This window comes from Rhyacophila brunnea, unplaced genomic scaffold (assembly GCF_057557595.1).
Source record: "Rhyacophila brunnea isolate RB1 unplaced genomic scaffold, BYU_Rbru_1.0 scaffold_1, whole genome shotgun sequence".
NCBI classification, from domain to species: domain Eukaryota; kingdom Metazoa; phylum Arthropoda; class Insecta; order Trichoptera; family Rhyacophilidae; genus Rhyacophila; species Rhyacophila brunnea.
The window spans coordinates 54080227-54224405 of NW_028232751.1; the positions used below are offsets into that span (position 1 = coordinate 54080227).

The 144179-nt window shown below is 32.1% G+C and overlaps 2 protein-coding genes across 2 annotated transcripts; one reads left to right on the top strand and one right to left on the bottom strand.

Annotated features, from left to right (window-relative positions):
- The first annotated feature begins 2330 nt into the window (after positions 1–2330).
- Positions 2331–58034, top strand: LOC147079959 (uncharacterized). Its single transcript, XM_085946009.1, has 8 exons — positions 2331–2445; positions 6229–6381; positions 8989–9124; positions 12460–12587; positions 14917–15042; positions 17410–17583; positions 39842–40069; positions 57913–58034. Exons 1-8 carry the CDS (start codon positions 2331–2333, stop codon positions 58032–58034), a joined length of 1182 nt encoding a protein of 393 aa, XP_085802135.1.
- Positions 58035–69248: 11214 nt separating this feature from the next.
- Positions 69249–97389, bottom strand: LOC147079960 (band 7 protein AGAP004871). The gene is made up of 6 exons (XM_085947349.1): positions 97294–97389; positions 92848–92920; positions 89799–89881; positions 81608–81867; positions 76164–76344; positions 69249–69347 (listed from the first exon to the last, which is right to left on the bottom strand). Exons 1-6 carry the CDS (start codon positions 97387–97389, stop codon positions 69249–69251), a joined length of 792 nt encoding a protein of 263 aa, XP_085803475.1.
- Positions 97390–144179: the final 46790 nt, after the last annotated feature.

Here is a 144179-nt window from a genome sequence, read left to right on the forward strand (position 1 = left end):
ATGGTGAGTATATTTATTTAAAAAAGTAAAATTGTTTATTTTCATATGGATTTTAAAATATTACAATTTCATTTCTATTATTACATAAAATATGAAACTAGACTAACTGACTAGATATCAACCTTTTTTTTATTATTTATATATAACAGTGTTTCATCAACCAATAATGTTGCATAATATTATTAATAAGAAAATATTCGTAATTGCTGAGTAAAAGTACATTTTGCCAATTTTAAAAAATTTGCCGCCTAACAAGAAAGGATTTTGAAATAAGAATTTTATTGGTATCGTTATATCGTCGTTCTATCTACAAGTAAACCTCATAAAGAATGAAATTTCAAAAAATATATAACAAAGAACAAACTCTTTGAACATGCATAATTCTGAAAACACTCACGAGGAAATAATATATAGCTAATATACTCTTGGGTTTTGCGCCCTGTGCATAAGAGACGCAGGTGTCTTACTTTTTTTTCTATTGGAAATAATTCCTTATGAGTGTTTTCAGAATTATGTATTATGTATGTTCAATAATTAGAAAGGTACATTCTTAAATCTTGTGAATTATTCGTTGAATAAAAGAAATAATTATTTAAGAAACTCTTTATTGAATATGTGTATATTTAGGAGGAGTATGAACACAATTTAGGAGGTTTTTATGGATTAGTTTTTGAAATAATAGATATCATCATCATCAGCCTGAATCTATCCACTTCTGGATGAAGGCCTCTTCAAGCTGCTTCCACTTCTCTCGGTCTTATGCGTTGCGTTGCCACGTACTTCTGCAGAATTTTACCATTTCATCGATCACGCGGCCTCTAGGTCTACCTTGTGGACATTTTGTACCTCTTGGATACCACTGGATGACTAAATTTGTCCAACGATTGTCTTGTCTTCGAGCTATGTGTCCAACCCATCTCCATTTTAAGCTTTTAATGAACTCTATTACATCGCATACCCTTGTCTGTTTCCCTATCCACTCATTTCTCTGTATGTCCTTTTGCGTTATGCCCAGCATGCACCTCTCCATACCACGTTGTGCTACTCTAAGTTTCTGGATCTCTCTTTTACTTAGGGTCCATGTTTAAAACGTATATGTGATTACGGGAAGGTCACTTTTGAAGACATTATTCATGCGGCCAAAAGCACTCCAGCCTAGCGGTACCCTGCGAACAATTTCATCAGATATACATCCATCTATAGACACTTGTTGTCCTAGATAGATGTAGTTTTTAGCCTGTTCGAGCTGAGTGCTATTAATTGATGAGGATCTCTTTTTGGTCCGCAAAGCAGCTGAACATGACTTTCGTCTTTGTTACATTTATTTTCAAACCTACTACACAATAATACTAGCGTGAACCAAATCCAATTTTTGACTAAAATGTAATTAACACGTTTTACAAGATAGACCGACGATATAATACTTATTATCTTTCCACAATATACGCGTTCAAACAAGTAGTTGTAATTTCGTTAACAAAAAACTTTTGTGGCGCCTAAACTAAACAATCGAATTCATCTACCAATAATCTGTCATCTAAATATGTCATTTTCACCAAAATATTAGTTACGTTTTTTTGGCAAAGCAAACATCGGTATTTAAAAATGGTGCACGGCAAAATATAAATATAATTCATCCGATCATATCCCATCCTAATAAGATCGTATGGGCCTCCACAGAGTGGAGGTTTGTATTAACAGATTTTGTTTTTACGAAAATTGGATATCAGCCACTTCCTTAACCTATAAGAACAATACCTATTACACAAATTGAAAAACAATATGTGTACTTGCCAGATCCAGGATTCGAATCTTGGACCCACGAAGCGATAGGCCGATGTTTAAGCCGCGCTTAACAAGTGAAAAAAAAACTCTTCTAAAATCGAAAAGTAAATCTTCCTTAGATGTATTAAGAAGACAATAATTTACTAGTCCTAAAAATACTCTAAATTAATTGGTTTTATTCGAAGTTGTTTTGAAAATTTTCTTTGTAATTTAATACGGTTAATTTGCATTTCGCTAATAATCATGGTTATTATTTTTGTACGCGCGTGAACTCTTTATGTACACATAATTCTTCAATAAAAAATTGATTCTTAAATTCTTATTGAAAATATTTTAATAATAGATTTATAGTCAAAAATATTTGCAAAAGCTTTTAGATAAAATTATACATGAACAACATCCTTTAAGATATGACCTGAGTAGGTACTCTAGAAAGCTTTTAAAAGCTTCCGACGCAGTAACCCCATGGCAATTCAGAGTGAATGATAATGTCGTGTTGTTTTACAGGTGAATGGATAGAAGGGTCTCAAAAGTCGTCTCGGGCGATGTGGGATTCTCGGCAACGTGGTTTTATGAACAGTCTACTGGGCCACCTGACCAGGGACCCTCCGGCCAAGAACGACAGGTCCTTGTGGAATCCGCCTGACAGGCAGAGTCGATGTGAGTATATTAAATTATTAACCTTATTCATTCAGTTATTTTTTCTAGTTTATACGTAATATGTAAAATATAACGCACAATCATTGCTATACAGAACAACATGATATTTTGACAAAAGCAACTTTCAAAATACGTTTTTTGACATGTTATCGTTATTACAAATTTATTAATATAAAACTAAATAGATATATCATCATCAGCCTGAACTAAACAACTGCTGACTGAGGGCCTTTCTTTTACATTTCTATTCATATCGATATAATACGTTGTGTTGCCACGTACTAACCCACAAGGCCTACCTTTCCAACGTTTTCTGCTATATATTATAATTAATATCTTGCCCATTTTTAAGTTTTTTAGCAAAGTTTCTGTGATATTGCATTTTTTATTTATATGTCCATTTTTGCCTTATTGTTGGGAAAATAACATTTAAAATAAACTTGTTAGCATAAATCTAGGCTATAATTATTATTTAAAATAAAAATCGAAAATTGTGCTTATCTAATTGGGAACAATTAAATAATAATTATTCAATTGTATGAGTATATTTTATTAATTATTTAATGGATTTATAGTTTTAAAGTTATCTAATATTTTCAAACACAAAATTAATACAGTTCTCATTAATTTCTGACTTACCTAGTATTATTATTTTGTAGAGAAGGAAATGTAGAATCATATTCAATATCTATCTCAAAAACAGTGAAAATCAAGTTATCTAGTTCTAGTATTGAGGTGACGATAATATATGTGTCGATGCTTTAAGACTATACTTCAGCTGAGGCATGGTCTAAAAAAATCGTGACTAGGCGATGCGCGGATTGTGCAAATGACGCGAGCCGAACGAAATATAATTTGTCATAAAAATTCAACTTGCGTCCTTTTAATGTTATGTTTATTATTATATTCGTAATAATAATAGTATATTCATTGACATGTTTTCTTTTTCAAGTACATGCGGACCGTTTTTTAGTCATCTTTATATGATTTAAGAATATATTCCTCCGACGCCATCACAAAACAAATTGACGTGCTCACACCTCGACTGTCAGTCTCCGATTGGCGACGACTGCGAAATTTCGTTCCACCTACTGTTCAAAATAATTATTTGCCGTTTCACTTATGTATGCTCTTAACAGACTTCTCTTTTCATCTCTTTTTCAATTTTTCATAGTGGTCAGAGTAATAGGACGTAGCGTATTTATTAAATTTCATTCTATATACAAAAACTCTTTTATACGCAACCACATTCGCCTAACTAAATGTATTTTGAACTGAACTGAACTGAACTGATTACAAAATAAAAATGACAGCTTAATTTTTCAATTTCGATCATTTTAATTTGATACATATTAGTACAGTATCCGGATCCCTTACTCCTAAATCTTAATGTAGTAAAAATAATATATTAAAAAGCCGATCGGAAATATGTCATGTGCAGTAATGACGGCTCGATTAAAGGCGCTTTTTCATGTTATGGTATAATCTATGAGTTTATAATCTATGCACATAAGTGTTGTGAAAATTATTTAATGATAATAATATTATTTGAGTAATACATGAGTTTTAAAATAGTTTGACACACGCGTGATATAACGATGAAAGTATCTACCTACCAAGTAAAGTAGAACCTCAATTATCCGGACGAATTGATGACAATGTATCCGGATAATCGAAAACTCATACAAACATTTATTTTACTCCAATTTTAAGGAAATTTTTACTTTTTCATTATGATATTATATTGACCAACTTATATATCAAGTCTCCTACGTCAGAGCACTGCATGTACTGACACTGTTTTTGCGCGATGATATTATTACGTAAATCGTAACGTGATCTTTGCGTGTTGATTTATCATATCAGATACTGTATCTCTGGCACTATTAAGGGCAATCAAAAGCTTTTCTTTCTATGTCTCCTCCTCACTATACTTATTCATTCGAAATAATTCTCTTTGTTTGCTTCAGCAAAGGTTTAAGCTTTGAGCATTATAATGTTAATAATACTCCACTCGATATCGAACACACAATAGGCCCGGAGAATACAGTAGCGGTGAAAGTAGACGACAAACGAAAATAAAAAACGACTGTGGTGACTTACAAGTCTCGATATGAAAGTCACACTGTTGTCATCCCCTTTCTTATAATCAAGCCAAACTCTCCACGATCAGTATATTATATATAGACATCCACATAATCGAGCCAGGATAATCCATATTGTAATATAATTGAACTCAAACATTTTTACAACACAGTTTTGGAATATCATCCGCCTCTGAAGCCATGAATTTCGGTTTCAAATCTCGCGTCTGGAAATTGCGTATAGCACATTTCATTTTTTATTTAATCCAGAGAAAGGACCCAATAGATTGTGGGTATCAGTGGCGAAGGGTGGAGGAGGTAGGCTGTTAAGATCCAACATAAATAGTGCACCTTAAACTTTGTCAGTCATTCGTATTTGATTCTATTGAACTATGGCAATAATTTACAGATGGTGTTAGTTAGTTTTTTTAAAAATCTATTAAACCTTACCTAAACCAAACAAACCATGATAGTTTTGAACAATTTTATGGCCGATTCGACAAAATAGTGCACACTTTTTCATTCATACTTAGTTGTTTTCGTTGAATTAAGAATACATATTACACATGTTGGTTAGTTTTTTTTAAATCCATTAAGCCCTGTGTAAACCAAACTATAATAGATAAAACATATTATTCTATCTATAAAATATTCATAGTTATATATGATTTATTTGCATCATTTCAGATATTTTATAGATATAACAGTATTTTTTGACTATTATCAATTGTGGCTTGGTTTCTCCGGGTTTAATTGAATTAAAAAACTAACCAACATCGTCTGTAAATTGTAGTCTTCTTTCAATGAAAACAAATACGTATGCCTGACAAAGTTTAGTGTGCACAATTTATAGCGGATCTGAACAGCCTACCTCCACCCTTAGCCACTGGTGCAAAGATATTGTATGTCCAGTTTGGTTTTGATTTGAGATGCATGAGAAATGGACATACAAAGTATTTTAAACATACAATTTCTTCTTAAATATTGGAGGTACAATATTAGCACAAAGATACGATGCAGATTATTGTTTTGTGTATGTTAATTCAATTTCGACAAAAACTGGACATACAATATCTTTGCACTAAGCCAGCAATGGCAAATTCGTGGCACGCGTGCCCAACTTGGCACGCTACAAGTTTTCGACGGCACGCCAAAAAAAAAATCTATTTATTCTTCATGAAGAAAAGAATGCCTGATACTTTTATATCTGTTAAAAAACTAGCAATCTCGTTGTTGACCATTTTTGCTTCCACCTACTCATATGAAAGTATTTCTTCTATATAGAATCATGTCAATGTCAATCAAAGACAATAAATATGTCGACAAAGGAAGATTAAGCAGCATATATTAATTTGCAATCAACGACATGAAACAAAAAACTTCAAACACAAATTATTAGTGTATTATAAAATATTATTTTTATATTTCCTTATTCACTTTCATTTAATTGTTTTTTTTTTATATTCAATAAATATGATGTAGATTATAATTAACATGTATACCTACACCTAAAAATAATCATCAAATCCTATTTGCCATCCCTGCATTAAGCCATTGATATAGTTAAAATCATTTATCTTTATTTTTAGAGTTTCTCGATAACCTTCACCATGTGGAAGCATATGAGAACAACCTGACAAGAAGAAAGTAGAAGAGATCTGTTTAGTACCTAATAACATGTGTGTGTTTTTATTTTTAGTTCTCTCTCTGCTGACTGTGGTGAACTTTGCAGCGGATTCTTGTCCTGGCTCATCAGGTAACAACGGTACGTGTCTCGCCTCCCAGGACTGCATTTCCAGAAGAGGATCTCCAGATGGATCCTGCGCAAACGGTTTTGGCGTATGTTGTCTTTGTAAGTCACTACTATTATTTCAATCTCAGAAGCATAGATAGTTTATCCTTAATTATTACAGCATATTTTTTTTATTATTAAGGAAAACAAGCAGTTAATGAGAGATTTTTCACCCAATAAAGTGTCCTTATATTAATTGTAATATAGTAAAATGTAGCAAGATAATGATGAAATAACATAGGAAAGGAGAAGAATATTGAATAATTATAAACGAATAACGTGGATAGTCGTATGGGGATAAACAACTCTATCCGTCCCAGTCAATGACATTATTAATGGACGACGCACTCAATACAGTAGCTAGCAAGTAAATTCGCGCATTCGCATGTATAGGTAGACGCCACGCAATTTCCATTATGCGATTTCACGCATCGGGAATTTATAGCAATATGACCTTTATTGTAATGGCGTTAGAGCAGTGTTTCTAATGTCAATGTTCATTTGAGTGAACCCGTTCGAACTGAACCATTCGGCAGACCCAACAAAAATCATCAGGAATTTATAGCAATATCACCTTAATTGTAATGGCGTTAGAATAGATTATGCCATTCGGCAGACCCGACAATAAAGTGAGTGTAATTTTCTTTTCGAGATGATTCGTCCATATTAATGTCATTGGTCCCAGTATTTTGATCGGCGATATTAAACAACTCACTGACCACAATTAAAAATTCCTTAATATCTATTTCCCGTAGTGTTCAATTATGGCAAACTCGGTAAATAGCTTACAACAATTATAATTTCCGCATTATCCATTTTTCCCCATAGTCCGCCATATACAATGACGTAAACTCCATATAGAGTAGCTGACTCAATTATAATAATTATTATTTCCTGAATATTTTTATCAAGATATTATTTTGAGTGCACTTTTGTGAGTACGTCAATAAATATCGGATCATAATTCATTGGACATGTCACTCGAATTTAAGTTCCCGGTCTGTTAGTATCTCAGTCTCTGTATCGCTCCGCACAACATCCCATTATACCGAGATTCAGACCTCGGAACAGTATCATAAGTATTGTATCATACTCTTATACCAACTGTTTACGCTGAAAATAAAACTCGCTCCTCTATCTATCACAGCAACCACCAAATCTCGACTTACTCATCCACAACACCATCACTCTCACATCACTCAGTCGTAATAGAATTTGTTGTTTCGTTTCTGTTATTATATAAATGATAACAGTATGTGGCACCTAAACAACACCTGAATACTATCATGGTTAGTTCCATCATCCAGATTGCAATGCTGATTCATGGTCCACGAATAAAATAATTAAAATCGTAAGACTAAAATATGTTGAAATCATAAATCAGCAGACATGAAGGACTCGATGCATTAAAAATTTCTAGCGATGTTTATTTGCGCGGATAATCGATGTTTGCGCTGTTTTGTTATTCATTAAACTGTGATTTATCTCTATATTAAATAGACGTTATATTAAACAAAAACTAACACGATATTTAACAGCTTTCAATAAGTTATTCGTTTAAATCTTCCGACTGTAAAGTAATATCATATTTGATCAGGCATAAAAGTTAACTACACTTAAAGAATATCTATATAAAACATTGGAAAGACCACTTAACTCTTTTTCGTTTTTTATTTTCAGAGTGCAATATCATATTTTTTTATTTTCACCCAGATTTGTACATGCACCTCCATTTGTACATGCACTTTCGCTTCCGGGTAAGAATTCCGCTATAATAATATGACAATGCCCATTGTTAATAATTATCTTTTTTTACGTCGCGTCTTTTGGTTTCCTTGCTTTACATACAACATGCTTTTATGTCATTATTAATAGAAAATAAAACCCATGTTGCAGTGTCGTGAATGAAAATTTATAGTAATCGTGTTTTCAAAGATATTATTTAAACATGCATTGTAACAATCTCTTATTAGTGATTTTCCAACTGGGGACCGGAGGTTTTTCTAGGGAAAATTATTATACGAATATTTACGAATAATTATAACACTTTTTTAACACACCGCACAATTTATTAAAATGTGAAATAGTTTAATAATTTTATTTTATTAATATATTTTGCAAGCCTTCGATTTATAGAGTCATAAATAATTTAGGTGTACATATTATATATCGTTTAAAATCCTAATTCTATCACCAAACATCAGTGCATTGCTGTGAGATTATGAAAAGATTCAGTCCTTTGACAGTTCACTATTAACAAACAAACCACGTCATTTACCCTTCTAAAACTTGTAAATTATTTTTAAATTTTCGCGCAATTTTCTCACATTTTGTTCTATTATCATGGGCGCGATTTTATGTAAATATATAAAAAGATGAGATAACGCGATATAACATTTATTATTATTTTTAAGTTAATATTAAATATTCAGTGTTTTTGCCTTGCAATAAACTAACATTGTGCAGTACATTATTTTTGACAAAAATATATGTAGGCACCTACTTATATTATAATATAATAATAATTAATGATAAATGATGTAGGTATACTAAACCAGTTACTAAAAAGAAAAAAATTGGGAGGTCTTGATTTTACCTACTACCTGCATCTACTATTTTTCATTGAATGTGATTTATAAATATTTCTTTAAATTATTATTGTTGCAGTTATTTTAGGCTGCGGAAGCTCGACCACAGAGAACGGAACGTACTTCGTAAACGATGGCTATCCATCCCGCTACGACGGAACCGGCTCTTGTCAACTCACCATCATGAAGTCGCACCCTGACGTCTGCCAGTATAGGTTATTATTATTTATATTTGTATAAAAAAAACCTTGATTTTGTTGCATATTTTGATACAGCAGAGTGCGTTAGTACTTAGTGGAGATATAAAAAGACCTAGGGCCGAAAAAGAGTCATCATCATTTATGGCACTACAACCCTTGGCGAGTCTTGGCCTACTTTAAAAATTTCCTCCATCCTAGGCGATCTAGCACCGACACTTTAAAGTTGCTTTGACCGACCATTTTTAAATCTCCAATGACGCAATCCAGCCATCTCAATTTCGGCCGTCTTCTCTTGCCATCGGGAGTTGCGTACATAGCCCGTCTTACCGGTATATCATCTGGCATTTTATGCACGTGGCTGATACAGCGCAGTCTCTGCATTTTCATATGCTACGTGATCTTTTCGCCCCCATAAAGTGTGTACAGTCCCTCTTTATACATTGACCTCCAAATGCCACTTTCTTCTTTTTAGTCAAAGATATCCATATTTCTCTCATCCTGATCGCTGAGTGTCAGCGTTCTGATCTACATGTTAATACCGAGCGCTGGAGAGTTTTCTGGTTTTCCTTGAGGGTGATGTGTTCTTTTGAAGCTTTTGGAGATCAAAATAGCGCCTTTTAACAATGGTGATCCGGCGTTTTATTCGTCGCTCGCGTTATTTTTGTGACAATGGACCCTAGATAAACAAATGAATCCACAATTTCAAAATCATCGTTACCAATGATAAATGTGTTATTATCATCTGTTGCAATGGAGATAAGTTGAAAATACAGTCACCAGTTTGTATACTCAAGTCTCGGCATGCAATTACCCATACTCAGTACGTGTGGCCCAATAAAATTGTTCCAAGAAATTTGTTCGAACGCATGCGATGAGATCATCGCGACTCGCGAGCGAGATAGCGAGATAGCATAATACACGTAGGTACGTCGAGCCGTCATACACTCAACTGTCATTGGCGTCATTGCTCTCTCTTTCTCCCCAGTTGTAAAATTGGATGGTGAAGGACAGAAATGGTGACAAGTTTATTTTATAGTAATAATATGGAGTTAGTTTTAGTTCCAGTTGAGTATGAGACTGATAAATATTTACACGTTTATCTGTTTCGTCACGGCGAGTTCCTCCATTTTTTAGTGTTATAATTAACTTATAAACTGAATTCAAATTGTATGTGTGATTGTGTAAATGGATAATAATTATATAACCAATTTGTGTAAAAATAGCACCAAGCGCTCTATATAATATCCCAAATACTAGTAAGCATTTTGGAACAAATTTCAATCCTAAGTATTTTTTTATACTGGTAGTAAGTATACTAAGTCTTCAAAATCGACCAGTTTTCCCACCTCTATGCTGCACTGTGGATAACTGACATGTATTTTGTTTTACTTTCGTTTATCCGTAGTTCCATGCCTGCAGCAGCTGACTTTACATAACACACCTATGTATCAGTTTAATAAGTTGTATTAAACAATTTTAATAATCATTTTGAATTCTTCACTAAATATATAATATATAATGCTACATAATGTAAAGCGAAGTACACCATTCTTAGTTATTAAGTATCTTTATTTGCCATTGCGATTAATTTACACAAATGATCTAAATAATATTGCTATTTATTTGACGAATTTAATATTTTAAACAAAATTTCTTCAGTTGTATTAATTGTATACTATTTCTATTTCACCTTGCCACGCTCCAGCTTTGGAGCACAGGGTAAGCAGGAGGATACGCTAAGTTCTACTATTTTCATGTTAACCTTGCAGACGCGCAAATCACTATTGTGGCGTTACCGCAGTGTGAGGATGGTTGTGCTATAGCTATAAGATCACAGGTGGCAAGCCAAGCCATCCATATCCATGTGGAGCACATTTTAGTGATAGTGTGGTAATAGTTTTATTTATTGCGCAGCTATACAATATTTTTTTGAATGACTATTATGTAATTGAATTGCTTGTAATTTACTATTTAATTAGTAAATGTTTTCAAAGCAATAATCTTTTATCCGTCCAGTAGGTATTGCTGTGTCTTATATAATATAGTAAATTCTAATAAAAAAAATATAATATATTATATTTACATACACTTTTCTCATAAATATATTCCATGTACGTATAATAAAAAAGTCGCATGCGGTACAATTCTGTTTGATATATAGTTATATAAATATTTTTTTTTATTATCCGGCGTTGACGTGGTATAGCTCAATTATATGATTTTGAAACAAAGCTATTTTTGTTAATTCTACTTTAATTGAGTCATTTATAATTCACAAGATTTAAGAATGTACCATTATAATTATTGAACATACATAATTTTGAAAAACACTTCTGAGAAAATATATTATAACCAAAAAAAGTATGCCACCTCGGCCCTATTATAAAAAAAAAATGCGGCGTCTTATTGCAGACGTCAAGATCTCTTCACATAATTTTGTTTGTCCGTATTGTTTTTTTTTTAATCTTATATATCATTAAATCCATTTATTTCTTAAGAGATGGAAGCGATGGATGCAATGGAAGAGATGCGATGGAAGGAAGAGATGGAAGGAAGAGATGGAAGGAAGAGATGGAAGCGAAATGCACGGAGACTTAAGAATCTCCGTGCATTTCGCTTCCATGGCACTTTTTATTAAATTACCTATTTCAGTAAACTCAGTACAGAGTCTGACACTCAGACATTCCTAGGCGTAAAAAACTGCAGATGCTTCACATCTAAAACGTAGGGCCTCGTGATACGCTCAATTAAGGTGACGCATCAGTGAAACGGCAAATAATTTTCGACTGTAGGCGCGATGAAATTTTGGACTCGCTCGCATTCAGTGAGAGAACGTCGAGCTAGATGCACGTCACTTTGCTTCGTGATGGCGACGGGCCAATTAATTCTTAAATCGTGTAAAGATGACTAAAAACGTTACCCATTTACTTTAAAAAGAAAACATGTCAATGAATATATTATTATTGTTATTAATAGAACATACGTTAAAGTGCCCACCACCACCCGTCATATATGCACAACCATAAACAGAACATAAAATGGACGTATGTTGGATTTATATGACAAATAATATTTCGTTTGACAGGCGTCATTTGCACCCGCGACCCGCAATCCGCGCATCGCCTAGCAACGATCTTTTTAGACCGTGCCTCAACTGATGTACGGCCTTAAGACCAAGTGTGTTGCGAGGCGGGTTGTTTTGGAGGGGTCTATGTTTGTGTTGTGAGTTGGATGTCTGTATATAATAATTTATATGAATGGACCCTAATAAATAAAACTGTTTATTATCACATCTGAATGCAATTTGAACTTGAAATACAATTAATTAATTAAAATATTGTTTTTTCTAGACTGGACTTTGATCAGTTTCAAATAACTGGACCTGAGACAATTAACCACATTTGCAACAACGATCAATTCATCGTATCTGGAGGCAGTCCTGTCCCGACTATTTGCGGAATGAACCAAGGGAATCATAGTAAGTACAATATCACAGCGATATGCATTTATTGTTCAAGAAACCGTTCTCCGAATCCTATATAATAGTATTAAATTGTGTATTAAATTTCGTTTTCTTTATTTTTTTTCGCCCACGATGGCTGATTCAAATCCAGGGTCAAGTAATTACACGTCATATTGTTTTTCAATTTGTGTTTGGAGTCAGATTATGGACCTAGTAGGTCAGTGATAGCGAACCTATGTCACGCGAATGTTTCATTTTGAAGAAAAAAAACATTACATACTTACCTATAAAAATTGAAAAAATATTTTACAAATAAATATATAATTTCTTATAGATATAATATTAAAACATAATGACAACGTATCCATGCGTATTTTCTTCGGTTTATAATATTATTTTTAGCAATCGATGCGCGAACGGAAATTTATGCATAATTGACAGATCTCATTGTATACAAAATAGCAGGCAAATACTCTTCAAGAATAATCATTACGTTTAATGTAAATATATAATTGCATAGGTCGGTCCTTAGGATTGGGCAATTAAAAATAAAAATATTCAATCAACAAACATTATGAAATTAATTAGCGACAGTCATTCAAATATAATAGCTAGGTACTTGCTAATTTCCTTCCAACCTAATCGCTAAAAATGGAAAACCGTTCAGTGATGGAGAATATATTATGAAAGATGAGTGGCTTAAATACTTCCACAATCTCATTGAAAATTTTGATAACAAGGAAAAAAATATTCAAATAATAAAAGATATGCCTTCGGGTAGAAACACAGTAAAAATACAATCGCAAAAACTCATAATTTTTAAACTTTTTAAACTGCTTGGCACATCAGACAGTCGAAAAATATTAAGGAAATTTTGGCACGCGTGCGTAAAAAGGTTCGCTCACCCGGTAATAGGTTGATCATTTAATTGGCTAACATCCGTTTCTCGTAAAAACAAAAATCTGTTTATACAAACTTCCACTCTGTGTATATTATTATATACCCACATTATGATCTTATTAGGATCAAACATGGTAAAAAGACGAATTAAATTCATGTAATTCTTATACAATCGATCATAGTGTCCCATTTAAGCTCCAAGAACGTATAGATCATGAAATGTTACCGCGCATAATTATTTATTAATTTATACATAACCAACGTGGTAGTTAAGACGTCATTTTCAGTCGAATAAGTATATAGCTGCGCACAAATAATAGCACAAATCATTTTTTAGACAGTTGAAATATAAATGCATATTACTATTGAATTAAGTCGTAGTAGGTTTCAATTAAAACAAAATAATAAGGCACACCTATTTATAATGGAATATATATTTATTTTATATTTCTTTTTAAAATACAATGCGTACTTAATAATGACATAAACAATAAAAATCTAAATATATATAATTAGCCTCATGGTAGGTATATCTACTAAAACAATAATTGTATTTATTTTATATAATTTAATTCACAATTCACAGTCAAATGAAAGACTTATTTTTGTCAAACATAGTTTAAAAAAAATCAATAAACAGCATCATTATAAAAAGTTTTTTTTTCCAAAATTTATTGTTACGTTGTTAGAAAATTATTGAAATTAATACAACACATTCTTGGCCAAATATACACAAACACAAAAGGTATTAATACAATATAAGTGATTAATTTACATATGTACCTACCTATTTATCTGATAAATGGGCTAGAAGTTTGATGGTAACAAAAATAAATTAGTAGATTTTATTAAAACTATTACCAACATCAACAAATTGAATATAATTATAGTATAATTATTATAATGAATTTGTTTTATAGTATAATAAATTATAGTTATAAATAAATTATAGTATAATATAGTATAATTATAGTTTAGTATAATATCCGAATAAAATATGAATATTTATATGACAATTATAATAAGTGTGAGTTTTCTACTATTCATTTCGAATCATTTTAGCGATGGGGGTTTCGTATTTCAGCATTTTCTAGCATTAGGTACACCTATGGTAAATAATAGCTGACACACGTCATTGTTATTCAGTTACTTTTTACAGCTAATTTTCTTACATAGTGCATGAATATGCCAAAAAGCAAAACCCATGTCACTAAAAATGATTCATTGAAATAATTCAAAACTCACATAAAATTTTAATTTATATTCAAATGCCGTTATGTACCAGTCAAATCAATTTATTTTATGTCTTTGAATCAATTCAGGATATTTTTACAAAAATATATTTTTTTATAAAATCTTAGGGACAATGAAAAATCTTGGGATCACCTTTTGGTATGTATACATATATATCAATCATAATAATATAATACAATAATATTTTTAGTGTACATCGATGCCGGGGTGAATGTAAACAACCCTGTGACTTTGACGTTCGTCACGAGCGGACCCGCGTTTCAAAGAAATTGGAAAGTGAAAGTTTCACAAATACCCTGCAGTACCATTTACAGAGGTGAGAATTAATCATTTAGTATACAGTTTTATTTGACAATTTTATCACGGTATTTGAGAGACGAGGTAGATAACAATTCATGTGGCGTTGGTGTAAAAATCAACGCGAAGAAAACCAATGTTATATATCTAAAATGCATCTGTTCAGATCCAGGTTTTTGTTTGATCAGCAATGAACAGAAAGAACATCGAGCGTATTCACTGCTTTCAATAATATATGGGAATCCACATCGTGAGAGACGACGCTTTGCAAAGAAAGAGCTTTGAAAACTGTAGAATGTATGAGACGCCGCCTGACTAAATTGTCGCACTGTGACAATATTTCTTCACGGTAGCAAATCATGGGACCGTACAAAAACTCGGAAAAAATTGTATGCCGAGTTTCAATAATAGATTTTTGATACAGATACTGGGTATACCTTATGGCACGTATATTTCAGTACTGAGGAGATAACTGAGCGGGCCATGCAGTATTGCATCATATTATCCACGTACAACGAATGTGTAGACAACCTGACCTGCTTATTCATTAAGCCAACCAGATTCCGTTAAACGCATGGTGTTTACAGTAGAGGCATGTGGCCCTTGGAATGACTTGGAAAGTCGTAAGGAGACTGATGAGCATCAGAATTTCTTTGAAGGGCAGCACGGTGCACGCAAGCAAGGAAAAGAAAAGTCGAATGGCCAAGTCTCAAAATAAGTCCTCAGAGAGTTCTGCACTTATTTGCCCTATGTATTGCCTTCGTTCTTGGTAAAATAAGTAAATTTAATTGCCTTAATGCAAAATGCCTTAGCGCATTGTCACGTAACGCGCCTTTTAGAACGTTAGCCCTCTAGCACTTAAATCGATTGTAGAGAGGGTTATCCATGATGTCGAAATCTGTAAATCCGTTTCAGAATAATGCTGACCATAGCATTTTCATGTACGGTTCGAGGCACACAATATCTAGGCCATATGATGAGTCTGTTTATGATCATAACTGATGCATCGGCTCATATAAAGTCAAACGTTTATGATGTGATCGTGCCAGTGTATCAAAATTCTGCAGAGACAACGCTTCACGAAACTCACAAACCGACAACCTTTACATTTAGCGCGTTAAATAGCCGACAATTAATTGGTCAGTCTATTGTGACTAACATAAAATATTTTTATAATTATTACTTGGATATTCTGAACCAATCAGAATTAGTGGACAACGATAATATACATAAATCAGTTGTGCAACATCTTCTACACTTCTGAAGACGTCGCCATTACGTCTACATAATATTATTGTTGATTACAAATTAATACATACGCACTTGTATATTGTACGGAATCTTGACCAAATTCGACATTTGTGTTATTATCGCACTCTTGCAGTTAATAGGTTTAATGCAAGTACATTGCTTAGCGGTCGATCCAATGACTTGCGCTTGAATATTTGATTGTATCCAAAAATAACGTCTTGTATTCCTCGCACGTGGAAATTTATAATTCAACGGTGACCTTTTTCAATGTCTTATATTGATTTTAAAATATTGTGATGTATATACCATTACAATAATATTATAATTATATAAATCCAATAAAATACCATTTAAAATACTAAATAGTAGAGAAGACTTATAAATAAAAATGTAACAAAGACAAAAGTCAAGATTGGCTGCTTTGGCGACCGAAAAGTCAATGTTAATAATTATCATCAACGTCCTCTATATAGAACAACTAGTCTCTACACATGTACGTATGTTTAATGGAGTACCTTGTTCCTAGACCAGAGTTTAGCTGTAACGTATTTGACCGTCTGATTAATGTCTGCAATATTGATATCAAATTGTGGCTAAAACTCAAAGTGCTCAACCAGTGTATACTCCTCGTAATTGCATATGAACGCGAATTATGGAAAAAAAAGTCCAAAGACAAGAGTAACACAAGGTAGAATGGAAAAATACAAACTGAACAAGTTCCCAAAAACAAAAAGAAAAATCAATTAGACAAAAAAATAAACAACAGTTTGCGGTGTAGTATTATTTGCTAAAACCTTCAATGGAAATTTTATGGCACGTAGCTTGAAGAAGCGACAATCGCAGGTAAAATTTTATCACCCAATAGTATATCGATAAGATGGTTAAGTACATGAGAATGTGCACAGGAATATAATCATCTTACAGAAGCCTTCATCTGGTAATAATTGATTAATCCAGACAAACTGATAACGATAAAAGAAGGATATAAAAGTTGTTAGTTAATTAAACTAAATACCTATATAAGTTGACACTTCTTACACCTCACAGTTCTTACACCTTTTGTAAAATGTTATTATTGGTGTTACTATATGTCATATAATAATTGTTTAAGTATTACATTTTCTTTAAACTGTAGCCGAGGAAGCGTGTCTTCAGTATTACACCGGAGTATCGGGGCAAATCCGCTCGTTCAACTACGACAATGTCGGTGGGCTGCAGCTGTCCAACCAGGACTACAGCATGTGCGTGAGGGTGGAGAGGAACTTTTGCGGGATCCAGTATACCTCCTGCCCCGACTCCTCCGCTGCAGGTGAGGGGGGATTCTTCGACGGACAGCGTAAATATCAAACTTTTTCTTTCTTGGAGGGGGACTCTAACCACACTGGAACAGGGGGCATCATTAATACCTACACCACCACAATTGCTTACTGATAACAAATTTTATTACATGTGTCGGAATGCGACTGCAAAGGTAAGACGAACATTGTACCTTTACAAATTCTTGTTTCACCGCCAAATAAAATTATGCTACCCTTGAGGCATATTTTGTTTATCCAAAAGAAACATTGATAAATAATATGTCTGAAGACTCTTAAGGGCGAATTCCATGATTCGAGAGATGAATATTATATCAACTGACCAAAGTTCAAACACATTAAGTGAATACTTAGTTATCTGTGTAGTTAGTTTTACAGCTATTTCTACATGAGATAATGCAATAAATAACAACAAATAATATTCACATATTATATAATATATTGGGCAAAATAACTATTAAAATTTAAACATTTATTAAAACTTAAGTATATTTTTTGTAAATTTAATAAGTATTAAATTTTTTTCGTGAGTTTCATTGATTATCTTTGGATATAAAATATTATTTCAAATCAATTAATTTCAGAATGAGAAAATGAGAAAATGATGAAATATTTCTGTTTTTAAATAAAATATAGTTATTTCTTATAAAAAAAAAATTGTGAAATACATAATAATATTATACGGTAGGTACATATTTTTATAGATATTTTTCTGCAACTATGACTTTCTAATTTTAAAAGTTGATCATTAAAAATAATACATAAGTGATTTTAATACATAGTTATATATAAATTCACAGCTGTGCACTATTATATTATTAATACAATAACCCCATATTACTATGGTTGTAAAAAAGACATGTTTATTGACTAAACAAATATTAATTCGATTTGTCTTATATGCTAGGTAAGAAATTCAAAAATATCCAAATGAAAGAATTAACATTATATAGTAATATTATTTATTATATCCGTGACCTTTGGTCAACATATTATTTTAACTGAAAAGATTAGTACCTATTCAGTTTTACTAGATTTTGTGAGCTCTTCCATTTGGTGGAATGCTAATGTATGGAGATATTGTATACAGAATATGTGTTAATTCCAAAGAAATATTTTAATAATTTGTTGACAGTTATGTAAAACTATGTTATCGCAATATTATATATTTGGTAGGTATGTATTTACATTTTTTAAAAAAATCATAATTGAATGTCGGTATCGTTTTTTTAACCAAAATGTATATTTTCGCCACAATATTATAAAGTAAGAAGTAATTGATATATTAACACACATTTTACACGTGAGGGATTATGGTAAGATACCCGTGATTTTTAATCAAACACACATTGAAAATCCGACCCCCGATGGAACAGTCATAATATACCGGCCGTCTCTGAAATCATGGGTATCCATTTAACATAAATATTTTCAATAATTAATTGTAGAATAAACGTTTTTTTTTAATATCTGCTTAATATATATATATTATCAAGATGATAAGAAAACTCGACGTTAAAAAAAATAACACAGTTACAATGATTCTGAATCGTTCCGAATAGTAGTAGCCTTCTGGCGAAAGGTTTGTGATCTCGATTTGGTTTTCCCGCATATTCTCCTGCGGTGCCATTACAATCACCGTTAATATTTTTATCAGGAAACAGTTAAAATGTTAATATCGTTACAGATTTAGTATAATGCGAACAAATATAATATGATTACGTGAATACATGTTTTTCGAGATGTACGTTTAATGTTTTCTTTGCGGTTGTTTGCTTGACCACGTATGTGCGTTGATATTTCCGCCATTGCGTTGAAGCTTTGAATTGTCTTCTTGCATTCATACAGCAATAGAAATTAAAATACATAATTTCTAAAATATATTCATTTCAGGTGAAGTTTACTGTGTCTACTTTTATTCGGTCTAAATCCAGATCCTGACTGAATAAACAGTAGAATAATTATTATCAGGTAGGTATTTAATGTATTGGTGTAACTGATAATCTTGGTTGATTTTAAATCGAACAAAATGTCCTCATGTATTGCAAGTAGCCAAAGTAGTCTAGATAGTCGATTTCATGAATAACCTAGAAATAATAAAAAATATTAATATTTAAATGAGTAGGTACATACGAGAAATCAGTGATAATATAATATTATGAATGATTAAATCTAATCAATTAAATACATTTACATATTGAACAATGACAAATAGGGATTGCAATACCGAATGAAAATATCAATAGGTACCTATCGGTTTTTCGGTATTTATTATTGAATACCAGTATTAATACCGGTATTCGTTAAAATATAAAAAAAACAGTAAATATACCTAATAAAATCTCTTTAAAACATTATTTTAAAGCGAAAACATACCTACCTACATTTTTATTTTGTTGACATTTAAAAATATTTATTGATCTTAATATTGTAGAACTGGTGATTTTCACAAATAATTTCAATATACCGATAATTTTAACTAATGCCCTCTAAAAGGCTAGTTCATTAAGTGCAAGTAAGTGCGGGTGCAGGAAAAGCTCCTGCAACGCTTATAATACAGTCATATCAATAATTGTATTATATAATAATTGAAAATTTGTCACGGATGTTTTTTATTTCGAAATAATATTATGTTAATTTATCCGGACAATTTTATAAATAGGTATATTTGATGGATTTTGTTTTGTTGTTATTTCACCTTTGTTGGATTCAGTCAATATATTTTCATTTTATCAGCACATAACTTATATACTCAATGTAATAGGCAATACAGTACAAAGTAGTGAAAAATAACTTTAAATTCATTTTCAAAACGTAAACGAGTGTGATTTCTTAATACCGAAAATTCCGATATTTTGGATTTTTAAAACCGGTATTTCGTTAGTTTTAAACATTGGAATACCGGTTTTGTAATACCGGTATTGCAATCCCTAATGACAAACCGTTCATACGACATACTACATATTATGTCCATCGAGTATTGGCGAAGGGTGGAGGTAGGCTGTAAAGATCCACTATAAATAGTGCACATTAAACTTTGTCAGGCATACGTATTTGTTTTCATTGAAATAAGACTACAATTTACAGATGGTGTTGGTTTGATTTAAAAATTCAATTATCACAAGTTAAGGGGGGACATGCTCGTGGAAGGTCAAAATTGAGTTTTTATTGTATTTTCAAACCATGATCCTGGACACTCCTTAAACGTTGTAGATAATTTATTTATATACTTTTGAAGCCTTATTATCCTTTATAGTTATTTTAAACATTTGATGACTGCATAAAGTATTTTTGTTACATAAAATAGTATTCTTTTAAACCTCTCGCTCTAATGTTTTAGAATATAGTCATATTTCGGTACATAACTGTGCAGTGGTGTTAAGATTTTTTACGTTTATTAATTTTTAAACGCATTTATGAAACCATTAGTATAATTTATTACGAGATAATTTTTGCAAAATATTCACGATAAAAAAATATATTCATCATCTCTGTGATCCCAAATTTGACAAGAATTAGGCATTTTATTATTCAAAAAATCGGCAAGATTAACACATTTGAAGATGATTCTAAAGATACTTATTATAAGCTATGTATTTGACCATTCAAGTGTGATAAACATCTTATGAATAATGATTGCTTTATAATAATTATTGACCTAAGAATAAGGTAGTGTTTTTTTGAAATACGCCATTTCTTTTGTCATTCCCCAGTGGTTAAGCTACAACACACGGCCGTAGCCATAAATTTACAAACTATAATTGAAGTAGGGAGTAAAATGATATTGACGCGCGTGTTTGAACATGTACTTAACCGAATTTTTTTTTTATTTTTTTTTAAACGGTACATGTTCAAACACGCACGTTAATATCATTTTACTCCCTACTTCAATTATAGTTTGTCAATTTATGGCTACGGCCGTATGTTGTAGCTTAACCACTGGGGAATGACAAAAGAAATGGCGTATTTCAAAAAAACACTACCTTATTCTTAGGTCAATAATTATTATAAAGCAATCATTATTCATAAGATGTTTATCACACTTGAATGGTCAAAGACATAGCTTATAATAAATATCTTTAGAATCATCTTCAAATGTGTTAATCTTGCCGATTTTTTGAATAATAAAATGCCTAATTCTTGTCAAATTTGGGATCACAGAGATTATCAATATAATTTTTTATCGTGAATATTTTACAAAAATTATCTTGAAATAAATTATACTAATGGTTTCATAAATGCGTTTAAAAATTAATAAACGTAAAAAATCTTAACACCACTGCACAGTTATGTACCGAAATATGACTATATTCTAAAACATTAGAGCGAGAGGTTTAAAAGAATACTATTTTATGTAATAAAAATACTTTATGCAGTCATCAAATGTTTAAAATAACTATAAAGGATAATAAGGCTTCAAAATTATATAAATAGATTATCTACAACGTTTAAGGAGTGTCCAGGATCATGGTTTGAAAATACAATAAAAACTCAATTTTGACCTACGACGAGCACGTGGGCCGTTAAGGTGATCATAAAAATGTATCAATTGTGTGGAACATTATTGTTATATTTTCTGGGTCACAAACTCATAAATCTTGGTTGTCTGACCGATTCTATTAAAAAATGCATAATTATATTCATATTTATAAAATTAAATAAAGTAGCTCTAATTAATAGAGGTACTTTAAGGTTTGTAATACGAGAGATAATATTATATTACAATTGTCTCTTTAATTGAAATTTTGAATATGAGATATGAAGCAAAATAATTTTAGACTCTTTTCCAAATCTTAGGAATTTTCTTGAAGAATCTGAAGAATAAATTCGCATCGACATTACATGTCTCCTTCACAGTTCTCTATATTCGCATATTAATCGTCATTGTCCTCCCTTAAATGGAAAATCCTAATTACTAGGTTCAAAATCCATCTATACAAGTTAAGCTAGTCTGATTTTACCATGTTTTTATTAGCTCGTGTTCTTGTTTGTCCCGTACAGATTTTTTCTTGTTTGTCCAAGATTTTTAACTAACTTCCCGATTAGCTAGACATTTGAAACTTTTAGAATATATTAAAACACGACGGGAATGCATTTTTATAATACTTTTGGCCATCTTTAAGCAGAATTGAATTCATTTTCAGTTAATTCTGTTTTGTATGTTTCGGAAATCGTTAAAATTAATATTTACTACTCACTATTATTGGTTGCTAAGTGAGTCCTAGCAACTAATTAATTAATCTATATATACGTGCATTACTATGGAAATCAATATGAAATGTCAAAATGACATTTCAGTATTCTATATGTATTAATACATAGAATTGTCAAGTTTATATGATTCAACAGAAAATTTAAAAACGTGGTTTATAAAAAGTTCTTTTTATCTTGTAGTTATTATTATTATGATTTTCAAAGTCTTTATTTTGTGCCGTAATATGAATGAAGAAAAATCGAATTATTTAAAAAATGCTTCTTATAAATAATTAAAACCATAATAGTGAAATTTGTTAGGTATATCTTTCATGTACGTAATTTATATATTAAGGTGTATTGTTTTAGTTTCATCATAAGTAAGAAAGTTGGTAGAGCTCTGTGTCAAACTAGGGATTGCAATAGCGGTATTTCGAAACCGGAATTCAATTATTTATCGTTACCGAAATACCGGTTTCAAAAATTCCAAATACCGATATTTTCGGTATTAAGAAAGCATACACGTTTATGCTTTTCGAAAATTAATTTAATGTTATTTTTTCATTACTGCCACTATATTGTATGTATATTCAATTTAGTGTATAAGATTAATGCTGCCAAAACGCAAATATATTGACTGAAACCAACAAAAGTCAAATAATAATAAAACAAAATCACTCGGTACTGTTCGGTTAAAGCGGAAAACGCATTTTGAAAATAGCCGATAAATTGGATTATTTGTTAGATTAACCTAACCTAACCTAACCTAACCTAACCCAACCTAACCTAACCTAAACTAACCCAAACTAACAAATAATCCAGTTTATCGGCTATTTTCAAAATGCGTTTTCCGCTGTATCCGCTTTAACCGAACAGTACCATTCACTCAAATATTTTTAAGTACCTATAGACTTGTCGCAATGAATTTAAATATTGCGAAAAAGAAATCATTTATAAATATTTCCAATCATTCTATAACTAATGATCCAACGTTGATAGTAGGTACCTACATCCAACAAAATGTTAAATTTGAGAGAAATTTTTCTGTACCCGGACTTTATAGTATTTGTAAAAATTATCAGTTCTTAAATATTATGATATAATATATTCTATACACATGAAGATCAACATAATAAATATAGGTAGGCTCTTTAGGTTGCTATAAAATAGTGTTTGAAATAGTTTTTAATAGCTATAATAATTGATAAGTACTTATTTTTTTGTATAATATGTTTTGACGAATACCGGTATTCAATAATAAATACCGAAATACCGGTATTGATATATTCATTCAGTATTGGAATCCCTATGTCAAACCAATTACTCAAACTAATTATTATCGAATATATTACAATATGGACATAAACACAAAATTTTAATAGTAAAGTTATTGTTACCTTTTTTGAGTATTTGATAAAAAAAGTAATGTGATTAACCGAATTGCCAAGATTTCAATATGCGTTTTATTTATATAATCACAAAACTGCCTATTAAACCTTTACGATTCAGTTAACATTGACGGCGTCGTAGGATCTGAAGTTTACATTTCACAAAGTATACGTGTACTGATTTAAAATATTTTAATAATTATATATACATAATAGGTTGACATAATATACAATATCAACCATAAATTTAATAGACAATATCATCGGTGTTTTGTAAAAAAGGCGAATCAACCATTTTGGCGAAATCGAGATTTTAATGAAAATACAATATGTACCTCACTAACTTTGATGTGTAAAAACGGCGAATTTTTATCTTCACAGGAAAGTACTTAAAAACGATAATCGACTAAAATTAAATTAATTAAAATTACAAAATAAAAAGCAAATGTGACATATTAGGCCTTTTAAAATATTATATAATAATACCTATTATAATGACAGTATTCTTTCTAAGCTTTATTATAAACTTGTTAGATATTTATTATCATCTACAGGTAAAAAACAAATACATGTCAAAAGTTAAAAATCTTCCTCCTGTAAAGTAGCATTTTGGTTAATTCGCCCTTTTTACAAAACACCGACGATATTATTGAGGAAAAATAAATGAAATAATCAAAAAATGGTTTAGTTTTAGTGATAAGTAGATAATATATTAATAAAATAAAAACACAATATGTAGTACTATATCAATTTTTACAGCAAGTCACGAATGTTCTATCTCTCGCTCACGATGAGAGCATCTATATAATATAATACAATATTATAATATAGGTGTTTTTAAACAATGAAGAATTCTATTTTTTACGTCCATTTAATATCATATCGAAGAATCGGTTGAGGGAAAACGACTATGATATTAATCATGAAGTGACAAGCTATGTCGTGGATACCAGTGGCGAAGGGTGAAGGTAGGCTGTTATCATCCGCCATAAATAGTCCACACTAAACTTTGTTAGTCATACTTACTTGTTTTCATTGAAATAAGACTACAATTTACAGATGGTGTTGGTTAGTTTTTAAAATTCAGTTAAACCCTGCGAAATCCAATCCATAATAGGTAATAGTAAAAAAATACTCGTCTTTCTATAAAATATTTAAAATTATGTAAATAAATCATACATAAATATGGATATTTTACAGATAGAATAATATTTGTTATCTATTATAGTTTGGTTTAGGCAGAGATTAATGAATTAAAAAAAACCCAACCATATGTGTATTCTGCATCCAACGAAAACACATAAGTATGAATGAAAAAGTACACAATTTTGTCGTAGATATCGTTCAAAATATACAAAAACGATTATGGTTTGGTTTAAGCAGGGCTTAACTGATTTTTAAAAACTAACGAAAACCATCTGTAAATTGTAGTCTTTATTCAATAAAAACAAAATAAATACGTATGACTAACAAAGCTTAATGTGCACTACTTATGGCGGATCTTAACAGCCTACCTCCGCCCTTCGCCACTGATGGATACTATAGTTCCACTTAGTTGAATATTAGTCAGGACAATTTCGCAGGGACATCTTCACAGGGAAATGATGAATTAACCGAATTGGTAAGATTTCGATGTGCATTTTGTTTATATAATCACAAAAGTACATATTTAAACCTTATCGATTCAGTTAACATTGACGGTGTCCTAGTAGACGTAAAAATTTAAAGTCTGTAGCCCATATTCCACAAAATATACCTACGTGCACTTATTTAAAATATTTCAATAACTACAGTGTCGCTAGATTTCAAAATAAGCCAAGTCCACCTTTAGGTACTTTTGACTTTTTTGTGAATTGCTGAAGAACTACTGCTTCCTTACATGTCTGCATTATCGAAATGTGGAGCTTATTAATTTTAAATATTCTATAATCGAAATAATATAAACTTTCACCCTGTGACTATGTACTTGAGAAAACAAAAAGCTGTTTTTTTTATATTCATCCATTACGGACTTGGCTGATTTTTAAATCTAGCGACTTTGTTGACATGTTCTCATAATAAGCATACAATATTTTTGAGGTAAAATCTATGAAATGAAATAACCAAGAAAGGGATTTAGTGATAATATATTAACAAAAAAAAACAAAATATTTAGTACTAGTTTCAATTATTTGAATATTATTCAGGACCGCTTTCGTGCGCTTCACAGGGACATTGTCAACTGGGATTAATTGTCTTTTTGAATCCGATAAAACTGGTCCTGGCTAATATTAAAATAAGTATAAATAGTACTAAATATTATTGTGTTTTATTTTAGTAATACAATAATATATTCACCAAAGAATTGACAGTTCACACAATGAAATTTAGTGATATAATTATTATTTCTAAAAAATACCCATAAATCTACTATTTCACCTATATAAACACCGATTAGTCCGTAATTCATTATTTGTATTAAACTAGGTACCTTTTTTCAACCAGAAATGCTTGGTGTAATCATTAAATTCATTGTTTTTTCATTTTATTATCATTAAAAATGGAGCCCTGCATTACTATTATTGATATTTATCAACGGTCTTAAAATTATTTTTTCTTTTTTTTTTTGTTATGTTCGGTAGAAATTTTTCACATAATTAATTAAATAAGTACTAAATTTAGTATCTAAGTAGGTCATAATAAATTATTCTTACCGTCCAAAGCAAGCATCACACACAAAATCTGCGACCACTATAAACTCAACGAGAACACACTTGACTTGATGAAATAAAATGGAATGGCAAACTTCATAAGATGATTTGTATTTATAGGCAATAGAGTTAAATAGAAGTAAATTCTAGATTTATAAGCATAATATTTATTTAAAATGAAAATTGTGTATCAAAACATTTAAGAAATATTGTAACATTTAAAGACAGTGTGTTTCAGATGTTTAATGCGACGTGCTTTCTGTTTATGATCTATTTATTTGTAAGTTAGTACAGATGCCAATCTCATTAGCTTGATACTATTGCATAATACTATTGTGAATATAACATAGTACCCATATTATTTCAGGGGTCTTCTTCGCGGTCTATACTTTTTACCACGTTTTTATTAGCTCGTATTCTTGTTTGTCCAGTACAATTTTTTTCTTGTGAACGGGATAAAAGTAAAGAAGTTACTAAGTATAAAAAGTGCAATAAATGAAATCACCAGTGGGGCACATACACATCTAAGAACACTTCATAAAATAAATCTAATGAAAGATCATTCGAAGAAGAAAGTGCCAATGGTTCAATCACAAACTATATAGGTATTTGTAAACATCAGCATCTCTACTATCCGACCATGTCAGATACTAATAAAATCATATGGGCCTCTACAGAGTGGAGGTTTGTATTAACAGATTTTGTTTTTACGATAAATGGATGTCAGTCACTTGCTCAACCTATTGCATCTCTACTATATCTCACAGTTACTTACTTTAAAAGTTACATACTATATGTAGTTATTTAGATATGTTTGCTATAAAATATTAAATTTTAAAGTGATTTTTATAACAATATTTATTGGTTTATGTTTTTTATATTTTTCACGAATACCGGTATTCAATTGGAAATACCGAAATACCGGTATTGGTATTTTCATTTGGTATTGCAATCCTTAATTTGGATGTCAACATATTTATTACTGCGTACAGTTTGAAAACTAATTCTTCTCTCAGATAGTGCTTACGTATGTGAGACATCATACTTGTGATACTATGTTGTAGGTAAAGAGTCTAAGAATAAATAAAAAAAACTTGTGTTTTGAATCTATGCTAATAGTTTTCCTTTCATCTTATTCTATATGTTAGACTAGTTTCCATGATCCCCCTGTATGATGTTGATATTATTTACAAAGTATAGTGTTGATTTTATTTATAAACTGTATTTTAATACTTCGGTAGATAATAGGGCTTCTAATTAACCGGGAGGAAATAATAACCGTTTAATCGGTTAAAACATCGTTTATTAATAAAAAAAAATATTATAAAAATTTGCATGTATTATAGACCTAAACAATAATATAAAATATAATTATATACAAATTATCAAGAAACTCGTAGATACATAATATTATTATAGAGAGCACAATTAATTATGTATGCAGAAATACGTTAGGATACTTATAGGTAAGCATACAATTTTCAAATCACAATAGGAATGTAAATAGGTAGGTACAATAATTATCATCTGTGATCGACCCACTGCTGAGTGAATGCCTCCCATAGCTCCTTCGCTATTATCCGCCGAATTATATGAGTTCTTCGATCCAGCAGGTTTTAAGGCGTCCCCGTGGTCAGTTAGTGCACCTTGGGTATCAATATATGACTGAATTTTTCCAACGTTTGCTCACTCGCCGAGTGATATGTTCAGCCCATTGCCACTTCATCACCTTGTGCGACTTCTATCACATCGCGTATTCATGTATGCTTGCTTATATATTGGTTTCGTCTGTGTTCATTAACATTTCTTACATTAAAAATTCATTTGATGCATAAAATATTTAAAGTATAGTTTATTGATGTTACATGATGGCCGCGCGGCTTAAGCGTCGGCCTATATCATCGCGGGTTCCAGGTTCAAATCCTGGGTCTGGCAAGTACACATATTGTTTTTAATTTGTGTATGAGTCAGAGTATGGACCTAATAGGTTGAGCAAGTGGCTGACATCAATTTATCGTAAAAACAAAATCTTTTAATACAAACCTCCACTCTATGGAGGCCCATAATGATCTTATTAGGATCGGAAATGGTCGGGATAGTAATTTCATAAAATTCAATTTTTAATTTGTTATTAATCGTCATACCTTGCTGCTTTTTTGTTTTATATGTTTTATATTTATTCTGTTTTGTTTACGCATCAAATAATTTGATTGATTAAAATAGTAGTTATGTGCCCGGTTTTCGGATAATTTTAAAATATAATATAGTCACTCAATTAACTGATTATGAGTTAACCCGGTTTCTACGCTCTAGTACAGACATGCCCAACCCGCGTCCAAACGAAAACTTTTTCCGGCCCAATTGAAGTTCTCAGCTTTTTATATTTTGCATTTTGGTATTCAAACAATAAAAAATATCATTCTCGACAATTTACCACATTTATATTAAATTTTGTGAAATTAGAACTTTCTTGTTGTGCTGCGTGCTACCTGTTTTTATGCTTATTGCTTACTCGCGTTAGTCACAATAAGTGCGTTCTAAAATATTCTAACCCTTTACTGCATAGTGTCGCAAATTTGCGACATTTCAAACTATTTCGATATAGCCAATGCCATCTGTGTAAATTATCAAATAATATCCTTTTTCGATGCCTAGTAAACTGTTTTACCATAAACATGCTACTTTACCGATTTTGTTTGGACATTTCAAGAAATAAAGCATTTCTGCATTATAGTCTATGCATTTCTGCTTTGACAGTTGACGAATTCGTATGTACGCAAAAATCCGCATTTGTAAATAAATAAAAAAAAAATGTACAGAAGGTTGAAATTGGTTAAATAAAAATATCTGCACATCAAATATATAAGGTGTGTACATTATATTTTTTATGATTTTTATCATTTGGTTTTATATTTTGACATACTGAAATGTAAGATTTCCTAATGTCGTAAATCTGCGACACCACGCAGTAACATGCGAAATTTAATGTAATTTTAGAAAAAAAAAAAAATTTTCCTTTATTCACAAGGCATTTTAACACTAAGAAAAAATAAAATTTTTCAAAAAAAAAAATCATGCAGTGAAGGGCTAATGAAGTCACAAAAATAATCGAAGAATTCGATACCAGATTCGCATTCTCATTCGTTAACTCCGTTAACGTGGAGGTGGAATCAGCGCCACTAAATTTATAAATGGAGCTAATAGAACAGCAATCAAGCATAGAGTTCAAGTGCATGTTCGAAGGCAATAATCTTGAGTTTTATCAGAAATATATTCTCAAAGATATATTTCCAAAATTAAAACGACTGGCAATAATTGTATTATAGTATGTAGTCAAATCGAAGTGAAAACACGACCAATAAACTGCGATGCGCGTCGGTTAATTTACCTGTATATATGTAAAAGATATCAAACAATATACAAAAATATGTGTCACATTAATTATAAAGTAATAACATATTTTGAATAAGTTCTTTGTTTTATTTTTTTATATTATGTGTGGCACACCTCTCAGTAATATATTTTTTGGCCCACCAAACGATTTGGGTTGGGCACCCCTGCTCTAGTATACCTTTTGTTGGAAAACATATAAATAATTATATTGCAACTAATAGATTCTGATATAATGTACCATGTTGCTATATAAACAAATTTGTAGGTCACTTTAAAAGTTATAATATAAATATTCAACGTGACATATTATTACGTATTATGTGATATGTTGACATAATTATAACACAAATCATATTTTGTAAGTAATAAGTCTGTTAATATAAGTAATATGAGTTAAACAAATTACAAATAAGGTACAAGGTAATGATCGATTTTATTTTTAAACATTAAAATAATAATTATGGAAATAATTATGCTAAGTTACATTTTACCTCAATACGTAATACTGTTGGTAGGTACCAGGAATAAATAATCCATACAAGGTGACAGTGGCGAAGGGCGGAGGTAGGCTGTTAAGATCCGCCATAAATAGGGCACATCAAACTTTGTCAGTCATACGTATTTGTTTTAGCTAATTAAGACTACAAATTTAATATTTAGCGATGGTGTTAGTTAGTTTTTAAAATTCAATCAAACCCTACAAAAAACACGACATAATAGGTAATAGTAAAAAAATACTCGTTTATCAATAAAATATCTAAAATTATGCAATTAAATCATACATAACTTTGGATATTTTATAGATAGAATAACATTTTTTTCTATTATAGTTTGGCTTTGGCAGGGCTTGCTGAATTAAAAAAATGACGCATTAATTGCGTGTAATATGTGTTCGTAATAAAACGAAAACAAATAAGTATGAATGAAAAAGTGTGCACAAATTTGTCTTATCGCCCAAAATATATCATAATTAGTATGGTTTCACGCATCAGTTTAATTGATTTTTAAAAACTAACCAACAACATCTGTAAAGTGTAGCCTTTGTTCAATAAATACAAATACGATGACTAACAAAGTTTAATGTGCACTATTTTTGGAGATTTATGGTAGGTACTTTGCTACTCCTAGGCGATTATGTAAAGCCTACCTTCTTAAGAAATAAAAAAACTAAAGACATTCCATAGGTTAAAAAAAGATCAACTGATTGATATTATATTAATTATTAACTAAGCCTAAGCTGTGGAGACATCTGTTTTCAGGAAGAATCACATACACATAAACAGATATATTGTATCTATTCAAGTCTATCGAATCTTTTACTAATAGAGGTTTGGTATAATCTTAAGTTGTATTATACAAAATTCGATGGTGTTTTTCCTTGGGACCTGACGCCTCTGTCTTAATTATAATATTATGAAACGGGTAAAGTTTTTCTGCTGGAAACCTTCGACTGGGTTACCTTACAAAAAGTTCAATCAACAAAGCCGATTTTTTTTAAACACAAGTTCAATTCCTGGTTCGGTACTACTTTTTTTAAAAATATATATTTTCGTGCGTTTTTCTAGTGAAATATTTTGTATAAAAAAGTAAAATATAATATTTTATGTTCAGTAAAATACTTTCCCGTCCTCGTAAACATGACTGTCCTAGGATTTCTTTCAGATACCTATCACAGGATAGTAGGAAATAATTTTATCTAAGTATGCATCATATTAAATTTATTGTCAATGTATTGATGAGATTTCTCTGTGTTGGTTAATGATTGATTGTATTGTAGGTTCAAATATTTTTATCTTTTTGTCAGGATTACAGAACTAGTGGAATTATTACAATTGTATTAAACATTATTTTCTTCAGATATTAATAAGCTACACACAATGAAATTAAGCTAAACAAAATGTTACTAAGGCTCATGATTAAATCGGTTGCAAGACAATTCGCGGATTATTTTTCGGCAAAATTAACACATTTTCCCCCTAAGAGTTAATTGCTAGAAGGTTAAGATACAATAGTCTTGGGCTAGATGTAAATTATTTTATTTTATTATAAAATATTTAGAATATTTACTGAGATAATCACAAAAAATACAAGATTCCCTACATATTATCTTTTACTCTTGCTTTACTATGATGACAAGATAATGTGTCCATCTTAGGTATGGCGATTGTATTTTATTCCATAGGTTCCCAATCTAACACGATGTTTTGTTCAAGATAAAAATATAATGTATATTTGGCCACATCGCATGAACTTAACGTGCTTACTCGTAAAGCGTCAATTACATTGAGCTTCTTTACGAGCTGTTTGTTGGCGAATTTATAATCTGCCTGTAAAGTCGCCCAGTGTAATCATCGATATGTCAGCTTGTTCCCAGTTTGATAAGTACTGGTTTATAGGAAAATGTATTGTGAAGTAATTTTTTATCGTCATATCAGCCTCTCTCGCTCACTAGTGGATGAAGGCATCTCCTTGCTGCCTCTACTGTTCTCGGTTTAGTCTTTCGTTGTTATGAACTTCCAGTAAATTTGTATTTGCAAGTGGTAATCAATAAATAGTATTTTAATATCTTTTGGGAATATCTGGATAATGGAATTTTTCCATAGATGATAGATCAATTTTATTATATCCAATATTTTTAGATGCTCTTTGCGCGTTATGCCCAATATGCATCTCTCCACGCCGTGTTGTATATATTAAGCCGAATGTGTGAAATTGCGTATTACATGAAATCGGCAAAATTTTGCCTAATTCATGTAATACGCAATTTCACACATTCGGCGTAACATATATATATTACTACTAGTTTTGCAACCTCTGTTGTATTTAATATCCATGTCTCCTAACAAAACGTTAATACGTAGGAACTTGAATAACACATTGGTTAAATATTGTACTCTTCAGACACAGGGGTAGTCTTAATTAAGGATACATAGAAGAAAGGATATATAGATACATACATATTTTCGAATAACAATATTCATTAATCATATAACCAGTAATATAAATGTTACACATTTCTGATTAAAATTATATATAAAAAAATGATAAGAATTTACTAATGTATGGAAAGATAATTTCTTTCTAAGTATGTGCAAAGTTTTCTGAGAATTATTATTTTTTATGATTGTAAGCATATTTTAAGATAGTGTGTGAAAGTTATAGTAGTGTTCGTAGTAACGATCAATAGTGTTAGTGTTTTATTTATCGCATAGTACTTATGTGAAGAATCGTCAAAGATAAAATAATTACTTATTCTTATCACTAATCATTTATGTAAGATTTCATTTTTAATTATACGAACGGAAGAGAGAAATGATTCTATACTTTTGTCGATATGGATCAGTGAAGCAGTCATATTATTATGTGAACATTTGTGAATGGCCGTTTTAAGCGATATGTTTATTCAATAAATTAAAAAAAAAACATTATTTTAATAAAAAGGTACATACTTATTCAATTTCATTATGTTATAACTCTATATTATATATATGTATATATATTTTATCTTGACGCAAAATATGGCCGACCATACTATTTGTTGTAGTGTTAAAAAGAAAAAAAGAAGTCTAATTTTGGACTGCTAAGGACTTCACGCCCATCTTCTACGAATATATACCACGCAATACGTAAATGAGCCCCAGCAGTTTTTTTCAATTTTTTCGTCGTGCACCAGGTTTTCGAGCCATACATTACAACTATTGATCATATGTAGTATACATGCAGTGAAACATTAGTGATTATATCATGGTTATAATATTGTTAAAAACTATTAACAAATATGCAGGTATAACCAACCCCAAAAGAAAATAAATGTCATAATAATTTAGAACGTAATTTTCAAATTTGGTAAAATCCACTTTTTGACAAAGTGAGAAAATGCGACTATTTTTTTATTTCTCCTTTCTAAAATGTTTGTGTTAATAGCAATAAAACAAACGCGTCATGTATGACATGTATGACATTATTCAGCAAGGTGGCATCTAGCTTTGAAAAACGTGATTAGTTGAAATGGACTTGATGCCGTTTGAAACCAAACCGACTGGATTAGTCTTCTATCGAAATTTCGTCTGTAGTTTCGTTTTTTACAATGTTTTTCTTAGCTCGTATTCTTATTTTTCCGGTGGTTCTTTGTCCGGTACAAATCTTGCAATCGATTTTTAACTAACTTCCCGACTAGCTAGACATTTGAAACTTTTAGAATATATCAGAACACGATGCCAATGAATTTTTTAATACTTTTAGCCATCTTTGAGTAGAATTGAAGTCATTTTCAGTTAATTCTGTTTTATATGAAAAGTTATTTCGACACCATTATTGGTTGCTAGAGGGGTCTGGGGGTTCTAGTAACTAAATTATTAATATATACGTGCGTTACTATGGAAATTAATATGACATGTCAAAATGACATTTCAGTATTATTTGTATCAAGTACAAATTTTTTTTGATTGTTTAAGCTAGTCAAGTCAAGTTTACATGATGCAACAGAAAATTTAAAAACGTTGTAGGTATATAAAAAGATCTTTTTATCTTGTAATTATTTATAAATCATTTTTGTTTCATATCTATTTCCTTGTTTAAATTTCACTGTATTTTTAAAGATTGAAATAATAAAAGTTTTTTTTTAGTTTAAAATTAAATGACTTGACATATTGCGTGAAATCACACATCGAATATCAACGTATTTTTTGTTAGGTTTTGACAGTGTTGCGAACCGTACTATAATTTTCGTCTGTGTACTATGTACGATATAAAAGAGGAAATTACGCCCAAAATACTATAATTTTGAATATCGGCAAAATACGCAAAAAGTAGTAAAATTTCGATATTTCCGTCCTATATAAATAATCGATTCAAAGTACTATAATTTCACAATATAAGAAAATTTGGAGAACCTGTAGGAAGAGGTACCTAAATAAAAAAGAGCGGAATTTCTCAATTTCTCCGTTATTGTTTTTGGTGAATTGAAGCAAAAAACCTATAGGTTTATTTTCAACATATGACATAACGTACCTACTACAATTTTTTTCCGAAATACTATAATTTCTTGGACCGCGTATACTGCGTAAAGCGGCAATACTGGCTTTTGACCACATGTGGACGTATCATTTTTTAAATATAAGGCGTTTATTTTTTTATGTTAAAGATTTACAAAAACAAATAAAAATGAGGAAAATAATCAGGTGAGCAAGTAGGTACCTACATATGAATACAAGAGCCAATCCCTAGATTAATTATTTTATCTCTCCTATCTGTTATAGTAAATCGTAATAGACCTACTATTTTTTTTAATCAAACTTTTCCTTATATCCAATCAGACAATCTTTGACCATGAATAATGAATGACGTAGACAGATGATTATTGATTTATTCATTATATCAATAAAACAATCATATATACTACAAAAAACTCATTAGTAACAATGCTCCCAAATGACATAGGTAGGTAATAATATGAATGCTTTCACTGCATCTGCAAAAACACGCAGTTTTGAGTTAAGGCTATAATACCTCAGCTGAGGCATGGTCTAAAAAGATCTTAACTATGCGACGCGCGGATTGTGCAAATGACGCGTGCCGGACGAAACATAATTTGTCAAAAAAATTCAACATGCCTCCATTTAGTGTTATGTTTATTGTTATATTAGTAATAATAATAATATATTCATTGACAAGTTTTCTTTTTCAAATAGGCACATGCATAACGTTTTTTAGTCATCTTTACACGATATAAGAATATATTGCTCCGACGCCATCACAAAACAAATTGATGTGCTCACACCTCGACATCCGCTCGCCGATTGGCGACGAGTGCAAAATTTCGTCCCACCTATTGTTGAAAATTATTTGCCGTTTCATTTATGTATGCTCTTAATGTTATTATATTAATTGGGAAGTCTCAATAATCATCCGGCATGCACTCTGCATCTCTGACGACCATTTTTGTAAATAGGCGTCTTTCATTTGGTCATTTCAGCAAGTCGGGATCCGATGGTGGTTTTTTTTGTGACGAAAAAATTTCCCCTGATTTTAGCGATCATTCCAGCATTATAGCCAAATAAACAGTATATCTTCGTATATAGGCTCACAATGGACCGGAATGCACCAGAGCGCCGTTCCGGTTAATAAAATCATCAAAACTATCGCTCCGTCTCGTTGAACAATAATTGACTTGACCGTCTGAGCGAGATAGGCCATATAACAAAAATCTAACACACTTATGTTCATGAAATACATATGAAATTAAATAACTATGTTAATATTTCGTAAAATTATCAAACGCTCCAGTTCGTAAAATTTTCTATTTCGAGGGCTGAGTATATCCTAAATATATTATAACTACTTCAGGATACAAACGTTAGTACCATTAACTTCGTGGAACTCAGATCAACTTTTTCCAGCACCAATTCAAAAAAAGAATCTATCAGTTATTTGTCACTTGCTTTTACTGACCATGTTTCTCCACCATTAACAGTTATAATATATTATGGAGAAGACTGTAGGGATCATAATATAGTCTTTCGATATAATATATAGTTAAGTTGTAGCCATTTCAATCTCTGTCTTCCGTAAACATGGAAGATGTTTTCATATAATATATTCGCCTAGTGATTTTAGATTCACAACTCCTATTTTCACGTATAATGTTAAAAACCGTTCGGTGTCATGTTTGCCATTACTCGCATCTAGAGTTGGGTTTCGGGAATTTCCCGACGGGAATTCTCGAGAAATTTTTGAGATTTTCCATCCCGAATCTCGAGAATTTAAATTTTTAACAATTCGAAAAATCCCGGATCTCAAGAATCTTTTCCCGGGATTCGGGATTTCTTTATTATCAATATGAATTAAAAAAACGATTTTTTTTTAATTGAAATAAATTAACAAAATTTGATTTTGAGTGTGTACGAGTGTGCGATCGTGTGATTTTAGTTCAACACAATAATTAAGCCAACGTCGAATCAAAATGAGCGCAATTTTTCAACATCAGGGAATTTTGTGTCTCAAAAGCGTAGGTGAGCGATTGTCAGACGCAGCCATTGACAGTATGTATTTATTGAAATTCTATTTTAATAAGTAATGTTTTGTTTTCCTACTTCTACGAATATTTGTTTGTCTTTTTATTTAAAAAAAAAATCATATTTTTTTGAAATTGGTCTGTTTTTACACTGATTGTAACACTTTTACAATTTTTTTAAATTCTTCTCAATATCTGGATAATTTTTGAGAACTCTTTTCTGAAAATCCCGAATCTCGAGAATTCAAAATTTCACCATTTCGGGAAGTTCATCCCGAATTTCGAAATTGATATTTTCTCGGGAAATACCCAACTGTACTCGCATCCTATGAATCATTATTTTGATCATTTTGTTTGTTCCATAAGTATTTACACTACTATCATTGTAATAGATTTTGATATATGAAACCATTCCAAATTAAAAAAAACTTTTTTTTTGATAGTTATAAGATTTAAACAAAAATACAAGTCGATTACATACTATCCACCAGTGGCGAAGGGTGACTTTTGGAAAGAGGTAGGCTGTGGAGATATGATAAAAAGAGCACACTTGTCAGGTATACTTACGAGAATAGTACGATATTTACTACTAATGAATAGGCACACACTAATAAATGATAACGACACACTAATTCAATGAAACTTCAAAAACTCATTGACGACATAAAAATGAGCGATGTGTTTAAATTACGTATTTTTCAAAACATGTATACCCATAGAAAATCATTAGATAAAATTTATTTTTATTTTTAAAAACAATCTATACTTACTTATTTATTAATATTCGATTAAACGCCGTTGAAATTATTTTTTTAATTATCTAATTATTAATGATTTTGGACAAAGTGCGCAGTCGTGACAACAATATTATGCGCGAATGTTTTAGGCTCTGCGAAAGGAGCTTGCCTCATTTCGTACAAATCAGCAGACTTGCTGAGGTTACGAGACGTAAAGTCCATACAAAAAAAATTCAGAATTATTCCAAACATAATCGGAAATTTATTTACGTCGAGAAGTCGCGGCATTTATTATTTAATTTACGGCGCGGCGCGCTGTGGTTTTTTTAATACCTTTGCAGTTGTTTTGTAAACTGTGTAATACTGTAATACATTCCTACATATGCGATCTCGTTGGCAAAATAAATTATTTTTATATAACATAAAATAATGAAGTGATTAAGTATATAAATATGTCAATATGCAATTAAAAAATATTTTTCTTAAGAAGGTAGGCTTTAAATAATCGCCTAGTATGGAGTCTTCGCCACTGCTATCCACTCATTTTATGAAATTAAAAAAACAACAAGCTGTCACTTGCATATAAACTAGGTATGTTTATATGAAAATTTGTTGAAATATCAGAAAGTGTAATTTTTAAAACGTATTTTTGTTTTACGACGAATTTTGAAATCTGTCAGAACAACTCGAGTGTCCTGAGAATATTTTAAATATTGTATTTGGTCTGTTTACTTCTGATACATGTTCATTCAGTTTTTGGCCAGTATCTATGAATTGTCATCTAACAAAATTCGTGTCAAATGGGCAAGCTATACGTTATTAACTTATTTACAAATAATGTTTTTACATGTACCTTTTCCACTTTTATGTAGTAGGTATTACCTAAAACCATATTTCTTCTATATCGATTATTTAATTTTTTATTAGCAAATACAAATCTTACACCACACCATAATTTGCTTTCTTAAGGAGTTATTCTGGGCAGCTAGTACACTTATTATAATTATAATATCTAATGGTAAGTATAGTATGTCAGATGTCAGAATATGGATAAAAGAATAATAATCATAGTATCACCAACTACAACCATTAATTTATAATCCTAACTGTTACTGTTATCAATTTTCATAGATTAATAATTATGATTGATCATAATTTTATTGTTATTTGACTGTAGAACAGTTGAAAAATATCAGACTTTATATTATTATTAGAAAATAAAATAAATCGTCTAACTATAGGTACGAACTAATTATTAATTACAAATAAGTTTTTTAATACAATTACGAATGTAGTTAATAATGTTATTCTTAAATATATTTTTGATATTATAAAAGTTGTGTATATTTAATAACACTTTTGTACCTATTAAAATTATCTGGTCTAGACTTTTAGAAACTGTTCCAGTACCTACCTACTATTACGGCGTAAAATCTCTAATATCTAATCCATTTAACATATATTATATATTTGCAATTCAGTAAAAAAAATCTTATTAATTAAACTGGGGTTTACATTGTGGCACTTCATTACAATGATGGTGGAGAGAGTTGTTTGTGCGACATAAGCCAATTTGAAAAAAATCAGTAATGTACCTAGACGACCTAATGGACGAAGAGCATTGTGCCATCGTGTTCGACTGTTGCAAGTTTTCAATGGGAGGGAACGAGAGGGAATGTAGTGCTGAATGCTGAAACGAAGGGGAAACCGCACACCAGCTTATAGAAGACAGACTCTATGTCATCGAACATATAACTGAAAATTGGAGAATAAACAAAAACTTAAAATCTATCAAAATAATTGCATTGATTAACGCTTGGTAACGGATAACTTTTCAGCGTCGAACAATCGCTCACGAAGTTTCACATTGTCCGGGAACTCGAATCTGGCAGTTCCTGCAATGGTCGGCTCCAGCAACACCCCGAACAGTTGCCCGGCAGATTGGCTGCTGGTGCCGTGCGCATCCAACGTTGGCAGACCACCGACCGCAGTTCCCGCCTGTACGGACCGCATCTGCGGAGGAGCGCTGGCGGCCGAAGTCTCCTTACAATCGTCCCCCATTTTCAGTAAGTCTCATCATTATAATGTCTTTTTGTCATTAATGATCTAGTTAATTACAATTAAGTACTTATTATTTTTCATGCTTTGAAAAAATATAATAAAAATCCTCAAAGTAAATTAATTAACTCAGTTTTAATAAGAATAATATTTCTTTTATTTTGTTAACTGTCAATTCATGGTGGAACTGCATTGTATTGTTGTTTTTATTTAATAAAACGCAATTTTTTATAGTACTTATTCCACTATAGTACTATAAAAAATTGCGTTTTATTAAATAAAAACAACAAGAATAATATTCTTTAATCGGGTTTTTATCATGCGCAATGATTGTTATATCTTTGGAGTTAATAAATTATATGGAAAATACCATTAGAAAACGTTGTTGATATCAGTGGCAAAGGGTGGAGGTAGACTGTTAGGATTCGATATAAATAGTGCACAATAAACTTTGTCAGTCATACTTATTTGTTTTCATTTAACTAAGAATACAATTTGCAAACAGTGCTGGTTAGTTTTTAAAATTCAATTAAACATTGCATAAACGCCCTAAACTAAACCATAATAGTTTAGGTGTGCTATGGAAGATCCATCAAAAAAGTGCATCCTTTTTCAGTCATACTCATTTGTTTTAGTTGAATTAAGCATACATAAAACAGAGATGCCATTGATTTTTTTTTGTAAATTCATTAAGCCCTGCCTAAGCCAACCCATAATCGATAGAAAATATTCTTCTATCTATAAAATATGTAAATTAATATGTAAAAAAATATGTAAAATAAATTTATACGATAATTATGATAATTATCGTAAAATTTAATGAGGTTGCCAGCAACATGTTACCAGTGCAGACACGGCATTATGTAAACAATAGAAACACAAACTTCTGTTTTTTCTTGTATTTTAAACCATTCCATATTTATTTATTATTAAGGGAACTATTTTATTTACTATCCTTAGTATACCAAACGGTTTTCAATGAATATATCGGGAAAAAAATAATATGAACTTGCCGTCAATCAAACTAAATATTAGAGTCTATATCGGATTATTCATTTCGGGCACAAGATTTATTTAAATTATCGACAATTTCTAGTAAAGATTGAATTAACACTAAATTGATTTACCTATGTCGGAAGAAGGCTCAAATGTTATCGATTTGAAATTGACAACTTTTATTAACTTGGTCAGTAACACACACTAATCGAATTATAAGGACATCCGTTTTTCTTTGTTCATATAAATTACCAACATTCATAATTTTTGTAAATGAAAAAGTTAAATTTAACAGGGTCGGAAGATAATACCCTAATTTTACAAGAAAACATACCAAAATCATGAGCACTAAAAGTGTAGCAACATCACAAAATCTTACATCTTTAGGGAGAAAACATAATATATAAAATAATAATATATTGACAAAGACTTTTAATGGAGAAATCCAAAAATTGCAAATAAAGCAACGTGCCATGGAAAGTAGGGATTGCAATACCGGTATTTCAAAACCGGTATTCCAGTATTTATCAATATCGAAATACCGGTTTAAAAAATTCAAAATACCGAAACTTTCGGTATTAAGAAAGCACATTCGTTTACGTTTTTGAAAATGAATTATAAGTTATGTGCTGCTAAATATGTTGAGTGAATCTAACAGAGGTCAAAAAATAATAAAACTAATTTCATCAAATATATTTTACAAATAATCATAATATTATTTCGAAATAGAAAACATCCGTGACACAAATGTTCAATTATTCTATAATTACTGTACAAGCGTTGAATTTAAGTAGCTGCAGACGGACTTATTTGCACTTGATGAACTTTTGAGGGCTTTAGTTAAAATTATCATTATATTTTAATTATTTATAAAAAATCACTAGTTCTATAATTATGATCAATACATTTATATTCTTAAATGTCAACATAATAAATGTAGGTATGTAGGTTTTTGCTAAATAATAAAAATTTCTGGCACCTACTTCTGTTTTTTAATGTTTAAGAAATACCGGTATTCAATAAGAAATGCCGAAAAACCGGTATTAACATTTTCATTCGGTATTGCAATCCCTAATGGAAAGGTCCATAATGCGTATGCCATAAAATAAACCAATGGATAAGCAATGTGATAGAGATCAATAAGCAGATGAAATGGCATTGATTTGGATAGGTCGTTCGGCAAGTGGACAACCGCTGGACAAATTCCGGCATATAGTGTTACTTAAGGGACGTACTAAAACCCGTTGGATAGACGAACTCTGTCTGATGATGATGATGATGAGCGCCTACGGTTTTGCAAAGACGGCTCCAGATGTTCTGAGGTCACGTAACATAAAGTTCATACAAAAAAATCACTATTCACAGCAAATAATTAGACAAATTTATTAAAGACAGATGTCGCGCTGTAGCATATTTTTTAAACCTTTTATTATAATACATTCCTACTTTTCTACATACCTATACCTACGACAGATGTCGTCAGCAAATTTAATATGTGTGTCAATATGAAATTTAAAAAAGTCTATCACTGTGATACGAGGGTGGGTCAATAAGTCCTTAGAAAAACCGACAGGTGGCGCGACTAGTACTGTAAGCGGTTTTGTATTTTGACATGGTACCAACCTTATAATATTTATCAATAATCAATGATTTTTGTGTTCTTAAGGCTACCGAAATATTCCCGTATAGAAAGAAATTATCAAGTGTATGACACATTCAAGAATTTTCTTACGTATTTCTTTATGTACCTATAATGTAATAAATTTACACGTTCATCGACTTTGTTCGAGCTCGAAACCCTTATTTTTCAAATGTTTTCCTATTAAAGTAGAACAGTGTTTCTCAAATTATGCTGCAAGCATTGGTATGCTAGTAAAATCTGTCTTAAAAGCGATAGGTACTAGCAGTAAGTATGGAAAACACTGAACTAGAGTATCGAACTGCACACTACTCTATGACAACATCTTTTTGGCTACGTGTTAAAACTGTGAACTAACATGCTCCTCCCATTTTTAACCACACTTCCATTATAAAGTAACAAGCTCCTCCCATTTAGTCGACAACTTCGCGTAGCCAAGAAGATGTTGTCGTACAATACACACAACCATTTTTACTGAGTATTACCTAGATCAGATGAACCTTTCACGTTGACTTACCAATGCAAACTGAGCGTCAATATGACGCACGTTGAAGTGCTACCATAACTTGATTACCAGCCTGCCTCACCATACTTTTATATAACCTGCCGTCCCTAGTACAGGAACTATTATTATGTGAATAACAGTAGGTATGAGATTATCTGTTGTTATGATGTATTTTGATGATTGTCCTACTTATCCGACATTAAAATATCAAATGAGCTTATCTACTATCTACAAGTCAAGATTTATATTATGAGAATTTTCGTCATTATTTAACGTTCATCATTAAATTGATGAAAATTGAATTTTTATTTACTTACAATAAATTTGTAAACAAACATGGTTATAATTATAAATACATGACAAAGTACCTATCTCTAATTAATAATTTCAATAAGAAATACGTTTCATCTCATATTAATACCTAGGTACAAAAATAATATTATGAACTCCTGTAGGTAATAATGTATTCGATAATGTATTTTAAAAAATTGCCACCACACTCATTTTGCATTCAATAAATAATTATGTATATGATTGTTATATAGCACGTTTTGTATTCCACGTGAGTGAAACTTCTACCCGATAAATTTAATAGATTATTTATAAAAAAAAAACTACTACCCAGTAAAGCATCAGCCAGTGACGTCCCTAAACAAAATGCCGCCCCTAGGCAGCGCCAAAATACCGCCCTATTTTTATACAGTATTTTTTATCATCTTTCATGACTCCAAAATCTATGAAAAGTGTTGTATGGATACGTTACTAATAAAATATATAGGTACCACTAAAATTTACAAAAATATTTTCCTCAAAAGTGAGGATTTTTTGGACGCTGGTAACTTAGTGGCTTCTTACATGTCATTTTTGTGATACTTACATTAATTTGCTTCATCTTGAGGAATAAAGGGCGATCCGTGTCGCTTTCCACGTCACAAAACTTGGCAATATTTGTAATGATATTTTAGCCTGTAATCGCAAAGGTTTAAATCGATAGCGATGCTTTGATACAGACTAAAATCTAAATAAACAGAATAAACTAGACATCGCGAACCTGACAAAGAAATGCAGTCCTCTTAAACCTTTTATGTTAATTAATACATTTTGTTTCCAACCAGTGAGCTGATTTTTTTAATGGAAAGATATTTTCTTTATTACCAAGTTTAGATATGTAGTTATTTATATAAGTACCACATGATTCTCCTCGATTTGCCGCCCTTGGAGTAACTGCCGCCTTTAAGCGACGCTCAATCTGCCTACCCCACGGGACGTCACTGGCATCAGCTGTCTACACTTTAACACGTAAATAAATGTCGGTTCAAGTTGTGTATGTGTGCAGAGTGCACAATATTATGTTGCCACGACAAGATATTCACCAATCAATAACTTTACTTCATATTCGTTTTCATTCATTTTTTTTTTAAATGAACTCAGGTCAAGCAAGAGCTCGAACTATAATAAATGACAAACGTTAGAGTATAAAATACTTTTTAAAAAAAGATACTTAAGTATTACATTAAAAAAGTCTACAAACCTACATTAGGTAGGCATTATTAATCCATAGTTTCTGTTAGGAGAATATGATTATCAACTGAATCATCTCTGTGTAATAAACTAGAATTATTTTATAATCAGAACCTTAAAAACACCTAAACGATAATGGTATTTTTGTACCTAAATGTCATTTTAAGATATAATAAAGGCACCTAATTATATATGGCTGTGCCAGTTATTATGCTATAATTAACTATTTCTTTTATTCAACGAATAATTCACAAGATTTAAGAATGTACTATTATAATTAATGAGCATACATAATTTTTAACACTTCTGAGAAAATATATTATAACCAATAGAAAAAATCTTTTTGAAAAGGGTAACCCACCCGGTAGGAATAGAACTTGAATCTCTTGGGTTTTCTTCTCTTCAAACTCAAAAGATGCAAGTTCGATTCCTGTCGGGTTTCTTACTTTTTTCAAAAAGATTTTTTCTATCGGTTATGTTATAATATATTTTCTTAGAAGTGTTTTTCAAAATAATGTATGTTCAATAATTATTATGCTATATATTTGAATTCCGATTAGCGTCCTAACCATAAAGTGTTATATTTTAATACATATAATATTGAAAAAAATCTATAAAATAATGATAAGAGTCGATTTAAGATATGTAGGTACCTGACAACTATTTGTATTTGTATTGTTTAGAATATGGGTATATTTCTCACACTCTCGTATCAGTTTTATCGCTAATTTCTCACTTATTTTTCGTAAATTTAAATTGTTTCAGTAAAAACTATACATTATTTTACATACATAATTATTAAAACACTTATGAGAAAATATATTATAGGTAACCAATAGAAAAAATCGTTTTTTAAAAAAAGTAAGACACCCCCGCAGGAATCGAACCTGCATCTCTCGGGTATCGCGCCCATGCACATAGACCACTATGCTAAAGGCGTTTTCCAAATTGAGCTACTATTGGCGATCGGCTTTTGTATTATCAAAGTAGGTATTACTTTAATTGCTAACCGACGTCACGGATCACTCCAAGATTTTTTGTTGTAACTTACTTGAGCTTGCTAATAATTTTAATTAGCTATTTTTTTATTCAAGAATAATTCACGAGATTTAAGAATGTGACATTATAATTATTAAACATACATAATTTTGAAAACACTTATGTCTATGTAAGTATGACGCTTTTAGCATAGTGGTATATGTGCATGGGCGCGATACCCGAGAGATACAGGTTAGATTCCTGCGGGGTATCGTACTTTTTTAAAAAAAGATTATTTCTGTTGGTTATAAGTATTATATTTTCTCAGAAGTGGTTTCAAAATTATGTATGTTCAATAATTATAATGTTACATTCTTAAATCTTGTGAATTGTTCGTTGAATAAAAAAAAATAGTTAATTATACATTATTTTTTTAAACCGGCAAGAATCCAATGGATTGCTCAAACCCCCATTAAAACTATAATATGTCATAATAAAACGCTGTAGGACCATCTTATACTTGGCGTAGAAGCGAAAATGGTTATTGTATAACATGCAACAATTGGTACAATATAATATGTTGTTATTAGATCGGTGAAATTTAATTGATTTTAATATAACATAATATAATAACGCTTTTATCTCGATGAGTCCTGTTTCAAACAGTCCGGCATGAACCATAGGTCATGCCCCCTTAATGTCTTAAAGATGATGATGAATGATGATACTCGTACAATATTTTCTCTTACATAACTCCATCGAATGAAATGTATAATATGACAGGGCCGTGCAAAATGTCACAGAAGTTTCACACAGAAAAAAATGATTTTTTTTAACTTCCAAATATCAACATGAAGCAGGGGCGGTCTAGCGGTAAGCGACTAAACGGGCGCTTACGGTCCGAAAATACCAAGGCCCCCCGAGATCTTGGAATGTCTTTAAAGAATTGTCTTACAGACGGATTTTGATAATTTCTAATATTTTTTTTGACAATTTCTGTGAGTGGATGCAGTTCATCGTTTACTTTATTTTGGTCTCGCTACTAAATAGTGGAATGCGAACTATTGAAAGGATCTATCCTACTGAAGTCATTAGAAAATTTCATCAATAATTTCCGAGAAGAATATGAAAAAGTTGAAAAAGAGGCAACTGATTTATCAAGATTATCCTTTAATGATGAATATGGACAAACTCGCAGACAACAAAAAAGAAAAATGTTCTTTGATGAAAACAAAGAAGTCGGACATGAATTTACAACTAGAGAAGATTTCAAAGTAAATTCATTTTATGTCATATGTGATAAGACCAAGGCAGAACTATCGCAAAGAACGCAAACATATGAAATAGTAATAAAGCCTTTTCGAATATTTTTTGATTGGAATCTATCACTGAAAGAAAAAAAGAACGCGATAAAAAAATTGATGCATATTTACAAAGAGGACATTGATGTTTGTGCTTTTGAAGATGAATTTCACCATTTTTTTAATATTCCTTAAAGAAAACAAGGACACTATTAAAACCACACCAGACATCTATCGAGCCGCCAAAGAAATGTCTTGCACATTCCCAAATGTAGAAATATTATTGATTTTTTTAACAATCCCCTTATTTAATGCGTCAGGTGAAAGATCGTTTTCTGTTTTAAAGCGTGTAAAGAAATATTCGAGAAGTACTATGGGAGTAGAAAGATTAAACAGTATGGCCATTTTTTATATAGACCAAGAAATTTTAAACCGAATTGACACTGCCAAAATAATTTATGAATTTGCAAAATTTATTTAAAAAATATATGTATTTTTTATTTTATTTATATTACCTTTGATATATTTTATGTTAATAAATTAATGAGAGTTTCTATGTATAAAACTTTTTTTTCTAACTTGAATTTGCTGGCCCCGAAATTTTTACCGCTCAGGGACTCCGCTTGACTTGATCCGCCCCTGACACGAAGATATGGCGTATTAGTAGGTATAAAACGAATTACAAGTCTAAAATAATCAATGAAGATGGTGTTACTGCGTTATTTGTATGTTTCACTCTTTAAAAATTTACATCGATTTTTAATGTCTCTCGGCTACATAATACATGACATAAAAATCTGTAAATGACATGTAATCAACATACTTACACATAATATAATATTATGAAGTCATCAAAGATAGTAGCTAGCTTATAAATCGATAGACGATGACCGATGACAAAATCCCAGTAGCAACAAAATATTGAGATTTATTTAAATGATAATAATTATTTACATTACGAATTATTGCTGTATCATATTATTTTAATCCTGAATGCACTTAAGTAATATTTAAGTGCATTATATATTATGTATTATTGAATATAATAGAAAATATTTGATTATACATAAGAGATAATGCATACCAATACATTATTGCAATTTTAACGTAAATAACGATATTTGACGATTTATTATATGCTTGTCGAGTGTCCTAATTTATTATTGATAAGATGTGGGTTTTTTAGAAACATTTCAACTATTCATAATTTGTTTGTTATATTTTTTATTGTGATTTTTGACATAATAGGTAGATGATACAGTTTTTACCTATTTTATTGTAATGATTTGTTAATATAAGTTAGAGTTGATAGTATTCGTTGTCAGTGTGTATTTGCTTTTTGGTGAGTGTACCTGCACTGTACATAGTGCCAGAAGATGCCGAAAGGCGAAACCCAAGTCTCAAAAAACGACTCAAATGGATTAGTAAAAAACTTAAATCCGTTAGAATTTTAATTCAAATTCCATCAAGTACCTTCTACGGTCGATAGTATTAATAAAATAATATATCGCTACAAGAAACTTATTTCTACACAGTCATTTCTTGAGTTCGTCACATTGATGGAGATAAAGAATAATAATTAATAATATAAAATGTTCATTCTATCGTTCATTTCTTGGTAAATAATCGTAAAATATCTAACACGACAATAATCGTTTTATCTAATTACTATTTATGATAAGATTTTGTTCAAAGCGATTTAATAAAAACCCGATGTTGAAAAATGATTAAAACATGATATTATTATGAATATGATATGTGGATAACCTCAGGACGTTGACCCAAAAAAAATGAAGCATCTAAATTTTGCAATGTACATGCAATACAAAGAATTTGGTTCAATACTCGAATAACATAATAAAATTGCAACGAGGCTATTTTGCAACTCGTGTCATTTATGTTTTCCATAAGAAAATCGTCATCCAATAATATAATGGTACAGTTACTTGACTAATTTATTAATGATGTATAAATAATTAAGTAACTATCTAATTTTTTTTTTGATGTAGTACCTATTCTTTATTGAATCCATGACCCCCACATCCTGAAGCAGGCCCCTAGGCTAGTATCTTTGGCGGCCCCCTACCTATCGCTAAGCATAAAGGCGTTGTGACGCCCTGGACTAGCATTCTCCACAAATGGTGATTGATGTAAAATTAAAAGTGTATTTTTACCAATTTTTTGTGTTTTTAATACATTCACTTGAATTATGGAGTTGTCATTATTAGTATCGATACACAATATCGACACCATTATTTTATTTCAACCATAGTCATGATAATAATATTATTCTAATATTTTACTACCTACTAAGGCTAATCAACGACATACCGTTCACCACAGCTTTCAGGCTTTCAGTTTCAACATCCATGTTTTCTGATAAGTCTCTTTCCCACAAGTTAACTTATTTCAACAGCCATCTCCACATAGTACACTATATACTACAATTGGTAGTACAAAATGTTGGTAAGTTTCGAAACCATGTTATGGAGTAGTTGCAATTTGAAGTTTGATATGCCCTCTAAAAGCAGACATAATGCTAAGTTCTTTGTGATTCATGTACATGTTTTATATATCGGATTACCTTGATTTTTTTCTAGTTTTCTAGTAACATTTATATGTTATATAAGAGACACATTAACCGATATTAACTCTAAATACCTAAATTATCGACTTACCCACTTTTATAGTAATGGCGAAGGGTGGAGGTACGCTGTTAAGATCCGACATAAATAGTGGATACTAAAATTTGTTAGTCAAACGTATTTGTTTTCATTAAACTAAGACTACAGCGTGTAGATAATGTTTGTTAGTTTTAAAAACTCAATTAAACCAACCCATAGTTGATATAGTCAAAAAATATTCGTTTATCGATCAAATATCTAAAATTATGCCATTCAACCATAATTTTAGATATTTTATAGATATAAGAATATTTTTTAACGATCATTTAGGCAGGGCTTAATGGATTTAAAAAAAATAATCAAAACTATCTGTAGTATTTAGCTATTACTAATTCAACGAAAACATGGCTGAAAAAGTGTGCACTATTTTGTCGGATCTCCCAAAGATTACCTAAACTATTATGGTTTGGCTTAGGCAGGGTTTAATTGAATTTTTAAAAACTAACCAGCACCATCTGAAAATTGTATTATTAGTTCAATGAAAACAAATTAGTATGACTGACAAAGTTTAGTGTGCACTATTTATGTCGAATCTTAATTAACAGCCTACCTTCACCCTTTGACACTAACATATAGAGTAGACCAACGTCTATATCAAGTCGTCGACGTCACAACGCAGCATGCGCTGACACTATTACGTAGCGTGTTCTTTGCGTGTTGACTTGTCATAGCAGATACTCTATATTCTATACTACTATTAAGAGGAATTTAAAGCTTTATTTTACGTTTTTCGTCCTAAGAATACTTTTACATTAAAAATAATGCTCATTTTCGAACACACCCCGAATTATGGGTGCAGGTAATGTTGTAGTAGCGACAAAAGTAAATGTGGGGGAAAAGTTTTAGTTCCATAAATGACCGTGGTGACGTAGAAGACTTGATATTATAGAGTCGCACTGTAGTTTCTCTGATTTATCCTACTTACTCATGAATGTGAAAGTTTACAATCTTTTATAAATTTTAATATTTACTATATCTGATTCAAATTTGAACAATAGTTTTATCAATAGTGTTTTTTCTTTCAAATAAAATGAGTTTATTTTAAGCTAAGCATTATATATTATTTTCTAAATTATATGCATAGAAAATCAGTTCGATTGTTGCGTTTATTATTTCGACAATAGATCTTTCTAATGACGCACATTCATGCAATTGTATATGCAGATAAATAGGTTTCAACGTTATCTTCAATCTCAGTTGAAAGATTTAAATCGCATTATATTTAAAAATGTAACGCATATAAATGTTTACTAATTTAAATATAAAATAAGACATTAAATAATGTAGGTACAACGTTATAAAGAGCGAAAGATGCTTGATACGTAATATTGTAGGATTTATCTGTGTTGGTATGTTGATTAAAATATAACTGATACACATGTCACAGGGTATATCGTCGGGCACGCGTATTAATCTGATTTTAGATTAAACAATATCACGCGAAAGTCATACTGTTATTGGTTACATAGCGTTGTTAATTTTCTACAAACACGTATCTCAAAAAACACAACATTTCAGGAGAGGCAAATAACAACTTTATTCTCTCAGTTTTTAATTTATAAATAAATTTTTGTCCATGAAATATCCATTTAGTATAGTTACATATATTTTCATGAAAAAACTGTTATGTTTCTTCAATTTATCGCACTATACTTTCGATCGATCAGTCATTTTGTCGAAGATATGAGAATGCGTTACAAATTTACTGTGAATAGTAGTAATCTACAGTAAACACGTATCTTGACTTACGATAAAGAGCTTCAGTATAATCATCTGTCGGAGTTCAGTATTCTGTATACTTGCAAACACGTATGTCAAGACACGAGTTTATAATATTTAGAAAAGTCTTATATTAATATTAAATCTATTATGTTATAAAGTAGGTTTTGAGATACGTGTTAGTGGAATATGTGCGTATTCAAATTCCGAATTCATTACATCCAACAACTCAAAAATGACAAAAATAGAGATACGTGTTTGTAGAAAATTACCGACGAATTAGCTAAAAAAAGTGTGACTTTTATTTAGTTGTAGTTTGTTTTATATAATTTGTTTAAATGTTATTTTTTGTGCATTATTTATTAATTGGATTAAATTCATATTTTTAAATAATACATTGTCAAACACACATAATTTTGAAAACACTTCTGAGAAAATAATATATTATAACATAACCAATAGAAAAAATATTTTTGAAAAAAGTAAGATTCCCTGCAGGAATCGATCCTGCATATCTCGGGTTTCGCGCCCACGCACATAGACTACTATGCTAAAGGTATCATACTTAATTACTACAAATTTTAACTAATGGCTCTTATAATACTCTCTGAAGGGCTTTCTAAATTGAACTACTCGTACTATTGGTAATCGGCTTTTGGATTTAAAATCAATGTAGGTTTTACTTTAATTACTAACCGACGTCACGGATTACTCCAAGATATAAGTAAGATGTATTAGCTTCCTTGATCTTGCTAATAGTTTTTAATTAATTACTTTTTTTATTCAACGAATAATTCACAAGATTTAAGAATGTAACATTCTAATCATTAGTTAAAATTTGTCGAAATTAAGTATGGTACCTTTAGTATAGGAAGTGGTCTATATGTGTGGGAGCAAAACCCGAGAGGTGCAGGTTCGATACCTGCGGGGTGTCTTACTTTTTGCAAAAAGAATTTTTCTATCGGTTATAATATCGTATCTGTTCTGGCAGAACACACTAACTGGAGAATACTAGTTTTGAGTAATTTGACTTTGAAGTTGTTAAAATGTTTGAAATGGTCTAGCATGTGAGTTTATTAATTAATCGTAAAAAGGATGACTTTAAAATATAGACTGTTTATTTATTAAGAAGGTTTCCAGACGGTAAAGTTTGAAATAAGGAACATTTTGGTATAACTAACTCAATATGTAATTTTTTCCAATTAGTGTCTTCTGCCAGAACAGTGACGATATATTTTCTCAGAAGTGTTTTCAAAATTATGCATGATCAATAATTTCTTAAATCTTGTGAATTAATCGTTGAACAAAAAATGTAAATAATTAAAAATACATTATCAAATAAACGTTAATGCTATTAATAACCAATAATATTAAATTCTAGTGACCGATTCACAAATTATTATAATAAATTACATAGGTACATAGTCTCAATAATCGGAATTAGTGATTAATTTTTCAAAGATTAAAAAATAAAAATGTTACATTCATGGTTGATATTATTGCTGTATTGGAAAGACAATACATGTCTGATTTGCTTATGTGTTTGTTACCAATACATTCAAAAGTGTTGCACACAATTGCAAATTATCTAACCACTACCACTAGAGCTCAATATTGCTACACTTACTATACTATGTTGCTGTGATATTGCCACAGTGCCCAGGTGCTACGGTTGTCCTACGATATTCAAAATATCTAAAATAAATAATGTTTTAACAATTAAACGATCTTTTCCAATTAAATTATGATTTAAATACTCTAAGTATACTAAACATACTATAATAAATAAAAAAAACTATTATACATGTATTCTTACATCACCTATTCATAGGATCATGCCACTGCTGGTTGAACGCGTGTCTAAAATGCTTCCATTTCTCTTAGGCTAAGGCCACATAGGCAGGTGCCTTTCTTGGTGGCTACGTGCTAGTTGACATATCCTAGCGAACGGACGCACACTATACTAACGCAATGGCCACACTGCAAGCTTCGCGCCTCGCTACGTGATTATTAGTCACCCAGTGAGTCTCCCAGCGAACAAACGTGTTGGTTATTTAGTAGTCACCTAGTGATTTTGCTATTGTCTATGGATTTCGCAAGATGGCGGATGTTTCTTCAGAATGACAAACGTCAAACACCGTATATTTTGAGGTTATGGATAATGACGCATGTGATGAATAATTGACATTATGCACACACAAGTTCGAATTTGAGACTTTCGAAATTTTAAACTTAAATTCTCTGTGAGAAGTAGCTTTCTGTTTGTTTTGAGAGTGATATATCGTTGTTGACTTGAGCGCTCCCAAATGTCAAATGAATTTGTACCTAAGCACGTAGCGTGCAATGTGGCAGTAGTGTTTTTAGTAGACAAGCATACCACCTAGCTCTGCACTAGCGAAGCACCTACCTATGTGGCCGAACCCTTAGTCCAGTGCATTAGTGATTAGATTGTCACCTACTACAGTAAAATTGAATTACAGTGCTACTTGTATATTATCAAGTAGTTTCTACGTCACCGCTCTGCATACGTTGACACTGCTACGTCACGTGGTTTTTGCACGCTGATTCTACGCGCCATATTGTGTTCTGTGTAGGGCTGTAGGTAATGTTACATTGGAAATTTGAATAGGTAGGTACATGTATTTAAATCCGATCAAATTAGTTTAGTTTATATTCTAACCTGAAATGTTTGATTTTGTTCCTTAAGTCAATGTTACTGGGTATGCGTACCCAGGGAGGAAAGACCTATTCTCAAGCTTATTCAAAAAAGTATTAGGAAGAAAATTTTTTACTAATATCATCACAGATAATTTAAAAAAATATAGGAATCGGAGTGTATCATTTAGAATTTTAAATACTTCGCGTTAACAGAATATTGAATGAATTAGGTACAACTAATGGATAGATATTATTATATATTCTTGAATCATGCAGAAAATTTTTAAATAAACAAATAAATCGTATAACATATATACTCAATTGACTGCAGTCAATTATTTACTGAATATCTAGCATAACATATTGTATTTAGTTCTTTTCTTATTATTTATAAAATGATTCTTAAAAACCATTTATTGTTTTTACTATACATAATGAACAGTTGCATTGATTTACAAAGAATTATGTTAATATTAATTAGTGTTAGGACCATTCCCCTTAATTCTTTCCGAAAGTAGTTTTGAATCAAGCTATTTTATTGGGATAGCGATTTGGAATCGTTATTTTAACTTAACCCAAAAATGTCTTCTCTACTATAGACGTGATTCTTATAATGTATTTTAAACCACAAAAATGTGAATTTCATATGTACGAATCCCTATTCAATACCAATTGAGACCAAGGACATTGTAAACTCGTATTAACTTGAAGTAGTTAGTAGAGTGTGATCAATACAAAATAATTAATTTGTATACATACCCTACTGACACAGTGACTTATAAATAGTCTATTTAACATTGTGTCTCAAGTATATTATGTACTTTAAATGTTTTGTATTTTCAGATGTATAAATCAAAACAATATTATCAAAGTCGCATATTATTGTAATGTCTGCAAAGTGCAAACTATGTGTCAGACATGGTATTTTAATAAATTGTAGGTTATCTATTTATGGCGCAATTTATGCAACTATGAACATGAAAATTCAGCAGGGCCAGTGCTAGTAAGTGCGAGGTCTGATTAATGCTCAAATATTATAGTGACCTCCAAAACCATAATATAAAATAGGTATTTTCAAAATATCTTCATTGTTTTTTTTATTTCTATTAGGTACAATAATTTACAAAAAAAATTGATAATTACAACACGATACGGTACTTACTTAATCAGAATTATACTTTTCTTACTTTTTTATATTATGAAATATCTTTCATAATTATTTATTCCTTAAAAAAATAATTCTTTGATTAGCATAATATAGAATAATAATTGTAAGATACCAAAACACTTAACAATATTGTTTTGTACCTACTTTATACCTATATTTTGCATGTTCTATAGTTAGTAGGTAGGTAGAAGGTAGTTCTTATACCTAGTTATTGTAAAATCTAACGAGGTTGCCAGCAACTTGTTGCCAGTGTGCACCCGGCATAAGATCTTCTTTATTGTGCCCAAACAGTCCAATAGCCATAAGATCAGGCCTGTTTAATTTTAATTCCAGGAATCGCACTAAAGTTTATTGATATTTTGATTTAAGCAAAAAATCAGAAGATATTTTATCTAAAAAAATTCTTACATACGCAGTCTAACTAGATGTTTAAGGCTATACTTCAGCTGAGGCATGGTCTAAAAATATCGTGACTACGCGACGCGCAGATTGTGCATACGACGCGTGCGGAACAAAACATAATTTGTCATAAAAATTCAACATGCGTCCATTTAATGTTATGTTTATTGTTATATTAGTAATAATAATAATAATATGTTTTCTTTTTCGAGTACATGCGTGACGTTTTTTAGTCATCTTTACACGATTTAAGAATATATTCCTCCGACGCCATCACAAAACAAATTGACATACTCACCTCTCAACTACCTCTCTCCGATTAGCAATGAGTGCGAAATTTCGTTCCACCTGTTGTTGAAAATTATTTGCCGTTTCACTGATGTACCTATGCTCTTAAGTTATGATCTCCAAAGTCTACAAATAGTGAAACCTTTTCATTTGATCCAGCATCGTAATTATTGTATTACCTAATTCATAATTTATTATTGTCACCTAATGTCCATAAAATCATTCTCCTCCACATTCACATACAATGTATCAAATTACTCATTGACAGAATTAGTACCAATGTAGTTTTAGTGATTTTTTCCGAGTGTGATCAGATATAACCGGACACACCTCACAATTTTATTGCCTGCGAAATCGCTGTGTTGCAACACAGCAATTAAGAGCCGTTGAACATTGCTAACCAATGCCACTTCAAATTGAATCGATTTTAAATAATATTCTGAAATTATATTGAAAATTACTATATATACGTTTAGTCATTCTTCATATATTATTACGTATAATAATGGGACCACCAGAATAATTTAAAATGCTTTAAAAGTACCTAAGTCAATAAAGTAACCAACGCTAATTACATCGGTCAACAAATGAAAAAGTGTCCCTTGAGTTTTCAGTAAATAAATGAAAAATGTAGATTTTGATAATAAAATTTCTCACATTTTTATTTCTAATGTTTGGTATTTTTTTTATTGAAGTAGGTACATTTTTTACAAATAATGGGTAAATAACATGATAAATGATAAAGTACTACAATGACACAAATTAACAGAGTACATCAGTAACCCTTTTGGTTACTGACGTACGTTTATGAGCATCTCCAGATTCCGATTTTATGTCCAGTAGTTCCCAACTACATTTTTGATATCGCTTTTGCGTATTGGCTATATCTTGGTAGAAATCCTGAATATGTTAGTCATTTTTAGCGCCCTCGTTTTTAAAGATAAAATCTAAATGCGAATGTTGAAAAAATATTTATATAAAAAGGTGGTTCAATTTCAAGATTCAATAATTGTTAATTTCGTCAGATAATGTTTACAATTGACAGTTATTTTGTGGCTTCGATACCAGCAAAGTTTCAACTATGATGTCATAGCAGATACTATATCTTTGGTAATATTGAGAGCAATTAAAAAGTTTCCTTCGTGTTTCTTCTCCTCACAATACTTGTATATTCGAAATAATGCTCTTCATCTAATTGCGCAAAGGTTTAGGCATTTGATAATAAAACTCAACACGATATCAAACACACACTGAATTATGGGTGCCAGGAATGTATTAATGGGGAAAGTAAATGCGGGGGGAAATTTTAAGTTCCAAAAATGTAGAAAACTTGATGTAGAAGTCGCATTGTAATTTCTCGAATTTAGACTGCTTACTTATGAATGCACACCCACGGTGGCCGCATGGCTTAAGCGCTGGTCTATAGTGTCGAGGGTCCCAGGTTCGAATCTTGGGTCTGGCAAGTACGCATATGGTTTTTCAATGTGTGTATGAAACAGAGTATGGACCTAATAGGTTGAGCAAGTGGCTGACATCCATTTCTCGTAAAAATAAAATCTGTCAATATAAACCTCCACCCTGTGGAGGCCCATATGATCCTATTAGGATCGGACATGCTCGAAAGAAGAAGACTTATAAATGCAGAAAGCTTATAATCGTATATTCAAATTTAGTCCTTAATATATCTATATATCTGATTCAAATGTTAACTATAATGTTACCAGAATGAAGTACTTTTTCTCTCTTAAATAGACAAAGTTTGCATATTAAAAATGCGGAGGAAGGTTATTATATATTATATATAATGACAGTGGTGACGTAGAAGACTTGATATAGAAGTCACACTGTAGTTAATATAGTGCTTTTTTAATTGAAATACTTCATAAATCACTGTACCTGTGTTTATCTGCAATATTAAAATGCAATTATAATACCTATCAATTATTTGGAGATAAATGGATTCACGATTATGGTTGTTTATTATTATCATTTCAGGCACTGTGAAACCTTTCCGTCTTTCTTATCACACGGATGGAGTAGAAGCACCCAATGACTCCGGCAACCGAGGCTTCTGCATCAACTATGTCCAGCAGCCCTGCACCAATAATCTATCTTAAGCCTTATTATTTAGTGTTATAATTCCAACTTGTAAGTGTTAAGCGTTGTTTTATTTTTTAATACCATCAAAAAAATGTGAATATCATTTTGTCATATAAAACATCAACAGTACGTAGGTACCTACTTATTAAAGATTTACTAAATCTAAGTGTTTACTAAATATATCAACAGTTTGCACCTTTTTAAAATAAAAATATCGTATATACATAATTTCCTAATGATAATTAATATCAAGACAGGGCGTGAAAGAAGAGGATTCCATAAATTTATGTTTCAAACAAAATTTGACACCTTCAGTCGTGCAGACGGCAGAATGTCTTTCGACTCTGTCCCCAAATAGGAATTGAAAATAAACGATCTAGCTAGATGAAGACGATACAATAATAATGGATCATGCTGTTGAATGTTCATTCGCATTAGTTAGTAGACATTATAAGTATCTAACTACCAATAGAGTCAAAAAAATAGTCCAGAATAATAAATATGTAATAATACTTCGAGGTAATTTAGACTATGGTTGTATGATACATATTGTAAACATAATAAATATAAGTATATATACATAATATATCTACATGTATAATATTTTTTTGGTGTACGTATGTGTGAAACTACATTAGTCGATTTTTGTTAAAAGAAAGCAATACAAGTCATTTCATAACATCTTTCTCTCTTCTTATAGGTAAAAATACGTATTAGTAAATGATCAGTTGGAAAAAAATTGATTGAGTATAAATTGACTACTCATTGAAGTTACTAGATAAATAAAAAATGTGTGAAGAATATCGTCGTATATAAGTATGGATGAATTAAATTTGTTTTTATTTATGCACAATGGCATCTAAAGTTTTTTTAAGTACCTACTGACTCTCTGAATTTTTAATAATCGACTTGCGTAGTTTTACCCGAACTCACAGATTTTATATTCATGTTTTTTTTTTTAAATATTATTACTAATATATGTAATTAATAGTTAGCGTCCACAACAATATAGTATAGTTATATTAAAATATATTAGACCTATATATCTGCAAATCTAAATCTACACAAACGTTATGATAAAATAGTATATTCAATGTGCTATATTATTGCATGCAATTTGGGCAATACTAAGAAATTTCTCATTTTTTCCAAAATGGCAGAGCTCTATCAAAACTTAGGCGAAGGCTTCTTGGGTGAGACACCACATTTTTTTAGGTCTTAGGTAACAAGTTTTTATAAATAAATCTTCTATTGTACCAGCATTGGTATACTAATGATATACAACCAATTAATAATAATGTTACCGTTCTGGTATTCCCGATAGACTCAAAACATTGGTGGTATTATTATGCCCTACGTAAAATCGGGAATGGGAAGACTGGCCTCCGGACAATTGGACGCCGCACTGTCGTAGACACGTGTAGACGAGGTATTTTAATCAGTTTCTATCTACTACTTAGTAGTTTGAATTCATTTTACTCTTAACATAATGTATTCTTTATCGCGGATTGAGAATTACCATGCCTAAGGCTTTATATAAAATATAAAACTCTTTTTTCGTTGGAACTTAAACATATGCACGATGAAATCATTGTTTACGTCTGCATATTTACATTCTCACCAACTATTAAATCATAATATAATCATTGAAATATAAATAATAATATTGAATATTTATTTTTAAAGTCCCTATAAGTACCTAACGTCTATCTATTTTCGAATTCGCGTCCAGTTGTCCGGTGCCAAATCGTCCTAGACCCGTAAAATCTGTTTCTAGCTAAGACCCTGGTTTGTAGGCTTACAGCATAGCGTAAACAAGCAAAGTTCGCGAGCGACAGCTATGAACTAATTGCAGTTATGTCAAAATAATATATTTGGCAGAATTATCAATAATTATTTACATTTACTTAAGGGGGGACATGCTCAGCGTAGGTCAAAATGGAACTTTTGTAGAACATGTACCTACCGTTAAAAAAAAAAAAAAAAAATTCGGTTAGGTACATGTTCAAACACTCGCGATAACATCATATTACTCCCTACTTCAATTATAGTTTATTAATTTATGGCTACGGCCGTATGTTGTAGCTTAACCACTGAGGAATGCCAAAAGAAATGGCGTATTTCAAAAAAACACTACCTTATTCTTAGGTCAATAATTATTATAAAGCAATCATTATTCGTAGGATGTCTATCACACTTGAATGGTCAAAGACATAGCTTATAATGAGTATCTTTAGAATTATCTTCAAACGTGTTAAGCTTGCCCATTTTTTGAATAATAAAATGCCTAATTCTTGTCAAATTTGGGATCACAGAGATTATCAATATAATTTTTTATCGTACATATTTCACTATAATAATGTCGATATAAATTATACTGATGGTTTTATAAATGCGTTTAAAAATTAATAAATGTAAAAAATCTTAACACCACTGCACATTTATGTACTGAAATATGACTATATTCTAAAACATTAAAGCGAGAGGTTTAAAAGAATACTATTTTATGTAATAAAAATACTTTATGCAATCATCAAATGTTTAAAATAAATATAACGGATAATAAGGCTTCAAAATTATATAAATAGATTATCTACAACGTTTAAGGAATGTCCAGGATCATACTTTGAAAATAGAAAAAAAGCTCCATTTTGACCCACGCTGAGCACGTCCGCCCTTAATATGTTAATTTTATATTGAGTATTGAGCAAATCAAATTATCATTTTAAAATATAACAGAAGAGTGAAAGCATTTATTATTGTTCTAGAAAGTTTGCAATAATAGTAGTATGTAGGTATCACTTGCAAAAAATGATTAAAAAAAATAAATGACAGATTATAATATAAAATAATGCATACTTACCCACTTAATTATGGAGTCTTACATCAGCTGTCCTAAGCATTGCTATGTTGTCAGTCAATCAATGTTTTTGTGAATCTACTTATATAAGTTTACGGAAGGTACATGTATAATTGTATTAGTACATTATTTTCTTCAGTATATTATATTATTATTAAATGAATTCAATGGAACTTATCATTATGTGCTTTAAAAATCCGTTATTTTAATTCAGAGAACAAAAAAATAATTGTTACATTCTAAACATGAAAAGATAAAGTTTATACCCGACTTATGACGTGAGTTGATATATTATATATCCAAAAGAGTAGACTCATTTTAAAATGCGATTATAAATTCTACAGATCTATTGAAAATGCATATTTGTATAGCTAGAAATTTTATTAATTGGTTTAAAACCTGTATGAATCTATTGGAATTGATCGGATATTGAAAATATGTGAAAACTTATAAAATAATTATAAGGTACCCATTGATTTTTTGTACTTTACGAAGTAAAATATTATATGTATTTTGATAAAATATTATGAATAGTTTGTAAAATTTTAAATTTACGATTAATCTAGACAGTATACTAATATTATACTTATACATAAGTACCTATTTGTTATTAAGGAAAACAATACTATATAATTCTGTAAACTTGTAGATATGTATACAAACTTATTATTTTTAAATAAAAAAATACTTGTTTTAACCAGTGTTATAAATAATTTATTAACCACCTATTTCAGCAAGCAAATTTTTGGGTATGTAGGTACTTTACTAAAACTAACTAAAAGTACACACTTATACTTCATACAACCTAATATTACGAATACAATTTTTATATAATATCTCAATCCTGTAGTAGCTGTGACCTCTGTTACCTTTTTCCTCCAACCGATCCGTTACTATGTGAATCTTTCGATGTTCTCCAACCGTCTGCCAGTAGCGAATAATCGCTATCCAAGGATAATTATATATTATTATGTTTATTTTACATGTTTAAATATAGATAATTTGCACAAATAATGTATATAAAATTGATTTCTTATTTAAAAAAAAAATAAAAAAAAAAAAAAAAACAACGCGGCATTCTAGCGACATCTACAAAATACCATTTCAATTACATATAACAAATCGAATGTATTAAATTATTTTAAACTATTTCTTTTATTCAACGATTCACAATATTTAAGAAAGTAATATTCTAATTATTGACCATACATAATTCTGAAAACACCCATGAGAAAATATAGCCAATAGAAAAAGTCTTTTTCGAAAAAACTAAGACGCCCGGCTGGATCGAACCAGCGTCTCTTGGGTTACGCGTCTTGAGCATTACCACTATGCTACGACTCCCATGCCGGAGAACCTAGCGGAAAAATACGAAGCTTGCAATTTGAGATTTTTTTTTGATAAGTAATTTACAATTTCAACATTTTCAACTGTATTAATTAGTTACGTTATTACCTTAGATTATAGAAAAATAGTTATTACATTATTTTTATGGTTATATTTATTATTAAAATTTAGTTTATTAAGTTTTCAATTTTTTTACGGTTTGGATTTATGACTAATTTATAGTTTTAATATTTTTATAATATATATTTTAAAAAACATCGATTTTTATAAAAAATATAAATGTGTATAACTTGAAATCCTTTTTATTTACACATATTGTGCCCTCATTAATTGGCCATTCGATATAATTAGCATGTTATTTAAATATGCTGAATTTCACACTAGCATTCTAGGCTCTACAGAAAAATCATTTTCAGAATCGGTATCATTCTCTAATATCCGCTGGACATGCTCTAAGTTAAGTCTAAGAATTTAACCTTTAACCAATCAGTTAGTCGATCTATAATGATATTGTTTTTATATAAGTAGTTGCTTTAAACAGTTTAAACACTAATAGATGACATACAAAAACGCAATTATCGCTTTAAGTGCAATACTCATGTTAGTAGGTCACCTTGAATCAATAGATTGATTTTATGATCGGCATATAGGTACTTACATTTTATCCATCACACTAATAAATAAAATGTAGGTACCTGAAGGTAAAAACTTCAGAAAATAAGTTTTAATCATATTGCCCCGATATGTATAGTAGGTATAATCAAAAATCCGAAAACTTATTAGAGTAGATGAAAATTTTCGCTCATAAGCAGTGCATAATATGGAAATGTTTGAAGCAATTCGTCCGATCGATTGAATCCTTGATCTGAATCTGATTTGAAACCAGTGCTTGAAATGGAATATTTTACGAAACGGAGCGCTCGATAATTTTTCGAAAAAAATAACTTATTTTCTAATTGTATGTACCTATATTTTATAAAAATATGTGTTTTAGATTCTTTGTTATAATTATGTCCTACATTGCTCAGGTAGTCAACTTAATTTTTCCACAAGACGGAGCGATAATATGAGAGATGTCATAAACCGTAACCCTCCTTTACCGAACCGCGGCTTCAAATACGGGCGCTTTGTCACTATTCCTCTATCACGTGTAGGGATTGCAATAGCGAATGAATATATAAATACCGGTATTTCTTATTGAATACCGGTATTAATACCGGTATTCGTCAAAACTTATTATAGAGAACTACCTACCAATACATATAACCATTAAAATCTATTTGAAATACTAGTTTATTGCAATCTACTTACATTATTATTATGTTGACCTTTATAAATATGTATAGATGATAATATTTTAGAACTGTTAATTTTTGCAAAATACCTACTAGTTCTGGTGTAAGAAAATCTTTCTGAAATACAACGTTTGTTGGATGTACTATCAATGTTGGATCAATAGTTATAGAATACTTGGACACATTTGCCACGAATGTCTAGATATGTTAATTCATCGCGACAATTCTATAAGTATATTTGAGGGATTCTGTTTTAATATTATGTAATTTTTGTTGATTTCAGTCAATATATTTGCGTTTTGGCAGCATACAATTATTTATACACTATATATTTATAAAATATAGTAGTAAATAATGAAAAAATAACATTAATTCATTTTCCAAAACATAAACGTGTATTCTTTCTTAATACCTAAAATACCGGTATATCGGATTTTTGAAAGCGGTATTTCGGTATCGATAAATAATTGAATACCGGTTATGAAATACCGGTATTGTAATCCCTTATCTCGTGTAAAACAGTTGATTTAGTAAAAATCTATTTTAAATCTGAAAAAAGAATGCCATTTTCTCGAGTGGTAAAAGCGGGATAATAGTAGGCATGGGCCTCACATCCTGAAGCGGGCCCCCTACCTATCGCTAAGAATAAAGGCAGTGTGACGCTCTAGAGTAGTGTTTTTCTAATGGTGTACGCGATATAATTAATGTGGACCTATATTCAGTGTTTTTTTGTATATTTTAATACATCCATTTGAATTATGGAGTTGTTGAGCATCGATACACCATTAAAATTGTGTCGTACAAACATATAACTTTAAATAATAACATTATCGAAAGAGAATAGTGCCGCAGGCGACTTTTTTTGCTATTAAAGCAAATTTTTTTATGTGTATTTATCTCACTTATCTGGTCGACTCGCCACGCCGGGCCCTTCCTGAGCCCGGGCCCCCAGGCTAGAGCCCTGTCAGTCCCCCCCAAGTGGGGGCCATGATAGTAGGTTTAGAAAAATTATGTATAAATTGTAAGTAGGTACAATGACAAACAGCAGTAAATTATAAATTATTAAATTAGCATTGAAAAATAATATATAAAGCATAATATTATGTATATAAAGCGAGGCTGTCTAAAACTCAGATGAACAAATACCTAATCACTTTGTGTAATTCCACGGTAGAATTTAGGTCAAACTATAAATAATAAAATTATTGAAAATGCGTGTGAATCCGCAGATGTCACTTTTATCGTTTTATGGGAGTATTTTAAATCGCTCGAAATACAATAATTATAATATTTAGACATTGCTTTTGATAGGTCACAAAATTAAGTGATTCTACTTGACCTTTTTACACTGAAACATTAATATACAATTAGTACCCATCCACCAAATTCTCACAAATTGATATATTATTAAGACAGGTCATTGTCTAAAAACGGGTACCTATATTACGCTTGTTTGGAATCCATAAACATTAGTAAGTATACACTAATGATAATATCAGTTTGACATTTTGGTACTAGCCGATAGATTCAGGTAAACATTCTGAACTGACTGTCATAACACTCATAACATAACGTCATAACCAACGCCTGAACAAAAACGAACCATATGTGCGAGTGAGAAAGCATCCAGCATGCTTATACCTCCGCAATAAGCGTTAGAGTAAGATAGATTTTCTGCGGCTAAATTAAATATTTTTTGTAAACGTCGCCGGTACCTAATTATTGATTTGAATGGCTCCATTTATTCAAAAACCGAGAGCACATATTGCTGAATTGTATTGTTTTTGTGTTTAATATAAAGTTAGTGGTTATGATTTTACGCGCGTGTTTGAACATGTACCTAACCAATTTTTTTTTTTTTTTTAAAACGTTAGATGTTTAAACACGCGCGTTAACATCATTTTACTCCCTACTTCAATTATAGTTTATCAATTTATGGCTACGGCCGTATGGTGTAGTTTAACCACTGGGGAATGCCAATAGAAATGGCGTATTTCAAAAAAAATACTACCTTATTCTTAGGTCAATAACTATTATAAAGCAAACATTTTTATCATCATTTGAATGGTTAAAGACGTAGCTTATAATCAGTATATTTATAATTATCTTCAAATGTGTAAATCTTGCCCATTTTTTGAATAATAAAATGCCTAATTCTTGACAAATTTGGGATCACAGAGATTATCAATATAATTTTTATCGTAAATATTTCACTATAATAATTTCAACATAAATTTTACTAATGGTTTTATAAATGCTTTTAAAAATTAATAAATATAAAAAATCTTAACACCACTGCACATGGATGCACTGAAATATGACTATATTCTAAAACATTAGATCGAGAGGTTTAAAAGAATACTATTTTATGTAATAAAAATATTTTATGCAGTCATCAAAATAAATATAACGGATAATAAGGCTTCAAAATGATATAAATAGATTATCTACAACGCTTAAGGAATGTCCAGGATCATGCTTTGAAAATAGCATAAAATATCCATTTTGACCTACGCGGCGCACGTCCCAACGAAGGTAAAAAAGTTTCAAGTAGTCCTAAGGGATTTTATTGCATTTTGTTACCAAAAGTCCTAATTTATAGTCAAAGTAAATGTATTCCCATAAAGTCTATAATATATTATGCTAATCAGAGCTCGAAATGGACCGGAGCGCAGTTCCAGTTCATGAAATCGATAAAATTATCGTTCCGTCTCGTGGAAAAACATAATTTGACAGTCTGAGATAAATAAGACATACTTACAACAAAAAATATAAAACACTTATTTTTATAAAATATGTACATATAACATTTGATAACTATGTATCTTCGGAAAATTGTCGAGCGCTCCGGTTCGTAAACTTTTCCAATTCGAGCGCTGATGCTAATAATTGAAGGTGATTAATAAGTGAAACACATTTTGATGGGTAAAGTTTTATTATTTATGAATTAAATGTCATGAGTTTTAGAATTTTCGATCATTCGTTCGAAACTAACTTTCAATAAATAAATTCATTATAGGCAAGTAAATGTATTAGTATTCAATCACTATGTAACTGTAAATAATAACCATTTTCAAATTGGGCGTGCGTAATTTATTTTACTTTAAGTATTACTAATAATAAATACACAAAAACAATCATATTACAAAATATAATACATAGGCAATAAATTTATACAAATATGTTCGAATTAAACATCAAATTTTGAAAATACATTAAGAACATACATTGCAACAATACTTATTAGTAGCGTCATATTGTTTATTAACCTAACCGAGCCCCAGTCTGAACAGGGTGCTCCGTCAAACAGTGTTGTATAGAGCAGGCATGTCCAACTTCAATAATTAGGCTGTGATCTACTTACTATCCATAAAACTTATGTGTTTGGTTTAGTCAGGGTTTAATTGATTTTTAAAAACTAACCAACACCATCTGAAAATTGCATTCTTAGTTCAATGAAAACAAATAAGACAAGTATGACTGATAAAGTTTAGTGTGCACTATTTATGTCGAAGCTTAAGAGCCCAACTTCAGCCCTCGCTACTGGTATCAATACTGGCAATGATCTACAACATTTACCTATTCTTGGCATGTCAATATTCAACTTGAACAACCTATTATATTTGGCTAATGACACTCGATTTGGTCTTCTTTCGGCCACTCATTGAACTATTATTCTACTGTGAAAAGAGCCTACTGCGTGACGGTAAAAGGACTACGCCTCAGTTTAAAGTGCAGGGATTCAAATCTTATATTTATCTATCTCTTGCTGCAGACCTTGATTGGACGAATACAAATTAAGTTATAGAAAACGACTATTACGTAAACTGGTTAATATAAATAGTAGTAATTAATGCTTTCCGTTCAAAATTTTATATAGTCATACCTACTATATCACAAGTAAATGATTGTACGCACATTTTATATACTCATTGGTGCGATCAACCAAGTACGCGTTGGACATGCCTGGTATAAAATATAGAACCGGGATCAGGGGGTAAATTACTAGAAGCGGGATTTTTTTTAAAATCTTGCCAGTAACGAAAGCTCAGTAAATAATATTATATAAATACAATTGTACAACAATGTATGTATTAGCAAATTTAGAAGTCAGTTCTCTGATTATTTGTAGATATACGTCATATTATCGGTTGGGTTATGATGAATCACTTCAACACTGTAAAATTTTAACTTTGCCGGAAGAGCCCGAAGGATTGGTTGAGACATTTCTTCAGCTTTGCTCCAACAATGAAGCACGCATTGAATGTCATAATAAAGCAGCTCTGTATTTCGTCGGATGTCAAGAGCAGCAAAGGTTTCATAAATTGCATGTCACGAGGCAATGATAAAAAAATCTATTTCTGTTTACAACAACCTATTGTCGCAAAAAAACACATGAATGGGGAATTCCCTAACATCTCGTATATAGAGAGGTATAAGTGCATATTATGACCGATGTTTTGCGGATCAAAGAATATTTTTTGTCGGGTCGTTTATATCGATTAAGTACATGAAACTTTCATCTGTTGACAATAATGATTATAAATATAGCCAACAGCATTATGACCAGTTCAAGGACTACAAGTAGGTAATAGGTATCTAAATATTTTGAAAAAAGATAATAATATACAGTGCCGTCGATTTAAGTATGCGTCATGTAGGTAATGTTTTTGTTTATTTAATTTAAGTAAACATATTTTTCTCTGGTCTTTTCAACTATTTTGCAAGTTCTAAAAAATTGTTAGTAAATAATTAATTTATGCTTGGTTATGTCATTAAATAAAATATTAAAATATTAAGTTTTAATTGGGTCAACAAACAATCTATAGGTATATCCAACATCTAAACTCGAAAGCAAGTGATCAAAAAAATACTTCAAATAGATTATTACCAACTTTAAAAACTGTGAATAATATTTTTCTATTTAATTCTCAGTTATTTATTTTTTTGTTGTATTCTATAAAAGGAATCCAAAATATTAATAAGAAGCAAAACCAGCCTATTTATCTATAAATCGATATAGATAGCTACGAGAAGTTACTAATTTAAAGAACACAAAAGACACGTTTGTGTGCAGAATTGCTTCACATTATAGTAATCAAAGCCGCGGAGAAGGCTGCCGTCCGAAGGCAAAATTATCCGAGTCATGATGTCTCGACGAAGAATGGCAAAAGATAACAATGTTATCAAACAATAAGTACATACTTAACACAATATAACCGAAGGCAATGTGCTTACATACCTAAAAACTTATCTGAAGAATTGATGGGGGAGCCACAGTCAACAACTACCCAATCAAGACTGGACAGAATCTGAATCTTTGAATGACGTTATCAATATAGCGTCCATGTGGTAGTTCGTAGTTCCATTTTTGACCGTTCTTTAGATGAATTTGTAAGACTGTAAGTAGGTATATCATACAATAGTACCTACATTTATATGAAAATGAATGCGCGCACGCCGTGCATTTTTAATAGGTACCAAGTTAGTAAGGTGAGGAATGGGATCCACAGCCTTTTCCTGGATTTGCATCATGACTTTTCGTGTACACTATCTTCTCAGGTAGATTGATACTTCAAGGTCACTGCGCGCACGTCTCGTTTTCGTATGTATAATAGAGTAAGTAATGACTATTTGGACACTTACATAATATGTGTACACAATTTACATATCAAACACTTAACTAGTATTTGTATAGAAATTAATATAAAAATATTACAAGATAATGCTTAAGTTTTGTCAGCTCCTTTCATGAAAAATGAGAGAAAATCGATGGGGAGTGGGAAAACAATTGTCGAATTCTTTTCTGCTGCAATAGTACTCAATGTCTGGAAAAGAAAAACAAATAATAATATTACTCGGTGTTGCCAACTTTTCATTCACAAAAATATGTCAGATAGAGTAAGAAAATATGCTAGATCAGTGTTTCCTAACATGTTTACACCTGCAGACTGGTAAAAATAACAGAAACATTGTGAGGACCGCCAACACAAAAAAACTACAATTTATATAGTATTTGGTTTATTCGTTTTTTTAATTTTATATAAAAACAGATAATATAAGTATATCAGTTTGATTGCGAATATAAAAAAATATATCATGAAAATTATATTGTTTCTTGATTGAAATAATAATAAATCAATCAGTTAGTGAAATCTGTTGCCACTTCTTTGCTAGAATAGTTGATAATCATGGGTTCATGTACTATCCAAATAGGATCATCTGGGCTTCCACAGAGTGGAGGTTTGTATTATCAGATGATAAGAAATGGACGTTAGCCACCAAAAACAATCTGTGTAATTATTATTATTTTTTTATTATTAACTATTATGGCTTGGTTTTCTCAGTGTTTAATTGAATTTTAAAAAACTTACTCACACCATCTGTAAATTGTAGTCTTAGCTCAATAAAACAAATACGAATGATTGACATAGTTTAATGTGCACTATTTATGTCGGATCTTAACAGCCTACCTCCACCTTTCGCCACTGACATACTGTCCAAATAAAAATAGCTTATAATAAAAGCTGACAAAAATAAATACTTACGCATATAGTTTTATTTTTAAAATGAGTTACAACCAAAATAGACCATTGTAACTTAAAATAGATTAAGCACCTAATACAATGTCATTTATACGTTACGAAAATGACGAACGAAAACGAAGTTGAAAGCGATATGACGTCAAGCAACGTATATACATAGAAATTAAAATTATTACACGCTCATCTAGTCTGTAGGTACTCGTATAATCTATTGACACCGCAATAAAGTTCAAACCATTTATCGTTATTAAGTTCGCAGAGACTTATTATTAGTCTTATTACCGTTAGTATTACAAGGGCAGTTCCTGATACACACCGTTCCCCTATTTACTATTTTCACCATATCGTTCTGAAGTGTACCTGCTGTTGGCAGGGTTGTCATAATTTTAATACGGTAATAGAAGGCAGCAGAAAACATGATGTAATAGAATAAATAGAATTCCGATAGGCTATATTCAATACGCTACATTTTGATGCAGGGTTTTGAATGTGTGAGTGTCCTAGAAAAATCAAATACGCATTATGCACGTGCAATTGTGTGTGTAATACACCAATATTAAATGAGCGTCAATGCATATACCGAGAGCAGTTATCAGTATTCGGCATATGACGTATTCTTGACAGGTGTTTAAATTTATCCGGGATTCTTCATAACTCGAGATCGATTACCTACTACTCTTTACCCGTAAAGGCATTTCAGTTCCCATTATTTCTGAGTTCCTTGAGTAAGTAGGTATACATTTCTCCGCATGACAAAGATATTTTGTGAACACAACTCATAATATTATTAAAGTCAGTGGTAAGTACTATTACTAGATTAAAAAAATGAATCGTTTGTTTCGTTAGATGACTTTAATATTTGCTTAGAAGAAATCTATGCAGAAAGTTATAGTCGACAATTCCGAAGAATGTTTTACTGCCAGACACATTAGCTGTCGACGTAAATAGCTCACGGCGAAATGGCCAATCTTTGTTATATATTTATTGACAAATAATTTCTGTAGCATTTAAGTAGTTTATAATATAACTGCAAATTATTATTGAATTGCGCCAATATTTATTTAATCTATATTGTAGTATTTTCAATGTATTTATTTTTGAAATGAAATAAAATACCCTCATTGCTGTCAGCTGCATAACATAATGTTATACTTTATAGGTTAGTATTAATTAATTTATGTAAAGTCTTCCTCACCTTTATCGCGCTTTCCATGTCAATTACAAAGTGTTGGGTGCAGCTGATGGGATTAAAACATTATGGGGCTGGGGGATAGTATTTATTTAGGGCTTGCGCAGACAGAGCGCGGTCAGGCGGTCTGCGTTCCGCGTTCGGAGTTCGGCGTTCTTTGTACTGTATGGACTTCATACTGTATGGGTACACAGCCGGCGGTCAGACCGCGCCGGTCAATTGGAACGCTAGAGTTCTGGAGTTCTATGCCCGGAATTACAAAGAACGCCGTACCTCCCGTCCAGTCCCGTCATAGGAATTTGAGCAGTCACACAACATAGAGCGAAACCACACGGGGGAGTGAGTACGCAACAGCGGTGCTTTCTCACTTCCACTCGCAGTCGGAATATAGCGGTCTCGTATTATGCAGCGCTTGTGTCAGTACAATGTTTGTAAACAAATGGAACGCTTATTGTTGACCGCCACCTGTCTGCTGTCCCTGAACGTTAGCGGTCTACGGTCGGTTGAACGCAGAACTCCGACCGCTCTCTGTCTGCGCAAGCCCTTAGACTACGGCACGCTTCTGTAAACTGTGGGGAGTGTCCCTGACAATAATATAGTGTCGATCTCACATTCATTATGCCTAAAGCTATTGTTTTGCACAATTTTTGGTATATGGACGACCCCCTAGTTCGTTGAATTAAACGTACCTAACCAAGAACTAAAAGTAGTAAATCACCACCAGATTCTCCAAGTTACAAAAGACTTATCCTAATCCACTCATTCCTCCTTATAAGGAAGCAGGCAATGATTTGCGATGTGATAGAGTTCATTGAAAGCCTCAAATGGAGATGGGCTGGACACATAGCTCGAAGACGAGACAATCTTTGGACAAATTTAGTCATTCAGTGGTATCCAATAGGTACAAAACGTCCGCAAGGTAGACCCAGAGGCCGCTGGATCGATGAAATGATTGCGGAAGTACGTGGCAACGCAACGCACATGACCAAGAGAAGTGGAATCAGCTTGGAGAGGACTTCATCCAACAGTCGATAGATTCAGGCTGATGATGATGATGATGATAATGATGATGACAAAATACTGCCATGATTTGGTAATTTTAATAGATACTGACTAATGACATCTTAAAAAGAGAGGCAAATAAAGTGGATTACGTAAGCAGCGCCTGCCAAACTGTGTGCCGCGAAAGTCGTTGCAAATCAAGGGGCGGGTTTTCGTGTCACCCCCCCCCCCCCCCCCCAGCAACGGAAAATATACAAATTAATTAAGTAAATTAAATATTCCTTCTTCGTGTTATTATTCAGGACCTCATGATTGAGGATCGTGACCTGGATGATTAAGCTATCGAACAGCCTATGAATTGGTTGGGCCCATAGGCCACAGCCAGTGAAAGAATGCCCGGGTTACATATAAGTTGGCGCAACTGTATAGGCCATCCAATATTTGCTTTAATATTTCGATGCGACATCTCTTAAAGATAAGACAGTGCGGACGACACAAATGGACACTAACGATCCTAATGATTATGACTGTTATAGAATGCGATTCGTCAACTACTTATGGATGAGACCGCGTGCAATAACTCGTAGCCTATAGTTATAGCTAGACTCAGTGGCGACCGGTGAGTTATTTTACTGGGAGTTCACTTTTTTCACCTTTTGACTGCCGTAAAAAGGCATTTGCCTTCATCAAAACTTCACCAAAAAATCAAAAAAAAAACTATTGGTTTTTTTAATTTAGTACATTTAAAAGAAATAATAAATAACTCACTATTTATTATTTGTTGTACCTCTAAAAACAGTTTTTCTTGAAAAAAATGGATTTTAAACTTTAACACAAACTATTTTGTTTTGACCGAATTATTAGTAGTACCGAAATATCTCGTATCTGGCAGTGACCGGGATTTATTGTTCATTTGTATGAGAAATCCATTCTTCTGTTTTTCATCGACACAAATTTTTCAATTACGCGTTTGTTGAAGTCAGGAATCTCTTGTATCATTCTTTTTTCGATACTGAGCATACATAATGCGTTCAATCTTGATTGCGCGATGGTGTTTCCACTAAAACACTTGATCCGTTTGAGTGTGAAAAAACATCTTTCGCTTTCCACTGATGTCATCGGAATAGTAAAAATTAAATTTAATAGTAAAACCGTTTCCGTAAATGTGTCAATGAGATTTTTTTCGATTAAAATGTTTTATAATGCTGAGGCGCCATCAGCATTATAAAAATTATCCAAGCTGTAAATAACAGACAATTCATTTTTGAGTTTATTTTTATCTCAAAAGTCAGACGTATTACAGAGCTAGTTTGAAGAGATATCATAATTGATAAACATTGTGAATTTAGTTATCAAACTGAAAAAAAACTTGAAGTTTATTTTTAAATTGTACTTCGCCTAAATTTGAGAAATGTTGTCAACATGTGCAGAAATTTAAATGCGTACTGTGAAAAGAATTTATTTTTATAATAATATTGAATAAAAATTGTCATACAATAATTGTACGTGTGATACGGGCTGTATTGTTTTAAAACCGATGAATCTGCGTTCGGGCCGAGAGCGACTTGAACTGTCGCTCCCGAGCACGTAGAAAAAATATTTACGTATTGCTGTTCCACGCGTCAGACGACGCTCTTTCTCATTGCAAAGAAATCGAAATTAGATTACTGGGCGCTTTGGTCGAGCGATGGCGAATATCGCTCACATCAACATATAATATTATTATTTAAAATAGCCGGTTAAAAACACATATTAGAATTTGTTTTTGTATATGAATTAATGACTACGGTAATATATCAGAACACTTTTAATTAATCAAATATAAATTAAATACTCATTTAAAAAAAGTCTTTTCACATAAGTTGAGTGGGTGGGTGTGCACCGCTCCAACGCTCTCAAGGGAGAATCGCCACTGGCTAGACTCAAGAGTGTCTGGGTATACGTGGAGAAAGATTTGGAGAGCCATAAAAAGCCCAAGAAGCTAGAGAAGAGTGGTGGAGAAAAAAGACTGTGATGACTACGGATAATTATCGCGAAGGATGCCAAATCGCATTCCAAGATGTAACCCTTGGAGCGGTAGGGTGGAATTTTAAAGCTAAATGATGATTCGTTCATAAAGAATAGGTACCTGATAATATATTATGTATACCTCAGTGAGATATATGTGTGGATACCTAGTAAATAGCTAAGATAATCTCATAGTAATAACTAAAAATAAGTATACCTACTCTATTTGCTGCCATCGTATAATAACGGTAAGGGAGCAAGTTTTTTTCGGGAAATAAAAATGCATTTATATTTACCTATGTACATACTATAATTATATTGAATATAATGCATAATTTGAAAACATCTCATGCATATACACACTAGAAAAATCATATTTTAGAAAGAAATACGACACCCGACGGGACTTGAATCTGTACCTACTGGATTCGCGCCAGTATGTTTTTCCAATCAATCTACGGGCATCTTAGTTAATTACGACCATTTTATCCAGTAGTTGTTACCTACATGAAATGTTTAAGTATCAAATTGCGTTTTCAAATTATGTATAATATTCACTCTTCAGTATAGAGAATGTTACATTCTCAAATCTCGTGTCTTATTCGTTGAATAAAGAAAATAGTTTATTATTTATAGTGGCTAACTATCTGCAACTGAAACCACTCGTCGCGGGTTTGGGGCCCGGAAATGATTTTTTTTTCTCCAATGTATTCTTGGATATAGGTACAGCATGGTGGTAATAGGTTAAGCGAATGGTTTACTTATAAATCGTTTTTGCATAAGGATAATTAATAGATCGATTGAAAACTGGGCAAAAATCATATCTACGCCAATTATTGCATTGACTGGCAGAGTACTATGATGAATTTGATCGGTATGAAAAAATATATTATGACGTATTTTGCATGTATGGTTCTCGGAATCCAATTCTATGACAAACTATTTTATTGCTATTTTATACGCCCACGATGGCTGAGTGGCTTACCGTCGGTTAATAATGTCGTGGGTCCCAGGTTCCTGGGTCTGACAAATGCACAATACTTATATTGTTTTTCAATTTGTGTAATAGGTTGAGCAAGTGGCCAACATCCATTTCTCGTAAAAACAAAAATCTGTTTCCTACTAGGATCGGACATGGTCAAAAGAAATAAAGAATATCATTTCATTTTATTTAACTTAATCTGAACCCCCTTCATTTAGTAGACGGTCACAGTATTAGAGAGCCAATGTTGATAGTTAATATACTCCAAAATTCTATACATATCCGAAAATTGTATGTACCTACAATGAGCTTGAAATACAAAAGTAATTATTATTACCACGTTTTTATTAGCTCATATTCTTTTTTGTCCAGTAGGTACTAATTTTTCTTGTTTGTCTAAGATTTGTATTGCACGATTGAAGATTTTTAACTAACTTCCCGACTAGTTAGACATTTGAAACTTTTAGAATATATCAGAACACGACGACAATGCATTCTTTTAATACTTTTAGCCTTTTATAAGCAGAATTGAATTCATTTTCAGTTAATTCTGTTTTTTATGGAAAGTTATTTCGGAAGAAATTCGTAAAAAGTAAAACACTTTTATTGGTTGCAAGCAACTAAATTCTTAATATGTAAGTATTTAATGATTATTAATGTAACGTGCGTTACTATGGAAATCAATATGAAATTTCAAAATGACATTTCAGTAGGTATTCTACATTTATTCAGTATTTCTATCAAGTACAAAAAAAGTATTTATTAATACATATAATTGTCAAGTTTATATGATTCAACAGATAATTTAAAAACGTGGTAAGTATATAAAAAGTTATTTTTATCTTTAAATTATTTTATAAATAAAATTATAGGTACCTATGTAATATGAAAAATACAATTATTGAATATTTATTGTTACCTGAAGATATCGTAGCTGTAGCGCTGCAGGATGGTCTCCAATGACTTCGGAAGCCTCTCGCAACGCTCTGGATGCCTTTTGCTCTCCCTCTGCAGCGATCACCTTGGCCCTGGCTTCCCGAGCAGCCTCTGCCTCAGCTGCCATCGCGCGTTGTAGCTGAACTGGTAGGCGGACGTCTTTGCTACATTTTGCAACAGTGTTTACTTGTAATTCGAGTGTTTAAAGCCTCGATGACATTAAGCTACTTTACAAGCTGCTTGTTGGTATTGGCGAATTTAAAAGCGGACGAGTCAGCTAGTGCGATTGTGATGATGACACACAAATCTTTCCACTCGCTCAGAAGCCACAAGGTAGCGACTATTTTGACAGGATGTAGTTCATTTTTTTTACCGGGAGGTCGCCACTATCGCTCTACTGCGCAGACGAGGACCGGCCCACACGCCAGCGAGTAGCGTGTAAAGTAGCCCGGCTTTCAACTTTTCTGGCTAGATTGTTTACAATCTGCTTGTTAACTTGTTCGATGATTACACTGGGTGAGTTTACAAGCAGATTGTAAATTCACCAACAAGCAGCTTGTGAAGTACCTCAATGTCATCGAGCCTTAACCAATATGTATTTTTCAATTGTCACGCATGCATGCGGAAAATTGATATTCAAATCAAGGATCTTCCAAGAACTTTGAGTAGTGCAGCATGGAATGGAAATAAACGTATAGGGAGTAGGGGCAGTAAAATTAGTCATATTAGTGTACAAAAGTAGATACCTAGGTATATGATGTGACAAACCTTACAAAACATATGACATTACATATAATACGCTGAGGATATTGCTCGAATGCAAGATAGACAATCGCCGAAGATAACAGAGCTCGAAATGACCGGAGCGCAGTTCCGGTTCGTTAAATCCAAGAGATTATCGCTCCGTCTCGTGTAAGAATTAATTTGACTGTCTGAGCTAGTTTGGCCATGTAACACAAAATCAAACACACTTATTTTTATAAACATAAATAGCAATGTTAATATTTTCGAAAATTTATCTATTGCTCCGGTTCATAAAATTTTCCATTTCGAGCCCTGTTGTTCAACTACGTTCAGATACGTGGCAACGCAAGACGATAGACTAATAACTATGGAGAAAACTTAGATAACTAAGATAACCTATAATAATTATAGGACAGCGTTATGCATTTTCAAGCATGGATATAATATATTCAAAATATTAGATACAAAACATATTATGAAAAAAATGCGACCAAAAATATAAATCAATATTTGTGTGAGATCAAGAGCCATTGTGACAATTGTATGCATATTTTATTTAATTTCCAATAAAGCGAGTAATTGTATAAAACGGACACGTCCAATTATTATTGTTTGTAATATAATCTTGAAAATTAGCTAACCGCTATTTAAGTGACATACTATATACTTACTATATACGATATAATATATACTTATACCTATCCACTAAACCCACTGATTTAAATGTATGTATTTTGGTAAACTAAGTTTCATGATATTAATAAGTACCATTTTTTTACAATTTTATCAGGATTAGAGAAAGAGGCTATAAGCACCGGACCTCGAAATTGGTCCGAAATATAAAATATGAAAAACGGAGGCAGATGAAGCAGCTGGAACCGCGCAATAAAAAGTAGGTAGATAGCGTCAATAAAATATAATATTGTTGAAATCAAATGCATACATAGATGTTACCGTAAGTATTGACGGAAATCACCTTAACTTTCAGATGTATTTAGACGCAAAACTCACAAATTTTGCAGGCATCAGCTAAAAGATTTGTGTTTGCCTGCGATTTGTAATTTATGCAAGAATTTTGATGTTTCCGTGTGCGCATCGCATGTTAAACATAATATGAAAACCGAAGAAAATACACATGGCAATGACGTCATTATTTTCTAATATCATATTATATAAGTAAGCACCTACTTACTCATCACAGAACAGATAATAAATAGAATACCGATAGGCTATATTCAATACGCCGCATCTTGATGCAGGCTTTTGAATGTGTGAGTGTCGTACGAAAATGAAGTACGCATTATGCACGTGCAATAGTGTGTGTAATACACCAACATTAAATGAGCGTAAATGCATAAACCGAGAGCAGTTTTCAGTATTCGACGTAAAACGTATTCTTGACACGTGTGTAACTTTACTCGAGTCGGTTACCTGCTATCGCCTTACCCGTTATGTATTTCAGTTCCCATTATACCTAAACATTTTTTTAATATATACAAGTAAAATAGTAATTTCTTTTCTATTCAAAATGAAACATTCGCGTGCCATGCAAAATCATCTCGCGTGCCATAGGTTCGCCATCCCTGTACTAAAACATCAATAATATGAGATTGTGTGTATCAATTATTTTATAAAGATATTGTTTCAGTCAAAATAACATGTTGTTATAAAATACAATGAATGATGACAAAACTATACAATTGTAATATTATTATTGAGGTAAGCGGTATCTAGATGATTGTACATATTATATAATATCAATACTGACAAAAATAAAAACAAACAAAAAAAACGTTTTCCATTCATCTACAAAATTTCTTCAATATTATATCCGACAAGTGAATAAATCGATGACATACAAAAGTTGCAAAGTGTGTAAATTTGGAAGATATATGGCAGGTTATTATTTAAAAAAAAAAAAAAGATTTTTGCATAACACTTATTACATACTTATAAAAAATAGTTCTACATCAATATAATATACATACATATTATCATACATACGTAAACCTTTATACCACTTTGTTGTTGGAAAAAGGAATTTAATTTTTTACCAATATGACAGTGAACAATAATTTATTGATAACTCCAGAATAATACAACAATCACAAATATGTCAAACGCGTAGTTCTGTTAATCGCATCAAAGAACGAATACAATGATGACGGTTATTCAAATTTTCAAATTTTATTTATATTTCACATATGTAGGTATAGTGAACATTACAAATTATTAATTTAAGACGTTCACAACATGACATTTAGAAACAAAGAAATGTTATTAAAACAGTATTAGGTATATAAAAAAAGAAAGAGATCAGAATTAAGTTATTAAACAGTAGAAAAGTGTAAATACAAAATAACTTGCTTGAATAAATAAATAACTTGCCATGTTAACAATTTTACTTATTGCTTTATATTTTTCATTTTGTGGTTGGTATGAGCATCCTGAATTTATAATTTGTGAAGTTCACTCGATATAAATTATTTAAAATGTTTCAATTGAAAGCTACCAAGTAGCTAGATATTAATTTTACTCTGTACTAAATCTTCTACAATAAAAACGTTCTGGAATGCCATCGAGTGTTTTAATACCAAGACTTGTTATGGTATAATATACTATTTCGGTAATTATTGATTTGTATTACATAATATCTATATTATTTTATAATCTATATACACTGTCTTGCTATTTTTCTTTGTTAGTTGTTTGACAGTATGTATTAGCATAACAACCGCAATGTACCTTGAATTTTATTTATCGGGGTAGCGGTCAGGAAATCGATAACTTGAATCGCAGGGCAATGGCCATCGCCGATATAATATTATTTACCATATATACATTGGGCATTCATTATGTAGTAACGCATCCCTTTGTGATGAATAAATGAGTAACATTACTGAAATATCAAACCGTCGTTTGCAATAATTAGGAGTACTTAAGTAAATTATATCAGACAAAAGTTGTAACTATCGTTAGTAGTTGTGTAAATAATTTATTTAAATTATAAATAATGTATTAAGCGCATGAACAAAAACTACTCACTGGTAAATTAAATAATTAGAAGAGTCAAGGCTTTTATTACAAATAATAATAAATTAAAAAAATATGTAGTAGGTATGTATCAATTCAATTATATATACTATATAGGTATAATAATATGAAATTGTTCGTAGAGTAAAGCTAGGCTGGAGTGCTTTTGGCCGACTGAATAATGTCTTCAAAAGTGACCTTCCACTGTGCCTAAAGCGAAAAGTGTTCAACCAGTGTATGCCTCCCGTAATCACATATACGTGTGAAACATGGACCCTAAGTAAAAGAGAGATCCATAAACTTAAGAGTAGCACAACGCGGTATGGATAGGTGCATGCTGGGAATAACGCGAAAGTACAAAAAGAGGAAGCAGGCAAGGATTTGCGATGTGATTAAAAATTATTAAAGTTCATTAAAAGCCTCAAATGGAGATGGGCTGGACATATTGCTAGAAAAAGAGACAATCGTTGGACGAATTTACTCATCCAGTGGTATCCAAGAGGTACAAAACGTCCGTAAGGTAGACCCAGAGGCCGCTGGATCGATGAAATGATAAAGTTCTGCGGAAGTACGTGGCAACACAACGCACAGGACAGAGAGAAGTGGAAGCAGCTTGAAGAGGCCTCCATCCAGCAGTGGAGAGATTCAGGCTGATGATGATGATGATGATGATATGAGGTATCAAGGCCAAACGACCTTTTATCCTCGTCATCTGTAGTACTCGCGTTTGTATACCTATCAACGAAAAGCGCATGGCCCTTCGTCGTGGGTCTGAAGGGAAAAAAGAAATATAGAAAAATAGAGGTAATACAGTGATTTCTCCTTCGAATTGACGGAGTCTCAGCACTGCGAAATATTTTATTTTTTGTATACATACCTATATGCAGATGAAGAGGGAACCAAATGGCCTCTCTTTTGTCTCTTACTGTAGAGGTAAAAATATACTTACTAAGAATACTCTTTAAGAGCAGTATTGCTCGTGGTCTCGAAAATTCTATGAGGATGGCTGGATCCTAATTGTTTAGATTTTTGATCGACTGGTTTGGGAATTCTGCAGTCATGGAGCTGTATATTGTTTTAGAAAGTTTCAAGACGTGGTCATGGTATGTATTAAAATGTATGTATCTGTGTACAAAATGCCCACATTTAACCTCAATTGCACCGACTGGATCAAAAATTATTTATTCATAATATGTATAAAGGAGCCGTACCTACCATAATGAGATACAGATTTTATGGTGAAGTACGTAGTGTCATCCTGCACAGAGTTTATAAAAGTCTATTAACACAGTCAGTGACACATTAGATACATATATATTCACCGCTGATCAGTTATTTACCACATTTAATTATCATGCCAATTGCTACACGCCAGGCATGTCTTGAGCACTGACCGAGTTGTGGTAATTAACTGGTCAGCAGTGACCGTGTTAATAAGGTAATTAGCGTGTATGCATAAATGAACAAGTTTTAAAAAAAATCGTCTTCATAATTTTTGAAACTGAAATGTGAGGTAGAAAATATACAAATGACATTTTGTTCAGGTAATTTATCGAGCAATGTATAGATAAGATTCCTTATAAAATAAGTATAGATCACTACGCACAAAGAACGCCAAATTATGTTCATATCGATTTGATGTAAACTTACATTTCCACTCTCTCAACTTTGATCCCCCAAGCCTCGGTGGCTTCATCGAGGGACGCTTGCATCCCTCCAGAGATCGTCTCCCGCTCGCTGAGGATCTCGTGTAGTGGCCTGGTGCCCATCGTATTACGAAGAGTCGTCTGCGCCAGGAGTCGGGTGGAGTGATGAGCGTTCTCCACATTCGCGATGGACACCGTTGCGTTCGAGACCCGGTAGTAAACCACTGCATCCACTGACACAGTGACGCTGTCTTTTGTCAATACCTAAGTAATATAATTATTAGAGAAAATTATATGAAATGAATTAGGTTAGTGCGTTGTTTCTCGACAAAAAATACAATGATTTGAAAGTATTATTAAATCCTTGTCTTGTTTAGCTTCCAAGTTACTACCCCCAGTGTCCTGAGGTCGTGTTCAATATTATCTATACATTTTGTAAGCAATGTTCCTCTAAGGTGTGCGCGCCCACCTGCCAAAATATGTCCGCACACATGTTTTCATCCCCCGCACAGTCCTCATATAAAAATATTGTAAAAGAAAGTTTCAAGAAGGGATCACCATATCCGTCCTGTTCTATTGCATATCAAAGTATACGAAAAAAAGATACGTATTTTAGTGCTTAGCAATGACCACCTATGTGCCGGGTCCTCTTCATTTCCTTTGACATGTTTCAACTTTGTCAGTATAGTCAGAAAGAAACATTGTCAGTATAGTCTCATAGTAGTCCTTATTGTGAAAACATCACAGTTATTATAATATTTTTTAAACGGTAAAAGTGTTCGTGCCAAAAAGCAGTGTTTTTTTTTACTTAAAATATTTATAATACAAAACTAATAATCAATTGTTGTAATAAATAACTACAGGTATGTTCAGTGTACATAAAAACAATTCAAGTGAACAATACAATTGCTTGCACAGTTACATAATATATATAGTAAGTACAATTATTATACTTATTAATTGTTATAGAAAACTTATCCGCTAAAGATGTCAAAAAGGAGTGGATGTGATATTTAAAAAGAAATCCTGCGATACATTTAAATTGGAATGGCTCTCTGACAAGATATTCATAATCATGTATCTAAATACACAGATATTCTCGAGTATTATGCGTTGTTTGAATTCGTCGAACTTTGACTTCAATTTTAAACTTTGTTATTAAAAAGGAAATTGTACGTGTATGTTTTTGGGGGGGGGGGGGGTGTAAATTTACTGCACCGGATGAAACTAACCATGCACAGATGCGTTGATGATCCGCACACACAATATAAAAATTAGAGGGAACGTTGTAATTGTAACTAGTCGGCTAATACTTATTCTACCCATCTGTTTTCCAAATATCAATTATTTTACCGTACAAAAGAACGGATAAAATAAATAGAAACTACTTAAAGCACATTTTAATTTAATTAAAAAAATAATTATGTTTGTTATTTATTTAATTTTAAAAGTGTCGTGAGTTTATTCATTGTGTATTTTTATTAGTTTTTAAAATTTCTCTTTCTTTCTTATCTTCGCATAAATATGAGTAGGTAGGTACATATATATTAAAATGTTAAGAACAAGTCATCAAACAAGTCTGTTTGAAGCAAACATTATACTTAATACCTATATATAAATAAGCATTGATTGTATTCTGCTAACATAAATAAATAACAATATTTCTCAGTAAAAATGATACATTAATTAGGTCATATTCAACATTCTACAAAATAAGCAAAGCATTGTGTGGACTAATGCTTCTTTAAAAGCTTTTGAACATTGATAAATATTTTACGTAGTTAAACATTCTTGGAATCGATATTTTTTAATCAATAACTATTGACTTGTGTTGTGAATTTAGTGTAAACTTAATAAGTATTGTTACATATGCCGAATAATTACAGTAGGTAGTTATGAATGTTTTACCTGTAATGAGGCAGTACCTCTCAAACTGTTGCTCGATTCACTAAAACAAAACTTACCAACCAGTGTTCTACTTAATATTTTCGTAAATACACTTTTATGAAAATTTTATTCTACTCGTGGTAAGTAGGTACAGTAAAAAGAGCAACGTGCAGCTCACTTTACTTTAAGAGCATACATAAGTGATACGACAAATAATTTTCAACAATAGGTTGGACGAAATTTCCCATCGTCGCGGACGTCGCCAAATGTCGAGCGGAATTCGAGGTGAGAGCACGTCGTTTTTTTGTGATGGCGTCGTAAGAATAATAATATTCTTATATTGTGTTAGATGACTAAAAAAAGTTATGCCTGTACTCGAAAAAGCAAACATGCCAATGAATATATTATTATTATTTATTAATATAACAATAAACATAACACTAAATGGACGCAAGTTGAATTTTAATGACAAATAATGTTTCGTTCGGCATGCGTCATTAGCACAATCCGCGCGCCGCATAGTTACAATATTTTTAGACCATGTCTCAGCTGAGGTGTTATAGCCTATGTTTATTAATATTTTCAAAAAATGGGTTTGCGTGTAACACTTTATCGATGATTTAAATCGTTTTATTTTATTAAATACCTACATAGTACCTACCTATATTTTATGTTAGAGAATCTTGTTTTTTTGGTAACACTGTAGGTATATTGAATACAGTGAAGTCCCTAGACAAAATGCCGCCCCTAGGCAGCGCCAAAATTCCACCCAATTTTTATAAGTACAGTATTGGTACTATCTTTTCATGACTCCAATATCTAAGAAATGTGATGTATGGATAGGGGAAGCTGTTGTACCTTGGACATGGTTGTACCTCGAACACATGCATCTTTTTGTATATTGGCGGCATTTTATCTTGAAATTTACAATAGTAGTTTGAACACTTTCCTCTCGGTGGATACTTGATGCTAGTTTTAGACGGCAAGCGGCACGCGTGTTTATGTGACGTGATTTTGAAAATTTTCGTTCGTAAAAGTAAGTTATTTTCATTTATTTTTTTTGTAAATATATGCCATACTATGTTTGTTGTGTGAATAAGTAATTATGTAATTGAATTAAATTTCATATGTCTATAACATTGGGTTATTATAGATTTTGTATTCCTTACCTAAAAAAAAACTATTAATTATTTTTGTAATTTTGGCGTGGTGTTGTACCTTGGACATAACAAATGCGTTGTACCTCGAACATGTCCAAGGTACAACGCGTTTACCATGTGTATGACTATGATTACTATTGTTCATTCATTTAAACATACAATTTAATTTCAACGTATTGTTTAAACTTGTTCCAGGTGTTTATTTAATATGCCTCGTACGTATCAAGACAGGAATCAAAAGGGTTCGTCCGGATAGCGAAAAAATACAAAGTGCGATCCGTTTAATAAAAGAACAAAAATATACGCTGAACAGAGCTCCGAAACTAAACAGGTAACCCAGAAGCACAATAAGAAGATATATTCATCATTTTGAAAATACTGGTAAGGAAGTCTGCACCCTTTATGAAAATCTTGCTTCAAATAAAGTTTTTAGTGAAGAAGAAGAAGAACATAATATGTTGCTGCAATACATTACAGAAGCTGCATCTTTGCAGTATGCCTTCTATGATAAGACCTCGCCCCAAAGCTGCCCCGCGGAAAAATAATCGTCAGGAGCGAGAAAAGGGTCGATCTCGTAGTCTGACTGATACACCGGAGAAATTAAGAATCGAGGATAAGAAGAAAACGAAGCTGGCGAAGACTTAAAATATTATCCCATCCAAAAAAACTAATTATGTTCTTAAAAAAGTTTCTGCTGTTAAGAAAAAGCTATTGGTTAGTTTCGAATCTTCATCAGCCGAGTCATCGGCTGATAATTTTGCACTGCAAGACTCCAGCGATTCAGACGGACCTCAAGAATTTCCAGATGAATTTTAATCTACACTGAATTTAGAATATCAAGTGGGGGATTTTGTAATTTTTCTTTATGAAAGAGAATAATTATTATTTTCTAGAAAAGATCCTAGAAATTAGCAAGGATGGGGCCAAGATTAGCTGAATGCAAAAATCGCTAAAGGGTTGGAAATGGTCGGAGAACATCGACTCGATGAATTATCCTTGACATGACATAATCCAGAAAATTCTACCACCTGAAAAATGCCAATCTAAATTTACTTAATTTACTAAATTCTAAATCTACATTTATCAAGTTAAGGAAATGGTCAAGTATTAGGGTGATAAGGAAGAGATAATTGAGGTTTAATTATTAAAAACCGATTCATTATAATATCTACCTAAGTCTAATTAAGATAATTATGGTTTATGATTGAGTATAACTGTTATGAAAAAAATGTTCTTTTGTTCCATAAAACATATTTGTAAAAAGCTCCTTTCTTTTATCGTAATATACAAATCCTGCGAATTTAATAAAGCTGTGTTTTTATTTAGCATAGGTACCTAAATGACCCCTTATTACGATTGTTTAAATGTATGTTCAAGGTACAACCTCCATATGTTCGAGGTACAACACCCCTGTTGTACCTTGGGCCTAAATCCACATTTTTTTATACGGCCTAAAATCACCATAAATATCAAGATATTTAATTTGAAACATACCTATATCAAAGCATGCGCAACATATGCTAAAATCAAACTAACTAATGTTGGCAATTTTACCTATAACCAGTAATTTATGAAAAATCAAAAAGAGAAAATAGGTCCGAGGTACAACAGCTTCACTACATTACTAAAAATATATATACCACTAAAGCATACAAAATTTAAAAAGCGAATAAATATAATATAGATAATTAAGTTAGACACTTACCCAAATGACCAGAGTCTAAGGCAGGGGAGGGCAAACTTTTTGGATGGAGGGCCAAATTCAACAATTCAAAATGACCGGCGGGCCGCACGTAAAATACCATTTTTAGATATACACTATTTATTATCACGAAAAATAAACATTTCAATTTAAAAAAATAATGAGAAGAATGAAACTGTTGTTTATTTTTTTTAATTCAGGTGTTAATTTTGTAGTTGATATTCTTAAAACTGCTTTTAAATGGGCATCGTCGATATTTGATCGTATAGAATTTTTATTGAGGTTCATGATCGAAAATGTTTGTTCACATATATAAATTGATCCAAAAATAACGAACATTTTTCTTGCATAATCCTTAAGTTGGTCGAATTTGTCTGAATTAAGGGCATTGTAACATTTGGAGATTTCTTCACGACGATGCAATTCTCTTAAATCAGTGTCACACTGCAGATCAATAATCTCAAGTTGTAGGTTTGTCGGTACACTATCATTATCTATTGAAATCGTTGTTCAACGTAGAAAATAGTGGTTACATAGTGTGAGACGAGACGCAAGGAAGACGTACTGAGATAATACATTTACGAAATAACAAATTCTTAAAATTTTTCATCTATTGTCAATATTTTTTAAAAAAAATATAAAAAAAGTTATTCGTAATCAGAAGTACAATTAATGATGGCGGGCCGCAAAAAAATACCCGGCGGGCCACATGCGGCCCGCGGGCCGCAGTTTGCCCTCCCCTGGTCTAAGGTTTTATTTGGTTCTATTTTCTGACACATTTGGTTTGTACCATTTAGCAATACACAGGTTTATTATTTTCACTCCATTTTTGCTATGATATTATTGTACAACATCGAAATAACATAATTTTAGCTATTTCTATAGGTATATTTCAAACGATTCTCCTTGATTTGCCGCCCTTCGAATAACTGCCGCCCCAAGCGATGCTCAATCTACCTACCCCCACGGGACGTCACTGGTTGAATACATATTATGATCAATTCACGTGCGTGATAATATAAATAATATCAATAGAATTTCATAGTAGGTACAGTGTGCCTTTCATAAAATGTACGTCATTACTCATTACCATAGATGTATTCAAAGTCATTACTCATTTCATTACGGTCGTTTCTGGAACTAAAACACTTCCTCCGCATTTACTTTCCCACAAATTACTACATTCCCCTTGCTTGTAATTATATGTGTGTTCGATATCGCGTAAGTTTTATTAACATTAAAATACTTAAGGCCATGCATTAGTTGAGGCACGGTCTAAAAAGATCGTTGCTAGGCGATGTGCGGATTGCGGGTCGCGGGTGCAAAAGACGCCTGTCAAACGAAATATTATTTCTCATATAAATCCAACATAAGTCCATTTTATGTTCTGTTTATAGAGATCCGAGGACGTTCCTTACAGGAAGACTGTAAGTGACATTGTGTACAAGACCGCATTTGCGGCATGGCAGGCGAGGTGGACCGCCTCCCCCAAGGGGCGGCACACTTACCGTTTTTTTCCAGACGTATTCTGCAGGCACCAAACTAGAAGACTCCAACCTTCGCACTGGATTAGCCAGTTCCTCACCGGCCATGGCAACTTCGCCGCCAGACTCCACGAGTTTGGCTTGATAGTAGATGGGCCGGGTTGTACCTGCGGGCATGACCACCAAGATGTTGAACACATCCTCTGGGATTGCCCGCTTATGGAATTCGAACGAGCGGAGCTGTTTGCCAGGGTCCGTCCTCACACGGGCCCAATTGGTCATGGAGATCTGGTAGCAACCGAGGCCAACTTTGCGGCATTTGAGAAATTTGCAGCGTCGTATGGGGAGCGGGATAGTCCCGACTCTTCTGTAGACTCATCCATTTCAATTCGTGACACTCAGTATGCGGGTACACAAAGCGCTTAACGTCAGCGGACAGCAGAGCCAGTCCAAAAACAAACATTTTCTTTCTTAACTTTCTTCTTTCAGCACTACGGTGCATGGTTGCAGCATCAGTCCCGTGCGGCTCCGTCTCGGGATGGAATGAGCACTTAAAATCACTTCTTTCAGACACGTTTAAAGCGTCATAGAAAGCGGCCGTGCATATCCACGGTTGTGCATATATGACGGGTGGTGGTGGGCACTTTAACGTATTCTATTAGTAACAATAATAATATATTCATTGACATGTTTTCTTTTTAAAGTAAATGGGTAACGTTTTTAGTCATCTTTACACGATTTTAGAATTAATTGGCCCGTCGCCATCACGCAGCAAAGTGACGTATATCTGACTCGCCGTTCTCTCAATGAATGCGAAGCGAGTACAAAATTTCGTCGCGCGTACAGTTGAAAATTATTTGGCGTTTCACTGATGCGTCACCTTAAACTTTTGCGGAAGCAGAAGAAGAGGATTGTTTCGAATGTGAGGAGGAGAAACAGAACAAAAAAGCTTTTAATTCCTCTCAATGGTGCCAGACATTGAGTATTTGCTATGACAAATCAACACGCAAAGATCATGTTATGTAGTATTTATAGTAGTATCAGCTCGCAAAAAAGGCAATGACGTAGAATACTCCATTTAGTTAGTTTTTTTTATACGTAGGTACGTTATAACAAAACATAAAAAAGCCAACAATTTTTAGTGATGATAGGCAAGAGTTTATAGTCTCCATATTTAAATGTGCCATAATAAAGAATAATAACTTTTCTATGGCTAGCAATTCATTAACAATAAGCAAAATGGGAATCGTCATCACTCATCTGAATAATTATGCCATGCGTAAAAAAATGCCATATGCTGCCCTCTTGTCCAAAATATGTTAATTTAAGAGTTAAAACAAATGCTATGTAAGGAGTACATAAGTAATTTTCAGTGTGCAACTGCAAATTGGAAAATACAACCCTTTTTAGGAGTATATATTAGAAAGGGGAAACTTCATATTCGATCCATTTATAGAAAAAAATATGTTATTCATTTTTCTTTATAAAATTTCCAAATACATTTCTCACAATGTTGTTCTATACCTACATAGTAAAAAAAGTCGCAGGTGGCGTAATTCTATTTGATGTTTATTGATATAGGTACACATGTTGCGTAAGCGGCTCGATAAGTTATGAGCATGATTAACACGATTGTTGTCTATCGGTAATTTACAAGTTTTTGTCTAGACGATTTATTATCTTTATCATTGAAAAATAACTAAAAAGCTTTTCTTTATGACCAAATTTAATACTATATTATTTTTAATAGAAAAGTACATTTAATAATAATTAATGTTACATACCATTGACCACTAAAATAAAGTACTTACTTAACTAGTTGATTTTTTCCCCAGATTAGAGGGGTTGTACACTCAGGTTATTTCAGAGTTGCTACGGTATGAAATAGATCAACAAACATTATCGCATTTTCTTTACGAAAGCGTGTGTGATTTAACATTTCTATAGATTTTTATAGCTTACTTCTTGTGGTGGAACATCATAAGTCCTTGTCCTCAGGTCCACACGAGCGTAAGAGTCGATGCAAGGTAAAATGAAAAAGATTCCTGAAAATTTTCCATATAAAATTAACCTGAACTAGCCATACATAAGATTATTTTTGTTCAGAATAAAATTGTAATTTTGAGAAATACAATTATATACATACTAGTATTATAATATTTATTCATGGAATTCTTAAATCTTATGTATGTACAGTAAGTCTTCGACTTACGCGAATTCGACTTGCGTGAATTCGTTCTTACGCGATTTTTTAAAATATGCTTCTTGTGCTGCAGTTTGTTTCTCTGCGCTTGTGTTTAGATAGAATATTATATTATAAGTATATGGATCATGTAAACAAATTAGTACTAACGCAATCTACGATAATTACCAAGAAAGGAGGAATATTAATAGAAGAAATGGAAATATTGGTAATATGGATGGAAGATATGCAGCAACAACAAATTTATTCCAATAAGCCTTATACTCATACAAGATAAATCCTTGAGTCGTTTTGAAGACATAAAGTGTAAATAATTACAAGATAAAAAGTACTTTTTATATATTTACAACGTTTTTAAATTTTCTGTTGAACCATATAAACTTGACTAGCTTAAACGATCAAAAAAATTTGTACTTGACATGTCATATTGATTTCCATAGTAACGCACGTATATATTAATAATTTAGTTGCTAGGACCCCAGACCCCTAGCAACCAATAATAGTGTCTAAATACAGTGACATCCCTAGTCAAAATGCCGCCCCTAGGCAGTGCCAAAATGCCGTCACATTTTTTTTATAGAGTAGGTACTTTATCATCTATTCATGATTCCAATATCTAAGAAATGTATTGTATGGATACATTACTAACAATATGTCTTTCACTAAATCTAATTTAAATGCCATATCTCCTTCAATAGACAATATTGCGTGTCTACGGTTTCAGATAGGTACATTTAAAAATATACTTGACAACTTCCAAAACTCGTCAGTGACTGGCAAACATATTTGAATACATTTTAAATTAGGTATGCACTTGTCAATGGTGTTCACCAAGAACGGATGTCCAAGGAGAACGGAAGTAAACTAGACATCGCGAACCCGACAAAAAATCCTGCTATAACTTGTACAGTACTTATTTAATACATTTTGTATCCAACCAGTGAGCTGAATTTTTTAATGAATTTTTCTATTTATTATATACCTAGTGATTCTCCCCGATTTGCCGCCCTTTGGGTAACTGCCGCCCCCAAGCGACGCTCAATCTGCCTACCCCCACGGGACGTCACTGTCTAAATAACCTTTCATACAAAACATAATTAACTGAAAATGAATTCAATTATACTTAAATATGGCTAAAAGTATTAAAAGAATGCATTGGCATCGTGTTCTGATATATTCTAAAAGTTTCAAATGTCTAGCTAGTCGGGAAGTAAGTTAAAAATCGATTGCAAGATTTGTACCGGACAAAGAACCACCGGACAAATAAGAATACGAGCTAAGGAAAACGTTGTAAAATGACGATAGTGTTGATACTAATGCATTCACTGCAAGCCACGGACGGTTTCAAAAATTTAAAAGCCGTAATAAACTACAGAACATCAAAGAAACAGGTGAGGCTGCCGAGTTATGCAGATACAGAGGAAGCTATGAATTTTATCAAGAAATCATAAAAATTAGGATTACCTGCCACAACAAATTTTTAATATGGACGAAGCTGGGCTTATTGGAAAAAAATGCCAGATCAGTCATATTATATATCTCAACTAGAAATATCTATGCCAGGTTCTAAGGTATCTGACGATAGACTAACCCTTTTACTTGGTGGAAATGCTGCTGGGGAATGCAAATTCAAACCACTTCATCAATCAATAATGTTTTCTTATGTAGGTCCATTTTATTTTCACTTATCCTTTGAAACTAACACATATTATTTTAAAAATTGCTTGATTTTATGTTTTATTCGACTTACTTACGCGATTTTTCGACTTACACGAACATCTTCGGAACGAATTAATCACGTAAGTCGAGGACTTACTGTACAGTAAAAACTAAACAATGAATCGGTTGGTCGATGACTCATAGGCATTCGTACGTATTCGTACGCATACAATCCACGAACCAAATCATTGTTTTGTTTTTATATCTATGTACATCTATAGTAATATTAATTGACATAGCATTTACTTGGTAGAATTCCATTTTACAAGAAATGAAAATATAAATAATATTAAATTCTACAGGTTTTTTAAAAAAGGTTTTGTCGATAGCTATTTCGGAGTTTTGATAATGATGTTACAACCGAAATAGCTATCGACAAAACCTTTTTAAAAAACCTGTAGAATTTAATATTATTTATATTTTCATTTCATCTATAGTAATAATATAAAAATATATATTCGACAATTTAATATTCAATTTGAAAACACCTCATATATATATATATAGGTAAATATAGCTGAAAAATCTTTATTTGAAAAAAAACGACGTCCGACGGGACTTAAACCTGATTTCATTGAATTCACGCCAGTGTGATTTAGTTGAGCTTAATTACGGTAAGTACTTAATTGATATTTTGATACTTAAAACACAAAAACCGATAACCAAAAATTAACTCAGTTTGAAAAACATTTCGTAATTAGATAGGACACCCAAATTTAATTGGTTACGCACCTTGACTAGAAACATACAGGTTCAAGTCCCGTTGGGTGTAGTAATTTTTCAAAAAAGTTTATTTCTAAAAGGATATGAGGTGTTTTCAATGTATGTAAGTATGTACCTACAATATAATATGTTACATTCTCAAATCTTGTGAATTATTCGTTGAATAAAAGAAATAGTTTATTTCAATATATATTCTACTATTAGGTACACGCATAGTATATAACAGAGTCCATGGTAAAATTGTTTCGTCTTTTTATTTTCATAGCTAACAGTATTGACGTTAAACAATTATATCAATACAAATTGGTTAGCGATTGATGTCAGAAATAAATTAAAATGTATAGTTAACATAAATGAGAGTACAACCTGGTCCTTTCGCACCCCCCGATAGAAGCCTTCCAAGTCTGAAGATCACTGCTCTCTCGTACTCTTGAACTACCTAATAAACAAATCACGTTTTCATAAATACATCCTAGATACACGCTTAAGCGCGAATCAAATTGAGGTGCATGTCGCCTACTGTCACGCTGTCGCGACGACAAAGTTAGTCTATGGTTTCGTAATTTTGTAGAATATTTTGAACCATCACCATCTCTGTAGATTCATTTAAGAATGACACTGATGAAGAGTGTATACTATAATGTATTAGTAATTTGAATTAGTATTAATTATTCATGTTAATTTCAATTAATTTTAACAGTTTCTATGTGTGCGCACGTTAAAATACTTGCGGCATGACATCCATAGATAATATTTTGAACAGAATTCAACCTGCAGACCATAGATAATAGACAACATTCTTATCGAAAATACATAGTGCCAACCGCTAAAAACAAAAAAAACGTGATTTTGACATGACATTCGAAAAGTGTAGGCATGTGGAATATGATAAAAACGTTCATTGAGTCATGCAGGTGTCGATGCAGTGCAGTTCAACGTGAGGTGACCTCATTGTTGTTTTAGTGATTTCGGCAGATTTTGCCAACTGACAATGTTCGTTTAAAGGGTCAAAATGTGCTACGGGATAGGAGCATCAGTCTGATAACATTTTAAACACCAAGAACAACGACATTACACATTTTTTCCCCGTAGCGGCAGCTTATTGTGACGTCACGTGATAGTCCGCCACATGCACCTCAATTTGGTTCGCGCTTTACTTTCATTGTCCAAGTACTTCTAATTAATATCTTGTAATATAATAAGATTAATAAGTCTGTGATATATTTATGACGCTGATGACAAGTATGCGGAGGATCTCTGGTAGAATCCATGCCACACTAATCAGGAGACATCGAAAATTATATAATGCTTACCAACAAAACTCATCTCATGCAACACAGGGTCTAAATCTGATAAATCCCAAGTCACAAAAAGTGATGTGACATAATTATTATCTGTACCTAGTTGTAAAGGTCTTAGACTTAACGGATTTATAGTCGAAACGATGAAACGGAATCCAGATTTATATCATTATGCATTTAAATACACTAGACTCACGACTTAGAGCCTCGAGTTGCGTCGCTAAAAAATTTTAACTCGAGTGGCGTCATTTTTCGACGTACCTACCTAACTAAAAAAATGGTTTATTTTAAATTTTACGGGGATGTCCCTCGATAGGGGATTTCATTCCTAATGTTCTCTAATGAAAAGTTTTTGTTTTTTAAGAAGAATGAATTACATATTTAAGTTGTTATTTCTTTGTTTACTTAATAAACAATATTTTCTAATTCCTAATCAGTAGGCTTAGGATTTTAGGTGCTAAAAAATGAATAACAGGTACCTAAAATATGTAGATACCTATAGGTAATTGGAAAATATGTTATTAAAATTTCATAAATATGTGCTAAAAAAACAAAAAAAGGTGCCAAAAATTTACAATAAATCATATATATTTCAACAGTTTAATTTATTATTTATTCACAAACAGAAAACACTGTATTGACTTTATTACAATAAATAATAAAATAATGCTTCAAATTTTCGAAAGTGAATCTTTGACGGTTTGATCTTAGCAATTTTTTATACACGGAAAAACTTCTTTCCACTTCTACAGATGTTATTATTGCGTATGTAAATGAAACTTATTTCTGAAGTAGAAAAATTTAAACATCTGAGGAATCTGATGGATTTTCCAAAACAGCTTTAATATTTTGCAGTGGTTGAAGTCCAGTATTTTTAATTAAAACGCTATTTAATTGGTCCAGGAACATTGACATTTTTTGTTTATGTGAAAATATGTGCTTAAACCTAGAATATGTAAAAATATTTACCTAATTATCGAAAAATATTTAAAAATAGGTGCTAACAATAGGGCTTAAATGTTTCAAAATTGTCTGAAACAGATAGATATTTTTGATATTTGGTTGTGGGGCCGCTCAAAAAAAATATTTAAATACCTAAGAATCCTAAGCCTACTAATCAGTAATCAGTAAAGAACTTATTTTACATTCTTACCTATTTCAATGTACATATTCAAAATTCAATTTCGAGTGAGTCGTTTCTAAATTCGTCGCCTTCCCGTGGAACGCATTAAAAAAAGATATATTATATAGGTACCTACCTACTTACCATAAAATACTGAAAGTTATGGTTGTTTTTGTGAGTTGACATGTCCTCATTTCTACTAGAGAAGTAATTACTATAGAAATTCAAATAAAACTCATAATTTTTAAATATGTGTCCGTGAACGTTCTATATGTCTATCATATTATTAATTATGACGTTCTTTAAAAGGTCATTGATTTCAAACTGTCTTTTTGAACATGTACAATAATTATTCATGTTCAACCTAAGATCAGCGCAATTTATTTCAGAAAACATAACAAAAATCCGATTGGCTTGTGATTTGTTATGCAGTCGATTTTTTATTTTGGCGAAGACACATACATTATCGAATTATTGCATTCGGTTGTTGATTTTTTTTCAGTAAGACTAAAAAAGAGCTGTCACTGGATTTAGAAGAAATTTTGTCTATAAAAAACCTCGGCACGACACCCATTGTTGCAAATATTTTTTCCCACTTAACCATAAAAAGATTCCTGTAATAAGTACATCATGGCCCCCAAAATGGGGGGGGGGGCTGACAGCGCTCTAGCCTAGGAGCCTGGCGTGACGGGTCGATCAGATATGTGAGATAAAACACCTATCACCGCCATAAATAGTGCACACTAAGCTTTGTCAGTCATACGTAGGATTTGTTTTCATTTATATAAGACTGCAATTTAGAGATGGTGTTAGTTAGTTTTTTTAATTCAATTAAACCCTGCAAAAACCAAGCCATAATAGATAATAGTCAAAAAATACTCGTCTATCTATAAAATATCTAAAATTATGCAATTATGCTTCGGATATTTTATGGATAGAATAATATATTTTTATTATACTTAGTTTGTTTTAGACAGGGCTAATGAATTTAAAAAAATGAATCAACAATATGTGTAAGTACCTAATAATGTATTCTTAATCCAACGAAAACAAATAAGTAGATTATGAATGAAAAAGTGTGCACAATTTTGTCGTATTGTACAAAATATACCAAAACTATTATGGTTTAGTGCTTTTGATGATTTGATGAATGATTTTTAAAAACTTACAACACCAGTAAATAATTGTAGCTTAGTTCACTAAAAACAAATATGTATGACTACAAAGTTTAATGTGCAATCCACGCTTCGCTACTGCTAGGCCCGCTTTAGGATGTCGTTAAAAAATACACTGACCGCTGAGTCGATTTTAAAATTAGGAGCAGTTTTTATGTTAGGTGACACTTAATATAATATTCTTGATTGAATATACCTACAATGATTTTTTTTTATTTCAAACATATTGCTGTCATAATAATCCTGTGCGAATGTATTCCAATAAATACACTAAATTTATCACCTATTGTTTATACATAAGCGAGTCGCGGCGTCCGCAGCGATGATGCCATAGGTAGCAACAGTACCCTACCAACCAATTGGACAACCCACTCAATACAGTAGCTAGCAAGTAAATTTGTGCATAGCAACATTCGCATAATATGTATAGGTAGACGTCACGCAATTTCCATTATGCGATATCCCGCATCGGGAATTTATAGCAATATGACCTTTATTGTAATGGCGTTAGAACAGTGTTTCTAGTGTCAATGTTCATTTGAGCGAACCCGTTCGAACCGAACCATTCGGCAGACTCGTCAAAAAGCATCGGGAATTTATAGCAATATCACCTTTATTGTAATGGCGTTAGAACAGATTATGCCATTCGGCAGACCCGACAAAAAATTGAGTGTCATTTTTTTCCCAGATGCTTCGTCCATATTAATGTCATTGCTACCAACTAGCTAGCGAACTCGCTAAATATCAAATTATTGGACAAATGAGGACAAAGAGACCTCATACTCGTAGCATGCGTTCGAAGTTCTAAGTATTTTGTAACAAGTATATTGGGAGTCCAGTGTTGCCATCTTTTTCTATGCTGATTATAGTACAAATACGTAAAAATTATAGTATTTCTGAAAAATATATAGTACAGGAACATTTTTCGTCTTGAATCGTTTAAAATTATAGTATTTTGGTTTATTTGGCGTAAAATTATAGTATTTTACATTTTTCGCGGAATTAAAATTATAGTATTGTACTATAATATTATAGTACGGTTGGCATCACTGATTGGGACACACGTACTGAGTATGGGTAGCACATGCCGAGACTTGAGTACGCAAACTGGCGATACTAATTCTAACTCACCTCTAGTACGTACAATCAAAAGCATAGGAAATACAATCGAAAGCTTAAGACATAAAATCTAAAAATTATGAGATATTATCACCTTGAAGCAAATGAAGAGCGAGAAGGGCATCGTCAACACTACAATGACAATCGACAGCACCGTGAGGATCTTTCCACATGTTTTTGAATCATCCATCGCCGAGTCTACTAATTTCTTCGTGCTTTGGTATTTAATGATGGTGCTTGCACTCTAGAACAATCCAAAACGAAAATATCCCTATTCAACACGATTCACCAACATCGATAAAAGAAAATATATAACTACACGTTGCAAAAAAATAATATTCACAATCATTATTATCATCATCAGCCTGAATCTATCCACTGCTGTATGAAGGCTTCTCCAAGCTGATTCCACTTCTCTCAGTTCTGTACGTTACATTGCCACTTACTTCTGCAGAACTGAACCATTTCATCCATCTAGCTTTTGCAGACGTTTTGTACCTCTTGGGTACTACTAGATGATTAGGTTTTCTCTCTCTAGGACTCTATTATATCGCAGACCCTTGTCTGTTTACTTATCCACTCATTTCACTTTTTGTTCTTTCGAGTTATGCCCAGCATGCACTTCTCTATAATCACTATAATTCAGTGAAATATTTTTAGGGTTTTCGGCTTTCAACGTTTCGGCCTTCGGAATTTCGGCTTCGGGTTTCATCCGGCACCCTATTGAAAACACGACGGGATAGTGATATTGCTAGTAGGTACATATTTATCTATTGTATCCTATAAAATCTCATTATCGAAAATGCTAAACTAGGCCGTTAACGACAATTTGTAAGTTTACAGTATAGTAATATTGATTTCATTCATGACACCCTCGATATAATAACAAATGAAAATCAAATTATTTGTATGTTTAACGCTATTGTTGTGGTTTCTACCCAACCCAAGATTTTGTTAATTATTGTACAATTTTCTAGATATTAACAACTGTTTCGTTGGTATAATAAGTGTTTTAACGCTTAGAGGTAAGAATAAAACTTTTCCTTTGGGCTGCCATTTAATTATCAATCAGCGTAAGTCTCTTCTCACTTTTCATGTTTGTATGTAAATTAGTGATTATAACATTTTTTTTAATATTACATTTTTTAAGTGGTTTATTAATCATATCGAAACAAAGTTTGTGTAATTCTATAATATTGTTACATATACCTACATTGACAGCTGTTTTTGGCTGTGATCCCATAAATCAGTGTTCTTCAACCGGTGGTCCGCGAACCGGCGCCAGTCCGCAAGAATTTATTACCGGTCCGCGAAAGTTTTCACCATGCTATCAACCGACTATATTGCTATACGATTCGGGGAGTTTGCACTAGATGAAAAGCTGGAAGAATTTTTGAATTCTGCTGATATCAACCAGGAAGTCATATTCAACATCATATAGGTAAGTCAACATTTAAAAGCTTTAGCTGAAAACTTTAATAAATATTTCTATAATTAAGATCTACGTAAAGGCGGACCTCTACCCTCTAGATTTATAATCCCTTTTTTTAAGATATTAAATCATGCGCGTTTGATCCTCGTGAGAAAAAAAACTAATCCAGCTATCTTCTGATGTCACTCTAGTGTCCAGACATAAAGTGCAATCACTGTCTCAATTATTGATATCCTTTGATAAAAAATATCCACCTCTGAATTAAGATCAGATTACTGGTATTTTTTTCAAATTCCTATTTATGTGAAAAGACTTTTTTATTTATGTCAGTAATAAAAACCAAACAGAGAAATCGAATGGATATTAATGCAGCGCTTTGTCTCTCAGAAACAATGCTGGAAACACGTATATCAAATTTGCTTACAAAAAAGCAGCAGCAGATGTGGCACTAACCAAAAGTTGTAATTTTAAAACATAAGATTTAATAAATAAAATTCTATCTATAATGGTTATTATTTCTGGCTAATACCGGTCCGCAAAATATTTCTCCTATGTTCACTGGGCCGTGGGTGTTAAAAGGTTGAAGAACACTGCCATAGATAAGATAGAAAACATAATTGTATGATTTTAACTCAAACGGTATATGCGTAAAATTTTGGTCTTTGCTAAAATATTATTTGGTAAATTATTATCAATACAGACAGCCTAATGAAGGCCACCACTAGTTCATTTTATCCCTCCCAGTCCAAAATTATTAACTATTTCGTATTTTCGTGGGTCAGCCTAATGATCCAGTAAGTTTAATAACTTAAAAGACCATAAAATAAAATAAACCAATGAACTAAAAATCACACAATTTCGCGTTATAATAAATGTCATCAAACCATATTTGTCTGATCGTATTTTTATATTATAATATCCCATACACAAAGTAAAAATGACCTATTTGTACCAGAATTGTATAGTACCTACCTAGTTAGCAACCGGTTAGAAATCACGACCCGCGATATGACACATATGTTACATAGGTACATTGAATTCGTGTTAAATTTGAGTGACAAGTCAATCTTTATTGATTCCGATTAAATCACAGATAATCTGTGGCTCTATGAACCTTTTTTGCTTGATAATTTTATGATCATTCTAGATTACTCTATATTATATTTTTATATTAATCTATAAAAACACGTATATATCAATACGTGCGAGTAATACATATTATTACATATCTAACTAAAATATAAACTATAAATATAAGTATATTTGGTACTGTTCGGTTAAAGCGGATAAGCGGAAAACGCATTTTGAAAATAGCCGATAAACTGGATTATTTGTTAGTTTAACCTAACCAAACCTAACCTAACCTAACCTAACCCAACCTAACCTAACCTAAACTAACCCAAACTAACAAATAATCCAGTTTATCGGCTATTTTCAAAATGCGTTTTCCGCTGTATCCGCTTTAACCGAACAGTACCGTATATTTTTATGTAAAATCCGAACAGTTCAACATACTTTTATTAAACATCCGTCAAGTAGGTATTCAATTTTACTTACCTTTAAGTTTGTAGGTATGCCTACTACCTATCTAAAACTATTTTTTAATAAATATAATTTAAACTGTATTAATTGAAATAGAATAAACTTGAAAGAATTATATTTAGGATAACAACATATTATTATTATTATTATACTGTTTAAAAATAAACTTTAGACAGCATCAAATTATTAACTTATTAAACCGAATTTAGAGTTGATGTGGTAACATACTAAAATTAAAATAATATGATACAAAACCTTTACAATGAAGGCTTTCAGTGTGTTTCAATATTTATATTATTCATAGTATGCCATAATGAAATGTATTAATTAATTAAAATATGACAAATGATATGTAGTACGATACAATTATTGAAGACTATTAATTTGTATTACCATTGCAACGTATTGGTTAATTGAATTTCAACATAATTAAGGATTGCAATACCGGTATTTCAAAACCGGTATTCCAGTATTTATCAATACCAAAATACCAGTATTAAAAATCCAAAATACCGTAATTTTCGGTATTTAGAAAGCACACTCGTTTACGTTTTTGAAAATGAATTATAAGTTATGTGCTGCTAAAATGCAAATATATTGAGTGAATCTACAAGAGGTCGGGATGAATTATCATAATATTATTTAGAAATAGAAAACATCCGTGACAAAAATGTTCAATTATTATTGATGACGACTGTACAAGCGTTGAATTTAAGAAGGTTTTTCTGCAACCGGAACTTATTTGCACTTGATGAACTTTTGACGGCTTTAGAGTTAAAATTATCAATATATTCGAATTATTTGTAAAAAAATCACTAGTTCTACAATAATTATAATCAATACATATTTTTAAATATCAACGTAATAAATGTATGTATGTAGGTTTTTGCTATAAAATAATATTTAAAAAAGATTTTAATAGCTATATTTATTGATAAGCACCTACTTCTATTTATTAATGTTTAATAAAAACCGGCATTATTACCAGTATTCAATAAGAAATACTGAAAAACCGGTATTGACATTTCCATTCTGTATTGCAATACCTAAACATAATAATACATTTAATTATTAGGTATGTACCTAATACTAATTCTTTACAGCTCTAAGTACGTCGAAACTACAATAATTATTATTTTCATGTTTCCTAAAAAAATTAGGTAAGTAAATTTAATTATAAAATGTCTTATATTTCAACAAAAAAGTTCATGAAATATTATTATTTATCTGCAATTAATAACTACGTACTTATTTAAATTTGTTCATGCTATATAAATCTGTATTTTGTATCAGTTGAAAATCTTCTATTGGACGAAACCGGTCCTGATCATTATTAAAATATATGAAATAAATACTTACTACATATTATAATTTATTTTAATTAATACAATGTCTTTCCACCGAGAATTGACAGTTAAGACTTAAGACCATTAAAATGTTTTGAGTATTAATTATTTGATAGTAAATTATTATTTAATTAGGATTGGCTTGGAGATGCTTATATTCATCAGTGGATAGATGCGGGCTCAGATGAACTATAATCACCCAAGGTTAATACGAAACATAATTTTTAATAACAGAAGTAACACTTTCGCATTAACAATGTTAGGAACAGTGCAATAAAAATGTAACATTGTGAAAAACCTCGTCATCCAGTGTATGGCGCTGGCCTTTTATTAGAGGGCTACGGATTCGATCCCGATGAGTTCACAATATATTTATGTGATTTACTCAAGACCTGAGTGTTTGTGACTGTTTCACTACACTACTATCATTGGGCCGCATGGCCTGTTGTAGTGATACAAATAATATATATTATATTATGTATATCGTCACTTCAATATTTTTGAGATAGCTATTGGATATGATTCTACATTAAATTTCCTTCTCTACAAAATGATAAAACCAGGTAAGTCAGAAGTTAGTAGGAACTGTATTAATTTTGTGTTTGAAAATATTAGATAATTTTACAACTATAAATGCATTAAATAAATAAAATATTATATTTACAATATTTTTTCATACAATTGAACATTATTTAATCGTTTCCAATTTGACAAGCACAATTTTCCATTTTTATTGTAAATAATAATTAAAGCCTAGATATATGTTGATCAAGTAAATTTTAAATTTCATTTTCCCAATATATAATAATAAGCATACGCATTTATAATTCTATTAATCTATATACCAACTGTAATCAGTCGATTGGCCAGTGAAATATATGATAGAAGTTCTTCACATATTTATTGAAATTAACTTTATATTACTCACGCCGAATTGGGGTAATGACCACTATTGCAACTTTCAATATGTGGAATAAATGGAATTTATTTTATACATACAGTCGAACTTGGTTATTACGATCACGGAAATAGCGAGATCTCGGATGTAATGAGGAAACATTCGTTGACATTAAATTTTAGTTTATGATTTTCTCCATACATTTATTCACATTTATAACCAGCTACTTCTCGGGTATACAGAGCAAAACTATTAATGTGTTGATCGTTTAAAAACAACATTTTCGACCCTAAGCAATAAAGTCCGACCGGGCAGTTAACTAGACCGATGCCGCCGGGATCGGATTACGTTTATGACACTAGTTAAGTGTCTAAGGTACCTAATTGGTGATTTCGCCGACAACATTGAAAAAGCATCCACGCATATGGCTGAAATTGCATGAAGTTTTGTCAAGTCAGCAGGTACCCACCAGCACCGGCGGTTCAGCACTTCATTACAATAAACAACTTATTTTGTAGTTTATGAATGCCATGCTTGTTTCGGGGATTTTAGGATGGTTTTCAGATTTTTTATGTTCTATTGCTTAAATAGAATGTGACGCAAAAAATGTTATATAACGATATAACAAGTAATGCTTATAACGAGCAAATTCAGTCGGTCCCATCCTCCTCGTAATAACCAAGTAAGACTCATTTTTTGACATTTAAAGTGATAATAAATTATTTTACTTAGAAAATATATTTAGATAAACAAAAATATATTTTTTTTTTTTTAAAAGATGTTCAAAACAATCTATCCCTTATTTACATTGTAAAAATTACGATAATTTAATTCGAATGTAATTGAGGGTATTAAAGAAATATGTACTTATATTATATATCACGAAATAGTATGTTTGTATGAGACGGATAAAGCGACTTGCGACCCGGGTGAAAACTGGAAACTGACCTCATCATACAAATACATGGCGCTGAGGTGTGGCGGAAAACGTAACACAATTACCCTCCGTTTACCATAGCCGCGCCGCACCCGTGGTCTGCGCATACGCCCCCGGCCTCAGCCACGGACAACCCGGACGACACCAAGCCCAAAAAAAAAACTCTGGCGTTCCGATTAAACAAACTCTAAATTTCACCACCTAGAATTACAGTCGAACTTGGTTATTACGATTAAGATGGCACCGACTGAATTTGCTCGTTGGAAGCATTACTCGTCATATCGTTATATAACAATTTTCGCGCCACGTTCTATTTATGCATAGAACATAAAAAATCTGAAAACCATCCTAAAATCCCCGAAACAAGCATGGCATTCACAAACTATAAAAGAAGTTGTTTATTGTAATGAAGTGCTGAGCCGCCGGTATTGGTAGGTAGGTACCTACTGACTTCACAAAGCTTGGATTTTTTATATGCAATTTCAACCATATGCGTGGATACTTTTTCAATGTTGTCGGCGAAAACACAAATTAAGTACCTACTTAGACACTTAACTAGTGTCATAAACGTAATCCGATCCCGGCGGCATCGGTCTAGTTAACTGCCCGGTCGGACTTTATTGCTTAGGGTCGAAAATGTTGTTTTTAAACGATCGACACATCAATAGTTTTGCTCGGTATACCCGAGAAGTAGCTGGTTATAAAAGTGAATAAATGTATGGAGAAAATAATAAACTAAAATTTAATGTCAACGAATATTTCCTCATTACATCCGAGATATCGCTATTTCCGTGATCGTGATAACCAAGTTTATCTGTAGTTTCATCAGCACCTAGCTCTTTCGAAATCCAACTAGGGTCTGCAATTCAGGAATACCGTACAATTTCTTGATTCCATGATTACTTGTATAATACCTATGTAGAGATATAGAATTACAAATTAAATATTTATTTGCCGTAGTATGAAATTATAGCAAACCGGTAAGGAGCTGACCTCAATTATAAATTCGGCATAATCCGATTTTCACTTAGTCAATTTTATCCATTGACTCGATTATTTCAATAAAAACAATATTATTTTGATTGTATAAATTGCGAATAATAATTAATCGGAAATGTCACTCGAATCTAAGTTCCCGGGCTGTTAGAATCTCACTCCCTATATCGCTACCGGAACATTTTCATAAGTATTGTAACATACGTACTGACTGTTTACCCCGCAAATAAAACTCGCTCCTGCATCCATCTTCGACTTCTTCATCATCATCCTCAACACCATGACCTACGACAATATATTGACGACTCCCACAGTCGTAACTACCAAATCGAGCCCCACACCTATTATAATGTTTGACAAAAAAAAAACAAAAATCAACTTAAGCATTGTTTTTAGCGCTTGAAATGGAAAATCTTACACAAAAAAATGACATATTTATCTAATTTTAGGCATATTATTTTATAGTGTGTCAAAATCAGATAAATTTAATTGAACCAGATGGAACTTAAACCCACACCCGTGAAGCCGAATGAGAGTTTGATTGAATGAGATAATGCCATCACCAGTGACATAAAACTGCGGTATTCCACGATGACGTTACAATTATGTTTGATGGTTTAGTCAGTTTAGTGGGTTAGTCGGTTTAAAATAACAGCTGATGGAAAGTGTCCATGCGACGACGGAAGCGACCAGGACGTGCTATATTTACTCATAGATTGTCAAATCTTTAGCAAGGAGCGGCACAACCTAAACTTTTTATTACAGATGGCAGATGCGGACATTCGAGACCTTCCGGGGACCATGGCAAACGAGGCCGGAAGAGATACACTTTTTAATTTCTGTATCGATGTAATAAAAAGAATCAAAATAATAAATGGTGACACATAATGATGATTCATACCTTTCAGATCCAGTGACTGCAGTCATATAAGATAGGATAATGACATGACCCGGCTCACGGCTAGCTCAATAATGCTACCGGGCCGTCACTGAGGAGACTAGTGATGAACTAGGAGAGGTGGATCTCCTTTGTAGTATCACAACTTTTGAATTCCCGAATAAAACTCTCAGCTGGTGTGGTGCCGAATTTATTCAGGTACTAGAGTTCACGGTCACACAATAAGGTTAACTGTCATTGTTCCCGTAATTAAATCTCATTAAAGTATCAGCAAACTATTTATTAGTTCACTATAGGATCTCTGTGAAATCTTTCACAAGTTCCCAAAAAGTCACACCTAATTCAGAGAATGTATACGCCGATATTCTTTGGATATTTTTAATTCATGAAATATTTTCCCATAAGAAAGAAAATATAAATTATTCTTTGGTCACACAGTATTAGGTTTATAAAAGAATATAATTATTTTATTGTTGTTTATAAAGTTTATTTATGTTCACAGTGTATTTACAAATATTTATTTGTGTTTACAGACTTGTTTACAAAAGGTTTGCTTAATGTTTACAAATTTATTTACTAAAATTTGTTTTTATGTTTATGAATTTGTTTACTAAAATTTATTTTATGATTATGTTTACTTAATAAAGTTTCAAAAATTTATTTTAAAATCCCGAAAAGATTTGTAAAATTTATTATTACAGACTGAGTTTATTAATTTGTTTTTATAAAACAAATCCGATCGCGTAATTTATCCCGATTACGTCACCTCGTAGGATGAGTAATGAAAAATAAAATTACTCCGCGTGTACGTCACTACCGGCAGATACGTGCTATTCGCGCTGCGTTTTAGCGGCCGACGTCACTACCGACAGATACGTGTTATTCGCGTTACGTTTTGCCCGCCGAAGGGGGACTTACTGGTACGTAGGAATCGCGAATGTACTGAGAACCATGTCTCACAACTTTGCAGTGAGGACTGCTGCTTGCTGAAGATCGCTGGTGAAGAGTGTAGAAACTAATGATTTTACGGGAAAAAGTGGTCGCCTTTTATACCCTTCGGATAGAGGTTTAACAGGAAACAGTCCGTAAGGGATAGCAGATCTATATCTTTCTCTCACGGGATGAATTTACGTATATCTCCCGTTCCTGGCAACTTTCTAATAGAGATATCTTCTAATTTAGTCGGGTTAAATTTACTCTACTTTATTTTCGCAAAATTAAGACTCAATAGGGGTGTTTCAAGCACCCTCTAGAACATGTCCCTTAAATGCGCAGTTAGGATGACGTAAGCAAAATAGTTGATTTTATATGATTTTTCGTGTTCAAACGAAGGGGAAAGTTTCTAGCTTTCCATCGAGGTATCGGAATAAGTATTCGGGTACTAAATAAGGGAATGGCAGTCTTTAAATTTAAAATGTCAAAATGAAAGGTTGACACCCACGTACTAGTCCTTTCCACCACTCTTGGCCTTTTTAGGCCAATAGAATTTTACTAAGTTTTAATAAAACTGTTTGGAGCCGCAGAAACTTTCTCATTCGATATTTACTTTTCGGACGAATATTATTACGAGAAAATACTATAATATTATACTTAACATTTCAACTTAAATATATAAATGCTTAATCCTAACAAGATGTTATACACGAGCATTTACTAACTTATTTAATCTTGCATAGTGACTTTTATATAGTAATATGGATGTAACCTTAAATCTATTTTTACCTCGCGAGCCAGCACAGCTGGGCCGTAAATTCTAGTCGGACAGAATTCAGTTAAAGTTCAAGGTCACACGTAAATTTGTATTTTTAGTTGCAGTATTTAATTCTTTTATTTACCCAAGATGCGATTAAGATTTATTATTATTTATGGGTAGAAACCCATCTATGCCAGAATCTTAAGTTTTTCCAATTGTTACTTTTACAATATTCGTTATAGTCAGTAAGTTATAGCATTAACAAAATCTATAATTATAATTACGCGTCTATAAATATAGGTACGCGTTTACAGTATTTTTATAACGGTAGTTAGCTTCTATCTTGTATTGATAAAATTAGTATTAAAATTCTTTATTCACAATTATACAGTATATAAATTTATAAATATTCAATTTTCTTTTTCAATTTTCATACATTTCCATTATTGCTATAAAAGTTATTGAAGCATGTACTTACTAAATTTTACGTAAACAATCTCTTCCATAACTTATTTTCTAAGTTTAATGGAGATTTCCCGGAAATTTATATTAAAAAATACATCGCGCTGATATTTCACGACGTGACATTTCGAGGTCTGTGGTCACAGCGTTCCAATTACACTGGAGCACTCTTGATTTTCGGAGGCGAAAATTTTTTTACGTAAAATTTTATTACATTTACAAAGAAAAGGTTAACAACATACATTTTACTTCCTAATACTAAACGATTACGCTAGTGGTTACCTGTTCATGGTCTTTTTGACCATTTCATTTTTGATTCTTCCATAGTTTAGAACCATGGGACTTATATATCCTGTCTGAACCGTGTCGTGAGGTTGTCGCAAGGCTATTGAGAAGTAGAATTGACTACAAGGCTAGATTTGTATAGTTATGTCGTTAAACCATACTCTGCCACAAACACTAACTGAAGGTCGGCGTTTTTGTTCGTGTCAATAAGTATATGCTCAGAATATCAGTCCTATGCGACATTTCTTTTACCACGGGAAAAGCTCGGCTATATATCGCAGTTCTCAGTTCCCAATGAATACGACAGAATATTCATCAGAATCACCACCGCCTTGTGCTACAAAGAATTTTCCAGGGGTTTTACAAGGCGGTTTCATAGGCCCTGGCCGAATTCAAATTAGTAATACCCGATGCGGGTAGAAGAATAGTTTTCAATAAGGCATATTTCTCAGCCGGCACAATTTTCATTTGACTAGCATCAAGTAGAGTAATTTGCGTGCCAAACTCCTGAAAGAAACTTCGATAGTAAATGCGAGGTATCCATAAAGGCATATAGAAAAAAAAGAATGAGGTTAAATTTGATCCGTTGTGCTAATAGAGGTATATTTACGAGCAAAAATTAACTCACCAGCAGCTTAGCAATATAATAATTACGAGATAAAAAGAACTTTTTATATACAACGTTTTTAAATTCTGTTGAACCATATAAACTTGACTTGACTAGCTTAAACGATCAAAAAAATTTGTACTTGACATGTCATATTGATTTCTATAGTAACGCACGTATATATAAATAATTTAGTTGCTAGGACCCCAGACCCCTACCAACCAATAATGGTGTCGAAATAACTTTTCATAAAAAACAGAATTAACTGAAAATGAATTCAATTCTACTTAAAGATGACTAATAGTATTAAAAAAAATGCATTGGCATCGTGTTCTAATATATTCTAAAAGTTTCAAATGTCTAGCTAGTCGGGAAGTTAGTTAAAAATCGATTGCAAGATTTATAGCGGAGAAAGAACCACCGGACAAATAATAAAACGTTGTAAAAAATGAACTGCAAACTCTTCCACACACCTTATTGGCTGCACACCAACCAATGTAAGACTCTGATTGTTTTACGAAATAAGCTAAAAGTCTATCCAATATAGTAAATCAATGGTTGCTGGTTATTAGTGAAATTGTATGATGAAAACGATAGTTAGTATTTCAAAATGCTCTCCTATAAAAGTTGCAAGTTGTCACTATTACCGTTTCTTTTGATTAACATTCTCGATATTTTTCATATTATTTTATGAACAAATTAATCATATTATTGTTTGTAATTTTTGCTTTTTAAAATAAATAAATAAGTAAAAAAAAATAACCAAACAAGACTAAAACAAAAATAGCTAACAGTTGTACGGCGTGCCAATTTGTTTGAAATTATTGAAACAGTTTGTATGGTTTTCAATCGATGTTATACTAATAGTCTCCCTACATTGAAGGTTGACGGGTGGGAGTGACTACTATATTATTTTCCCTGTCAGTAACATGCATACCCACAACCACATTATAGCATAAGTAAATTGATACGATAAAAAAACTAATATCTCGATTTATCGTCCTAATTTTAAAATAACGATTTATTTAGAGCATTTCTTATAACTAAACACATTTTTTCGTTTATTTTTTTGCAAACTAGGTAGGTACTAGGTACTATGTATTCATATGGGTTCTGTGTATAGGTACACGTATATATCGATGATCACTATTAATTCTAGCGGATTGTATTGAAGAGGGCCAAGTGGCTATTTTCGGGTCTCAGATCATGTGAAGGCCAAAAATCAACTTTTGGAGAGTGATAATAACCTAATATGAAAACCAACGAAAACGAATCAAGTTCAATAAGAGAATTTCTAACATATTAATATACCACACTACTCACTTACTTAAGCTGCCGCTACAGACCATAAGCTGGATCGCACATCAAAACTGCAACTTGTCGAATACGTCGTCGATGTGACGTCATTGTTATTCACAAAACACACGTTGCCAAATGGAGCTTCGCAGATTGGTTGAATGTGACATTTTCGTTTGAAAAAAAAAAATATTACTGCTATCAACAAATCGCATGCGTCCGGGCTGCGAGTCGAAGACACCAGACGCATTGGTCATTCAATTGGTCTATACCGGCTCGCCGGTCTCCGCATCCAAATATGTATACGTTTCGAGAGGTTACGCACGACTGTCACCTAGCTAGATGTGCGCGGCCTTCATATGCAATATCAAGACAACGTTCCTAGAAGGTTTGATTTATGTCTGTGTAGCAGACGAGGCGAGTTTTGATGTGCGAACTGGCTTAAGGGCTCAGGTTCATACTATGAACTTCATAGCCGACTGCACAAACATTCTCCAAGATCTCTATCCAAAGCTCCACTCAATTAGGTCAAATTCAGCTTCTCTGCATCTTTTGGGGGTGGTCCAGAGGCCGATTACTTACCGGGATCCCTTCATAAACTCCATAGACACATCTAGATATTGAAGTGCACACATATTATTCATGACCAGTTTTTAGTATAATTAGAGTTATTATACGCCAAACACTCATCTGCACCATACCTTTAAGCAAGCTGTAAAAATAATATTATATCCATTTCGCTTTCATTCTTCTTCAATCGTTTAGAATCCGTCAAATTCGATATTCTCAAAACATCTTTTTCTTCTTCTTCGACCATGTCCGATCCTAATAGGATCATATGGGCCTCCACAGAGTAGAGGTTTGTATTAACAGATTTTGTTTTTACAAGAAATGGATGTCAGCCACTTGCTCAACCTATTAGGTCCATACCCTGACCCACACACATATTGAAAAACAATATGTGTACTTGCCAGACCCAGGATTCGAACCTGGGACCCACGGCATGATAGTTCAACGCTTATGCCGCGCGGCCATCGTGGGTGTACATACTTACCTACTTATTTACTAACCGGTCTAACTTCAATCAATCCACGGCGTTCTTCCAGTATCTAAATTATTTCATGGAACCTAAATAACTTGTAAGTAATATTAAAATTATAATATATTTTAATTTTAAATAATGTAAAATAATGAAAACCACATCGTTAATACATATGTATATTTTGAAAAATGGCTTTGTTTTATTTGCTCAAATTATATTATGTGTCAATCAATAATATGATTAATTTAAAAAAAAACACAATATGTAATAGCAGTAGGAACTAATTCCACTTATTGTGTTTTATTTCAATACAATGTATTTCCACCAAAAATTGACAGTTAACCCAATAAAATAAATATTTTATATTATACCTATAACTTATATTATTATAGTTATACCTATAACTTAAAATGTGGAAATTGAATGAACAAAAATTGTTTTTCGGACTCGTAGCTTAGAAATATTCTCTGATTTCTTATTGGCCATTATTATAAGGTTAGTTTTTGAGATACATTATTTCATTCATTAATATACTTACTTAAGATTTGACAATGTCTTAAGATTTTGAAAAATCTGTCTTAGTCGATAGATCAAGCTCATGATCATTTAGGACACTTCCAATATTGTTTACTATATATTACAAAATTACAATAATATTAAGTCATAAATAATAAACGATTTATTTAAAAAATATATATTTATTTAAAATGTAAACAACAAATGGTATGTAATAAAAATAATTTGATTATTTAATATTTATACATCGTCCATTAATTTTACTGTTAAAAACCTCTAACAGTTTAAAAATCAAAATAATTTGCGTTGAAAACTTATAAGCATTATCGTATTTGTTAATATGTTATTTTTTTTAAATCGTGTTATATTGTAACGTTTTTGTTTATAAAACAAATCGTTATCTGAAGGAATATGAGAAAATCGCCATCTCCTGAGAATCAGCGCGATTCTGAAAAGTAAACAATAATGCCGTAATTAGTAATAGGTAACACAAAATTAACTAATAGGTATTCCAGTTTCATTTTACCATAACTGAGAATTGCTTGTTTGTGTTTTGAATATAATTTTCGTTCGAGGATTCTAACCTCAAGTTAGAATTCTCGACAAAACTGAATAATTTTGATTCTTGTTTATCGAATTTATTAATTCATCATAATTCTTGTTTCTTGAGAAATTCTTTATGAAATTTCGAGAAAACGTCAATAAGTACTTGCGTATAACTAACCAACTAACAATATAACTAATAAACAACTGACTTAAAGCAGTGATTCCCAACGGTGTTCCACGATTGCTGACTACCTATAAATACGCCGAATACAACTGGAACTTTGTGAACGTGATAAATGCATTTTTTCAATAGCTATAGCACTTTTTAATTTCTGTATTGATGTAATAAAAAGAATAAAAATAATAAATGGTGACATGACGTAATGATGATTCATGCCTTTCAGATTCAGTGACTGCAATCATATAAGATAGGATAAGTATATGCTCAGAATATCAGTCCTATGCGACATTTCTTTTACCACGGGAAAAAAACTCGGCTACAAATCGCAGTCCTCAGTTCCCAATGTATAAGACAAAATATTCATCAGAATCACCACCGCCTTGCGCTACAAAGAATTTTCAAGGGGTTTTTGCAAGGCGGTTTCATAGGCCCTGGCCGAATTCAAATTAGCAATACCCGATGCGGGTAGAAGAATAGTTATCAAAAAGACATATTCTCTCAGCCGGCACAATTTTCATTTGACTAGCATCAAGTAGAGTAGTTTGCGTGCCAAAGTCCTTAAGAAACCTCGATAGTAAATGCGAGGTATCCATAAAGGCATCTAGGAAAAAAAAATATTATGTGTGAGTAAATAGATGACTTAATTTACATTACCTAATCATTTTTTTAAATTAAATCAATGGACTAAAATAATAGTATTTTTTTTTGAACTTTAGAGAAAGTCAAACAGCATAACTTCGAATGGTTAGAAAATGGAATGGTATGTAACAAAACTAAACAGAAGTACAGAGAAACTGACCTTCATCCGTTTCATTCGTTAAGCTTTTATTCAACGAATAATTCGCAAGATTTAAGAATGTAACATTCTTAGCGCTTCAGTTGCATGACCTAATTTAATTAAACTAAAATAAAATACTTACGAGTTAATTTCAACGTAGCACATTGGCCGGAATCCGATGGACGGACACCATGTTTCTGAGGTGTTTACGAAGTAGGTACCTACCTATGTATGTTTTATCATTTTGGTATCCTGAGCATATGCATCTAACCTAGGCAGTGCCAAAATGTAGCCACATTTTTTATACAGTACTTTTTATGATCCTTTCATGACTCAAATATCTAAGAAAAGTGTTGTATGGATACATTACTAACAATATATAGGTATACCACTTAATCTAATTTAGATGACGTCATCTGTGCTTAAACAAACAATAATGCGAGTCTACGGTTTCAGATAGGAACATTTAAAAATACACATGACAACTTCCAAAACTCGCAAGTGACTGGCAAATATATTTGGATTTTTTTTTTTAAATTAGGTAAGTATGCACGTGTCATTGCTGTTCACCGAGAACGTGACGTCAAAGTACAACGGAAGTAAACTAGACATCGTGAACCCGACAAAAAAAATTAAGTTCTGTTAAAAAATTTATAGTAAGTACCTACCTAATTAATATATTTTGTTTCCAACCAGTGATCTGAATTTTTAATGGATATATATTTCCGTTATTACTAAGTTTATGTAGCTTTATATGTATATCTAATGATTCTCCTCGATTTGCCGCCCTTCGAGTAACTGCCGCCCCCAAGCGACGCTCAATCTGCCTACCCCCACGGGACGTCTCTGTCCACGAGCAGTGTCAGAGGATCCATGATAATTGGCAAAAGCTACGACTTGACTGAGTTTAATTGAACGGTTTAATATAACATTTTGTTAAAGAAGTATTTTTAAGTTTAAAGTAAAAATCAAGGAATCTAGTTCTTAGTAATGAACATCACCGCATACAACGTCTTTTCAAGCATGTAGGTACTGCTAAATACATAATATGATTATGAAATTCCCTGAGCATAACGACATTAATTGATTATAGCGATCGCTTAAACCACAAGATTTATCTCTTGATATTCGTCTTTTCGTATTTCATCAGTCATAACACTAATAATAAATGACTTTCAATTGAAGGTTAGGTGGAAAGCTACACAAGTCTACAAGCAAATTGATTTTGAAATATAGAAACGTCTTCTACCCTTCCATCAAGATCCGAAAATACTGCAGGAACCGTAGCTCGAGTCCAAAGATTTTAATGAATTCAAAAACATAAAATCGATTCTTAGCTTTCGTCCTTTAGTTTGCGAACATCTGATCTTTAATTTCCAAAATCTGCACACACCATAATATAATGAATATAACGTTTAAAAATTTTACAACAACTGACTTTTTTTACCACATTTGACCAAGATCATAATAATGGACCTCCACAGAGTGGAGTTTTGGGTTAATAGATTTTTGTTTTTACCAAAAATTGATGTTTAACCATGGATAGATTTTGAATTCAAATCCATCAGAATTAAAATTAACTATAATGTGGTTATTTCTTACATGTTGTATCGTAAAATATCGCGTCTAGACGTTTTTTAAAATCCCTGAAGCTGTCCCTCATCAGTTTAGCATCCTGAAAATAAATATTAACTTGGTTTAAGGTACGTATTAATAATGTTAAATTTAGTTGTACATACTGATATCTTAACCTCGTATATTGAACCGAATATAGAGACTAGAAGTATATAAACAAGGGTTGATTTATCTGCGGTGAGGTCTCCCCAAACGTATTTATTTTACGAATATTTTGACATTTTGACAGTAAACAAGTATATAATACGATTTGAATACAAATCCAACTTAATTATAGTCTGAGGCCTCGGGGTTTAACTGAGCAATCTTACTTATTCAGTAAAACAAAATAATGGTAAGGCTTGTATACCTTTTAGAATGATAACGTTCTAAAGACATATTAAGTTACCGAAGACGAGGCGTGGCGGACTGAATCTCAGGTATTGCCGGCCACAGACGGACAGTTCTCGTAACAGGTTGAACATGCCAGTTAATAACCATACAGTTATCTTTGGTAGATAATCTGCTGCGCCCATAGACGGACACTTTTCGACCTTTCAGATGTGTGCCATGTTCAAACTGCCAGCGACCTCCCACTCCCGTGTTTTTGTAAAACTGTTGGAATTTCAACTCACCGAAAGTTTTCGGGTGACGTTAGCTAGCTGTGTTGTAAAGTAGGAGTAGCTGGCGCGACTTGGCGGCAAATTTTGACAGTTCTGTCATAATCTTCTAAGTTCGTTCGATAAGAAGTATATTATTTTTGTTGCGTATTCTTTTGCTACTCATATTATATAATTACGAATATTGTGAAGTGTCAACTAGGTACCGCAAACAATATTAAGTGTGTGTTGTTAATATGTCTGTACCAAATTAATATATTATATTATTCAAAACCAATAAGTAAATTGTTTTGGTGATTGAATAAAACATATTACATAAATTTAATGTATATAACCCTGATTTAAATAAAACAATACGTATGTATTTTATCTTAATTAAATTTTATTAAAACAACAATTAGTATAATATGAGTAATTTATTCAAAATAAAAGAATCTGGACATATATTTACACAAACAATAAATTGTAATCATAATAAATCTAACAAAGTAAAAATATTCGTAGATCAATCGTTCGTTCAAGTATACCCTACTTAAAACTAATTTAACACATGGTACCCCTGTGTATGATCTCGGCGAACATAACCTCCATAGTTTTTGACACTTGATCTGCCACAGACAATAACTGTACGTATATGGGCACGTCTGTTGACAGTTCGACAGATTTAAATGGGGTAGTTAAACTGATCTGTGGTGTGTCCACTAACGTACAGTTATTGAACAGTTATTGTCTGTGCCATGTTCAAACTGCTACGAAAACTGTCCGTCTATGGCCGCCTTATCTGAGAAATGAGTCCGCGCATCTTTCACCTGAACACTGGTGTCCCTAAGCAATTTTCAAACGTGCCGTGTCAGTGGCAGATTAATTTTATAAATTTGACTTTTCTCAATAATTAAATTTCCAATCACAATAATGTATTGCCCAAACTTTGTCGATGTATTATTATAATACATATATATGTATAATACCTATTTATTTTTTAATAATGAACACGACAAATTATAAATTACAAATTATAAAGTGTTAGCAATGCAGAAATAAAAATATAGTGTAATATGAGTAAATAAAAAAATAATAAAAATAAAAGTACATGGCAGCACGCAGAGTGAACTAAGTTGATTGGCCCTATCCAATGACCTATCATAAAAACTTATAAAACAACGCCCACATAAATTCACCTCACGTAAGTGGAATATATCAATATCCGAAGCGATTCGATTAAACATGGTTATTGCCTTCCCAATTATCATGACGGTGATACTACACACTAGAGTGGGAAAACTGGTCGATTTTGAAGACTACGTATACTTACTACCAGTATAAAAAGATACTTAGTATCGAAACTTATTCCAAAATACTTACTAGTATTTGGGATATTATATAGAGCGTTTGGCGTGCAAAGCTGTGACAGTACTCTTATAGAAGCCATTTTTACAGAAATTGTTTACAATATAATTATTATCCATTTACACAATCACGCACAAAATTTGAATTCAGTTTATAAGTTCCAATTATAACACTAAAAAATCGAAAAACTCAACGTGACGAAACAGATAAACATAATATTAATACGTATCAGTCTCATGCTCGACTGGCACTAAAACTAACTCCATATTATTACTATAAAACGAATTTGTTACCATTTCTGTCCTTCACTATACCAACTTTACGACTGGGGAGAAAGAGAGAGCAAAGACGCCAATGACAGTTGAGTGTATCACGGCTCGACATACGTGTATTATGTATTTCGCTCGCGCGCATTTAATGCCACTAGTATTGAAAGGTGAGTCGCGATGATCTCATCGCATGCGTTCGAACAAGTTTCTTGGAACAAGTTTATTGGGCCACACGTACCGAGTATGGGTAGTTGCATGCCGAGACTTAAGTACACAAACTGTTGACAGTATTTTCAACTCACCTCTACTACACACCACCTGCATAAACAGAATAAGGAAATAATTTAATATACTCGTACCATCGCTTTACAGCTAATATACTCACATTATCGATTTCCATAACATTCCACCAACAGTTCCTTGTGCCTTCATTGGCAAAGCGAAGGTAATAAAACATGTATTTGTCTTCTGGTGTTGAGATCATCGTCTGCCCACTCAGACAGCCGCCGTATCTGGCGTATATTTGTTCCACGTAACCAGTGCGTAAATGACACACTGCCATGAGAGCATTGGATACTCCCGGAGATTTTTCTTCAGTTGCGTACTTGGACAGTTTTCTGGAACACATGATAAAACGATGGAATAAGATAAACGGTTTCCAATCTCGCCGCATTTTATTATATCGGTAGGTATATGTGTTTTAAATGGGGACCATTGTACTAGTCTTTTTAATAATCCAAATGACGTAGACTGAATATGGGTCTATTATCTGGAGTCATTATGAAGAAGACAAGCTTATTTTAGAGCGCGTTCAGAAGAAATTTTTTCGATGTCTTTATTTTAAGAGATATAATTATTTTCGTTTTAATAATTCGTCAAATGATTACTTTCCGACTGCCTTTCTACAAGACATGCTCACTTTTCACTCTCTTGAAGCTCGTAGGTCACTTCTACTCTTGAGACATTTTTGCCTGCTAACACAAGGGATGGTTTCCAATCCTGGCGTCCTAAATGATTAAAATTTATATGCGCCTGTCAATTACCTACGTGGTCGCCATGACCTATTCTGGGTCAGAACTGTTTCTTCGAGTCAAGCCTATAAGGTAGGTCAGCGAGTTGGGTGCAAGACTAGTCAATGCGCCCCCTAAAGCATAGACATTTTCAATGATGTGTTGTTTGTATTTTGATGCTGAAACTTCAAATATTTAACTGTGTAAAATTGTTTGATGTTCTTTTTCATTTTTTCTTCTTCTCTCTTGTGAGAGTTATATTATAAATGTCATGTTGTGAACGTCCTGAATTTTGATTTGTTATGTCCACAATGTTTTGTTTTCTTTAAAAAAATCAGCGATTGAAAAAAAACTATGTCTGCAAGCCCAGGATGGAAAATGTACCGTCCGGGAATGCAATGAGGTTCCATGATTTGAATAACAGCTTAAGTATATTGTGGAATTACCTATCTTACATCTTATATGAACTAATCCTAGATTAAATATAGATATTAATAATTATATCGGTATGTACTGTGACACCCCCGTATGTTCCCCATTTGGAGATGTCTTTGTGTATCTTGAGAGGCCCGAATCGGTATCGAAGCCAACAAATAATAACGGCTGATTGCGAAAATAATTAAATAATGTTTAACATCTGTCTAATAAATATCTGACCGGCAACATTGTCAAAGAAAAATACGTATGGCAACGCCGTATTTTGTGCACAGCTCGCAAGTGTGACGGTCTTTTTTTGGCGAGGAGAAGCTTCCTTGACAGCACGCAGAAAACACTGTTCGCTCGCGCTCGCATATTTCGTCATCCAAAAAAAAAAAATTATATAAAATGTAGTAATCTAGTATATATTAACACCAAATAAATTCGTCGTTTCCGAAACAATTCCGGTGTGTTAATTATCTACCTCCAAACCCTAAAATGCAGACGATAAAAAAGAATACTAAAAATAAAAGTGACAGTTTGTTTTCACATTCAAAGTGGAGGGACTAAGCTAGACCCGGTCCAAAAACACTAATCAGTCATAAAAGCAAGATTTGTTATTATTTTCATATTTGCTTATTTTATAAAAACTAAAAATTTCATATGAGCGCAACGAAAATGCCGAAAATGGGACATATCCACCACAGTGGGCAGTTCGACTATATGAATAAAATCATCATCATCATCACTTTATGTATTCATGCGCTTTAGGGACAGTGGAAGGTCATTTTTGAAGACACTATTCAGGCAGCCAAAAGTACTCCAGCCTAGCTTTACTCTGCGAACAATTTCATCAAATATACATCCATCTATAGGAGCGGTTCTCAAACTGGGGTCCGCGAAGCGGTTTCGGTAGGACCGCGAAAAACAAACGCATATTTTTATACTATTCATATTTTTTATAATTATGGCATGTAACATTTCTTGGGTTTTGGAATTTCAAAAATACCATCGTTTTATCACCCATTTGTACTCGACATTAGTGATCTGCCTTCGGAGGATAATTTAATTCAGGAACAGTTTATTGATTTGATAAATGATGGGGGTGCAAAACATGTTTTCCGTGAAACGTGTTGTAGTGATTTTTGGATTGAAATGGCATAGTCATAGTCCTATCCTGATGTTGCAAAGATGGCTCTAATGCCGGGTCCACACTGGCAACATGTCGCCGGCAACCTCGTTAAATTTTACGATAATTATCATACTTATCGTAAAATTTAACGAGGTTGCCGGCGACATGTTGCCAGTGTGGCCCCGGCATTAGAGTGCTAATTCCATTCGCAACCACCTATGACTGTGAGATGGCTTTTTCTACACTAACTACTATCAAGGTAAAATCTTAAAATAAATTATACGTGAAAATGACATGAGAGTTGCACTGGCCAAAACAAAGCCAAACATAGAAGAACTGGTTCAGGCAAAGCAGATGCATCCATCCCATTAAAATTGTTATTTAATTTAATGACTACATAATATTATGTAATATTGTCTGAATACATAATATTGTTTGTAAAAAAAATATTTATTCACAATAGCCTATAAGCAGTGCCGCGCCGTAGGTATGTGGCACCCTTGTATAAAGTATTTGGCACCCCAATTTCTTTAAAATAATGTAGATTTTCTTTTTTTATTAAAGGGCTCCGCGAGCCATCGAACAATTTTTAAACGGACCGCCACGCAGGAAATTTTAAAAAGTTTGAGAACCACTGATCTATAGACACTTGTTGTCCCAGATAGATGTAGCTTTTCACTTGTTCGAGCTGAGTGCCATTGATGAGGATCTCTTTTGGGCCCGCAAAGCAGTTGAACATGACTTTCGTCTTTGTTACATTTATTTTCAAACCTACTTTGTTGCTTAATTCAGCGAGTTCCTTCATTCTGCTTTGGAGGTCTTCTGAGTCTTGCGAGGAAATTACTATGTCATCGGCAAAGCGCAGATGACTCAGGTATTCTCCATTTATGGGGATCCCTTTGTCATTCCAGTCAAGTTGCCTGAATAAGCCTTCAAGGGTAGCTGTAGACAGTTTAGGTGAGATTGTATCACCCTGTCGAACTCATTTGCTGGGCGCTATATAAATATTTTCAATAATATATACAGTAGCGCAACAGCATCTGTCAATCTCCATAAACCATCGCGCAGATTTCCTATGATTCACCGGAAAACGTACCTACTTAATGTTTATTATCAATCACTGTGTTTTATAACTGGTTAAAGGCCCACATGCCCAACGGAGGTGAAAACGGAGATTTTATGGTATTTTCAGACCATAACCCTGGACATTCCTTAAATGTTGTAGATAATCTATTTATATAATTTTGAAGCCTTATTATCCTTTATATTTATTTTAAACATTTGATGACTCCATAAAGTACTTTTATTACATAAATAATTATTATAAAACAATCATTATTCGTACGATGTTTTATCACATTTGAATAGTCAAAGACATAGCTTATAATCAGTATCTTTAGAATTATCTTCAGATGTGGTAATTATGCCCATTTTTTAAATAATAAAATGCCTAATTCTTGTCAAATTTGGGATTACAGAGATTAAGTTTTATAAAAGCGTTTAAAAAATTAATAAATCTAAAAAATCTTAACACCACTGCAAATGGATGTACTGAAATATGACTATATTCTAAAACATTAGATCGATAGGTTTAAAATAATACTATTTTATGTAATGAAAATACTCTATGCAGTCATCAAAATATGTTTAAAATAAATATAAAGGATAATAAGGCTTCAAAATTATATAAATAGATTATCTACAACATTTAAGGAATGTTCAGGCTAATACTTTGATATTACCATAAAATCTCCATTCTGACCTACGTTGGGCATGTGGGCTGTTTAGTATAATCATTTGTCAATTAATCATTTAAGTTTCAGAATTATTGATTTTGAATATTTATTAATTCTTAGAAAAGCCAAAAGCTTCTCATTCAATTCAGCATCAAAAACAATGATTTCATAATTTTTTAACTCAACGCTCTTCGCAGTGCAACTATAAATACTTACATTCAATAATAAATTTGAAATTATTATATCACGCAACAAAATTAACTTAAATCTTAGACTATAGATACATCACTCAACTCTACAACTAATACGGTCGGATTTGAGTACAATCAATAACGTCATTTTATTACCATTTAAAAACGTTGTAAATAGGTATTTTTTTTTAATTTTAAATTATTAATAACCATGTCCTTGCTTTTTCGTACAAGGTGGTTGTTTGTACTTTTGGACAATCACAAATACCCAGGCTTTGAGAAAAACACATAAATATTGTGTCCTCACCGGGAATCAAACCCAGAAGTCTCGGGCGGAAGGCCAGCGCCTTACCCACTGCACCACGAGAACCGCCTGTAGATTGGGATTACAATACCGAATACAAACACCAATCCCGATATTTCATATTATATATCGGTATCGAAACCGATATGTGTTCAAAAAAATTCTTTCACGACGCCTTATTTTTTCTCGGTCTCCTCTACATTACGGGAGGTTGTTGTACCTATGGACATTATTTCGGTAGGTATTCATATGTTTGCAATATATATATATATAGGGATTTACGCACGTATAACTCTAGCAACACTCAATCCAATTTTCAATCCAGGAAAGCTGCCAGATTTTGTATTATTTTGAATTTGTGTTTTTTAGATCCAAAAGTAATTAGGTACATACCTATTTGACTATTTACTGTTTATTTTATCATAATTATTGAGAGATCATTGGATACAACTTATAAGTGTAGTTTGATTTGTGAATTAGTAATTGTTAAGTTAAAGGAATATTAAAGTATATACTCAAAAATTCAGCAACCTTTTAATGTACAATTTTGGTTTGTTGTACCTTAGCACATATTGCTGATTGTACCTGTGGTCGCGCCCAAAGTTACAACATGCATAGGTTTCATTGATATTTAGGTACATGATTTTAAGCTAATAAAAGCATATTTTTTAGATAATTAGTTATTAATGTTACAACCGTCTTAAATATGTCCGTTTTACACATTTTTTCACTGATTTATTAAATTTGATGAAAAAAATTATTCTGTCAGTAGGAATTTGACACGTTTTCAAAATTGTTTAGATGATCGATTAAAAGTCAATTTTCATTCAATGTCGACCCAAAAACTTATAAAATTGAATATAATATATGATGGCTAGTAGTAGGTATATTGTCTTGTATGTCCAAATATGTTTTTTTTATTTTGTAATTATAAGCCCATATAATCACCTTCATTGATGACATCAAAAACATTGCATAATATTATGATATATTTGACGATTTAGAAATGAAAAACAAAAAATTGTCCACATGTACAAAACCTTCCTCTATTCTGACCAAAATAAATAAATAGAGGATTTGTTATTATTTTACTTTTTTCGAATGACACAGTCAGTTTAGATCTCGTTTCTAAAAATTTCTTCATCCTTAATTTATCTGCTGTTTTATACCGAAGAGAACGGTATTTCGGTATCGATTAATAAATTATGTCGGTATTGTAATCCATAGTTCAGTGATGGCGAATCCATGGCACGCGAATATTTCATTTTAAAGAGAAAAAATATACCTATAATAATAAAAGACAAATCGCATTGTATAAAAAATAGCAGATATACTGTTCAAGAATAAACATTACGTTTAACGTAAATATATAATTGCATAGGTGGGTCCTTAAGATTTATGCGTCACATATAATATTATCGCACTAACCTCATCAGGCGGCAGAAGAAGCCGCGCCGCAAATTTCTGATTTTAATCGATTTACGAGAAAGAATGTCTTGAATGATTTGATCGAAACAATTCGAGTATAAATTTGTGCGTAAAGAACAAACCTAAGTAATACAATAACAAACAATTTCATTTCTACCCACAAAAATAGCTGTACCAAGTAGTAGTAATTCTGGCAGATAGATTCAATATTGTTGGACCGAAATGTATGGCGTAATTAAAAAACTAATAAAGCTATATGTATGCTATGTTCTGTGAGTGATATCTAGAACATCATCATTTTTTAATAGAATTCTTAAAAATCATTTTTAATCCACGCTCGGCACGTCAGACAGTCGAAAAATAATATTTAGGAAATTTTGGCACGCGTACGTATAAAGGTTCCCCGACCCTGCCCTAGTTGAAGAAAGCCTTATCATAGAAATACGTATCCTATACATATGAAAAATATCGGTGGAAAACACATATTATAATACAAGATTAAATTAGCTTCATATCAAATTCGCATCGCAGATTCAAACGTAGAAAACTTCACACTAATATCGGCTGCTATCAAAAATCACAAATATTTTAACACAATTCTAGATTCACATAAATTACCCAATTTCAGAAATTATTAATTACGAAATACATACTATGCTACTACGAGACATGCCAATATGTACCGGAACTAAAGCGTTCAAAATACCAAAACGCGACTTGTAATTATTAAGTAGATTATAACTGCTTGTGATGGACAGATCATCTAAATTATTATTGTACGAGGGTGGGTCAATAATTCCTTAGAAAAAAGCATTAAAACAGTTTTTATTTTTGTATTTTTTTTTATTTCTCAACATAATCTCCTTGGAGCTCAATACACTTGGTTAGACGTTTCTCAATTTTTTTTAAACCGTCAGAAAAATAAGTTTTCGGAAGGTCCTCAAAATAAGCATTTGTCCGATCGATGACTTCTTCATTTGAAAAAAAACGTTGTCCACTTAGCCATTTTTTTAAGTTTGGGAAAAGGAAAAAGTCACTGGGGGCTAAATCTGGCGAATACGGTGGGTGGTCGACCAATTCGAACTTCAATTCTTCAATTTTAGCCATTGATCGTAAACATGTGTGAACACGGGCATTGTCCTGATGAAAGAGGATTTTTTTCCTGTTTAAATGAGGCCGTTTTTCTTCAATTTCGTTTTTTAGCTGGTCCAATAAAAATGCATAATAATCCCCTGTTATTGTTTTTCCTTTTTCCAAATAGTCAACGAAAATAATTCCACGTGCATCCCAAAATACAGTAGCCATAACCTTACCAGCTGATTTTACGGTTTTCGCCTTCTTTGGACATGGTTCGCCTTTCGCAATCCACTGCTTTGACTGTTCTTTCGTCTCAAGAGTATAGTGGTGTATCCATGTTTCATCTACAGTCACAAAGCGACGAAAAAATTCATCCGGATTGCGTTGCATGAGCGACAACAGGGCTTTAGAGGCCACCACCCTATTGCGTTTATTGTCGACTGTGAGCAAACGCGGCACCCATCTTGCAGAAACTTTTTTCATGCCCAATTTGCCATGTAAAATAGAAATGATGCTACCTTTTGAGATCCCTGTAACCTCAATTATCTCACTCAACTTTAATCTTCGGTCACTTAACACCATATCGTGGATTTTATTGATCATTTCTGGTGTAGTCACCTCTACAGGACGTCCTGAGCGTGGTTCATCCTTTGTTGATGTACGACTACGTTTAAATTCATTTAACCAGTTATAAATAGTTGCAAGTGAAGGAGCAGATATGCCGTGAACTAAATCCAACTCATTTTTTATTTCCTTTGCTGTTAACCCTTTTATATTAAAATGTTTAATAACAGCTCTAAACTCAATTTTCTCCATTTTTGTAAACAAGCAAATTTTTTTTTTAAATGTACGAAAATAAAAAACAACAACACGACCAATCTGATTGAAACTTCGCAGCATACTGAATCGGTAGTGCCGCTGCATGAAAACAAACCGCTTACAGTACTAGTCGCGCCACCTGTCGGCTTTTCTAAGGACTTATTGACCCACCCTCGTACATTGACAAGTGACCATTTAAATACCGTAAGTATAACACATATATGAAAACCATCATTATTTAAAATATTTCAACGAACAATAATAAAAAGTAGCAGGTTATAGATTTTACATATTATTTAATAATGAATGACCCATCGCAATGCCAATAAAATTGTCGCTACAAAATAAGTTGCACTTTTAGGAAGTTCAAGAGTTTAAAATTCATTCACTGCTGACTAGCTAATTACCACAACTCGGTCATTGCTAAAGAGCAATTAGCATGATAAATTAAATGTGGTAGGTACATAATTAATTATGTATTTTTTTTCATTATTATGTAGGTATTTTTTAGTCATAATGCTGATGATAATTACTAATAATTCCATGATGGCAGGACTTATCAGTATGTGAGTAAGTTTGGATGTAACATTTAACGTCGCGCAAGGTCAGAATAAAAGTACTTATTAGATTATAGATATTCAAAGCGAGATCAAATCTGTTGCGATGTTACTTGTAATCATTGTAGCCCCTGATGCCACGGGACTTCTTTAGGCACCTTTCCGGAGTGGCGTGGTTGATGATGCTAGCACACGTGGAGCAGATCATCAAGTCAGAGTCGCACACTAAAGGTGCCACCCCGGCCATATTTACCGCCCACTGATCCAAACAAGATCCCTCAGAGAAGCCAATCTCGTGCATCATCATACTGGTCATCGCGTCGGCTATCGATGTCTCGGCCTCCTTCGTTGGTGTCACGTACACCAAACTGTTCCGGACGGTACCAAGTATAAACGGAATGGCTTCCTGAAAAAAAACCGTGCATCGTTTTTAACAAACTTATTTATAACACCCATTAAAATACTTACATAGTTACAGTGGCGAAGGGTGGAGGTAGGCTGTTATGATCCGCCATAAATAGTGCACACTAAACTTTGTCAGTCATACGTATTTAGTTTCATTGAAATAAGACTACAATTTATAGATAGGTGTTGAAATGTTTTCTGTTGGAGACGTACTCTGGGAAAAGTTAGGACGATAGGCATAGTTGCGGCAGTTGACGGTACTGAAAGATAAAATTGGTATAGGTACCGACTATGTTAATTTTCTTTTAATATTAAAAAAAATATTACACCTAAGCATATACCACCATTAATAATTAATTATTAAATAATTTAATATTTGTTTACCTTATCCACTCCACCTGCAATTTTGTTAAATGAGCAATTTTTAGATGCGATAGATTCAAGGGCAAAAAACTAAAAACGAATTTAACATAAATCAACAGAGAAAATACATTTTAAAAGTTCTGAGAGCACCCACTGAACCGATAATACCATTATAATATGCTTACAGGTAGGTCCGATAAGTTTTTAAATTCGTATCTACCGATTAATATAAACACTTTTTGACATTAGAGGAAAAAATATTCATCTAAACGCAGATTGTATTGTGAGAGCGAATTTTTTTTCCGTTATACCTATAAAATGAGTGGAAATCAAAATAATTCGTTTTGAATTTGGAATGGTTAGATAATAATATGAATTTAATATCGAATTCTTTAACCATGTCCGCCTATTAAAGTATATATTATGGACATCATACGGCGCCTCCAAGAATCCCCGTCGCTCGCCAGTCTTCTTGCATCATTCCAGGCCATGCCAGCACCTTGTAGCTCCACCAAATACTCGCTATAGATTGCTTGGCCCGCTTTATTGTCTCCTCGTCACTCATAAAGGCACACCCTGTATTCGCCGCATACATCTGTCCTCGAAGCTCAGTATACGGTTGACGAGAGTTTTCGTAAGGTGCCATGATTTGTTACCGTAAAGCAACGCCGTCCAAACGCAAGCGCCACCCATGGTAAAAATAATCTAACCCAACCAAGAATAGGCACATCAGAACTTATAAAATCATGTTACTCAGGACAAGAAAACTGGCAACACATAGATACTAACCCCAAACCTATTCTACCATAATGTTTGAGACTTTCACGGTTTTTTTTATCGTAATAGATTTTTGGGTTTCCACCGTGTTTACTTCTTTCTTCCTTTTTTCTCGATGTTTCGGGCTCGATGTAGAGGCCATTATCAATGATGATATGTGTAATGTTGAAGTGAAGTGTAGGTGTATGAAACCCACTGTCAGCAAAATCCAATATTCGATCCGGTATCTCTTGTCGTAACGATTGACACATTACTCTGAGCAACGTTTGCTCCGAGCTAATCGGACTCCTTTGGCATTCTTAGAGCGACGTTTGCATTTGTACACCTACACTACACTGCATCATTACACATATCATTGTCATGACAAAACAGCCGAGCCACACTAAAGCTTACTCTTTCGACTGATTGAAATGATAAAACTAACTTCGAATGACCGACCATTACATTACTCAGTGCAACGTTATTTAATAGTCCAAATTGAAAATTAGTTAGGAATAGTCGAAGTAATTAATTTTACGCTAGTATTATGTTTGATGTTGCCTGGCGAAGATATGTGTGGAATTATTATGTGTAAGCGTTTACCCGTGTTCTCTATTAGAGCGCAAAAATCTATTACGATATCCTACCATATTTCTTTAATATAAAGTGTAAAACTTACTGTTGGTGTGTCCGGAGCGCTGTCAATGACATTCCAGTGACTTTTTATTCTCTTGAGGAAGTCGATTTTTGAGTTTACCGAAGTCGGATTTGTTTCTAGTTTATTACTCAGGAACCGAACCATCGCCTGATATCAATTCAATTCAATTCAAATAATATAATTTACTTCAGTAGATATAACATTGATTAAAAATATACATAAAATCTAGCTGAGGCAACAATTCGTCGGCTGAATGCGAACTATTCTACTCACCAGTTCTTTTATTCAGTGAATAATTCACACGATTTTCAGAATGTAATATTCCATTTATTATATTGAACAGCGCTGTCCAACTCGCTTTTACAGCCCGCGAGCACAGCAAATTTTTCATCAAATATTGGGGAGCAAAACTTTGGCAGAATTAATATTTCACGTGAAATGTCCGGTGAAAGAAAATATAAAAGTGTGTTCATAATTACCCATCATACATTCAAATAAGAGAACATTTCATTATAATACTAAATATTAAATTTTGGATTTAGAAAAATACCCAAAAATGTGAGATTTTGGACTTTAAATCATTTCTATGTTCAGAAGTACATATATCTGCGAGCTTCTCTGACATGAAATACATAAAATCAAAATATAGAAACAGCTTGAAGGACTCCACGCTTGAAAATATAATTAAGCTTGCCACAACAAATGTTGATATTGACATAAAAGAAATTGTTGCTCAACAATTAAGGCCACAATGATCCCATTAAATAACTTATAAGTACGTATAAGTATAATCTTTGTTTTTTTAACGTAATTAATTTATGATGAATAAAAAATTTACAAAAAAAAATATACTTAAATAATAAGCTTAATAATATTATTGTTTTTATTATTTCTAGTTAAGTGTTATTTTTGATTTTTTTTTGTATAAAAAAATAACTTTTGAATTGACATTAACTGATTTTTCATTTACCTATCCTCTTTGGCCCCGAAATGTTTGCTAAAGAAAAATGGCCGAATGGAAAAAAGAAGTTGGACAGCGCTGATATTGAACATACTATTACTTAACTTGAAGATGTTATAACTCAAATATTTGGCGAGAGCAGGGCGTCGGTTAGTAATTAAGGTAATAGTCAATAATAACGCAATTTTATAAGCATTTCATGTATGACCTACTCGTTTAAATTGTCGTCATTAGATAGGACGCTCGTAGCATAACCGGTTAATGCACAGATTGGCGCGACACCAATGGTTTATATGGGTTCAAATCCCGTCGAGTTTAGTATTTTTTTGAAAAATGATTTCTTTCTAGTGGGTACAGGAATACCTATACAAACGTGTACCTATACGAATCATTTTTTCAGCATAGTAATACTAAAATATGACCTATCTATACAAACAATAAATAATCAAAGTATCAATAAATTGTAAAATGTAACAAAAAAAGTCCAGCATTCAGGTGACGAAATGTTTATAAATAGATGCATATTATGCCGGGTCCACACTGGCAACATGTCGCGCGACAACCTCGTTAAATTTTACGATAATTATCATACTTATCGTACAATTTAACGAGGTTGTGGCGCAACATGTTGCCAGTGTGGACCCGGTATTATATTCCACCACCGATAGAAAACATGACGCAAATAATTGCACAGAAAACAAGTAAAACAGCGTGGTTTTGTGGAGTGTTATTTTGATTAAATCGCGCAAAATTGATCATACCGACTGTACTATCTACTTTTAATTCGAGAGCAATATTTGCAGGCGCGACAAATATTTTTTCGCATGAAAATGTTAATAAACAATTGTATATTATAACAAATAATTGTGTAAGTAGGTACATTATATAGAAAATATATTATATATACTTATATAATAGAGTAGGTACACAAAAGATCTCAAATGAAAATGGGCTGGAACCAGCGAAGATTTTCTTTTATGTAGATAACACAATCGATTCGTCAGAAGATTTTAAAGAGGTCTCGAAACACTTCAAACCAGTCATACAATTAATAAATTATACCAAAATCTTAAAATATGCGTGTTTTGTATTACCCAAAGCCAAAGAAATTGCTGCAACTAACATCAAAGAGTCCCATAACAGGTATGTGCATGAAATAAAAAAACGCTAATATTGTTACGTGCATTAACATGTAAATTATGGGTTTTATTGTGTGTTTTATCACGAGATCAACTTTGACACCACTGCTGGACACATAGCTTAAAAAAGGAACAATCGCTAAAAATAGTCATTCAGTGATACCCAAGAGATACGAAATGTCTGAAAAGCAGTGGCAAAGGGTGGAGGTAGGCAGTTAAGAATTTATATAAACAGTACACACTAAACTTTGTCGTTGTTTTCATTGAACTAATAATACAATTAGCAGATGATGGTACTGATTAGTTTTTAAAACTTAATTTAACCCTGCCTGAACTAAGCCATAATAGTTTAAAATATGCTATGAGCGATTATACAAAAACAGTACAAACTTTTTCAGGCATGCATATTTGTTTTCGTTGAATTAGGAATACATAATATTACAGATGGATTTGATTAGTTTTTTTTAATTCATTAAGCCCTGCCTCAATCAAACCACAATCGATAAAAAATATTCGTTTATCTATAAAATATTTTTTTGACTATTATCTACTATGGCTTGGATTAGTCAGGGTTTAATGTTTAATTGTATTTTAAAAAAAACTAACAAACACTATCGACATATTGTATTCTTAGTTCTTTTCAGTCTATCTCCACCCTTCGAAACTGCTGAAATGCCTACCTACTAGGCTAAAATTAATCAAATTCAACAATTCTGAAATTAAATAATTGACATTCGAAAATGCCAGAGATAGATAATAACTAAAAAGTGGAATGAACTTGAGACAGATTTGCATGCATGCAAAAGTCGCACATTTTCAATTATAAAATAATACATAGTAATCCCCATAGAAATCGTTTAATTGAAGAAAAATTGGAAAATTGTTATCTTCAAAAACTTGAATCTCCAAGATAGAGATTCTCACCTCCGCGAGAATTATTCATAAAATCTACATTCTACAATCTACAACTTGAAACCATTTTAGTAAGTAGCGCATGCTAAAACACTACACATACACACACAGTATTTTGTAATTTTCGGATAGATGTAGGTATGTAGCGCGATTATTTAATTAGTAGGAATAAATAATGAGGTGTCGATTTTTATTATTGAATATAGGTACCTTATTTATTATACACTGCTTATTTTGCTTCTGTCATAGTTTTAAAAGCTGCACGTCGTAACAGATACGGCAAAGCATTTATGTAGACACTTATTGTTGTCATCCCATTATCTTTGGACAACATAATATTCTTAGTGTGTTCATATAAATTGTGTATCCAAAGTATAGACAACAAATGGAATACACCTGTAGTATTTTTTTTCAACAAAATTAATAGTTACCTACCAAATAATTAATAAAAAAAACTACAATTATTTCTTGTGCGTTGCTCCAAGGCGGTACATTTTAACAGGGCAACCAATTAACGGAAGAATGCGCGTAGATTTCGTGTTGGTGACAATTTTTTCGCCTGCAGCGCTATTTATTTATTGCTTAAGGGGGATCCTTATACCAGCAGAGGGACCTAGCGGAAAAATACGAAGCTTGCAATTTGAGACATTTTTTTGATAATTTAAAATTTCAGCTGTATTAATAAATATTATAAATAGTATTAATAAAAATATATCTGAAAACATTAAAAAGAAAAAAAAATTAAGTCAAAGATAAACCTACAATTGTAAAAAAATCAGCTTTTGTTACATATTTATCTCCCCAGTTGCGTTATTATTACATTATATTTTATGGTCATATTTATTATTAAAATTTAGTTTGAACCAGAGTTCCGCGAGATTATACAAATTGTTTTAAAGGTTCCGCCATACAAAAAAGAATGGCAATTACTGCTCCAAGGAATCACTAATGTTTATATATTAAATTTGTATGGCATTTTCATTATAATAGAATATTAGTACAGTGTAATATTTTATCTTACTAGTTTGATTTGTATGGCACGTGGATTGTCCAATGTTTCAAAAAATAGGTTACTTCTCTGTATGTATATTACAGTGGCGAAGGGTGACTTTTGTAACGAGGTAGGCTGTGGAGATCAGAGAAAAAGAGTACACTTGTCAGGTATACCTACTTACGAGAAATAAGAATATAATACGATATTACTACTGATGCATTGGTATACACTAATGATAACGACAGACTAATTCGATGACATTTCAATATCTCACTGACGACGTAAAATTGAGCAATGAGTTTAAAGTATGTACTAAACATTAATACACAACAAAAATCATAAATAAAATTATTTTTTATTTTTAAAAGCAATCTACTTATATCTATTTATATGTAATTAACTGCCATAGAAATTACTTTTTAAATTATCTTATTATTAATAATTTTAATAATATATTAAATGCAGAGATTTAGGCTTACGCATTAAAGCCTATCGTTTTGTATCCAATACTCCAGATATCCTGAGGTCACGTGACATACAGTCCATACAGAAAAAAAACATCACTTTTCCCAGAAAATAATTACACAAATCTGTTAAAGACACGTCGCGCCGTGGCATATTGTTTTAAACTTTTAACTGACGTGCTGTAATCTATATTTATTTGTAATACATCCCTACTTATTTTATTACATAGACGACAGATGTCATTGGTAAATTAAATTATTTTTATTTAATAAAGTGTACGTCAGCAAAAATATTTTTAATTAAGAAGGTAGGTTTTAAATAGTCGCCTAGTATGGAGTCTTCGCCACTGGTAGATTATCGACCATTAGGCTTTAAAAAAAATATAGGAGTACTCACACTGATAGTTGAAGAATAGAACACGGTGCCGTCAATGAGAAGCAAATAGACGTCAGCCCACTTCGGCTTACTCGGCGTTCGAATTGAGGCTTTAGAACATAGTAAAGGCCTCGCCATGTATTCCTCCCTTAACCAAACCTGAAACAGTTCATAATACCACAATACAAGTAGATTATTATTCTGGCTCGATTAACCATCAAGTCACATAATATAAATACGGTTACATCTAGTTTATATATCGACTGTAGAAAGGAAAAAGGGCGTATTATCAGGTTAGGGATATAAAAACCAAATTATTAATTATTATGTACTTCAAGGTTATGTCTATATTGTATTTTAACTTTGTCCGAAAACCATAACAAAAAACCGGCATATATTAAATGCATCAGTAGCCTGATGCTGAGTACCTCCGCTACACGGAAGTACATTGGAACATGTATATGTATGAGAGCAATTGAAGGCACATAGCCACATTCCAATATACTTCCATATAGCGGAGGTACTCAGCATTTACCCACTAATTTTACAACAATGTTGTTAGATATAAGTTATCGACAACAATGGGCGGTGTGTACTAACGTACGAAATGTACGTGCTGCATACTGCAACTGATAAACGTTAGCGAAAATCGTAGCATGTGTAGTGAAAGTGAACAATGCAACAATAAGTTCTGTATCAAAAAAATGTCTCAAATTGCAAGCTTCGTATTTTTCCGCTAGGCGCCTCTGTAGGTACAACCCTTCCCCTTTTAACGTATATTTATCTTACTAAGGTTAAAAATACAAAATAATAATTTAAGAAATACCTACATATTAGTAATAAGATAAAATATTTTAGGAATACGTATTAGTAATAAAAAAATATATAAGTAATACTTATATTCATATTACATCAATCAAATTTATTGGATAAATTATTGTTGGAAATATCTATCATTTATATGTTAATTAACCATTAATTTATTCGTCTAATAATTCACAAGATTAGAGAAGAAACATTGTACTAGAAATCTACTAAAATACTCTGCTTTAATACGCTATTTTTGTCGGCAACGTTCATCGTGGGCGTAGCTTAAATGGTAGAGCGCTTGCTTAGCATATGAGAGGTATCGGGATCGATACTCGGCGCCTCCAAGGTACATTTAAAAAAATTCAATACTACACATCCATGAAACTACCAAATTTTACACACTAAAATTACGCATCAGACTGAAAATCTACCAAAGAAAGAATAATGGAATTATTATTACGTTTAGAAAATAAAATGTAATTAAAATTAATGTATCTGTTAACTTTCTCTTTGTAAGACAATTGAGATGAAAAACATTGAATAATAATAAAATAAAATATATAAATATTTGTCAGCTGTGGGATTCGAACGTTAAGCGGTCACCAATCCAACCAATATCCGCGCGCAATGTTGCTTAACTTCAGTGGTCGACGAGACCGTCAGCCACTCGACCTGTAACATTCTGCCTTAAGGCTATAATACCTCAGTTGAGGCATGGTCTAAAAGATCGTGGCTAGGCGACGCGCGGATTGGGGGTCGCGGGTGCAAATAACGCACGCCGAACGAAATATAATTTGTCATATAAATCTAACATGCGTCCATTTAATGTTCTGTTTATTGTTCTATTAGTAACAATAATAATATATTCATTGACATGTTTTCTTTTTCAAGTAAATGGGTAACGTTTTTAGTCATCTTTACACGATTTAAGAATTAATACCCCCGTCGCCATCACGAAACAAATTGACGTATTCACACCTCGACGTTCGCTCTCCGATTGCCAGCGAGTCCAAAATTTCGTCGCGCCTCTAATTGAAAATTATTTGCCGTTTCACTGAAGTATCGTCTTAACATTGCGCAGAATTTTATTTTCATAGTCACGCCGAGCGTTAAAACATAATATACATGTTAAAACGTTTTTGCGCCTCCTGTAAAATTTGATTTTTGTAGATTATGCCCTTTTCCTTTCAAAAGTCGATATTAAAATGGAGAACGAGTGCCTTAGAGATAAAAAAAAACAGTTTGTTTCTTCCATGCTCGGCACAAATAAATAATGTGGCCAGAAATGCGACAAATTAATCTTTTGACACGTGTTAAAGTACCACAAAAATCGCAAGTTAAAGGAACCAATAACACCTATTAATTTGAAGATAATTATGAAAAAATCTTACCTGTATTTTACCATTATGAAATCATCTTTTTCTCCCACAGAAGAAAGAGTATCAAAATATTTTTTGTATAAGATTATTCGTATTATACCTAGTCAAGTCATAAATCTGGCGAAAAAATTATTTAACTTTTTCGAATGTCATACATTAAATTTAACGGTTACATCTAAATTTTACGTAAAACATTTCACCGTGGCACAGTTCGCCGTAAGCTTTCTTATCGGAAAGAGATGACCGTACCGTAGTATAAGATTATTCGTATTATACCTAGTCAAGTCATAAATCTGGCGAAAAAAATATTTAACTTTTTCGAATGTCATACATTAAATTTAACGGTTACATGTAAATTGTACGTAAAACATTTCACCGTGGTACAGTTCGCCGTAAGCTTTCTTATAGGAAAGAGATGACCGTACCGTAGAATTAGATTATTCGTATTATACCTAGTCAAGTCATAAATCTGGCGAAAAAATCATTTAACTTTTTCGAATGTCATACATTAAATTTAACGGTTACATCTAAATTTTACGTAAAACATTTCACCGTGCCACAGTTCGCCGTAAGCTTTCTTATCGGAAAGAGATGACCGTACCGTAGTATAAGATTATTCGTATTATACCTAGTCAAGTCATAAATCTGGCGAAAAAAATATTTAACTTTTTCGAATGTCATACATTAAATTTAACGGTTACATGTAAATTGTACGTAAAACATTTCACCGTGGCACAGTTCGCCGTAAGCTTTCTTATAGGAAAGAGATGACCGTACCGTAGAATAAGATTATTCGTATTATACCTAGTCAAGTTATAAATCTGGCGAAAAAATCATTTAACTTTTTTGAATGTCATACATTAAATTTAACGGTTACATGTAAATTGTACGTAAAACATTTCACCGTGGCATAGTTCGCCGTAAGCTTTCTTATAGGAAAGAGATGACCGTACCGTAGAATAAGATTATTCGTATTACACCTAGTCAAGTCATAAATCTGGCGAAAAAATCATTTAACTTTTTCGAATGTCATACATTAAATTTAACGGTTACATGTAAATTGTACGGAAAACATTTCACCGTGGCACAGTTCGCCGTAAGCTTTCTTATAGGAAAGAGATGATCGTACCGTAGAATAAGATTATTCGTATTATACCTAGTCAAGTCATAAATCTGGCGAAAAAATCATTTAACTTTTTCGAATGTCATACATTAAATTTAACGGTTACATCTAAATTTTACGTAAAACATTTCACCGTGGCACAGTTCGCCGTAAGCTTTCTTATAGGAAAGAGATGACCGTACCGTAGAATAAGATTATTCGTATTATACCTAGTCAAGTCATAAATCTGGCGAAAAAATCATTTAACTTTTTCGAATGTCATACATTAAATTTAACGGTTACATCTAAATTTTACGTAAAACATTTCACCGTGGCACAGTTCGCCGTAAGCTTTCTTATCGGAAAGAGATGACCGTACCGTAGTATAAGATTATTCGTATTATACCTAGTCAAGTCATAAATCTGGCGAAAAAATCATTTAACTTTTTCGAATGTCATACATTAAATTTAACGGTTACATGTAAATTGTACGTAAAACATTTCACCGTGGCACAGTTCGCCGTAAGCTTTCTTATAGGAAAGAGATGACCGTACCGTAGAATAAGATTATTCGTATTATACCTAGTCAAGTCATAAATCTGGCGAAAAAATCATTTAACTTTTTCGAATGTCATACATTAAATTTAACGGTTACATGTAAATTGTACGTAAAACATTTCACCGTGGCACAGTTCGCCGTAAGCTTTCTTATAGGAAAGAGATGACCGTACCGTAGTATAAGATTATTCGTATTATACCTAGTCAAGTCATAAATCTGGCGAAAAAATCATTTAACTTTTTCGAATGTCATACATTAACTTTAACGGTTACATCTAAATTTTACGTAAAACATTTCACCGTGGCACAGTTCGCCGTAAGCTTTCTTATCGGAAAGAGATGACCGTACCGTAGTATAAGATTATTCGTATTATACCTAGTCAAGTCATAAATCTGGCGAAAAAAATATTTAACTTTTTCGAATGTCATACATTAAATTTAACGGTTACATCTAAATTTTACGTAAAACATTTCACCGTGGCACAGTTCGCCGTAAGCTTTCTTATAGGAAAGAGATGACCGTACCGTAGAATAAGATTATTCGTATTATACCTAGTCAAGTCATAAATCTGGCGAAAAAATCATTTAACTTTTTCGAATGTCATACATTAAATTTAACGGTTACATCTAAATTTTACGTAAAACATTTCACCGTGGCACAGTTCGCCGTAAGCTTTCTTATCGGAAAGAGATGACCGTACCGTAGTATAAGATTATTCGTATTATACCTAGTCAAGTCATAAATCTGGCGAAAAAATCATTTAACTTTTTCGAATGTCATACATTAAATTTAACGGTTACATGTAAATTGTACGTAAAACATTTCACCGTGGCACAGTTCGCCGTAAGCTTTCTTATAGGAAAGAGATGACCGTACCGTAGAATAAGATTATTCGTATTATACCTAGTCAAGTCATAAATCTGGCGAAAAAATCATTTAACTTTTTCGAATGTCATACATTAAATTTAACGGTTACATCTAAATTTTACGTAAAACATTTCACCGTGGCACAGTTCGCCGTAAGCTTTCTTATCGGAAAGAGATGACCGTACCGTAGTATAAGATTATTCGTATTATACCTAGTCAAGTCATAAATCTGGCGAAAAAAATATTTAACTTTTTCGAATGTCATACATTAAATTTAACGGTTACATGTAAATTGTACGTAAAACATTTCACCGTGGCACAGTTCGCCGTAAGCTTTCTTATAGGAAAGAGATGACCGTACCGTAGAATAAGATTATTCGTATTATACCTAGTCAAGTCATAAATCTGGCGAAAAAATCATTTAACTTTTTCGAATGTCATACATTAAATTTAACGGTTACATCTAAATTTTACGTAAAACATTTCACCGTGGCACAGTTCGCCGTAAGCTTTCTTATCGGAAAGAGATGACCGTACCGTAGTATAAGATTATTCGTATTATACCTAGTCAAGTCATAAATCTGGCGAAAAAAATATTTAACTTTTTCGAATGTCATACATTAAATTTAACGGTTACATGTAAATTGTACGTAAAACATTTCACCGTGGCACAGTTCGCCGTAAGCTTTCTTATAGGAAAGAGATGACCGTACCGTAGAATAAGATTATTCGTATTATACCTAGTCAAGTCATAAATCTGGCGAAAAAATCATTTAACTTTTTCGAATGTCATACATTAAATTTAACGGTTACATCTAAATTTTACGTAAAACATTTCACCGTGGCACAGTTCGCCGTAAGCTTTCTTATCGGAAAGAGATGACCGTACCGTAGTATAAGATTATTCGTATTATACCTAGTCAAGTCATAAATCTGGCGAAAAAAATATTTAACTTTTTCGAATGTCATACATTAAATTTAACGGTTACATGTAAATTGTACGTAAAACATTTCACCGTGGCACAGTTCGCCGTAAGCTTTCTTATAGGAAAGAGATGACCGTACCGTAGAATAAGATTATTCGTATTATACCTAGTCAAGTCATAAATCTGGCGAAAAAATCATTTAACTTTTTCGAATGTCATACATTAAATTTAACGGTTACATCTAAATTTTACGTAAAACATTTCACCGTGGCACAGTTCGCCGTAAGCTTTCTTATCGGAAAGAGATGACCGTACCGTAGTATAAGATTATTCGTATTATACCTAGTCAAGTCATAAATCTGGCGAAAAAAATATTTAACTTTTTCGAATGTCATACATTAAATTTAACGGTTACATCTAAATTTTACGTAAAACATTTCACCGTGGCACAGTTCGCCGTAAGCTTTCTTATAGGAAAGAGATGACCGTACCGTAGAATAAGATTATTCGTATTATACCTAGTCAAGTCATAAATCTGGCGAAAAAATCATTTAACTTTTTCGAATGTCATACATTAAATTTAACGGTTACATCTAAATTTTACGTAAAACATATCACCGTGGCACAGTTCGCCGTAAGCTTTCTTATCGGAAAGAGATGACCGTACCGTAGTATAAGATTATTCGTATTATACCTAGTCAAGTCATAAATCTGGCGAAAAAATCATTTAACTTTTTCGAATGTCATACATTAAATTTAACGGTTACATGTAAATTGTACGTAAAACATTTCACCGTGGCACAGTTCGCCGTAAGCTTTCTTATAGGAAAGAGATGACCGTACCGTAGAATAAGATTATTCGTATTATACCTAGTCAAGTCATAAATCTGGCGAAAAAATCATTTAACTTTTTCGAATGTCATACATTAAATTTAACGGTTACATGTAAATTGTACGTAAAACATTTCACCGTGGCACAGTTCGCCGTAAGCTTTCTTATAGGAAAGAGATGACCGTACCGTAGAATAAGATTATTCGTATTACACCTAGTCAAGTCATAAATCTGGCGAAAAAATCATTTAACTTTTTCGAATGTCATACATTAAATTTAACGGTTACATGTAAATTGTACGGAAAACATTTCACCGTGGCACAGTTCGCCGTAAGCTTTCTTATAGGAAAGAGATGACCGTACCGTAGAATAAGATTATTCGTATTATACCTAGTCAAGTCATAAATCTGGCGAAAAAATCATTTAACTTTTTCGAATGTCATACATTAAATTTAACGGTTACATGTAAATTGTACGTAAAACATTTCACCGTGGCACAGTTCGCCGTAAGCTTTCTTATCGGAAAGAGATGACCGTACCGTAGTATAAGATTATTCGTATTATACCTAGTCAAGTCATAAATCTGGCGAAAAAAATATTTAACTTTTTCGAATGTCATACGGTTAACGGTTACATGTAAATTGTACGTAAAACATTTCACCGTGGCACAGTTCGCCGAAAGCTTTCTTATCGGAAAGAGATGACCGTACCGTAGAATAAGATTATTCGTATTATACCTAGTCAAGTCATAAATCTGGCGAAAAAATCATTTAACTTTTTCGAATGTCATACATTAAATTTAACGGTTACATCTAAATTTTACGTAAAACATTTCACCGTGGCACAGTTCGCCGTAAGCTTTCTTATAGGAAAGAGATGACCGTACCGTAGAATAAGTTTATTCGTATTACACCTAGTCGAGTCATAAATCTGGCGAAAAAATCATTTAACTTTTTCGAATGTCATACATTAAATTTAACGGTTACATGTAAATTGTACGTAAAACATTTCACCGTGGCACAGTTCGCCGTAAGCTTTCTTATAGGAAAGAGATGACTGTACCGTAGAATAATATTATTCGTATTATACCTAGTCAAGTCATAAATCTGGCGAAAAAATCATTTAACTTTTTCGAATGTCATACATTAAATTTAACGGTTACATGTAAATTGTACGTAAAACATTCCACCGTGGCACAGTTCGCCGTAAGCTTTCTTATCGGAAAGAGATGACCGTACCGTACCTATACTATACGGTTTCCAATATAATTAGATTCAATATGGACATAAATTCAATTTAGGCAAAATTCATGAATTCAAGAATGAAAACCTAATCTAACCTAACCTAACAAATAATCCAGTGTATCAACTATTTTCAAAAATTGTTTGCTGCTGTCTTCCTGTAAAGTGTAAACCGACAAGAACCGACAGAATAAAAAATAAAATAAAACAATATTATCAATTTTTTTATTCGATCTCACTTCAATTGATAATATTGTTTTATTTTATTTTTTATTAAATTTTTATTGTAAAAAGGGGGGACATGCTCGTCGAAGGTCAAAATTGAGTTTTTATTGTATTTTCAAACCATGATCCTGGACACTCCTTAAACGTTGTAGATAATCTCTTTATATAATTTTGAAGCCTTATTATCCTTTATAGTTATTTTAAACATTTGATGACTGCATAAAGTATTTTTGTTACATAAAATAGTAGTCTTTTAAACCTCTCGCTCTACTGTTTTAGAATATAGTCATATTTCGGTACATAACTGTGCAGTGGTGTTAAGATTTTTTACATTTATTAATTTTTAAACGCATTTATAAAATCATTAGCATAATTTATTACGAGATAATTTTTGTAAAATATTCACGATAAAAAATTATATTGATAATCTCTGTGATCCCAAATTTGACAAGAATTAGGCATTTTATTATTCAAAAAATCGGCAAGATTAACAAATTTCAAGATGATTCTAAAAATATTTATTATAAGCTATGTCTTTGACCATTCAAGTGTGATAAACATCTTATGAATAATGATTGCTTTATAATAATTATTGACCTAAGAATAAGGTAGTGTTTTTTTGAAATACGCCATTTCTTTTGTCATTCCCCAGTAGTTAAGCTACAACATACGGCCGTAGCCATAAATTGACAAACTATAATTGAAGTAGGGAGTAAAATGATATTAACGCGCGTGTTTGAACATGTACCGTTTAAAAAAAAAAATTTAAAAAAATCGGTTAGGTACATGTTCAAACACGCGCGTTAACATAATTTTACTTCCTACTTTAATTATAGTTTGTCATTTTATGGCTACGGCCGTATGTTGTAGCTTAACCACTAGGGAATGACAAAAGAAATGGCGTATTTCAAAAAAACACTACCTTATTCTTAGGTCAATAATTATTATAAAGCAATCATTATTCATAAGATTTTTATCACACTTAAATGGTCAAAGACATAGCTTATAATAAATATCTTTAGAATCATCTTCAAATGTGTTAATCTTGCCGATTTTTTGAATAATAAAATGCCTAATTCTTGTCAAATTTGGGATCACAGAGATTATCAAAATAATTTTTTATCGTGAATATTTTACAAAAATTATCTCGTAATAAATTATACTAATGGTTTTATAAATGTGTTTAAAAATTAATAAATGTAAAAAATCTTAACACCACTGCACAGTTCTGTACCGAAATATGACCATATTCTAAAACATTAGAGCGAGAGGTTTAAAAGAATACTATTTTATGTAACAAAAATACTTCATGCAGTCATCAAATGTTTAAAATAACTATAAAGGATAATAAGGCTTCAAAATTATATAAATAGATTATCTACAACGTTTAAGGAGTGTCCAGGATCATGGTTTGAAAATACAATAAAAACTCAATTTTGACCTTCGACGAGCATGTCCCCCCTTAAGTGTAGATTGTTTCATATTTTATGGTTTGTTAATATTTTAAATAATTTATTTAATGCCCCTGACGTAGTATGACATATTAATGTCCAACCTCATTAGTTTTAAATTAGTCTGTTATTGGGAAGGTATTATTGGACGGATAATTATTATGTACCTATTGCTATATTATTTCTATCGCTTTGAATTTTGTTTGATAAATATTGTTTTAAAAAAATGTATTCAGTTGAAAATGTCCCACTGAGGCGGACGAAACCGGTCCTAATATATTAATTAAAGTGGAATAAGTACTATAAAAAAATTGCGTTTTATTAAATAAAAACAACAATACGATGCAGTTCCACCATGAATTGACAGTTAACAAAATAAAAGAAAAGAGAAAAAAAAATGAAAATAATAGTTAAATGAAATCCAGTACCTATTAACAAACTTTGTATTGCACCTATTACGAGGAAACGTCTTTAGTAATTAGTGTACCTAACCTATTGGATCCTTGGATCAAACACACGTGTGATTTTTTCTGAAATGCGGAATTTTTAACTCACTCTTATTATGGTACTTCTCCACCATTATAAAATCGTGAAAAATTAATCTCGTCATATAAGGCGGAACAAATTTTTTTAGGATTTATATTATTTATACTATTTATGGCATTTTAGTAGATTTTAGGGATTCATTTACAGATATTTTTAAAATGAGAATACATATTATAAGGTACATACCCTCTTGCAGGGTGAATTGGATAGGTTTCCCCATGCTAAACAACTTTCGGTATTCCACCATTTCCCTGCAATCACTCCATATGGAAATACAATCTAAAACAAATAATAATAATGTGATTTTTTTTTAATGTAATTGCTGAATAATTTCATATAGTCTAGTGTATTTACTGTATTTAGTTATATTTTGTATTTTTTCCTAATATATAAGGACACAACATGTTTTTGAGGTTCTTCAAAATCATAATAGGTATATGTTATAATTTTGTTACCACAGGGAATAAGTAGAAATGGAACTTTGAATTGTATCTTCGAAGAAGCAATTTTCCTTGTCCCACGGAAATCTCTTTCAATTTTGAATAAACTGCCATGACCTCTTCATAGTCATTAACAATTCGCCCTGTAACAAATAAAAACAATTATTGGCAAAAAAAATCAATTACATAACATAATTGAAGTACCTACTCAGCATTAAGCGATTACAATAATTGCACATGTGACAAAGTTAAATACCTATCTATGAGATTGTAAATTCTGCTTTCAATGTTCTCTAAAAATGAGGTATTCTGTAAAATAGATCCATTATTAATATTAATACTATCGACCGAATTAAAATTCTAATAGATTTACGCAGCGCTCGGAATGGAGCGGAACGCCCCGGAGCGCCGTTCCTGTTCGTGGGATTTCCGAGGATGGCGTTCCTGTTCGTTAAAAATTCGAAAATGGCGTACCGGTTCGTAAAATATCCGACGGACAGCGAGTCGTCTAGTAAAATCCTCAAGCGTCATACTTAATATTATTACGTTCCGGGTCAGATTTAAAATTGACGAAAATTAATTTTTATTAAAAAATAATTTTACTGGTTTAGAACCACTGAATTTTCTATGACCCGTACATATTACATACTTAAGAATGTCCGAAATTGTTTTAAACGGTGGGTAAACAACAGAATATTATTTTTTTAAGACAATATGAAACTGCTCTTCAAAAAAGATTGTTTTAAAACACGAGCATATGTACTGGAGAGAATTGTATAATTTCTCTCAATTGTTTCCATTTATAGTCACAGAAAAAACATTGCATTTTTAAAAAGAATTTGGTACGCACCGAAATATTAAGAGCGTGCGTGTTAAAAACAAATGCATGTCATAAATTTTGTGTTCACCTTCTACGTATTCTTCCGGGCGACCGGGCGAAATGCATTGTCTAAAGACACTAAAGCTGTAAAGTGTAAACTAAATAAATATTGCATACATGAAAAAACCTAACTAGGTAGTTAGACCTTCGCAGATGAGTTCGCTAAATTATTTTATTACCGACAAAATGTGTGCCCTGACAAAAGCCTTTGTAGTAAATAGTAAAAAGTTTTCCCTAAATAACCTACATGTTTTTAAGGGGTTGAAATATTTCAAATTAAGTATGTAATTGTTAATAAAGTTTTGTTTTTCCCTTTGGCGAGTTCATACCACTTTTAATAATTCACCAATTAATAAATTTCTAGACAAAAACATTAATTTTATTTTATGATTTAAATTATTCATTGCGGTTATAGGTAATACCTATATTTAAGTGGTGTGTCGTGTGATTATCTATTACATTATATACCATATGTCATGTTATACCTTTTTTGTATGTATTTTGTATAGGTACTTGCATACCTACTTCAATTTAACTAAAAGTAGGTAATTTTATTTGATTGTTTATAAGTTTATAATAATAATTTTTATGCTGACGTCGCTACATTCTGGTAAGTTTTGTGTTTCAATTTAAAATGTTAACTGTTTTATATATATGTAAGTTACATTTTAAAGAAAATGCGTTCTCTTAAAAATTTGATTAAAAATCCCAGCAGGCA

What these genes read in the sequence shown, in the direction of transcription:
- LOC147079959 (XM_085946009.1), top strand. Translation starts at nt 2,331, where the DNA reads ATGTGGGATTCTCGGCAACGTGGTTTTATGAACAGTCTACTGGGCCAC. An exon ending in GCCTGACAGGCAGAGTCGAT is followed by an intron (nt 2,446 to 6,228) that starts GTGAGTATATTA and finishes TTTTATTTTTAG; the next exon opens with TTCTCTCTCTGCTGACTGTG. An exon ending in CTGCAGTACCATTTACAGAG is followed by an intron (nt 15,043 to 17,409) that starts GTGAGAATTAAT and finishes TTTAAACTGTAG; the next exon opens with CCGAGGAAGCGTGTCTTCAG.
- LOC147079960 (XM_085947349.1), bottom strand. Translation starts at nt 97,389, where the DNA reads ATGGATGATTCAAAAACATGTGGAAAGATCCTCACGGTGCTGTCGATT. An exon ending in GGGGGGTGCGAAAGGACCAG is followed by an intron (nt 89,882 to 92,847) that starts GTTGTACTCTCA and finishes GAAAATTTTCAG; the next exon opens with GAATCTTTTTCATTTTACCT. An exon ending in ATGATGTTCCACCACAAGAA is followed by an intron (nt 81,868 to 89,798) that starts GTAAGCTATAAA and finishes TATATTACTTAG; the next exon opens with GTATTGACAAAAGACAGCGT.